Below are 137,175 nucleotides of genomic sequence, written 5' to 3'. Positions count from 1 at the left end.
TTGAAGTCCACAAGTCTTAAAGTGGACAAGTTTGAGGACCCCTGTAGTAGAGCATTTCCAGCTTTCCAGCTGCTTTGTTTTGGATTGAATGTTCATGCTGTATTTTGTGGGTTGTCACTGCTTTATTTATTTGTCACTGCGCAGAGAATTTATGGTTCATGTGCAGTGTGCAAAAGCTACTGGCAGAAGCAGGGGTTTACTGTGCAATATCAGAAAAGGAAAAAAGGTGGTTTTAAACAGTTGCAGGTGGACCCAACAATCCTGCTTGTCATGCTCTGAAGCCCATTTGTTGTTTTTTTTGGAATCATACCTGAAAGATTATACAAATCTCACAGTTATTATCACTATAATTTCTCCTGCCAGATAGTCCCTTCTGTCAGAATTACACTGTCTCTGCAGTTAAATCCAGTTACTTAAACACTTCCCAGCCATCCGCACCGTCATAGGCTTTTGTACAAACGGGAAGATTAATGGAAGGTTTAGAAATTTCTCCTACCTTTTTACTGCTTATCTTTCGGTGTTTGCTGGGTGATTATTCCAATCCTCATTAAATCATTATCACCGGCTACAAAACTGGGGCAGTAATTATTCAAAATTAGTTATTTGCTCTTAGGTTATTACCAAGATCCTAACTCTTATTCTAATGGCGAAATTGTCAAGAGACTGGGCCCTAGATATGGATTGTCCCAAATCAAGTAGCCTTTGTTACTGCTTTTTTATTTGCCCCTTTTTTAAATACATGACGTTCTGTCCTGGCTTGACGGTCTCCAGTGAGCAGAGGATGTTATGTGTCAGCCTTCAAGGTTGACCAAACTCCAGATTATTAAAACTGGGGAGATAAGCTATTGTAACAGAATCATCCAAAGCTGACTGCATTTTCTCTTTCTCCCCTCTTACACCCCAGGGCGTTTGGAAAGAGCCAGTCTGAGTCTCATTTCTAATGCTGTCCCTGTTTCTTGGGCTCCGCATATGTTTCTGCACATGTTGAATAGTTTTTCCAAGGTCATCTCGATGGCTCGCTGCCCATTGAGAGGCTGAGTTATCTGTATGGAGGACACTCGGCTGGCGAAGCCCAAGATGGCCCACACTCCCTTGTAATTCTTATCACACATCTGCAAAGTAGACTAAGCTGCCGAACGGGGTTAAAGCAGGGGTGTCCAGCTTCGGCAACTTTAAGGCTTGTGGACTTCAACTCCCAGAATTCCCCAGCCAGTTAACCTCTTTAACTGGGGTTAAAACAGGGGTGGCCGATCTTGGTAACGTTAAGCCTTCTGGACTTCAACTCCCAGAATTCCCCAGCCAGCCATTAAAAGTTGCCAAAGTTGGCTGCCTCGAGGTTAAAGTTTCATTTAGCAGAACTAAAGTTGGAATCCTTATCTGTGGAAGTGAAGTCCAGCTGGCAGGGCTGCAAAGAGCCCAGATTCGTTATTTGGCCTCCAAATGGTGAGGAGACCGGAAAGAAAAAAGGGAAGCGTCAGATGGATGTTTGAAGTAACCTGCTTGCTAGTAGCTACACCATTCCCCAAAGCTGTGTGAAAGTAAGGAGCATCAGCTGTACGTTCAACCAAGGCTTTTTTTGATCCCCGCCACAAATAAAACTGGGTTCACTGCTGCCAACATCTCTGACTTTGTTCTTCTCGCCTCCTCCTGTGCAAAGCCTTGCAGTGAATGGCTCTCCGTGCCATCTGTGGCTCCAGCTGCGCTCTCCCACACGCGATGGGTGGGGCCCTGGACAGCTGCCATGCCTGGCATTCTTCCTCCCCAATCAAGATCATGCGAAGCACTAGTACCACTTTATAAAGCCCCCAGTAAGACCACACCTCGAATACTGCAGCCAGTTTTGGTCACCATATCACAAAAGGATGTTGAGAGTCTGGAAAAAAATTCAGAGAAGAGCAACTAAGATGAACAAAGGCCTGGAGACCAAAACGTACGAAGAACGGCTGCAGGACTTGGGTTTGGCCACCCTAAAGAAAAGAAGAAATAGGGGAGACATGATAGCAGCCTTCCAGTATTTGAGGGGCTGCCACAAAGAAAGGGGGGGGGGTCACGTTATTTACCAGAGCATCAGAGGGCAGGACAAGAAACAATGGTTGGAAGCTGATCAAAGAGAGAAGCAGCCTGGAACTAAGGGGAAACTTCCTGACAGTGAGGACAATTAACCAGTGGAACAGCTTGCCTCCAGAAACCGTGGGCACTCCATCAGTGGAGGTTTTTAAGAAGAGGCTAGACAGTCACTTGGCTGAGATGGTATAGGATCTCTTGCTTGAGCAGGGGGCTGGACTAGAAGACCTCCAAGGTTCTGTTCTGTTTTGTACTATTCTATTCTATTCTATTCTGTTTTGTATTTCTATTCTATTCTATTCTATTCTATTCTATTCTATTCTATTCTATTCTATTCTATTCTATTCTATTCTATTCTATTCTATTCTATTCTATTCTATTCTATTCTATTCTACATCCGGCTGCAGGGACTTTTCTCATGGAGGAAAACTTACATGGGTAGAGATGGTCCTTGACTTGCGGCCACAACTGAGCCCACAATTTCCGTTGCTAAGTGAGACAGTTGTTAAGTCAGTTGTGCTCCATTTTACCACCTTTTTTGCCATCATTGTTCAGTGTATCCCTCCAGATGTTAAGTTAGTAACACGGTTGTGAATTGCATCCACTTCCCGCGTTGACTTTGCTTGTCACAAGGGCGCAAAAGGGGATCCCGTGACCCCCCCCCCAGGACACTTCAACCGTCATAAATATAAGTCAGTTGCCAGGCTTCTAAATTTTGAATACGTGACCGTGGGGATGCCGCAGCAGCCAAAAGGGTGAAAATGGTCATAAGTCACTTTTTTCAATGCCGTTGTAACTTCGGTCACTGAATGAACTGTTGTAAGTTGAGGACCTCCTGTACCAACTTCCTGCCCTTGCCAGCCATGGTGTCATGTTTTTTTGCTTATCCCCATGTATGCCTGAAGCTTCCAATGCCAGTTTTCTGACTTTTCTAAACTCTACGTATGCCTAGAGGCAACTGCTTGGGAACTTAAAAAAATACCAGCCAAGGAGAATATTGGTAGCTCAGGGTTGAAGAGAGAGTTCCTTGGGGCACATCTGCAAGAAAACAGGCAAGCTCAGAGAGCACCAAGGACCCCTTTTAAAAAAAATAGTTTGTTTTCATTTTTACTGAAATTCTGGTGAAAATGAAACCTTTAGTATCACGAAGATGGAAGGTTAATTTGCAGCGAGGACTCCCCGCTGACCTCTGTATCATTCACCCTTCTTAGCCCGCTCTTAGCCTTTTGGGAATTGGCTAGGCTGCCCTGATGCACATTCCGTTCTCTTATTGCACAGCCAAAGCCCAATTAGCTGATAGTTGTTTTCCTGAAAGAATTGCTGCTCTGAACTGGTCAAACCAGAGGGTTCCGCTTTAGGTCAGTGATTAGGGCGAGCCAGCTTTGTGTGCAATCTAGGGACCTCCAGGTTCATTTATTTTTTTAAATTATTGAACTGGCACTGGGATGGAGAAGACTGGTAGAAGTATGTGGACGTGGCTTTAGTTTGCCAGTTCTGGAAAGGATAGTCTTAGGAGAAGGGGGGGGGAAACACAGCACCCCAGCTATCAGCAATCTAAAACATTAGCCAGAAATAAACACACAGAGAGTTCTGTTTATCTTAGGATATAGTTCACACCTCCAACTTCCTCGTCCAAGTATGGTGGTTGTTCCTAGACTGATAAGGAGACTGGAGATGATTTCGTAAACAACTCTCAGCAACGAGATAAAGCCAGTTCCCAGAAAGGCAGTCAAAAGGTGAAAGACTGGCCTTAATATATTTTGGGAAATACTGGGCTGGAAATAGTTTAGGGTTAGGGAGTGGAATTCTTGTCCGCCCATCCTTTTCTCCTGAATCAGTCTTGTAAAGACAACTTCTGCATTTATAACCGACTTGAAACCGCTTACAGACCTTGTGCACGGAACAACAGAAACCCTGAACTTTTGATTTGTGGGCTTGAGGATTGGAAAACAATAGATAATAGGAAAAAAGAGAGCCTTTTCTTTCTGTAACCCTAGCATAAGAAATAATTTTGTAATAATGCTTGTATTTGCTGCAGAGAAAATAAACTGCTTTCTCTTTCTTTTCATCTTTTCTTTTTGCACTTTGGTCTTTTCCTTCCTTCTTTCCTTCCTTCTTTCCTTCCTTCCTTCCTTCCTTCCCTCCCTCCCTCCCTCCCTCCCCTTTCTTCCATAATTTCCTTCCTTCTTTCCTTCCTTCCTTGCTTCCTTCCTTCCTTCCTTCCTTCTTTCCTTCCTTCCTTCCTTCCTTCCTTCCTTCCTTCACTCCCTCCCTCCCTCCCTCCCTCCCCTTTCTTCCATAATTTCCTTCCTTCTTTCCTTCCTTCCTTCCTTCCTTCCCTCCCTCCCTCCCTCCCTCCCCTTTCTTCCATAATTTCCTTCCTTCCTTCCTTCCTTCCTTCCTTCCCTCCCTCCCTCCCTCCCTCCCTCCCCTTTCTTCCATAATTTCCTTCCTTCCTTCCTTCCTTCCTTCCTTCCTTCCTTCCTTCCTTCCTTCCTTCCTTCCTTCCTTCCTCATTGATTCAATGATTGATGAATGGATGGATTTATTTTGTATTAGTTTTTGTTAGTTTTTTTACCTTTTTAAAACTTTCAATCAAATTTAGACCAAAAGAAAGAAAGAAAAAGAATAAGCATAACTAAAGAGATTCTTCGAATCGTGCCTTGAAAAGGTTTTTTTGTTTTTGTTTTTTGCTTTTACTTTAGGCAGATGCCAAGAGGTTGTAAGTTTGGATGGATCTGGGCAGATGGCAGCACAGTTGGGCAGCCTGGTCCAGTTGCCACCTGTTGAATCTGTTCGCCTAACAGCCCACTGGCAGCTGCTCTCCAAATTTCAGCCAGGAAGGTTTTTTTTCAGCCTTATTGGGGTTGTTGGGAAATTGCATGAAATCAAGGGTCCTCTTCACTTTAGTCTGATTCATGCAGCATCTAAACCACAGCTTGCTTAACTATGTTTGCTTGTTTATTCAACAAACCACAACTGCATTACAGCTTTGTCGTATGTGCATACCCAGTTTTCTTAAAGAGAGAAATAGCAAAAAGTGTCTCCCTCATTTTAAGAATAAAACACATTTGGCTAAAAGATTCTCTTGCCCTAACTAAACACTGCTTATATTACAGTTCTAGAACCACTGAGTATGTATGTATCATTTTAGTCACCGTCTCTCCACTGCAGATGAAGGCTTGTTCCTCATGTTTTCAACCAATATGTTCCTGAGCTTTCTTTTGCCAGTCTGGCCTGCCATACTTGCTGATGTCGATCCATCTTCTTTCAGGTCTCTTTCGTGGATGCTTTTGATCGAGTGGGATCCGTTCTATGACTGCCTTGATCCACCTGCTCTCAGTTCCTCTTGCTGTGTGGCCGGCCCCTTTCCATTTCAATTCTTTTACTCTCTTGATGGCATCGTGTACTTTTTTCTTTGTTCTCTAATCCATGTGCGGATCTTTCTATCTTGTCTTGTGATGCTGAGCATGTATCTTCCCATGGCTCTTTGTGTCACTCAAAAGTTTTATATCAATTGTGAGGTTAGGGTCCATGTTTCACCAGCACATATTAGAGCAGGTAGCGCACACACCATCTCTATATCTATATCTCTGTATATACTGAAAAAGTGTGTGTGTGTGTGTGTGTGTGTGTGTGTGCGTGCATGAACCAACTCCCAGAATTCCCCAGCTGGCATGCAGGGTTGGGAATCACTGCTCCATAGGGAGACTTCTATTGTTGGACAATATATTTTTGCTTCCAAACAAACTTTGGGCATTCCAAACAACTTATTCCCATATTTTTTTGTCCTAGTTTCTGGGTCCTAGTTCTAGACAGTAGCTTCTCTGTATGAATTGGTTTTCCCCCTTTTTCTCTTTGCCAGACCAAACATCCTGTATTCTTTCAACCTGTCCTTTAGTCCTTATCCCCTAACCTGGGGGTAGGCAACCTTGGCTCTTTTATGACTCGTGGACTTCAACTCCTAGAATTCTGGCTCAGGAATTCTGGGAGTTGAAGTCCATGAGTCATAAAAGAGCCAAGGTTGCCTACCCCTGCCCTAACCTATCAGAAATTTCCTTTTGGAAATGAGTTCCCAGAATTGTACCCAGTATCCCAGGCCATGATATTTTAAAACCTCAATGGCTGATTTTACACATCACACAAAGCCCAAGTCAAATTAGTCACGGTACAGTTTAGCCTGTTGCTGGACCCCTTCTGGGTGACACAATAGTTTAGGTGAAATGTTGAGGACCAGTTTGTGACTCAGTTTGCTTTATGAGCCTGGCTGCTCTATCCAATATATCGTCTTTATGGTTTGTTGCACAGTCAGCCAGATGTTTAGACTGGATCTGGCATTTTTATCCTCCTACTCCTTCCCAAGGACTGGGATAGGCAGATGTGTTAAAAGTATTGTTGCAGGATGTCAGCTGTTCCAAGTAAAGCTGCCTTTTGCAATTGACTGATGGGCATTTGGTCAATGCCAAAGTGCCTCCTAGTTTTATGGTTGGTCGCATAGGCAGATGTTCAGGCTGTATTTGCCACTTTTGTCTACCTATCGAGTCCTTCCCAAGGTCCTAGGATACACAGACGTTGATGTTATATGGTGTTAGAGGCATCATCGCAATACGTAAGGTGTTCCAAGTAAAGCTGCTTTTTGCAATTGACTGATGGTGATTTTGTCAATGCTGGTGGTGGTCCAGTTATTTTGGGATTGTGGTTATTATTATTTATTTATATGCTGCCCATCTCACCAATAAGGCGACTCTGGGCGGCTTACAAATGTTCAAAGGCTTTACTGAATGCAGGCTGTTATAATTCTGCAAGTGTGGTTCAAATAGTACAGTATGTGAACCTAGTAATTGAAGGGCTAAAAGGTTTGGGAATTGCGTGCACCAGCATAAAATGTGATTTCAGCCTTCCTTAGAAAAAAGTCAAACTTCTGCTCCGGGATTCGGTGATACAGCATATACCACACCTATCAATCCTGCTTGATTTCACAAGACAAAGCCAAGTTGGGCTTGATTAATGCTTGGATAGGAGAGCGCCAGGGAAGCCCAAAGCAATTGGCTAGAGACCGTAATAGTTTGCCAAAAAAGACAGTAACCAATCTTTTCAGCAATGCTGCCCAGCATCTACATGGATATATTCATGGCGTCACCAGGAGTCTGGCTTGAATTGCAAAGTTCAGCACACTAGGAACAATTTAATAAAATAACAAATCAAATCTCTCCCGTTGAGCTCAGCAGGAGTAAATGGAGAGAAAGCAGCCGGATCAGGGCTGCAGGCTATTTATAGCAGCCCATCCGGCCTTACCCGGCTCCTAATGAATTCCCACCAACCTCCTTTGGCCTCTTCCTGCTCCAGGTGGAAGCCCACCAAGGGCTCGTGGCCACTGGGGCTTAAGCTCACTAAAACCCAGCCAACTCAGCCTCAGAGGAGTTGGCCAAAGACCTTTAACTAAGAGCAGGGGGCCTTCAAACTTGGCCCTTTGATGACTTGTGGACTTCAACTCCCAGAATTCCTCAGCCAGGCACGCATGCCTGCCTGAGGAATTCTGGGAGTTGAAGTCCACAAGTCATCAAAGGGCCAAGTTTGAAGACCCCCCTGGCTAAGAGGAAGGGAGATGGGGCCAACCTAAGCAACCCCCCTGGGCAAGGATCTTGTGGAGGAGGACAAATGTTTTTTTGCTGGTCTGTTCTAAGAAGCCCTCCAGATTCAACGCACAGCTGGTGCCAGCTTGTGCCAAAAGGAGATCAATTGGAGCATCCTGCTACTTCAGAAGGAAGAAAAATCAAGGTGGCAAAACCTTGACTTTCTACCTTGAAGGCTATCTGGCGCAATCTTCCCCCCTCCGTAGCACACAGGTAAACAGACGCTTCCTCTTCTGCCTTCGGAGTGGGGGAGGGTGTCTGAGGTTTTCAAGGGGTGATAGTTTGTGCTGTCCTGCACACACACACACACACACACACACACCACAGGTGTTAGGAGTCTTTATTAAGGCTTCCAAGCCTGAATTAGCATTTTCCCCAGCAATTTCCTGTGTCAGCATCAGCTCAACCCCAATGAGTTCCCCAGGCTACTCAAAAGAAGTATCAAAAGAGGGTTTTTATTTTGAAAAGGCAACTGGACTGATCTTCGTGGTGGTGGGGTGCAGGGGGGGGAGAGAAGACATTTCGCTTCCTGTCCTGGAAGCTTTATCAGTTGTATTGGATGATGTGGGAGATGGAAGGACAGCTATTGGCAGCTGAGTTTAGTTGGTGGGAGAGGGAATGGAAAGGTTGTCCCTTTTTTTTGCAATCGACTGGTCTTAACACTCTCTGAGAGCCATTGTGGTTTACTTGGGGTTCTATCTGTGACCTCAGGGTCACCCGAACCAGAGGTGGGGGAATAGCATCCTCCATCTCCCACAGCATCCAACACAATTGATGAAGCTTCCAGAATAGGTAGCCAAACATCACCTTCCTCACAAAATCAAAAATTTATTTTATATATATAAAAAAAACCCACTTTTGAGATAACTGTGCCCCGGATGACTGAGAATCTTCGTAGACATTTCCTCAAAAGAAGCCAAGGCTAGACCTCAAGGCGAAGGCAAGTTTGCAAAGAAAGGAACACATTGTTTCACTCCATTTGCTGAGCTAAACAACTGCTTCCTGGTGCAGCTCATCAAGAGGGGCAAGTCTGCCTCCTTGAGGGTAGCCTGGCCGACCTTCCTTGAGCCTGCCTCCTCTCGGCCCTACCTGCTCTTGGATCTGGAGGAGGAAGAGGCAGTTCTTCATCTCCACTGACCAGCTGCAGCAGTGTGCCTTCTCCACCCAAAGCCTCTGGGCTTCCCAGCTGCAGCTGTGCCTCACCTGTCTCTAGCTCAGCCAGCTGCTTGTCTGGCTGCTTCCCTGTGCTCGGGCCCCCTCCACTCCTGGCTCGTAGCCCTGGGCTGCTGGCTCATCCTCCTCCGAAGTAGCCTCTTGAGGGGCATCTGGGGAAGCGTCAGGTGAGTCATCATATAGTTCAGGGGTCTTCAAACGTGGCCCTTTTATGACTAGTGGACTTGAACTCCCAGAATTCCTCAGCCAGGCACATGTGCCTGGCTGAGAAATTCTGGGAGTTATAGTCCACTAGTCATAAAAGGGCCAAGTTTGAAGACCCCTGTTATACTTGGTCTTGGTAGAAACCCTCACTTGGCCTGCACATTGTAAGCTGCTCCAAGTCTCCTCGGTCCCTAAATAATAGTGATATTGCTCAACGCACAACATGTCAAATGGAAACCATAGTTAAGCTTTGCCCTCCTCTTGTTGTGGGCAGGGGCTCCCCACCATCCTTTCCCCCTGAATTTTGCACCCAGATTGAGACAGGCTTATTTGTCACTCCCTCCCCCCACTCTTTTTTTAACCAAATGGCCTCCTTTACCCCATGGTTATAAAGTTGAAGGAGATTATGATTAGTTCATGGTGGTAAATTATCCACTGACTTCATGCTTTGCAGGAAGCTGTACTTGGTGTGCCGGATTTTGGTTTATTGTGCTGGTTTGAATCCTACAAATAAATCATTCAACTAACTTTGGTTTAAATAAACACCCATTTAGTATGGTGTGTGAAATGTAGTGTGTTGTATAAGCTTAGCCATCATGGTTTGTAAGTGGCTTAGCATTATGTTTAAATCTAACCAACTGTGGCTTATTCATGGTTAAAAAGCCATAGCTTAATGTTACTTGATAACTAGTTTTTGGATAACCTCTGCAGGAACTAAGTCACTATGCTTAACTCAACAAACTATAGCTGGTGTAGTTCTTGCTGGTGAGAGAAACTAAAGCTAGCTAATTAATGTTAATATTTAAGTTATTATAAGGCTTGGAACAGTGAACAAAGGACAACCATTTGGCTGGCCTTGCCTGGGCTCAGAAGGAAGCAAAGTTTGCCTGATTAGTTCACAGATGGGATGTGAGACCACTTGGAAATCCCAGGGTTGTAGGTTAGGTTAAAGAACTTCCTTCTTGCTACAAAGAAATGTCCAGGAAAGTGTCAAGTTTGACTTTTATCTTTTTGGAGGGAGCTGAGTAGCTAAAGGATGATAGAAGAGAATGCTGTAGCTCAGGGATGAACTGTGAAGTCCTTGGTGGCCTCTGAACTTGGTTATTTTCTCGCACACATTCCATCACCCAACTAGATAACATCAGGTTAGAAGACAGCAAGGTTTGCTCTGTTCTGACGCCTACCAGACAAACAACAGTTTAATCAAGGAACCATAAGAATACTCCCACCAACACAGGGCAAGCCACTTGTGTATGAGCAGAGGACAAACTCCACTCCCTTCTAGCGTTGAAGAGGTTATTTAATTGGGTAATGAAATGTCTACAAGAAAACAACCAAGCTCAGAGAGCACCAAATGACCCCACAAGTAAAAGTGATCTCTTCTTGCATGATCCAAGGATTACCCCGGGGTAATCAGGCTGTTGAAGGAAAAGTCTTCGTCATGGTTCAGTCCAAGCCGGGAATAAACAACATGGCAATCGCTTTAGAAAGAAGGCTGCAGTTTATTGAAGAGGAGAGCCAGACAGAAAGATGGCTCTGGAAGAAAAGAGAGAGAGCACATGTAGGGAGTGGGTTTTTATACCCTCTGGAGCCTTTTTTTGGGGGGGGGAGTTGTTTCCTGTTCCTGTTTGAGGCTTTGTATTTCCTGTGTCATGTATTCTGACCTGAGTCTGGGTGTGCCCTTTGGCATCTGTGGGTTAATCCTATTATGTCCTCTCTTAGACTTTGGGTGGGGTATGTAGATTTTATGTCTTTGTCTTAATCTTCTACCTGGCGGCATCCAACCTTCCTGGATTATTTACATCTGCATTTGTAGAGAGCTGGTTTCTGCCTGGGGGAGGGAGACTTGGAGCTATTAAGAAAACCAGGCATGCTTTTCTGCCTCTTTAAGACCCTTTTAGGAAATGTATTTTTCTGCCCTTTTAATATTTCCTTCTCTGGGGGGCTGACTTCCCACAAGGCTCTGGGTCTTAACAGTGATGCCCAAACTGAGCTTCCGTTTCAGTGGCCAAGCGATTCCTCGCAGCAAGTGGTTGACGGTTGCTGCAGCCAAGAGCTTCAATGGGCAGTGCACCTATTTCCCCAAATAATGGACAAAGATGAGTCGAAAGGGGATGGGATGGGAGCAACCTTCTGATTGGTTGGTTACGTGATGATGTCCCCCCAGAACCTCTCTTACCAGCAAACTTTCTCTTGGCTAAGAGCACCCACCAATCTCCAAGGGCCACGGATGCCTCCCTGAAGCCTTTCTAGATCTTAAAAAAGATGGTGGTAGGTTGAAAAGTCTCGGAGAAGCTCTCTTCTCTAAGGGTAATGACATTGTGTATCTGGTGCTAGACTCTGCCATGAGATGATTCACGCGCTGTTTACCCTCCCTTTCCATTTAATGCTGGTATGATTATCTAAATGTCACCTTGTAACTGTTAGTGAATCCTCTTGAAATATTATTTAATAATGTAGACTCTTCTTGTGGACCACTTAAGGAGGGGAAAAAGGCAATGTACAAATAAATAGACTTCTGTGCTGCTTGGTGACGTCTGGAGAGCATTCTTAGCTTGTTTTACAAGTTGTCAGTGTCGGCTCCTTGGGTTTCCAGGGGATAGAAATGGAGGTTGGGGTTATGCTTTTTAAAATAAACCAGTTGTTTGGATTTTGAAATCCAGGCCCCGGAACACGAGCTGCTGAAGTGGCATCTCTGCTGCACAAGATGGAAATGTTAAAGACTTGGCAGCACCCAGTCCCGGTGGCTTACAGGAAGAGGGGAGGGGAAAAAAATGGGTTGGGGAAAAAATGGAATGGAAAAAGCAGAGGAGACAGACATAAACAAGGAGGCCGCTTTGATCATTGGTCACCAGCTGCCATCTTGAGTTTTGTCCCCTTCTCCACAGGCAGTCCTGGTGGAGGACAGGCTGGAAAAGGAAAAAAAACCCAGGAACGTGTGATTTGGCACTGTTTCTTGCACTGGTCTTCAAACCTGGCCCTTTTATGGCTTCTGGGCTTCAACTCCCAGAATTCCTCAGCCTGGATTCCTGGTGTGCCTGGCTGAGGAATTCTGGGAGTTGAAGCCCAGAAGCCATAAAAGGGCCAAGTTTGAAGACCCTGGTTTCTTGCGCATTCCTTGTATAGGTATATTAGTAATTCTTATTTCCCAGCTTCATGCAACTTAGAAAGTTATCTTCATGGCCAGAGGCAGCATCTCTCATGGGGCGGGGAAACATTGGGCAAGGAGAGAAGATGTGTCGAGTTGCGCGACACACTTTGGCAGCACTGAGATTTTCGGGGAGTTTTCCTAGGTTTTTGAAGAGAGTGAAGGGTTGTTTTTTTTGGGGGGGGGCTGACAAAGTGGAGTATCTTATTTGAATAAAGTTAAACCTATTTTAGAGGTTCTGTTACAGCAGACTTCCAAATGTTGAACCAAATGTCCCAGGGTAGACGTTGACGAGAATTTTGGGGGGAACTGAAGTTCTTCCATCTGGAGGGCACACAGATTGGGAAAGATTCTTCTGTAGCTTTCATCCCTGTCCTGTCTTACGGATTGGAAATTGGGGCCATTTGTAGCAATAGGCTTCCAAGATCGCTCTAAACCAGTGTTTCTCAATCTCAGCAGCTTCCCGATGGGTGGACTTCAACTCCCAGAATTCTTGGACCAAACGTAGCTGCAGTGTATCTTGGTGTGCTGGCTGGGGAATTCTGGGAGTTGAAGTCCACCCATCTTAGGGTTCCTAAGAGTCAACAATGCTGCTCTAGACCTCTCCAGAATGGATCTAGGGGCTATGGAAGTCCCTGGGGCAATAGTTGGTCCATTTCTGGGGTGAGAGCTGTGGAGGGGGGAGTCCTCCCTGTTCTTTTATTTCAGTACACTTGGCTTCATTTAGACACAACAACAGGTCCGATGAAAAAAACTGGCAACAACGTTCCATGTTGATGAAAGATTGGAACCAAGTTATGAAGGACGGCAGGAGTGGAAACCCTGAAGTTCTCCGGTGAGGTCCTACATGTCGGATTGAGAGTCCTTGTTTTCCAATCTTTGCAGCCAGAATTTGATATTATTGATAGAAAAAGCTAGAAGACATCAGCATGGAAGAGAAGAAAGCCTGAGTCATTGACTTTTTCTAGGAGGGAAAGGAATGGGAAAGGAAGGTGAGATGGGACTGGTCTTCTGGCTGTGGGCCCACCTTCCAAGGAAGAATGAACACACATTTACGAATCCTTGGATTCTTTCATCCAAAATTCATTTGGTTGGTTATTTGCTCACCCATAAAACTAATCACCCTATGCCAATTAGCTTGGGCCCAATCTCCTTCAGCTGGTTGGCTTTAAATCCTGTAATCCTCAACCAGCATGACCACTGAGAATTAAAGTCAAAAGAAAGGAGCGCTATTTACTGCCTTCTGCCAGATTCCAGATCAGCTGCTTTTGGTAGATTGCTACCTTGATCTAACACCTGTCTGGCCTTGGAGATCTTCTCCTGTTGCAGTTTGATTATTATGTCCTGGAGTTTGATTATTTCTTTTGTCTCCCTGCTGTTTGATTGATTAGATTTTATTATTATGGTTATAGTTTGCTTTGGCTCCTTATCCACGACCTTGGACATTCGAGGAAGGAAAACAGGCGTATAAATGTTTAACCATTCAGTTACCTAACTTTCTGTTTTCGGTTTTGTTCTGAGAAGCCTCTAGACTGGAATTTGTCTTTTTAATTGCCGCTGAAAAGTCAAAAGGTTGTCTCCTCCAAGAGCAGACTTTCTCTTTCTCTTGGAGAACAGTAGTTCTCCTTCTCAAACTGAATGGAGCCTGGGACTTAGAAGATGGCGACATTGATAATAGGGTCAGTGATAATGGTGGCCTCCTCATTCCGCTTCCCCCTTTATCCATCTGAACTCCCCTTCTCCAAAGTTACCGTTTGCTAGAAAATCCAGATTCAGAATTAATCCAAACTGCCTGACTGCTTTATACAAGGGAATCACAGAGGGGCATCCTGTGGTCGACCTTCTTGATCTCATCTCTTTGGCCCTTGACTGGTGTTTCTCATCCAGTTGTCCGTCCACATCAACCATCACTTCTTCCGAGGCTTCCCCAGATAACTTTTTGCTATCTGCATACGTGAAGGATATATAATGCCTGGGGTCTCCAGCTAGCACAGAGGTTTGAAGTCCCCATGTCCTCCCCTTGCTGTTGTCCCACTTATTCTCCTTAGCTTCTGCTTCCCTTAATTCCTGTCTTGCATTTGGGTTTCTATTCCCTCTGGGTGAAGAATTCTCTTTGTCGATCGAGGAGAGAGAGAAGCAACCTGGAACTAAGGCGAAATTTCCTAACAGCGAGAACAATTAATCAGTGGAACGAGTTTCCTCCAAAAGTTCTGGGTGCTCCATCACTGGGGGTTTTCAAGAAAACACTGGACAGCCATTTGTCTGGAATGGTATAGGGTCTCCTGGCCGAGGACTCAGGGCGGTTCACAGGGCAAAAGTCAAATACAAAGTACAAACATTAAAAAGAGATTAAATAATTGCCCAAGTTAAAACAATTAATACAATAATAAAACCCCAAAAATAAAATTAAGAATACAAAAAAAATAAAAACCCCACCAATCCCCATCAGGCTAGGCCGGCTTGTACAAACAAAAACGTCTTGAGATCGCGACGAAAGGAGCGAAGATCGGGCGCCATCCGGAGCTCTACCGGCAACTGATTCCACAGCTCCGGAGCGCCCACAGAGAAGGATCTCCCCCTGGGCGCCACCAATCGACATTCTCTGATCGGTGGCACCCTGAGGAGGCCCTCTCTGTGGGAACGCACAGGGCGCAGGGAGCTTGATGCCGGCAGCAGATGTTCCCTAAGGTACTCCGGCCCCATGCCATGAAGGGCTTTGAACACCATTACCAGTACCTTGAATCTCACCCGGAAGGCAACTGGCAACCAATGCAGCTCACGGAGCAAAGGTGTAACGTGGGAGTATCGGGAGACTCCCAACACAACTCTCGCGGCTGCATTCTGTACCAGTTGGAGCTTCCGGGTGGTCCTCAAGGGCAGCCCCATGTAGAGAGCGTTGCAGTAGTCCAGACGAGAGGCCACGAGCGCATGAGTGACCATGCATAAATCATCCCGGCTAAGATAGGGCCACAACTGGCGCACCAGGCGAACCTGGGCGAAAGCCCCCCTAGTCACAGCTCCTATATGGTCTTCCAAGGTGAGCCGTGAATCTAGGAGGACTCCCAAGTTGCGAGCCCTATCTACGGGGGGTAATAATTCACCCCCCATAGCAAGAGGTGGAATGTCCGAATAGACCCGGGATGAAGATATGCAAAGCCACTCAGTCTTGTCGGGGTTGAGTTGAAGTCTGTTCCTCCCCATCCAGACCCGAACCGCCTCCAGGCAACGGAACATCACGTTGAGGGCATCACTGGGGTGGTTTGGGGTCGAAAAGAAAAGTTGGGTATCATCCGCATACTGATGATACCCAACTCCAAAACCACGAATGATCTCACCCAGCGGTTTCATGTAGATGTTAAACAGGAGAGGCGAGAGGACCGACCCCTGAGGAACTCCACAAACGAGAGACCTCGCGGTTGACCTCTGCCCTCCTGCCAACACCGACTGCGAACGTCCCTGGAGATAGGAGAACCACTGTAAGACTGTGCCTCCCACTCCCAGTCCCCTGAGACGCCGCAGCAAGATACCATGGTCGATGGTATCGAAAGCCGCCGAGAGGTCTAATAGGACTAGAACAGAGGAATATCCCCTGTCCCGAGCCCTCCAGAGATCATTCACCAGCGCGACCAATGCCGTCTCCGTGCTGTGCCCGGGCCTGAAACCCGATTGGTACGGGTCTAGATAATCCGCTTCATCCAGGACCAGAGGGAGCTGATGTGCCACCACACTCTCAACAACCTTCGGTATGCTGCATCATCAGCTCCAACCCACACACCTCTGACACAGACAGGATTACACCCTGCCAGGCAACCAGACTATGACAGAGGATGTCTCTGTTTATACACGCAAAAATTCTGCAATCGGCTGTGTCAGAGACTACGTAGAAGTCCGGCATGGAGACTTTTTCAAGGGGCTTGAAGGAAACACCCACTCTGTGGTGTAAAACTGGTTGGATGAGAGCTGAGGGGGATTAGGCAAGAAGCTGAGAAGGCCCTTCTGCTCACAAACCAAGGGGAAGACCACCATGCCACAATCTGCGATCTGGGAAACCAGGATCCTTTAAATCACTCCTTTATTTATTTATCATCGAATTTAGAGACCTGCTTATCTCAGGCAGAAGGAGTTGGATAGATCAGGGGTCTCCAAACTTTAAGACTTGTGGGCTTCAATTTCCAGAACGCTGGCTGGGGTATTCTGGGAGTTGAAGTCCACAAGTCTTAAAGTTGCCAAGTTTGGAGACCCCCTGGGATAGATGATCCCAAGATCCAAGATGTGTTTTGGTTTCTCTGAGTTGGATTGGGATCCGTTCAGATTTCACTCCTTAACCCACGTTCTCCCACTGTGAATGATGGCAGATCCCTTCCCAGATGTTACAGTCTAGGTCGGTGGGAATCCTTTGATGGCATTTGAACGAAAGCACAGGGAAGTTTAGTACTAAAAGCCATTTTCCTTGTTGCTTCTTTACTGAAAGTATTTTTTCACCCCTCCCCAAGACTAAATGCTGAAGTAGCAGAAGGTAATGTGGATTTAAAGATTAACAAATTTAGACATTGATAAAACACGCCATTGCTGGCAAGCTCATGGTTCTGCTAAGAGGTACAGGGCAAAAGTAGAAAGTGTTGCTCAAATATATTTAATTCAATTCCCCCCCTCCTTTTTTAAAAAAATAAACCTAGGTGTTAAACCAAAATGAGATATGCTTAGGCTATTCTGGGCTTTTGAAAGGGTTTAAGAGACAGTGATCCAGAAAACAGTTCTTTAAAATTAAACATGACAGCCAGGCAGGATCTCAAATGACAGATATCTCCAAAGAAAATTGGCAAGATTTGTTCCCCAATCTGGCACCCTCTAGATGTGTTGAGACTATCAGAAACCATGTTGGGGGAGATGGCTACAACGTAGCCTTGTGGGGGAGCAGTTCCTTTTCTCTCTTTTATTATTTATTTGTTTATTTTATTTATTCACCCGGTATCCTGCCAAATCTTGCAGGACTCCTACTGGTTGACAAGATTGTGCAGCTAAAACCTCCTCGGTAAATAATTGATAAAACCTTCACAGTAAGAGTTCAATAAACATCCATAAAACATCCACGGGGAAGATAAACTTTTCCTGTTAGTGCAGCGAAGGCGAAACCTTGAGGATGAAGCCAAGGGCCTCGCAGATCGGGTTTCTGTGTGTGTGTGTGTGTGTGTGTGTGTGTGTGTGTGAGTGTGAGTGTGAGCTGGCACAGGCAACACTGGGCTAGTCAATGTGATGAATTTGACAACATTTGTTACAGGGCCAGGAAAAGTCGAGACCACAATTTTACTGGACGATTTTAGTTTGCTTATTCAACCTTTCTTTCTTTTACCTTATTCAGCCTTGCTTCTCTGCTGTTTCGATCAGAGAACACTGAGGATCTTGCAGGAATAGAATAGAATAGAATAGAATAGAATAGAATAGAATAGAATAGAATAGAATAGAATAGAATAGAATAGAATAGAATAGAATAGAATAGAATAGAATAGAATAGTTGGAAGGGACCTTGGAGGTCTTCTAGTCCAACCCTCTGTTCAAGCAGGAGACCCTACCATTTCAGACAAATGTTTGTCCAATATCTTCTTAAAAACTTCCAGTGTTGGAACATCTACAACTTCTGGAGGTAAGTTGTCCCACTGGTTAATTGTTCTGTCAGGAAATTTCTCCTTAGTTCTAAGTTACTTCTCTCCTTGATTAGTTTCCATCCATTGCATACACTCAGGTTCAGAAGATACTTAAAAAAAACCCTCCCAATTGAAAAGAAAAGCAGTTAAAATGCAGCAAAGCAGCAACTGTTTCTACTGCAATCTCATTCAATCTCAGTCAGAACAGAACTGGAAGGGACCTTGGAGGTCATCTAGTCCAGCCCCCTGCTCAAGCAGGAGACCCTATACCATTTCAGACAAGTGGCTGTCCAGTCTCTTCTTAAAAGCCTCCAGTGATGGAGCACCCACAAGTTCGGGAGGCAAGCCGTTCCACTGGTTCTCACAATTCTCACAATTAACTCTCCAAAGCCTTTTAAAAACATAATATGAGAAGGGGTCTTCCTATTATGGGGAAGGAGGAGAGACTATTTTGGATGAGGGGGCCACATCTGACAAGCCACCACACTGAGGTCCCTAATGATGGCGTCCCTTCCAGTGGGGGAGCTGCACTTCCAGTCATCCTTCCAACGTTGGTTTCCTGATCTGGCCCGCCTCGCAGGGCTGGCTGGAGGGCAGTTTTCTCCGTGCCTGGAGCATGAATTTAGTAGCAAGGGGGGGAAAGGGAAATGCCACTAGCAGGGCCTTCACTTCGCCCTGAAGGGCGTCCTTTTCTGACAAGTCACCTGGTTATCTGTATTGAGTTACGTTCTTCTAAAACGTTGTTCTAAACCACCCAGTCACTTAGGTGAGATGGGTGATGTAGAAATTTAATAATAATAATAATAAATAAATAAATTGACTAACAGCTGATGAAACTAAGGCCAGGCCAAGTAGGACAAGGGTGAATTCAACGTGGCTTTCTATATTGTCCTTATTATTCCCTGGCAGAGTTCCTGTGGCTTCGGCAGCCACACGACAGGCCAAAGTTCAACAGGTTTTGCTTCCTCCCAGCAGACAGCTGGGATGGGGCAGAAGGCTGTCCTCATTGCATTTTGGCAAGTTGAAGCTGAAGGATGAGGCTGGTCTGGAATGTCTACCTGAGACACAGCTGGGGAGACTCGTGTTCTGCATCCGGATTGTCACCCATGTTGATAAAGAATCGCAGAGTCACAAATGGAAGATGATGTTGGAGAAGAAAGATTGGCAGAACCTGGGGGGGAGGGGGGGGAGAAAACAGGGATCAGCTTAGAATCCGTACATAGTCACAAGCAGACCCAGTTCAACCTCCCTTGAATTTCCATTGATTCTTATCTGACTCCCAACAGGTGCTAACCATTAGTTGAGAAGATTCCTATGCCTAGGCCAGGGGTAGGCAACCTTGGCTCTTTTATGACTCGTAGACTTCAATTCCCAGAATTCCTGAGCCAACCATGCTGCCTCAGGAATTCTGGGAGTTGAAGTCCACGAGTCATAAAAGAGCCAAGGTTGCCTACCCCTGGCCTAAGCTGTTTAGTTTAATTGGACCTTTATGTGTGGACCTGATTTTTCTAGCCTGACAGATGAGCAACTGTAGTAAATGGATGAATGAACGAACAAACGAACGAAACCTAAGATGGACAGACATAAAAAGGAGCTGAGCTTTGATCTCACATCAAGGCCACCATCTTGACTATTTTTCAACCATGCCCTCCAGATTCCCCTGGAAAATGTCAAATTTGCAAAAAGATAATAAGGGGGTGGGTGAAAGGAGAGATTTATCTTTTGCTTGCTAGAGACACCTTCACTTTTGGATTGCTATCAGAAAAATGGCTACTAGAAAAATGGCAGGGGGGGGGCTTGCTAGAGCAACCTGCAGGGGAAAAAAACTACAAAAGATATTCAGAAAATATTGGGACAGATGGGAAATAAAATGAAAAACAAAAATGAAAAAAGAACAGGTAAAATGTTTGACACAGGAGATGAAAGCAGACGTTTAAAAGATAGAAAGGTCTATAAAGCAGCTATTTGGAGAGGTCAAACAAATCATTATCATTAAAGTGGAAATTTTAGAGAGTAAGATGGAGGTTTAAGGCAGAAAGTTAGAAAGAGAACTGAATAATATGGCTTTAACAGAGACAACAGAAAATGTAAAAAGATTGAATTTGACACCACAGTTATGGATTATTTTACATTTTTGGGATGAATATGGATTACAAATATTTAATTCAGAATATAAACTCAAAAAAATCATTGCAGTATTTGAATTTTTTTTTAAAAAAGGCATAAAATATTTAACTTACAAGTCCTTGGATCAAAAGTTTATTTCAGTATCAAAAAGAGAAATTAAGTTGTTTTGTAAACTAACCTCCACTTAAACCCAGAACTTATATTAACTGATGAACATGGCAGATTTGTGGTAGTAAATTGTTTTGATAGATTCTATAAATGATTTTTTTAAAAAATATATATATATAGCCACTCATCTTACAATCAACTTTGGGCAGTTCCCCATCAATTGCATTAAACTTTTTAATGAGTAACTTAAAAGAATTTGTACACTGTTAGGTTTCAAGATTAGCAAACAGAAGACAAAGATATTAACAGAAAACATGAAGATTACAAAATCAGGCAGAAATGATGAATAAAATAGGTTTTAAGAGTGAGAAGAAGGTAAAATACTTGGGTATTACTATGACAGATGTGAATTGTATGTTATTTTAAAATAACTATGTTAAGACATGGGAGGAAGTTAAAAAAGATATGTTAAGATGGAATAAAGTACAGTTGTCACTGTTAGGGAGAATATCTGTGATTAAGGTAAATGTTTTATCTAGAATGTTGTTTTTCTTTCAGACAATACCTGTTTTGACAACCTATGTACCATTTAAAAAATAGCAGAATGATGTATCTAAATTTGTATGGCAGGAGAGTTAAATATAAGATATTACAAGATGCAAAGGAAAGAGAAGATTGGGTTTATCAGATTTGAAATTATACTTTGCTGCCTGCTATTTAGCTTGGATTGAAGAATGGGTGCTGTAAAATATAGAAAGCTATTTGAGTTGGAAGGACATGATCTGAAATTTGGGTGCATGGAAATCTATTATATTATAAAACTAAGGTTAATGTAGATTTCAGAAACCATTATGTCAGGCACCCATTCTTAAAATATGGAATAAATAAAAATCTAGCTTGTGCCAAAAAACACATTTGTAGCTTTCAGCACAAAAACCATTTTATAGATGAGAAATGATAAGTATACTTAAATGGTGAACTTATTATGTATTAGAATTTTCTCAAGAGGACTGTAAAATAAAATCAACAGAAGGTTTGACAATAGAAGGACGTACTTGTCAGGGTTTTTTTCTTACGTACAATTACCGCAAAGGTGTAAAGTGGGTAAAAGATTGCATGGTTTTGAACAATGCAAGACTGAATTTGAAACAGTATAAGTACAAATGATGAACATGTTATTGCTAAGATGTCTAAACTTTTTTTTGAAATACAAGACAGGAAAAGAAAAAGTGAAAGAATACATGATAAAGTGGGCTAACCATTTTGCCTATGATACAAAAATAGATCAGTACGAAAATAAAATTTACATTGTTAAAGAGAATTTGCTGGAAATGTGAACAATATGAAGAGACATTTGATAATGTATGGTAGATGTGTAAAAATATAAACAATTTTCGGTACAAATAAATACAGTAATTCAGAAGTTTTTAAAGACCAATGTACAATTGAAGCCAGAAACTTTTCTTTGAGGATTATGGCCAAATAGAAAAAAAGCCATGGAACTTTTATATATATATGATAACTGCAGTAAGATTCCTATATGCTCAAAAGTGGAAAAGTACAAGGAATGGTTGGTGAAGATGATGGAATTTACAGAGATAGCTAAATTGACTTTCTTGATTAGAGAAAAGACAATAATTACATTTATAGCTGACTGGAAACTCCTTATAAACTTCTTGCAATGACACACAAAAAATGTGGCTTTGATAGTTAGAAAGCAATTAGATAATAGAAAAATGTCAGCTTTTTAAATCGTAGGATAAGAGATAACATTGTAATCAAATTTATATTTGCTGCAAAGAAAATCGGAAGATTTTTCTATTTTTCTCTTTTCTTTTTGCAGTCTTTTTTTCTTTGTTTAAAAATTCTGCATTAGCTTGTTAGTTTTTAACGTATATCCATGTCCATCTAGAAAATGGGCAGCTATACAAAATGAATGAATGAATGAATGAAAAGTTGAGATGGACATTGAGTTGAAATCAAGGCCACCATCTTGCCTTTTTAACCATATCTTGGAGATTTCCCTGGAAACTCGTAAGGTTAAGCAGTTTAACTGGACCTTAAGCTTTTATGGATCAAGCCCACTGTCCAATGAGGGGTACTTTTATAGGGGGTCGAGAAATTCAAGATGACAGTGCTGAGTATGCAAATCAAGGTCAGGCCCATTTTTACATACGTTGCGGATGCCAGCTTGACTTTTTTGACCCCTTCCCCTTGTGGACTGTCCTTTGAGTGAAAGAGATGGATAGATAAAAGAGGTCTCAGCCTCTGAGCTTGGCTAATAGGGCTCAACCCCTCCAAAGAGGGGCTTTCCTAAGGGGGCACAGCCCCCCCCACCCAAGAGGAATCCCCCTAAGAAGGGTCAGCATCAGCCCTCATAAGTGTCTGGCTAATTTTCCTAGAATAGACAACACAGAACAAGATGGGAAGAATATTTTGATGTTATGTGTACTTGAAATTCAACATCGTTCATATTCTCAATCCAAAGTCTTCATGGAACAATCCCACCTTCCCCCCTCTGTGTGTTTTATTAGCTGAGAAAGGAAAAGAGGGAAAAGGTGGGAAGATGGGAAAAATACGGCAGATGTCTCCGTGCATGCCATGAAGAAAGTGATGGAGGATGAGAGAGAGTAAAATCAGAAGGACAAGAAGGCAAAGAAGAAGATGGAGACCAAGAAGGAGGAGGAGGAGAAGAATGTGAAGGAAAAGGGAGTCAGATGGAGAAAAAGGAGAAGGCAGAGAAGAGGAAAGAAGGCAGAGGAGACTTGAGACAAGAGAAGAAGGGAAGGCGAAAGAAGAAAAGGAGGAGAGGGAGAAGGAGAAAGAGCAGAGAAGGAAAAAGAGGGAGATTGCTGTCTGCCAGCTGAAACATCCTTAGAAACAAATTCTTTTCTTCTCAAGGTGTGAGAAACCGAATCCAGACATCCCAAAACTGCATGAAAAGTAAACTTTCAGGATTCAGGGAAATAACCGTTCTGGGAGATTTTAGCCTCTCTTGTTGCTCTATTACCTACACCAGGGATAGGCAACCTCGGCCCTTTTATGACTCGTGGACTTCAACTCCCAGAATTCCTCAGCCAGTATAGAAACCTCTCCCTTTCCCCTCAGCGTGGCTGGCTCAGGAATTCTGGGAGTTGAAGTCCATGAGTCATAAAAGAGCCGAGGTTGCCTACCCCTGACCTACACTGACCATTGCTTCCAAGAAAGTTTATGGTTAAAAACAAGGGTCTTCAAAGTTGGCCCTTTTATGACTTGTGGACTTCAACTCCCAGAATTCCTCAGTTATGCTGGCTGAGGAATTCTGGGAGTTGAAGTCCACAAGTCACGAAAGGGCCAACTTTGAAGACCCCTGGTTAAAAGTATAACCATCATAAGCATGGAGACCTCATTAAATGACCAGAAATATCTGGCAGGGTTGGGATTTTATTTTTAATTTTTTAAAAAAGTTTTGCCTCTTTCCCCTTGTTCTTCTGATCCCCATTAAACCTATCCAAGGGTGTAAGGAATGCCATTCCCACAGCAGAGGCAGGGCTGGAGTGGGCCAGGGTCTGTCTATATGGCCTCAAGGCTTCAGGTTGCCCACCCCCCTGACTGGTTTCTCAGGTGGCTCTGGCATCCGAAAGGTAAGTGTCCTCACCTCACGGAATTTCCCTTTTTGAAAATTGTGCAGAGGGATGCAAGAGGCATTCACACAGGCAAGTTTGGCTGCCAGTCACCTTCTCAGAGCTATAAAGCAAATCAGCTTTTTACTGCTGGCAGGAATAGATTGATTGATTGACTGAACTGCTCCGTTGGGATTAATCTAGTTGTATCAATAAGATTCTGGCAACTGTTGCTCGCAGCCTGACCTTAGGGTAGCTAGCCAGCCAGCCACAGTTGCGCCTCGCCAGTGGTGCGGATGGGGCAGTTGTGGGATTCGGTGGGGATTCCTCGGGTGGTGCAAACCCAGAACACGAAACAATCCCGGCCCCAACGGATCAAGGCACGTGTGAACGCCGTTCGGGAGACGCGAGAGTCCCTTTCCCCGAGCTGGGAACGTCCCGGAGGCCCAAAGGAAGACGAGCCGGGCCGGAGGGGACGACTCGGGTCCCAAGGAAAGCCAGGCGCTGCCGTCCCGCCCGGCAAAGAGCAGCGCTTCAGACGCGCCCGGGCTGACTCCGGAGTCTCGGGCAGCCTTCCGTAACGTCTGGATGGCGGAGGAGAAGGCCGGCTTTGTTCCGCCTGCCCGCGGCAACTCCGGCCGCAGGAGGGAGAGCCGCGAGAAGGGGCGAGGCTCGGGATCCCCGTCGGGGCTCCAGCGCCTCGAGGGGGCCGGGCTGCGTCTCTGGCCGGCGGGCCCGGAGTCCCGTCCCCCCCCCCCTCGGTGGCGAGGGCGTAGAGCAGGGGTCTTCAAACTTGGCCCTTTTGTGACTTGTGGACTTCAACTCCCAGAATTCCTCAGCCAGCATGGCTGGCTGAGGAATTCTGGGAGTTGAAGTCCACAAGTCACAAAAGGGCCAAGTTTGAAGACCCCTGGCGTAGAGCGGTCGGGGCTCGGCCAGGGCCGGCGGCGGAGCGGCTGCAGCTCGGGCGGGGGCGCGCGCGGGTGCCCGTCCGGGCCCTGCTCCAGCCTCCCGCCCAGCCCGGCCTTGACGTCAAGGAAGGAGGGGAAAGAAAAGGGCCGGCCGAGCGGAGGGGAGGGAGGGAAGGCAGGCAAGGGAGGCGCTCGCCCAGCCCAGCCAGGCGCAGCGGAGAGAGCGAGGAGCAGCCCCGGGCGCGCCGCCGTGAAGGAGCAGCCAGCGCCGGGGAAGCCAGCTGCGCCTCGTCAACTTTGCCCGTCCGCGCGGCGGGAGTGGCCGCTCGAGCCCACCGGGGAGCCGGGAATGTGATTGGGGCTCGCCCGACCGCCCCCTTCCTCCCTGCCTTCTTCCTCGCTCCCTCCCTCCTTCCTTCCTTCCTTCCTTCCTTCTCGGAGCAGGGAAGCCGCCGAGCGGAGTGCAGGAGCCGAAGCGGCTGCCCGAGAGGTAAGCGCGGCGCAGCTGCGGGGCTGGGCAAAGGGGCCGCCCCGCCGGGGCTATTGTCTGCCGCTCTCCGGCCCGGCCCGCGGGGGGGGGGACTTTTCGCGGGGGAGGCAAGCCAGGCTGAGGAGCCCGCAAGTCCCCAGAGGGGGAGGGAAGGAAACCTCCCCCCTCCAAGCGGAGGAAGGAAAGGGGGGGGGTCCCTCTGCCTCGCGTCCCCCCCACCCTCCCTCCGGCTTGGCCAACTCCAGGGGAGTTTCCCGGCGGGGACCCCCAGTCAGCTGGCAGCGTCCCCCCACACACACTTTTGCCCGGCGCGAGGGGCGCCTCGGCCACGCGTGGATCGACGCCCCCCACCCACCCCCCCCCGGCCGTTGGAGGGGCTCGAGCGCCTCTCCGCCCCCCCCCCACCCCGCTTTCCATGCCGCCCCCCCCCGGCGAAGCGCAGCCCTGATTGGAAATTAATTACCGGGCTGGGCGGGGGGGGGGAAGGGGGCGAAGGAGCGGGAGACAGACAAAGGGAAGCGAGCGGCTTCGGAGAGAGGCTGAGCGGGGAGCGCCCCCCTTTCTAGTCGCGGCTTCCCCCCCCGTCCTCCCCCCGCTCCTCCTCCTCCTCTTCCCCCCCAGCGGGCTTCCTTCGGCCGGCCCTGCCCGTCCGTCTCTCGGGAGGGGCAGCGGAGGGGAGCCGCTTCTTCTCCATCCTCCCTCCGCCTCCCCCGCCAAGGGAGCTCCGGCCGCTGCTCCCGAGCGCTTGCCCGCCGGAGCTCGGCCCGCTAGCCCGAAAAAGAGAGGCGGGCAGGGCGAGTGGCGACCGCGGCTGAGCTCCCTGGCTCGCTCCTCCGGGCGAAAAGAAAGGCTCGGCTGGCGGAGGGGGGGGGCGGCGGCGGCTTATTGCTTTCTTTCTTTGAATTCCTCCTCTTGGCAACGGGCGGTGGGCTCAACTCAGCCTTCGGGTGGGTGGGTGGGACGCCCACCCACCCGCGTCCTTTTCGCCCACAGCCTTTCTGGCTTCCCGGGCATTTTGGGGGAGGGGGTGGGGTGCACGGTGGTGGTGGTTGTTTTTTTTTCGGGGCAGGGGGAGCTGTGTTGGACCTGTTAGAGCAGGGGGGTCTTCAAACTTGACCCTTTGATGACTTGTGGACTTCAACTCCCAGAATTCCTCAGCCAGCTTTGCTGGCTGAGGAATTCTGGGAGTTGAAGTCCACAAGTCATCAAAGGGCCAAGTTTGAAGACCCCTGTGTTAGAGGAACTACCTTGCTAGAAAAAGCTCTGCACCCCCCCTCTTTCCCCCCCCCCCACCCTCCTCCTCGTCTCCGGCTTTGCTTTCTCTTTTCTCCCTGTGTTTTGTGCGGCTCTGTTTTGCTCCGGATCAGGTTTCTCCTTCCAGCTGACTTTCTGCCCTCTTCTTTTGCAAGACTGCACCGCCTTTCTTTCTTTCTTTCTTTTATTTTTGTCAAGAACTTGGCAAAGGGCCTGTTTACTCCAACCTGGGCGGTGGAGCAAGAGGGCGGGCTGGCAGCTCCTGGAGCCAGCATTGGACCCATGCTCTGGGCCTCGCCCCTCCACAGGTAGGGCAGGGGAGGGGCAGCAACTGCCAGATCCCTTCCCGGAGGGTCCCCCCCCCAGGACCTGCCAGGGTAATGCCAAAGGGTCTTCAGTGGGATTCTTGAGCAGAACTTGTGTGGCTCTCAGGAGCTGGATCTTTCTCATAATCTCTTGCTTTGGTCCTGTTCTGACCTGTCCAAAGAGGCTGCCCGTTATTTCTTCAAAGAAAACCCACACACGAGCTGGCTCCCCCCCCTCGCCCCCATGTGATTCTTGTTAGGAGATGTTTGCCGTTCTGCTGATTTTCCAGAATTGGGCAGCTGGTGAGCCAAACGCTATTGGCAAAACCTTTTCAGACAGACCTGGCTGGGATAGAGCAATTTCTGTTTGTACACCCAGCCCTCTCGGGGTTATACCCCACGCCCGGCCATGGGGATCCTCTTCTCCCCAATCTCTCTGCTTCCTCCAAGCGTCGTCGTTCCAAAGCGCACGGATTGATCCCCAGAGTTTGTTTACAGGAGTGCAAAGGCAGGGAGACACCCAGCGTTCAGTGTAGCTTTTGGTCGTGGAGTCTGGCCAGAACAGGCGCGCACACATCCCTCCCTCCGCCTGGCGTCTCCTTTCTTTTGAGCCTTAGACAAAAAGTTGCCCGCTGATCTGAAATCACCCAGCTGGATTTGCTCTTGTGGGGCAGCTGGATGGGGAGAATCAACAGGTGAAGAAGCTTTTTGGGGTGTGGGAGAAGGAAGCGAAGGGCCCTTGGTGCTTTCTGAGCTTGGCCATTTTCTTGCAGACGTTTCATTACCCAAACTAGGTAACACCATCGGTGCTATAGTTCGGATAAGCTGCTAGACTACGAACACTGATGATGTTACCTACCTGGTTTGGGTAATGAAACGTCTGCGAGAAAATGGCCAAGCTCAGAGAGCAGCAAGGGCCCCACAGTCCTCCTCCTTCTCAAACCCCACTTCCTTCTAGCACTGATTGTGTTCCCTAGTTGAGTCATGAAATGTTTGCAAGAAAACAACCAAGCTCAGAGAGCGCCAAGGATTCCACAGTCATCCTCCTCCTCCCCCTCCCTTCTAGCACTGATGATGTTCCCTAGTTGGGTCGTGATGAACCATATGCAAGAAAACAGCCCAGCTCAGAGAGCGCTAAGGACCCCTCCTTATCCAGGGGTGTCAAACTGCCGGCTGCACCCACCCCAGCTCCAGCAATGCGGGGAAAAAATGTGGCGGCACGGCACGTGACATGGCAAGTTTGACACCCGTGCCTTATTTCAAACCCAAGCTACAAATATTCTCTTTTATTGGGGGGAAAGGATGGGTAGACCTGCCAGCAAAGCTGTTTGTAAGTGCTGCTTCAACAAGGCTTGGACCCAATCTCTGATAAGCAGCAAGTACATTGGTGTTCTCTGGCTCCGAGGATGTATTTGGGAAAGGGGATCGCTTGTCTGAAAGCTTTTAACAATGGGGTTCAGATAACCCCCTTGTGTACAAGGCAGCTGGCTACTGGCACTTTGTGGTTCAGATCATTTGGGCTGTCATGTATCCAGGCAATTGAGCGCCTTCATCAAATCCTAGATTAATGTCTTTGGTGGGCAATTGGAGATGGATGATCTGTTCCTGGTATGTGGTTCTAGCCCGCGTACTAGGAAGAGAAGCTCTCCCGTTAAACTTAGACTGATTGGAATCTCATTAGCAAAGGCTTTGGAGTAGACAATGGGAGCTTTCAAAGCACCAGGCAGCAGTTGGTCTGCGGGATCCAGTGACAAGTCATTTCAATTATTTCAAAAATAAATAATCAAGACAGAGGGAATGGCAGATAGTTGTCCTCAACTATTAGCAGAGAATGGAGCCTCCCCTTCAGAGGCAGTGTACCTTTGAGTATTTTGCTGGATGCAGAGAAGAGACCCCCATGGCCTCCTTGAGTTCTACTAGGACAGGGTAGGCAACCTTGGCTCTTTTATGACTGTGGACTTCAACTCCCAGAATTCCTGAGCCAGCATGGCTCAGCTTGGAAACCTCTCCCTTTCCCCTCAGCATGGCTGGCTCAGGAATTCTGGGAGTTGAAGTCCATGAGTCGTAAAAGAGCCAAGGTTGCCTACCCCTGTAAGTCTTTGGATGTGTTGGGCTGGGAAAATGAACTCTGCACAAACTCTGGATCTGAGGGATTTCTCTGGATTCACAATGATTGCTTATGGATTGCTCTGGGCCCAGAAGGAAAACCAATTCTATACCTATGCCCAGGTATAGCATAGATGGTTTCTGGCTCAATAGTAGCAACTGTGAAAGGGATCTAAGAGTCCTAGTGGACAGTCACTTAAACAGGAGCCAGCCGTGTGCTGCAGCTGCCAAAAAAAAGCCAGCACAGTGTTAGGCTCCATTAGCAGAGGGATCCAATCAAGATCACGTGAAGTGTTAATACCACTTTACAACGCCTTGGTAAGGCCACACTTGGAATAATGCATCCAGCTTTGCAATGTAAAAAAGATGTTGAGATGAGAAGAGCAACAAAGATGATTAGGGGACTGGAGGCTAAAAACATAAAGAACGGTTGCTGGAATTGGATATGTCTAGTTTAATGAAGGACTGGGGTGACATGATAGCAGCCTTCCAATATCTCAGGGGCTGCCACAAAGAGGAGGGAGTCGAGCTATTCGCCAAAGCGCCCGAAGGCAGGACAGGAAGCAACAGATGGAAACTAATCAAAGAGAGAAGCAACCTAAAACTAAGGAGAAATTTCCTGACAGTGAGAACAATTGACCAGTGGAACAACTTGCCTCCAGGAGTTGTGGGTGCTCCATCACTGGAGTTTTTAAAGAAGATTCTGGACAACCATTTATCTGAAATGGTATAGGGCTTCCTGCCTGAGCAGGGGGTTGGACTAGAAGACCTCCAAGGTACCTCCCAACTCTGTCATTCTGCTTCTGTGTTCATTTCATTCCAAATCAGCTGCTGCGTGCCACATGGGGTTGGGGGAGGGAAAGAATGGGTTCTCCCATCCTTTCCGCCCCGTACTCCTGCAGGTTTTCCAATCTGTAACCACTGACTCTGAGAGCAGAGCCAAAGAGCAGCCATGCTTTCATATTAATTAACACGGGCACCTCCGCGCTCAATGTTGTGTTTAGACAAGGCAGAATGGCGGAAAGGGGAAACCATCATGTCACAGCCGCTGCTTGTTGCTTTCAGACTCCAGCAGTTTTGCTTATCCCCTTCCTGATCCTCTGCGGGATTCCTGCCTACCCCTTAGCTAGTCAGGAAGGAGCCTTTTGGGAGGCTAGAGCAACTGTGATCACGCCTTGCGTGGATCTTCCCAGGCTTCCGCGAAGGAGGGGCACGTGAGGTGCGGGAGTGTGCGCATCACTTTGTCATATTGCAAAAATAATTCCATGCACTCATTTTTTTTAAAAAAAAAATATTTTTATTTAAAAGACGGCTGCGTTTCGGAAACAGAATTTCTGTATCCGAACCATAACAAAAGAGTGTTTCTTTGTTTTATTTATTTATTAAATTTCTGTGCCACCTATCGACTCTGGGTGGCAATAAAAGCAAGAAAGATAAAAGCGTAAATCGTACAATGAAAGGAAAAACTCCCAAAGGGAGCGGGCCATTTGACAACTTCTTATTTATATCTCCTCTTCCGAATGAACTGTACAGTCCAAGCAATCTTCCGTTCATACCTATACTAGAAATCGTGTTGAATATTGATATTGAACCTTTTTTTTGGGGGGGGGAAGGTTGAATTCGTTTTAATCCTTGCAGGGTTCACAGCTTCCAGCTTGTGTCAGATATTTGTGGGTTTTATTTGTCCTCCACCTCCATGGGTTGTTCGAATTCTCTAATAAAACAATTAACTTGGGGGAAATAAAAGAGTGTAGTTTGCAAAATATTGACGGCTGGAAACCTTAATGAAAAGTTTAAAAATTGAGGGGGGGAGGGAGCGCCATCCAACAGTGTCTCCCCTCCCCCCCCTTTAATCAACTTGTTCCATCTTGGAGACAGAAAAGGGAGTGTGTTCCTTCCCCCCCCACCTTACCTATGTAAAGTACACTTGCCCCACACTTGGGGGGGGTAGATGCATATTCTTGTTGGAAGCAGGCGCCTGCATCTCTCAGCCCCCCCCCTCCCCTAACATTTTCCTTCTTTCCAAGCTGGGGGGATTAGGGCGGGGGGGGGGGGGAAACTGGCTATTTCTGTGCACTCTTCTCTTGTGGAGCGGGACCAGCTCCCCCTCTCCAGCCCCTGGAGCACAAGGATGGGGAGGAGAGCAGCCACGTTCAGCTGGCCCAGCATCCTACGTCTCTCTCCCTTGATCTCTGGAGCTCTCTTTGATCTCGGTTTCTGCGGGTTTTTCCTTTGGGGTGGAGCCGGCTGGGTGGCTTCCAGAGAAGCCGAGCATCTTCCAGGTCTGCGGTTCTGTTACTTCAAAACACACAGGCAGGCCGAGCCGGGTCTGGCTCTGTTTTCCGGCCAGGTTAGCAGGAGGAGAGCTGTGGCGTAGCTTTGCCTTTTTGACCCCCATTTCGGAGTGTGCCAGCACGGCAGGTCCGGGAGCAGCCGTGGATTCTAGAAGCTTTTGGAGCTGGTGACTCAGATGCCGTGGGAGAACAAGGTCCAAGTTAGCCTTGGGGACTAACTCCCTCGCCCCGTCCCCTCCCCGTAGCAGAGAGAAGCAGTGTAAAGGGGGTCCTCAACTTATGACCGCGAGTGACCCCAAAATTTCTTTTGGTAAGCGAAACGCTTGTTAAGCGAACTTTGCTCCATTTTGCGATCGTTCTTGCCACAGTTAAGTGACTGGCTGCAGTTGTCAAATTAGTAACAGGGTTGTTAAGTGACTCTGGTTTCCCCATTGTTTTTGCTCGTCGGAAGGTCACCCCAGGTGATCACATGACCCCGGGACACTGCGACCGTCATAAATATGAGTCAGTTGCCAAGCGGCTGAATTTTGATCATGTGACCGTAGGGGGATGCTGCAACAGTCGCAAGAACAACGGTCAGAAGTCACTTTTTTCCCAGTGCTGTTGTAATTTTGAACGGTCACTAAATGAGTTGCTGCAAGGCGAGGGCTACCTGTATTGGAACCAGGAGATTTGTCACTCACTGATGCTGGGGTTATGCGAGATGTCACATGACGGTGATTTGTGATCTTTCTGGTTGGCTTTCCTTTTGACTTTGATTGTGGGAAAGCTGCCTGGGAAGATCACAAATATTGTAAGTGTGAGCTGGTTGACAAGCGCCCAGATCATGATCACGTTTGTGTGTGGGGGGGTGTCAGTCGTAAGTGCAAGGATTTGTCATAAGTCACTTTTTTTTCAGAACCCTTGTAACACTGATCAGACACTAAGCAAGTGGCTGTAAGTCAGTCTCCCTAAAAAAATATCTGGTAGCGCAGTGGTTAGAAGGCAGTACTGCCGGCTACTTCTGCTGACTGCCGGCTGCCAGCAGTTTGGCAGTTGGAGTCTCACGTGCTCAAGGTTGACTCAGCCTTCCGTCCTTCTGAGGTCAGTAAAACGAGGACCCAGATTGTTGAGGGCAACATGCTGACGCTGTAAACCACTTAGGGTTGTAAAAGCACTGTGAAGCGGTATATAAGTCTAATTGCTATTGCTAGCAGAGAACAGGTGCTGCGCTGCTGGAAAAGCAACTCGTGCAACAGATCAGCCACCAGTGTGCCATACACTCACAAGGGTTGGAAGGAACCATGGAGGTCATCTAGTCCGGCCCCTCATTTATCACAGCAAGTGGGTCACGGCTGAGCTCAGCGAATGTGGGCAGCTATCCTGTATTTTTCTAGATTTGAACCATCAGGCAGTTGGCTGATTCACATAGAGCAATCCACTGGTTGGAGAGTCTTAAGTTCTGCTTTCCTCTCTGATGCGTGAGCTGTAATCCAACATATTTCAAAGGCATCAATTTAGCCAAAGCTGGGATTGGATGACAAGTAGCTATCTATTCTCCAGCCAAATTCAGGAACACTTGGAGAGGAAAACCAGACCAGAATAACAGAATTGGGAGGGACCTTGGAGGTCTCCTAGTCCGGTGGTCCCCAACTTTTCTGGCACCAGGGACTGCTTTCAGAAGAAAAATGGTCTTCCACAGACTAGAGGGAGGGGCGTGGAATAGTTTTACGCGCAACCTAGATCCTGCACATGTGCAGATGAAGCTTCGCCCACTTGCCCACTGCTCGCACAGCCTGGTTCCTAACGGGCCATGAACAGTACCGGTCTATGGCCCGGGGTTGGGGACCCCTGTTCTAGTCCAACCCCCTACTCAAGCATGACACCTTAGATGAGGGATAGGCAACCTTGGCTCTTTTATGACTCGTGGACTTCAACTCCCAGAATTCCGGCTCAGGAATTCTGGGAGTTGAAGTCCACGAGTCATAAAAGAGCCCAGGTTGCTTACCCCTGCCTTATACCATTTCAGACAAATGGCCGTCCAATCTTTTCCTAAAAATCCTCCAATGGTGGAACACTCACAACTTCTGATGACAAGTCATCCTGCTGATTAATTGTTCTCACTGTCGGGAAATTTCTCCTTATTTCTAATTTGGATTTCTCTTTGATAAGCTTCCCTTCGTTACTTCTTGTCCTGCCTTCCACACAGGGAGATCCAGGGTCTAGTCCAGGGGTAGGCAACCTCGGCTCTTTTATGACTCGTGGACTTCAACTCCCAGAATTCCTGAGCCAGCCATGGCTCAGCATGGAAACCTCTCCCTTAGCCCTCAGCTTGGCTGGCTCAGGAATTCTGGGAGTTGAAGTCCATGAGTCATAAAAGAGCCGAGGTTGCCTACCCCTGGTCTAGTCCAATCTCAGGGATGGGACAGGCCCACATTTTCTGCCCAGCCTACTTTGCAGGGTTGTTGCGGGGTGAAAGCCAGCAAGCCCTATAGCTCTAGAAAGCACCCAGTTGGGGAAGGCCGGCAGCTCAAATCCCTCACTGTGGAAGGATTTTCACGGCACCTTCCCAGCATACTCTTCTTTGAATCCCAATACAGGCAGTCCTCAGCTTACCACCACAACTGAAACCAGAATTTATGTTGATAAATGAGAAATTTGTTGTGAGCTTTGGCCCCATTTTTATGACTTTTCTGGCTGCATTTGTTAAGCGAAGCATGGCAGTGGTTAAACTAGTATCACGGTTGACTTCGCTTGTCAGAAGGCCGCAAAAGATGATGACATGACCCCGGGACACTGCGACCGTCATAAATATGAACCAGCCGTCAAGCATCCCAATGTCACTCATGTGACCACGGAGATGCTGCAAAGGTCATGAAAGCGTGAAAAACGGTCATGAGTCACTTTTTCCAGTGGCAGTCTGTAAGTTCGAACGGTCACTACATGAACTGTTGTAAGCCGAGGACTACCTGCAAACGCATCCTCCAGCTGTGCCACTTTGTGGTTCTGGTTTTCTTGGCTCTGCTGGCCTCCTCGAAGCCTTTTCCATCCATCCTTGAGACAGTTCTGCCTTTGGTGATGAAGGCTGTCATTCTTTGCAACCTGCAAACCTGGCTGCCTGTTAACCAGCTTTTGTAGGTGACTCCAGTGTAAATGGTCTCTGCTTGCAGCCTGCGCTGCCCAGTCGACGTTGACCCTGCCTGATCATGCAAGGCCAGCCAGGCAATTTCTTGCTTTGGGATAAAGCAAGGAGCACCAGGCAAAGAGACCAGGCTCGGACTATTTTTATTTTTATTTATTTTAATCCCATTTATATCCCGCCCTTCTCCGAAGACTCAGGGCGGCTTACAATTTAAGCACAAACCAATGTGCTTAGCAATAGCCTTCATTCTATGTATATGCCTGCTTATTAGGGCTTTCGCCCCCCCCCCCCCAAGCGGCATTATTACAAAGTCAGCTTAATTGCCCCCAACAATCTGGGTCCTCATTTTACCTACCTCAGAAGGATGGAAGGCTGAGTCAACCTTGAGCCTGGTGGGACTCGAACCTGCACTAATTGCAGGCAGCTGGTGTCACTTAAGGAGGCATTAGCCCACTGCTCCACCAAGGCTCAGGAATTCTGGGAGTTGAAGTCCACGAGTCATTAAAAGAGCCAGGCTTCCCCACCCCTGGACTAGGAGCTAGAGTCCAGTTCTTTCTGCACCTCTAAAGTTCCCCGGGTGGTTTTGAGTTAAATCCAAGCTCTCTGTTCAGGTTGGCGGTTGTGGGCATAAAAGGAAGGGAAACGGGGGATATAAACCCGAAACAGAAACCAGAAAGTATCGTCTCCATAGATCAGAAGTGGGCAGCCGTTGCATCACCCTTTTTACGGTTCTTGGCATTCTCCGTAAATAAGAATTAAAATAGCAGCGCATCTATAAAAATAGATTTTAAATCTTGACACTGGCCCCTCGTGAGGTCAGAGCCCCCAAAATAGCAACGGATAAACAAGCGCATCTACTTCTTGATGCGAAAGATGGTCACCCCACGCAAATAACTAGTACTTTCCCAGCCTGGCCCATTTCCTCCAGCTGTAACTTCCTGAAGCTGGGAGTTCTGGAGGAGCAGCCCCAGCACATCTGGAGGAGGCTAACTACGAGCAGCTGTAATGGAGTCTTCATCTGCTTCAGTGTTTAGGCAGGAAAAACCAAAGGTACAAATACAGATTGGGCGAGACCTGGCTTAAAAGCAGTAACTGTGAGAGGGACCTTGGAATCCTGGTAGACGGTCACTTAACTATGAGCCAGCAGTGTGCAGTAGCAACCAAAAAAGCTAATACAATCCTGGATTGTATAAACAGAGGCATAGAATCAAGATCACGCGAAGTACTAGTACCACTTTATAAAGCCCCAGTAAGACCACACCTCGAATACTGCAGCCAGTTTTGGTCACCATATCACAAAAGGATGTTGAGAGTCTGGAAAAAATTCAGAGAAGAGCAGCTAAGATGATCAAAGGCCTGGAGACCAAAACGTATGAAGATCAGCTGCAGAACTTGGGTTTGGCCAGTCTAAAGAAAAGAAGAAATAGGGGGGGCATGATAGCAATATTCCAGTATCTAAGGGGCTGCCACAAAGAAGAAGGGGTCAGGTTTTTCACCAAAGCATCAGAGGGAAGGATGAGAAATAATGGTTGGAAGCTGGAAAAAAAAAGAGAGATGCAACCTGGAATTAAGGAGAAACTTCCTGGCAGTGAGGACAATCAACCAGTGGAACAGCTTGCCTCCAGAAATCATGGGCGCTCCATCACTTGGCTGAGATGGTATAGGTCAGGGGTCGGCAACCTCGGCTCTTTTATGACTCGTGGACTTCAACTCCCAGAATTCCTGAGCCAGCTATGCTGGCTCAGGAATTCTGGGAGTTGAAGTCCACGAGTCATAAAAGAGCCGAGGTTGCCGACCCCTGGTATAGGTCCTCCTGCTTGAGCAGGGGGCTAGACTAGAAGACCTCCAAGGTCCTATTCTATTCTATTCTATTCTATTCTATTCTATTCTATTCTATTCTATTCTATTCTATTCTATTCTATTCTATTCTATTCTATTCTATTCTATTCTATTCTATTCTATTCCATTCCATTCCATTCCATTCCATTCCATTCCAGCTCTATTCTATTCTGAGATCTAAGATGTGTGCATTCATTTAGGGACCATTCCAAGTTCCAACAGCATTGGGAAAAGTGACTTATGACCGGTCCTTGCACTTACAACTCTTGCAGCATCCCCATGGTCATGTGATCAACATTTGTACTGTAGCGTCCCAAGGTCATGTGATTGCCATTTGCAACCTTCCCACAAGCAAAGGCCAGAAGATGCTGGACCTGCTTAATGACTGCATGATTCACTTAATAGCAGCTGTTCCTTTAACAACAACTAGATAGTAAAAGTGGGTGTGCTTCAGTTAACAACTGCTTGCTTAGCAACAAAAATTCTGTTCCCAATTGTGGTTGTAAATTGAGAGTACTTGTAATGCTAGCAGCACAATCAGTGGAACTGAGCCTTGGTGGAGCAGTGGGCTAATGCCTCCTTAAGTAACACCAGCTGCCTGCAATTAGTGCAGGTTCGCATCCCACCAGGCTCAAGGTTGACTCAGCCTTCCATCCTTCCGAGGTAGGTAAAATGAGGACCCAGATTGTTGGGGGCAATTAAGCTGACTTTGTAAAATGCCGCTTGGGGTGTGTGTGAAAGCCCTAATAAGCAGGCATATACATAGAATGAAGGCTACTGCTAAGCTTGTAAGCCGCCCTGAGTCTTCGGAGAAGGGCGGGATATAAATGGAATAAAAATAAAAATAACTACCTGCCTCCAGAAGTTGTGAATGCTCCAACACTAAACGTTTTTAAGAAGAGACTGGACAACCATTTGTCTGAAATGGTATAGCGTTTCCTGCCTGAGCAGGGGTCCCTTCCAACTATTATTATTATTATTAGCATTATTAGCATTAGCATTAGGCAGGAAGGCACAATGGAGGGCCTGAAACGCTTGCTTCCCACAGCAAGGAAGTGAGAATTCAGCATTAATCCAAAGATTTCCAGGATTTTTGCACCATTGGGGACCCCAGTTGAAAGCACAGTCCGCCTGCCCTGTTTGGGGCTGAGCCACCCACGTCTGAATGCTCCAATTTCTGGTTGCTTGCCCGTTTGACATTTGATCGTGGCTTTCCCCATGGAGGATTTGGGGGGGGGGAAAACCCTCCTTCTTTGTGAGATTTATTCTGCCTCCAGATTGTACAATACTCTGTCAAAGGTTTCTTCTCACGGTATTTCTTTCCTCCCTCTGCTTTCTCCTTTGTTCGAGCCACAGGTAAACAAAGAACCATCTCAGTTTTGGGAGATTAGAGCTGAATCCCAAATCTCTGCCTTTGTTAAACCAGTTTTAACCCTTGAGCAGACAAAAGGTTTTTTTTCTAAGCTGGGCTAGCGGCCAACTTTCACTGGATTTGGAAGCTAAGCAGAGTCGGACCCGGTTAGCATTTGGATGGGGGACTACCAGGCAGTTTGACTCTGGAGGCTACATAGGGAAGCTGAAAATCACCCCAGAGGAAGACAGAAGTGGCCAAGCCCATTTACAAGCCCATTTACAATGTTGCTAAGAAAGCCAGGTAGATAAAGCCAGAAGTCCTTTTTCAGCTGACGAACATCTTTACCTGGAGCAGACCAGCCCCTTCCCGTCTAGCACCCGAGGGATCCAGGGTCAGCGCCTCCTCTTCCACGGAACCTCTCTTAGCCTAGCCTACCCCACAGGATTGTTGTGCATGGGTTAAATAGAATCATCGCTCACTCAAGCTTGTCATCAGCAATCTTGAGTTCCTGGAGGAAAGACATAGTGCAGGCTGAAGAAACTGTGCAGGTAGTCCTCAACTTATGGGCACAACCGAGCCCCACAATTCCATGGCTAAGTGAGACAGTTGTTAAGCGAGTTTGGTTCCATTTTACAACCTTTCTTGCGACAAGTTGCTAAGTACATCTCAGCGGTTGTTAGGTTAGCAACTCGGTTCTTAAGTGAATCTGGCTCCTTCATTGACTTTGCTCGCCCGTGACCCTAGGTCACTGCAACCGTCATAAATATGAGACAGTTGCCAAGCGTTTGCAGCAGGGAGATGCTGCAACGGTCGGCGGTGTAAAAAATGGTGACAAAGTCACTTTTTTCCAGTGCCGTTGTAGCTTTGAATTGTCACTAAACAAATGGTCGTAAGTCGAGAACCTTCTGGGCAAGGCTCTGTAATGCAGGCACTTTCTCCTTCAGGAGGTGGCTGGGCCACCCACGCTGCCGTGCTCTAAATGACAGCTCTTGTTCCCTTCAGGCATTTGCAGCTGCTCCAGAATCAGCCTGGCGTTTTCAATGAATTCTGATTTAATTGTACACACACACACACACACACATACACACCCCGTGTTCCAGTATTTGGAGGCAGATTATCTCCATCCAATCTAATGCTGCTGCCCAGATCCACTTCTCTACGGTCTGTAATCTAATGCTGCTGATATCTGCTTTTCTGGTTGAGTTCCTGCCTGCTGTTGGATGAAGTCAGGAAAGAAGGGCTTTTTTGGGGGGGGGGTTTGCAGGCAAAACAGGCTGGCGTTTTGTTCCCCCTCTTCTCATTTTGATTTGAGGAACCCAGATTTAGTTTTATGAAATTCCTTCCGGCGAAGATGAGCAGCGTGGTGGTGAAAGGGCTCAGGGTCTTCTGCGGCTGCTCTGGAACACGGAGACCTTTGGAGCCTCTTTGGCAGATCCGCCTTTGGTTCGCCCCACCCCCACCCCCGAGACCTCATTCCCTGGGCTTTTCCAGATTGGAAGTAGGAGCAGCCAGGGAGGCTGCGGAGCGTGACAAGAGCCAGTTTGGTCCAGTGCTGAAGGCTAGAAACCAGGAGCCTGGAAGTTCTAGTCCCGCTTAGTGACTTAGCCAGCTGGGTGACTTTGAGCCAGTCCCCCTCTCTCAGCCTAACTCAACTCGCAAAATAGCTGTTTTGGGGGAAAAGAGTAGGAAGGAACATTGTACGTGTTCACCACTTTTAGTTATTTAAGAAAATAGCAAAAGTGGGGTATAAATAAATAAGAACACGCCACTGCAGAGACCAACAAGCCCACTTGAGACCATCACTAGAAGAAATCCAGAAGCTGCCCTCTGAATCCGTCTCCAGTTGAGACGGAGACAGACCCCTTTTTTCTCAGGAGAAGAAACTTTGGGGAAATTGCCAAGCAGTGGTTTCACAATCTGCTCTCTCACACCGTTGGCCACGAACTCTGTGTGGGTTTTGACAGGACGAAAAGAGGTGGCAATGCCAGGTCGTTTCCCCCCCCGCCCTCCGGTGAGGTGGCATGTAACCCCCTGCAGATTTCTTGAGGCTGTTGGATAACCTTTTCTCACGCCTATCCTGGACAGAAGAGAATCCGTGTCCCAGTTCTGTGCTCATCACAGTGTTATCCTAGAGATGCACAAGTAACCATGTTATAGGTGTATAATATAGCCATGATAGATGTCAGGAAATGGGGACAAGCCGGGTTGATGAATTTGGATGGGGGTGTGCAAATTCTACCCTCTTTTGCATTCATCCCCTAACTGGTTGGGGAATTCTGGGAGTCGAAGTCCAACCACCTTAAAGCCACCAAGGGTGAGAAACATTGCCTTAGAGTTGCTTTATCCCAGACTTGGGGGGAAGACTCTGCGTAGGTTCAGAGCCCTTGGTGGTGCGGGGCCCCTTCTGGCTGGGAATTGAATCCAGCCCTTCTTACAAAACCAGGTTGGGGTGACTTGTCTACGGATTTCCCTTCTGGTCTGTCATCCCTCAGCAAACCTAACCCAGCTTCTTTTAAGCACCTCAACCTGAATGAGCACCGAATGGGAACATCTGGCTACGTTAGATGCGTGGCTCAATGGTGCGGATTTCTGGAAGTAGGCTTCGCAGTTCCCACAGAATGCTAGCTGAGCTCTTTCTCCTTTCCGGAAATCCATTTATATCTACCTCTTTGCCATGAACTTTACTCCCTCAGAGACCCTGGGAAAGTCGACATTTCCTGTTTCCCTTAATGGAAAAACAATGGCAGCTAACGGCTGCTACCTCAGTGGAACTTGAGGGTTCTTGAGCGCTTTCAGCCCCAATCCCTCTGGCCTGGCATCTGGATGTATGAAAAATGGGGAAATTGGTTTGTGCACTGCTCGGGCATTGCAAAGACCACAGCTGGGTGTATTGGGGGGTGGGGTGGGGGAAAGAAACACCGCTACGATCCTTTGCCTGCACAATCTGCTCCGGTAAAGCTGGCTGGGGGCTGCTGCATCCATCCAGCAAACAAACAGTGATTGAGCCAGATTATTCCCCTTTTAACAGGATGGTCTTTTGGTGATGGCTTTAATATCAAAGCAGACTTTTTCCTAACATAAGTGGATTATATCCAAAATTTATAATCCAATGGCATTTACTCATTTGAGTGATTGACTGGTACCTTTTCTTGGGGAGCAAAACTGAGTCTTTCTGTTTGCTGAATTAGTAGAATCTGATATATGTGGGATGCTCCAGAAGGCCAATTCAGCTGTCATCAGGACTAGCATCTTAAATTATTCAAACCCAGCCTTGTCCCTCTCGATTCCAAAAGGTTGGCATTGGCATTGCTGCCCTTGTCATACGATAATCTTCCATCTCTGGAACAATGCCGCTGGTAGGCAGCAAATATTTTTTAAAACCCATCTTCCCATGGCTTTTGTTGTGTATGGGAGGGGTAATATATTTCTTCTAACAGCTCTTGAGGATGCCTTTCTGAAGATTGTGACACAGGGTGAGGAATGAGCCTTTACTGGACTCCTTCCAACAGCTTCCAGGATTTTGAAAACAGAACTTGGTAACAATACACTGGACTGGACTGGACTGGACTGGACTAGAATAGAGTAGAATGGAATGGAATGGTATGGAATGGAATAGAACAATATAGAATAGAATAGAATAGAATAGAATAGAATAGAATAGAATAGAATAGAATAGAAAGAATAGAATAGAATGAATAGAATAAAATATAGAGAATAGAATAGAATAGAATAGAATAGAATATAGAGAATAGAACAGAATAGAATAGAATAGAATATAGAGAATAGAATAGAATAGAATAGAAAATATAAAAAAGAATAGAATAGAATAAAGTTAGAGAATAGAATAGAATAGAATAGAATAGAATAGAGAATGAATAGAATAGAATATAGAGAATAGAACAGAATAGAATAGAAAATATAAAAGAATAGAAGAGAATAGAATAGAGTAGAGTACAGTAGAATAGAGAATGAATAGAATAGAATATAGAATGGAATAGAATAGAATAGCAGATATAGAATAGAATAGAATATGGAATGGAATAGAATAGAACAGAATTCTTTATTGGCCAAGTGTGATTGGACACACAAGGAATTTGTCTCTGGTGCAGAAGCTGTCAGTGTACCTGCAAGCAGAACTGGGCCAGGGCTACCTTTAATTACAGGTAGTCCTTGATTTACAACAGTTCATTTAATGACTGTTTGAAATTATAACGGCACTGAAAAAACCGACTTATGACTGTTTTTCACACTTACAACCTGTGCAGCATCCCCATGGTCATGTGATCAAAATTCAGGCACTTGGCAAAATTCGGATGACTCATTATGACGGTTGCCCTGTCCCGGGGTCATGTGATCCCCTTTTGCGACTTGATGAGCAAAGTCAATGGGGAACAACCGTATTACTAACTTAACAGCTGCAATGTTTCACTTATCACCTGTGGCAAGAAAGGTCATAAAATGTGGCAAATCCCACTTAAGAACTGCCTTGTTTAGCAACAGAAATTTTGGGCTGAATTGTGGTCGTAAGTCGAGGACTGCCTGAAATCTTCCCTTCCCACTCATTTTCCTTCCCTGAGATCTTTCATTCTCATAGCCACTAGCTTCCTTTCAACCAGGTTTGACCAGCGATGGGCGAATTAGACCTTTTTAGAAATGACTTGGTAACCTAGAAGCTTTGGCTAAAGGGAGGCTAAAGTGCTTTCCTGCAAGGCCACTCGGATGCCCTCCAAGGGTGGGAACTTTCTCCCTTCAGAAAAAGGAACTTACTAAGGTCTCTGCTGGCTACTGATTTTTGCTCTTTCTGTTAACTGTGGAGATCTGCAAAGCCAGTTGTTCTACTTAAAGTTGGAAAAAGAATGCAGAAACCTGGTTCTAAGACAGGAACAGCCAGAACAGGGCAAACATGTAATTTATTCTCCCGTCTTGAAGTCGTGATGTCGCCAGATGGAGGATGTGCGGTTGGGGTTTCGCTAGCTCTGGGTGCTGTGAGCTGCCTAGAGGCTTTCACACACCTTTTCAAGGGATTATTTTGTCCCGAAAAAGTAGCCAAAACCCATGTGGCTGAAAATTAGCAATTGGAATGTTAATTTCGGCAACGCACTCTGGGAGATGGGCAGAGGGGCTACGGCAGAGGGCTGAAGATCCACAGACAAACTGGACTTGCTTTTTCTCTAAGAAACCCTGGGCATGTACAAGGTAGTCCTCAACTTACGACCACAATTGAGCCCAAAATGTATGTTGCTAAGTGAGACGTTTGCTAGGTGAGTTTTGCCCCATTTTATGTCTTGTCTTGCCACAGTTGTTAAGCGAATCACTGCAGTTGTTACGTTAGTAACACGGTTGTTAAGTGAATCTGGCTTCCCCATTGACTTTGCTTGTGAGAAGGCCGCAAAAGGGGATCACGTGACCCCAGGACACAGCAAAGGTCGTAAGTATGAATCAGATGCCCAGCATCTGAATTTTGATCATGTGATCATGGGGATACTGCAATGGCTGTAAATGTGAAAAACGGTCACAAGTCACTTCAGTGCCATTGTAACTTTGAACGGTCACTAAACAAACTGTTGTAAGTTGAGGACTACCTGTACAGAGTTGGTTTCTTCTTTGCCGAGCATGAATAATAACATGAACACAGACTGCATTTGTTGGATATATTTAGCCATTTTCGGGCTGTGCATAATACGCCGAACCCTAAACTAGCCAAATTAGCTGAGTTCATACAACATGCTAAGCCAGGGGTGTCAAACTCAATTTCATTGAGGGCCACATCAGCATTGTGGTTGCCCTCAAGGGGCCAGGTGGGTATGGCCAGGGTGGGTGTGGCCTACTGGGTGGGCGTGGCTAGAGTGCGTATGGCCTACTGGGTGGGCGTGGCCAGCTCTACATCATTCGCATCAAGGGTGCCTATGGGTGCCTGGGCAGGAGTGGGACAGATCTGAGGGTCTCTGGCAGAAGGAGGGTCTCTGGGCCAGGGCCAAGGCAGTGGGGGCCGTTCCCTCACTGTTTCCAGGGTGGCTTCGCGGGCCACATGAAACCACTTCGCGGGCCGGATCCGGCCCCCGGGCCTTGTGTTTGACATGTCTGTGCTAAGCCATAATCCCTCCTTTCCCTCGCCCTTTAAAATTAGCCCTGCTTATCATGGTGGGCACTGAGACGCTGGCTGACCTCTGACGTGCAAAGAAATGCGTCGGATACGTGTTTCTCGCCTCTTTGCCCTTCCAATTTCCTTTGCCCATCTCCTCCCTTCCTGTCTGTTTTGGGGGGGAATGTGGCATGGCGGGGGAGCGGATTTGGCCTGGAAGATGTGCAGTTCACTGTCTCCAAGGAGTACAGTTAGTTCCCAGGAGGTGGGAATAGATGAGGATATGGAACTAACTCAGTTGGAAAAAAATAAATCCTGCTGCTTTGGAGGAAATACGACTGCATCCAGTTCCTTCCTGCTTCTCTTCCCCGTCTTCCTCCCCAATCCAATCCCGTGTGGAGCTGACTCAGCACTGGACTTGATGCAAGGCAGGAAGTAGTTAAAAGTTCAGGAAAAATAAAACCACAAAAAAAGGCGAATGGGTGTCTTTTTGGGTGGGGACCTGGAGCATGGAGCGCAATATGGTCAGCTGGCTAAGCTGGCCTGGCCTGAGGGTCTGGTTGCAATTTGTGGCGTGAACAGCGGTGGCAGCCAGGTTGTTCCTGAGAGAGCATTGCTGCTGCTTTTCCAAAAATCTCCTCTTCTTTTTATTATGATCATCTCAAAAATTCCATTTCTGTACTGAACAGTGCGTTGTCTAGGTGTACACATATTACAATACAATAAGCATCACATACATAATAATCTTATCAAAATACAATCATATGCTAGGAAATAGCAATCGTATTGTTAAAAATAGTACTTCCCACATTAACTGTATAACAATCGAAGGTATTTACTAATCCGTTGTAGATCTTCCTCACATAATCCACATTTTCTCATATTTCCAACTTTCTAACCTCCGTTTTTATCAGCTAACCATTGGTAAAATAAGTCCCATGTCATACAATAGTGTTCAGTTTCTTCTTTTTCTTTGATTTTTAACGTTAACCTATCCATTTCTGCACATTCCAGTATTTTTGTAATTCTCCTCTGCAGGGGTTTCTTCATTTTTCCAAAATTGTGCAGATATCTGCAAAAATCTCTTTTCTTCTGTGCAGAAGGTTTGGGGATCTTTTTCTTGTCCCTCTGCCGCTCCTGTAGAAAGTACAGAGAGGGCTTCCTCTAGGCAACCATGTGTAGATTCTGTTCCTTGGGGCAGGGGACTGCCCCTGTTTACAACCAGTTGCAAAGGGCTCTCTGGTGCTGCCAGCCAGCCAAGAGAAAACAGGCCCAACCTGTCTGGCTCCTAGCTTGCAGGCTGATTGCCAGAATAGTAAAAGAAGAAAAAGGGAGGAGGGTGTTTATCTGTACACCTGCGGTTGATAGACAAATTTCAGGCTGGCTCCGCCTGTGAGCTTGCTGACAGACTCCAGGCTCTGTTGAACATCTGCCTTGCTCCGAAGACCGCTCTGGGCTCAGCAGATGGACTCCATCCAGACAGAAGAGGCAGCTTTGGGGGCAGTTTCAAGCCCTGGCGATTTCCTAAATGCCCAACGATGCTTCACAGTGTCTTTCAGCAAGAGCCTGAAAGAAGGACGAGAGGAGTGAGCATCTTCTGAGCAAAGATCTGAGGAGTGAGCATCTTCTGAGCAAAGATCTGATCTTGGTGTTATGGAAAACTCCCTAAGACAGGGGTCTTCCAACTTGGCATCTTTAAGACTTGTGGACTTCAACTCCCAGAATTCCCCAGCCAGCATTCTGGGAATTGAAGTCCACAAGTCTTAAAGTTGCCAAGTTTGAAGACCCCCTGCCCTAAGAGAAGACTGTATGAGCTGGGTCAAAATGTATTGAGCAGTTCCATTTGTAGGGCGCTTATTTCCTTGTAGGACTTATAGGCTGCTTCAGTTAAAATGGGCCAGTAAAATGAAATTGAAAAGAAGAATTTGCATTGTTAACCTTTAGGCCAGGTATCCTGAACTGAACAACACAGGTAGTCCTCGAATTACAACCACCATTAAACCCAAAAACCTCTGTTGCTAAGCAAGGCCGTTAAATGAATTTTTGCCCCCTTTTATGAGCTTCCTTGCCACGGTTGTTAAGTGAATCTCTGCATTTGTTAAATTAGCAACACGGCTGTTAAGTGAATTTGGCTTCCCCCATTGACTTTGCTTACCAGAAGGTCGCAAAAGGGGAAATCACGTAACCCTGGAAATCTGCAACGGTGATAAATACGAGTCAGTTGCAAATTGTCTGAAGTTTGATTACAAGACCATGGGGATGCAGCAACATCCATAAGTGTGAAAAAGCGGCCCTAAGTCCCTTTTTTCAGTGGCGTTGTAACTTGAATGGTCATTAAATGAACTGTTGCAAGTCGAGGACTGCCTCTAACAGCAAATCCATCATCCCATCTAAATCTCCAAGTTTGCCTCTTCACCCCACATCCACCCTTGGACGGCCATTCGTCCTACCTGCTCTTCAAAGCCGTTGGACATTTTTCTCCTCTTTTCCACAACTTTGTGAGAGGCCTTCAACAAGGCTGCAGATATGCCCGTCTCCAGAAGCCGTAGTTTGGTGGCGGAATCCCTGAACTGAGATGCTTAATGAAGATTGGCTTTCTGCTCCACGTCTCGCCCTGATGCCTCATTTCCAAACCCTCCTTTGCAAAGCTCGGCTAGGGACGCAAGCATGCGGGAACCCCTTCCTAACTCCCAGAAAGAATTATTATTATTATTATTATTATTATTATTATTATTTATTAATTATTATTGGGGTGTGTGTGAAAGCCCTAATAAGCAGGCATATACATAGAATGAAGGCTACTGCTAAGCTTGTAAGCCGCTCTGAGTCTTCGGAGAAGGGCGGGATATAAATGGAAGAAAAATAAAATAAAATAAAAAATAAAATCCTCTTAGTTACATCCACAGAGGTCCCCGTTTTTTAGAGGGAAGTGGGAGGCCCGCATGAGGCCGTGTGGAATAGCCTGTGCAAGTTCAGTCACGCAGTCTTGGGGCGAGTAGGCGCACGTCAGGATTTGAAGAGCGAGTGGAGAGTACATCAGTCCAAATGGCCTTTGTGTGGAGAAGCCCTCTGCAACCTCTGCTTTGGCCGTCTCCTTTCTCTAATGCAGATGGGGAGACTTGCAAAACAGCTCCCAGGCTCCACTGCCCTCCCCTCCTTGCCCATTAATTTTTATTCTCTATAAACGCCTCAGGGGCATCACATTCACTCCATTTAATTACATTTTTTGGAAATGGAAATACGTTTCGAAAAACCCAGTCAAGTAGGGTAGGGAGGACGGTGTCCCCAGGGGGGATCAGAGAAGTAACTACCCCTTATATTGTATGGCCCCTCCGGATGCCCTGGTAGACAGCCCGGTGGCTCCATCAGAGAACAGTTGCAAAGGCCAGACTTGAGTCTCCAAACAATTTGTGCATAGCACTGCTTTGCAAAGAACAGTCCTTGATTTTAAAAAGCTGTCCTTTAGATCAGTGTTTTTCAACCTTTTTTGGGCAAAGGCACACTTGTTTCATGAAAAAAATCACGAGGCACTCCACCATTAGAAAATGTTAAAAAATTTAACTCTGTGCCTATATTGACTATATATAAAGTAATTCTCTTGAATAGGAATAAAATAAACACAAAGAAAGTATTTTATAATTACTTTTCAATTTTTCCCACGGCACACCAGGCAACATCTCGCGGCACACTAGTGTGCCGCGGAACAGTGGTTGAAAAACACTGCTTTAGATTTCCGTTAGCTGGAAAGATGTCCTTTTCAAAAATCCCTTTGTCCTTTATTTTGGTCATTAAACTTTTACCGTACAAATGGTACCACTTAATGCCTGGTCTTTTGCATTCATGTGAAAAATATGGAAATGGAATTTTTTTAAAAAAACTTTGATTTTAGATATATATTTTTTAATTAGGATATGGATTTTTGAAGTTTTTCCTGAATTTTCCTTGGTAAAACAAGGTGATAAAAACAATTAGGTCTTTCTGATTTACCCCTTTCTCAAGTTTGTCCTTTAATTTTTTTTTTCTTCCAAAAAATATGGTCACTCCACTCAAAGGGTCTGTGATTTGTGTTAGGTCTGTGACTAAGGAGGCATTTGAGGTCCAAATGAAAAGGCTTTGTTTTATGGGAATGGATTTATTTCAATTATAAATATATACATCCTAGGTTGCAGATGGCCATGGAAATAGGACATAGTTTGCCCCATGGGCAAAGGGCTGATCCTTAGCTTAGGATTCAAATTTGCAAAAATGGATCTGATAATGAAACCAAGGAGCTCCCCTTGTTAGAGACATGGAAGGGATATCTGTTGGGGAAAAAGATTTTATACTGTATAAAAATGTAGGGTTTGAATTGCCGTTAACCTTTGTAAGGAAGACGAAGTGAAAATTTGACTGGCTCTTGAGGGCAATCTTGACCCTCAACAGAACCTTAACAGAATAACAGAGTTGGAAGGGGCCTTGGAGGTCTTCTAGTCCAGCCCCCTGCTCAAGCAGGAGACCCTATACCATTTCAGACAAATGGCTGTCCAGTCTCCTCTTAAAAAACCTCCAGTGATGGAGCACCAACATCTTTTGAAAGCAAGCTATTCCATCATTAGGAAAATTCTCCTTAATCCTCAAGGTTGCTTCTCTCCTTGATTAGTTTCCATCCATTGCTTCTTGTCCTGCCTTCAGGTGGTTTGGAGAACAGGTTGACCCCCTGTTCTTTGTGTAAAAGGTAAAGGTAAAGGTTCCCCCGCACATGCGTGCTAGTTGTTTCTGACTGTAGGGGCCGGTGCTCATCTCCGTTTCAAAGCCGAAGAGCCAGCGCTTGTCCGAGGATGTCTCCGTGGTTATGTGGCCGGCATGATTGGTACATGCTATCACGTCACTCCTAGTCCTCCTTTTCTCTAGACTATCCATACCGAATTCCTGCAACTGTTTTAGCCTCCAGCCCCCTAATCCTTTTTGTTGCTCTTCTTTGAACTCTTTCCAGAATCTCAACCTCTCTTTTATATAGTGGCAACCAAAACTGGATGCAGTATTCCAAGTGTGGTCTTACCAAGGTATTATAAAGCGGTACTAACATTTCATGTAATTTTGATTCTGCCCCTCTATTAATGCAGCCTAGCATTGCATTGCCTTCTTTGCCGGCTGCAGCAGCACACTGCTGGCTCAAATGTAAGTGGTTGTCTACTAGGAATCCTAGATCCCCGTCGCAGTTGTTGCGACTGAGCCAGCTTCCCCCGATTCTATACCTGTACATTTGGTTTTTCTTGCCTAAGTATATAGAACCTTACTTTTTTCATCTCTTTGCAAAACATGCGCAGTTGGCAAAGTGCTCAGATTTCAGCCCAAAACTGAGGGGGTCCCCTTTCTTGCTTCTTCCTGGTCTAGGGGTTGAGTCTGTTGACACAGAGTTGTAAATGGGACCAAGTGGGCAGATAACCTTCTGACTCTGCTCATCTTAGAAAGAAGCAAGCCAGGATGCCTGATGGGAAGAAGGAAGGAGAGATAACTTATATCATACTACACAGGTGACAGGAGCAGAGGGAGTCTTCAGTTGCTCATCTGTGTACGTGGGGAGTCTTCATGGGAGGAGCAGCACCCCAATCTATAAATCATGGGGCTGGGCCACTGATCTGTCTAGTCTAGCCCTTTGCTTCCTCCTGCGGATATTTTTCGAAAGCTGGCAAGCCAGGATGTTCAGATGATTCTTGCTTCTGCTTCCTTGTTCCATTGGCAGCTGATGCAAAAGTTCCAACATCCTTATTTCCATAGGAGCAGACTGGGGCAGGAAAACAAACGTGCGAAAACTACAGGTAAATCCTTGACTTAACCACCACAATCCAGCCCAATATTTTTGTCGTTAAGCGAGGCGCTTGTGAAGTGGGTTTTGCCCCATTGTACGACCTACCTTGCCGCAGTTGTTAAGTGAATCACTGCAGTGGATAAGTTAGTCACCAAGGTGTTAAGTGAACCCCGGCTTCCCCATGGACTTCGCTTGTCGGAAGGTCGCGAAAGGGGATCAGGTGCCCTTGGGACACAGCAACAGTCATAAGAACATGCCAGTTGCCAAGCGTTTTGAGTTTTGAACACGTGACGGTGGGAGTGCTGCAAAAGGTTGTAACTGGAAAAGGGTCATAAGTCACTTTTTTGCAGTGCTGTAATTTTGGTCACTAAATGAACTGTTGTAAGCCAAGGTGCTTCTTCCATTCTAGGAAAGCCAGTGCTTGGATGTGAATCACAAACTCTCCAGAAGTTTTCAAGGAGGAGGAGGAGGAGTATGGTTTCTCGATTGTTACAAACATTTCAAAAAAAAAAAAAAATGCAAAAAAACAAAAACAAAACACAAAAGTAACAGAGATAAAACACAAACCTGAATGGGAATCCAGAAAAGGGGAAAAAGTACCCTAGAAGGAGCAAATTATTAAAAGGTATCGGCAGATTAATGGGTCCTATCAGCTGGCATTGAAATCCAGAAGGTGTATCAGTGAAATTAAGGAAGATCTCTCTGGCTGTTTTTGTTTTGGCCTCACCCAGTGTTTTTGTCACAGACCCGCCTACCTTGGGGAGGGTGGCCTTTAGCCTGGAAAAGTCCCTTCTGTAAAGCTTGCAAGGGGACAGTGAGTGCTTTGGAAAATTTGCCTCCAAAAAAAAAAAACCCCAGTCCATCTCCAGCTTGAAACCAAGTGCACTTTTTCCAAGCAATGAAAAACCTCAGCCCTTTTGAGTTGGCAAGAGATTCCGAAGACAGAAATTTGCAGATTTTTCCAAAAAGACCTTCCGGGATTTACAAAATCCTGGAATTAAACCATGCTCTTTCTGTTGTTGTTTTTTCCCCACACATCCTGGAAATGTTAATGTGTGTCTCATAGCAGGGAAAGAAAAACAGAAAACGTTCTCTTCCTCCTTCCCTTTCTCCTTTCTGCGTTTTGATTCCTTGGCTTTTGACGGTAGCAAAAAAAAACATCTTTGCCCCTGATTATTTTCACACTGTCACAGTTTGGGAAATTTACCGGTAATTGGCAAGAGATTAGAAAGGGATAATAATTTGTTCTGTTGCAAATGTTTTTCCTCCCAGGTTCAACTGCGTAGGATTTGAAGGCTAGGATCCTATGGGCGGATTAGTCCGTCCAGAGCTATTTAGCGAGGATAAAAAGCAGAGACGTCACCCTGCCAACAAAAGTGCGTATAGTCAAGGTTATGATCTTCCCAGTTGCAATGTATGGCAGTGAAATTTGGACCGTAAGAAAGGCTGAGTGCCAGAGAATTGAGGCCTTTGAACTCTGGTGCTGGAGAAGACTCCTGCGAGTCCCTTCGACCGCAAGGTGATCAAACCGGTCAGTCCTAGAGGAGATCAACCCTGACTGCTCTTTAGAAGGCCAGATCCTGAAGCTAAAACTCAAATACTTTGGCCACCTAATGAGAAGGAAGGACTCACTGGAGAAGAGCCTAATGCTGGGGAAGGTTGAGGGCAAGAGAAGAAGGGGACGACAGAGAATGAGGTGGCTGGATGGAGCCACTGAAGCAATAGGCGTGAGCTTAAATGGACTCCAGAAGATGGAAGGCCTGGAGGAACGTTGTCCATGGGTCGGACACAACTTCGCAACTAACAACAACAAAGATCTTCCAAGTTTAGAGGCAGTCTATCAGAAGTAAAATTCACAAATATGAACATAGTTGTCTTATACAGGAACTGGATTTGGTTCTGCAAATCTGACCAAGCCTGCTGTCGTGTAAGTGGTGAGGAGGGAGCGAGCGAGTGTTGTGCACGTTCCCAGAATTTTGCACTGAGAAAATAAGGGAAAAGGGACTGGGAAGGATTGTGCTTCCTTTGCAAAAATATTCCAGAGCTGAGACTTGAGTAGGAAAGCCCTCCTCCTCCTCCTCCTCCTCCTTCATTTGCTGTTTTTGCACATTCCTTCCTGGGCCATTTGGCCTCCATCAACGTCAGTTGCAGGGCTTCAAACAATCAGCTGGGTAAATAATACCACATCTTGAAAAATGACACCAGGTCAATTCAGCTTAAGTAGCCCATCTGCTTCTGCTGTAGGTGGTGGCCTGTAGGAAAACAAGTGAATTTCCGGCGTGTTCTGACAGAAAGAGGGTTCTGAAAAAAAAGTCAGGCTAGCTGGAGTAGGTGTATCCTGTGCAAAAACAACAACAGTAATAATCTGCTTGCTTTTTCTGCCAGTTGGAGAGAAACGTTGCTAGCTAATGCAGAATCCAACTGGCAGAGCTTCTTTGAGAGATCGGATCGGGGCTGGTTGCCACGTCAGAAAGTTGAATGTTTCAAAAGGGGCATGTTCCAGAAAGAGACATTTCCCTGGTCCAGGATTTTCGGAGATGCCTGGGCTAACGTACCCGGTTTTGATGCACTTATTTTTAAGTAAAGGTTTTTAAAATTTAAGCAGCCTGGTGAAAAAGCCTCGGACAGAAAGGAAAGTTGAGAAGGGTAAAGACACTTCATCCACAGAAGCGGTCTTCACAGGCAGGGTGGAACAATGGCTACTATGATTAAAGCACTTATTTTTTTTAATATTAAATTAAGATTTTCCCCTTTTCTAGCTCCTGCATTTCTGACACCAGACAAGACAGGCAGGGTTGGGGTACCTGAGGCTGTGCATGGGGTACCCCAGCCAGAAGTGATGAGAGGCAGGACAGGGAAAAAGGCAAGGATGTTGTGGGGCCAGTTAAGGCCCCCGGTGGTTAGTTAGTTATTGGTTATTTAGTTATGCATAAGGTAAAGGTAAAGGTTCCCCCGCACATGCGTGCTAGTCGTTTCCGACTCTAGGGGCCGGTGCTCATCTCCGTTTCAAAGCCAAAGAGCCAGCGCTTGTCCGAGGACGTCTCCGTGGTCATGTGGCTGGCATGACTAGACGCCAAAGGCGCACAGAGCGCTGTTACCTTCCCACCGGAGTGGTCCCTATTTTTCTACTTGCATTTTTACGTGCTTTCGAACTGCTAGGTTGGCAGAAGCTGGGACGAGTAACAGGCGCTCACTCTGTTACGCGGCACTCGGGATTCGACCCGCCAAACTGCCGACCTTCTGATCGACAAGCTCAGCGTCCTAACCCACTGAGCCACCGCGTCCCTATTTTAGTTATGCATAGACTGTCTTTATTTATTTTTTTAATAAATAACCAAAGATGGCAAACATACATAATACTCCTTCCTCCTCCTATTTTCCCCATAATAACAACAACCTTGTGAGGTGGGTTGGGGGAGAGAGAAGGACCGGCCTGGGAAAATGGGGTGGGGGGAGTCAGCCAGTGAATTTTGGTTCATACCAAACTCTGAAATAATTTTACAGGTAGTCCTCAGCTTACAAGCATTCATTTAGTGACCAAAGTTACAATGAAACTGAAGAAAGTGACCATTTTTCACACTTGACAGCCATTGCAGCCATCCCCATGGTTATCTGATCAAAATCCAGCTAATTAGCAGCTGTCTCTTATTTACGACGGTCGCAGTATCCCACAGTCATGTGATCACCTTTTGCGACCTTCTGACAAGCGAAGTCAATGGGGAAGCCAGATTGACTTAACAACTGTCTCACTAACTTAAGAACTGCAGTGATTCAACTGTACAACTGTGGCAAGAAAGGTCGTAAAATGGGGCAAAACTCACTTAACAACTGTCTCACTTAAGGACCAAAATGTTTGGGCTCCATTGTGGTCGTAAATCAAAGACTACCGGTACGTGTGCTGAACCGGAGCCTCCAGTATATAGCAGGTTGTTTGGAGTTTGAAATAAAGCATTTTTTTCCCCTGTTTCATGCACCCTCTTCCTTTGAGAAAGCTCCTCCAGCCACTTGCTATTCCCGAGCATCGTACGAGCCATATTTTAAAAGGAGCTCATGCATGCATATAAATGACTCCATATCTAGCGGGTTTGATACTTATCTTGAATTACTAAAACCTGGTTGGGAAAAATGTAGTGATAGCTTTTGCAATCCTGTGCAGATATCCACAGGCAGATAAATTATTACAGTCATACTGGTTGGTCTATCTTTATAATCTTAATGATGCTCAAAACTTCTCGGAAGAGAAATCTGAGAATTGTGAGCTTTATAATCCAGGAGCTTTGGAGAACATGAATTTGGGAGAAGCTGAGCTAGTGATGCTGAGATTATGCGGTTTGTTTCTGCACTGAACATGTTGCGTTCTTGGTACTTATTCACAGTAGAAGATTTCTTAGTAGAAGATGCTATTTTTTTGTTCTTATTAGTTTTGCTGGCTATTGACTTTCAGCTCTTTCTAAGAAAAGGTAGCTTGACTTCAGCCTGGTGAATCACCAGGCACGAGTTCACACAGTGGGTTTTGGATGGTTGAAGTGAACCAGGAGAGGTGAACTTATTTCTAACCCTGATTGATAAGGTGTCTGGAGGCTAAACCCTACGATGAATGGTTGAGAGAACTAGATATGTCTAGTTTAACAAAGAGAAGGACTAGAGGTGACATGAGAAGCAGTCTTCCAATATTTAAGGGGCTGCCACAGAAAAGAGGGGGTCGACCTAGTCTCCAAAGCACCTGAGGAAAGAAGAAATAACGTATGGAAGCTTATCAAAGAGAGAAGCAACCTGGAATTAAGGACAAACTTCCTAACAGTGAGAACAATTAACCAGTGGAACAGCTTGCCCAGAAGTTGTGGGTGTTCCGTCACTGGAGGTTTTTAAGAAGAGACTGGACAGCCATTTGTCTGGAATGACATATAGGGTCTCCTGCCCAAGCAAGGGGTTGGACTAGAAGGCCTCCAAGGTCCCTTCCAACTCTTGTTTTTCTATGTTCTGTTCTATTCTATGTCCTGAGATGAGGCAAAATTCTGCTTCCATTCCAGGCAATATCAACCTGGTGCCCTCTAAATGATTTTGGTTTAGGTGAGATATAGCTGGTTGGGAATGACAGGTCTGGAGTCCATGGGAAGAAGTGACTAATATTTGGGGGTACAGCTGGGGAGACTTGGTCCATATTCAGCCATTGAAGCTTATTTGGAATCCTGGGATGAGTGACTGTCTTCTTCTTTAGCCTACCTCACAGGATCGCTGTGTGCTGATTTGGGAGACCGGAAGGGCTCATTTGGCTGCCTTTTGCTCCTGGTTGTAAATTTTAAGAGATAATAGACTGCAACAAAAGATTGGTTGGGGGAATCTGCTGCCTGCAACGAAAGCCGTTTCTCTCTTTCCCTTTTTGTGCCCTCGGAATTGCTCACCTTTGAAGCCCTCATTTCCGACCTCACAAAAGCCGGGGAGGAAATTCTCCTTGTTGTAAGTTTAATGACGAGATTAGAAGCGCCTTTTGTTTCTTTTGTTTAATGCACTGCTTGCATTTCAGTGACTCTTCCATCCAGGTCAGCCTCTCCGGGAAACGTAAAAAGCTTTTCCCTTAATAGACAGATACACAGGAACCCAGATTGTGAAATCTGGGAAACAGGACCGTGTGGGACAGCTGGGGGGGGGGGAAGGGGGGGGAGATGAACAGGGATTCTCAAATTTCCATTTCCTGTTGCTCATTGGCTGAATCACCAGGGCCCTTGAGCCTCTGAGAAGACTGGTACCCGAATGGAAACTCCCTCGCTGCTTCCTTTGTTCCCGCGCGGCCCCCTTCTCTTTCACCACCCTTCCTGGTCCTTCCCACTGGGACTGATGCCACTGTAGCCGTAGCCAGCTAACCCCTTGCCTCTCCCCTTTGCCAGGCCAACTGACCGAGGAAGAAAGGAACTGGGATTGTAACAGCAGCCGTGGTTTGGTGTGGATGGTTCTTCTCGGCCTACGGTGGGAATCTTCCTTCCCCAGCAGAATGGTCCCTCAGCTGGCTCTCGGCGTGTGTCTCTTCACCTCGCTGGTTCTTAGCACACAGGCCTCTGCGGTCAGCAACTGGTGGAACTTGGTGCCCAGGAAAACGGTGCACTACCACGGTGAGTCTTGAGTCTTCCCAGAGGGAGCCTTGGTTGCGTGTGGTGTTGATAAAAAGAGACGTGACAAGTGGGTGGCCATGGGTGTTTCCCCCTTAAAATGGCATCTACAGCAGGATCCTGTACGTTCTTCGGCTCCATCCTTAGTGTCACGCTCAGGAAATCAGGAGTCTAGGCAATTCAAATGAATATAAGCGTGTGGTATGCTAGAGCTGTCTACAAGAATCTGAATTACTAACAGTCAAAGCAAATTGGTGGTAGATAAAGAGTCAATCAAGTTCAAGGTGGGCTGGGCTTAGATCTCTGGTTGGCGTAAAGGGACTTGATGATGACTTTGCCTCAGGTTCAGCCTAGTCATCTCCGACATCTAATTTTATTTGGACAGTTCTCATTTTCATTCCCTCCATCTCACATTTGGAGAAAACATCTAACTGAACATCATCCTTACACCGGACTACCCAGTGGTGAACATATCATGCAGGTGGCAGACATGTGAGTGGGTGGATAGGTGGGCAGGTCCTGCTCTGATGGCATCTTATTGGGACTCCTGAAGAGGTTTCCATGGATCTGATGGAAAAGCACACAGTTCTTAGGATGGACCAATGAGTTCCTAAAATTAATATTTATCAACCTGAAGAAAACGATGTGAACTTTTGTAATCGCCCTCTCAATTCCTTTGTTATTTTAAATTATGCATTGGCACTTCAGCACAAATGGATGCGCCTCCCCAAAATGTGAAGGACTGTCTTTAAAGTTATGGTGGTGATAACGCTGAAGGTGTGATAGAAAGAGAAGCCTGCATTTTTAGACCTTACATAAGCACGTCAAGTCAAGCTTTGAGGCATCCCATTCAAGCTTTTGAAGTTTGAATTAATCAGAGAGTTGGTATGAAGCTCCACCCATCAATAAGAACAGCAAGACAAGCAATTTTGCTGCTTTGGGTTAACAGTTTAATTTTTCCCCTGTGGTTCCCTGACCTTAATTTCTCCCTCATTCCTAGCTTGCATCAGTTTTCAGAGAAGACAGAGCTAGAATTGCTGGTACAGTGTCGTGTTATCAACCTTGGTGCTGCTGGTGGTGCATTATGGCCCTTGGAAGCCTTCTTTAAGAATGCTCAGCATTTTTAAAGAGGAGCCCAAGACGCGAAGGAGTGGAGCACCCAGGCCAATGAGGCAAAACAGACCAAGAAGAATAGGAGGAGAATCACCACAGGGCTTGGTAAAGGAAACAGGTAGCATGAGGTAGCAAACTCGAGGGCGGCCATGGAACCTCTAGCAGCCTCAGCTTGATTCTCTTGTAAAGAAGCCAGGATGCTGACACAGGTAGTCCTCGACTTAACCACGGTTCATTTAGTGACCATTCAAAGCTACAACAGCACTGAAAAAAGGGACGTAGGACTGTTTTTCACACTTAGCGACCGTGGCCACCATCCCCCTGGTCACGTGGTCAAAATTCAGACACTTGCCAACTGACTCACCTTTATGCCGGTTGCAGTGTCCCATTTCCCCCCCCCGGGGGGTCACGTGATCACCTTTCGACAAGCAGAGCCAAAGGGGAAAAGCAGATTCACTTCAGAACCGGGTCATTGATTTAACAACTGCAGCGATTCGCTTAACAGCCGTGTCAGGAAAGGTCATAAAATGGAGCACAACTCTTTTCAGCAACAAAAATGTTGGGCGCAGTTTGTGTTGGTGAGCCGAGGGCTACTTGAATTCTTTGAAAAAAACACAGGCAAGATAGCATCTCTCAAGGGTTCAGATCTTAACTATCACGCTTTCCTTTTTTTAACTGGGAAATTTGTTGTTCTAATCATTCAATCGAGGCTTGGGTGGAGCCTTAATTGATCCGTTGGCCATGGTTTCCTTGGTCAGGAATCTTCTCTAATCTCTTCAGAGTTCAGCTGCCAAAAAAGCCAACGCAGAGGGATAGCATTAAGATCACCAAAAGTGATAGGAATGTTTTATACTGCCCTAGTGAGGTCACACGTGGAATAATACATCCAGTTCTGGTCATGGTGATAAAAAAAAGAAAACAGATGTTGAGACCTTACAAATAGTGCAGAGAAGAGCAGTAAAGATCTGGTGGCAAAAAAATCTTATGTCCTATTGAAGAGAAGGATAAGGGGTGACATGATAACTGGGAATGGGACAAACAGGAGAAGTAGCTGGGGTTCAAAATTCTTGACATGACCCAGAGGTTTTCAAAAGTAGGCTGAACCACCCTTTGACTGGGATGGAAAAAGGTTTCCTGCCTTGAGCAGGGGGGTGGACTAAATAGGGGTCCTCAACCTTGGCAACTTTAAGATGTGTGGACTTCAACTCCCAGAATTCCTCAGCCAGGAATTCTGGGAGTTGAGGTCCACAAGCCTTAAAGTTGCCAAGGTTGAGGACCCCTGGACTACAAGACCTCTTGAGTTCCCTTCCAGCCTTATGATTTTATGTTCTGTGTTCTAAAAGCATGTTACCGCTGCCACGGGGGACGTGGCCAGTCACAAAACATTTCTACTACAGAACAAAATGGTGGAGTTCCTGATAGCTTTTCCCATCCCAACGTGCTTCTTGTCTTTTTTTTTTCTTTCTTCTGGCTGGATGAGCATCGTTATAACCAAACCCTTTTCAACTGCTGAATCTCGTTAGGCTTCTTTTTAAATAATGCCTTCATCTCAGGCAAGATCCAGAGGCATGCCTGGAAACCAAGATGATCCTTCAGGGTGGAATTAGGTTTGCAGAGTGCCTGCAGCCCTGGCTAATGCTTTTGAAGTAGTGAAGTTTAAGAAATCAGATGAGGCATGGAAGTTTCCAGGTGCCAAGGGAGGTTACACAGTAGTTCCAGATCTTTGGGCCTCAAGTAGAAACGTCCTAGAGATCCTTCGTATTTACGGAGAAGGAGGAACAGAACAATAACAGAGAGGATCACTGGATTGTTGTGTTGTTCCATTTTCCAGTCTCTTTGTGAGATGCATAATTCTGTCATTTTCTTGACACCATGGAGGAGGAGGAGGAGGAGGAGGAGGAGGAGGAGGAGGAGGAGAGGGAAGCTACTATCAGGACGTGCCTGGTGTTTCTACCCAACCTGTGTACTGGTTCAACCAGAATGTTATCCTCCTGGCCAATTGTCAGATTTTGAGAACAGAAAGCCAAAAATATACCCTGCCAAGCTCTTAATTTACATTAACAGGTGTGTTCCAGCACAATACGGGTGTATGTCATTGCATTTGCTGCTTGTTTCCAACCCTTGGTCAGAGGGACACAGAATTTCTATACCTGCCTCTATACCAGGGGTAGGCAACCTTGGCTCTTTTATGACTCGTGGAGTTCAACTCCCAGAATTCCTGAGCCAGCTATGCTGAGGGGAAAGGGAGAGGTTTCCATGCTGAGCCATGCTGGCTCAGGAATTCTGGGAGATGAAGTCCACGAGTCATAGAGATGCCAAGGTTGGCCTAGCCCAGGGGTAGGCAACCATGGCTCTTTTATGACTCGTGGACTTCAACTTCCAGAATTCCTGAGCCAGTATAGAAACCTCTCCCTTTCCCCTCAGCGTGGCTGGCTTAGGAATTCTGGGAGTTGAAGTCCACGAGTCATAAAAGAGCCAAGGTTGCCTACCCCTTGCTCTATACCCTCAACCAGCCTTTGGCTTCATTTCCAGAAACTTCTGGAAGAAATCTGTTCCTGTTTCTGGTGAGACCGGAATTTCCGTTCCTGTAGTCAACTACTCTGGTTTGCTTGAGAGAGAGAATCAGGGTTAGTATGAGAAATAAAAAGAGATGTTAAAAAAAGGAATCTTAATCTCTGCCTCTAACCACCCACCATACGGTCTCCAGCAACTGGTGATTTTGAGAAGAGGCGATGCTTGGTAGGGAAAAAAAATTGGGTGTCCATAAAATACGGTCAAGAAAGTCATGATGGGCATCTTGGAACCAAAGCCCTGCCACTTTGTGTATCTCACACGTTTAATCCAACCCACCCACCTAGAGTGAAACTGAACTCCCCTCCCCTTCTGTTGAATGCATCCATACAACATACTTCATCTCATCCCTGAGCTATGTAGGGTTTGCGCAGTAGGTTGACCATAAATTGTTGAGATGGGCTCACTTAGTGGAAACCATTCAGAAACTGGAGCTTACCTTAGATTGTTGGGGGAACACAACCATTTTGTTTCTAACTGCCCTGGTTAAGGGTCTTGGAGGAACAATGTTACTTCAGAGAGAGCTGTGGGCTCTACAGGTCTGCGGTCTTGTCACTTCCTTAAGCAAGTTGGGAATTTGATTCTACCACACATCAGCTGAGGAGGCAGTCCTTTTACAAAATGGAGTTCCTCTCTGCATGCTTAGGACCGAGTGGTCTTTCAGTCCTATTTATGAGCACTTTCTAAGAGCAGAAGCCAAGGTCCCAGTATAGCCGTAGTGTCCCAGTGGTTTGAATGTAGCATTGCAGGTTAACTCTGCCAATTGTCAGCAGTTTGATCCTGACTGGCTCAGTTAACTCAGCTTTCCATCCTTCCAAAGTTGGCAAAATGAGGACCCAGATTGTTGGGGGGCAATATGCTGACTCCGTCAGCCACCTAGAGAGACCTGTAAATCATATGAAGTGGTATACAAGTCTAAGTGCTATTGCTATTTTAAACCAAAATCTGAAGTATCTTCTTCAAAATTTGGCACATGCTTAGGATCTCTGGGTTTTGTACACCAGAGATGGGGGTGATGCCATTCAAGGGTGCAGCCCTCCCATGGTGGCCAGAATCTATTATGGTTGGGTGAGAGGAGGACAGCAAACAGAGGACAGAACAGGAAGGAAAGAAAGTGGTCTGCAAGAGCATCTCCTTAAGTCTCTCCTGAATCTCAAACCTTGGGAGCTCCTGCTGTGTTTTCAATCCATCTATGATTTTTTTTTTCATGGAATTGAATCTGGAACCTTGGCTTCTTCTCTTGGAAAGTGCTGTGGATCCCCCAACTTAACATAACACAGAACATAAAATCATAGGGCTCAGAAGTCTTCAAATCCAACTGCCTGCTCAAGGCAGAAGATCTCATTCCATCCCAGTCCAATGGTGGTTCAGACTGTTTTTGAAAACCACTGGGTCATGTGAAGAATTTTGAGCCCCAGCTACTTCTTCTGGTTGTCCCTTTCTCAGATCTGGGGAAGGGTCCCTGGTTGGCAGGCTAGCCCAACCTATCCACCATAGCCTTCTTTCATTGGGCGTCTATGACATTAACTTCTCCTGCTTCCCATTCAGAAACTTACTCCTGCTGGTAACTGTTGACAAGGGAGGGGAAGATAAATGGAGAGCAGACCAGAGTCTGTGGTCTGATGGTACTTTGGATGTGGGCTTGGCTGGGGCTCCCTAGAAGCTATTAATTAAATTGGGAGTCACTGTTAATTATATGCAAAGAAAAGAGACGGGGATGGAAGGAGGATAGAAGCAGATGGAAAAGGAAAAGCTAATTTTGAAAAGCCAGTGGCTTGGGGAAACCAGACTCAATAATTCAGATTTTAATGCCTTATCTGAGAGTTGCAACTTTTTGCTTCTCACCAGTGGCTCAGAGCTACCATCAATAGGGCAATGATAAAATGACATTTTTTGGATAAAACAGGTGCCAGGTATTTAAGATCGCACACTTGCTTTTTTTTCCCGAGGGTGGGGAGGAGTGTAAAACATTTCCAACTTTGTTAAGTACAACTAAATCTCAGTTATACTGATTTTTCTTTTGACTTTTCAGCTGTAAATCACACCATGTACAAAGGTTAGTTCTCAAATGCTGGGGGCTAAAAACTTTGCATGAGCTCCAAGGGGTGAAAAGCTACACAAAAAACCATTTCCCAGGACAGTTTCCTGCTCTAGTATTCCCTGGGGTGGGCAGTGGAATGAGACATGTGGGGATCAATTAATATAGTGAATTTGATTAGGCTGAAATGGATTTTGCTAATTTGAGGGACTCGACTGCTGTCTGAATCCGTTCTGTGAAAGAAACCGCTAAGTTAAGCCAAAATGTGTTTCATTTGTTTAGCTTTAGCCTGGCATGTGTCTGGTTAACCTGGGTTGAAGGTGAACCTCTGGCAAGGATTAATGCGAATTCAGCCATAGAGTAACTCCTAAAGTAGATTTCACATCAAGAGAAATCTGCACCCATCCATCAGAACCACAAAGGACTTAGTCTGCCCAAGCCTTAACCACTTTGCATCAGTACCAAGCTTCCAGAAAGTTTTGTGGACATTCAAAAGAAGCTCACCCACTTTTCCCAAAATGGAATGGAGTTTGTGCGTAATTGCACTTGCTCACACTTCTTGTCTTTTGTTCCTTTTTGATCTGTTGTTGCCCTTTCCTCATTGCTCTCCATTTTAAGTTGTAAGCATCTTGTAGCAAGGATCCGTTGTTGGCTTGAGCAAAATGTACAGAAAGTGCCATTGATTTTGATAATAGTGGCTTATAATCTTCCTCCTTTTCAACAGTGAAACTCTGAAATGGAAAGTTTTTTTGTACACAACAGTGTGAAGTCACAGCTGCTAGTATTTGAGCTGGTGTTGACCTTCATTGCGTCAACTTCTTCCCAAGAACCCACAATGTGATGTTGTGATGTATCAGCATAGTCTAAGTGTGGATCCAAGCAGTGTGGCCTTTTTATCGTTCACAGTGGGAAAAATTATTAAGGCGTAGATTTTTTTTAAGGCACTGCCAGATTTTATCGTTTATCCACTTTCCCTTCAATCTTTTGTAAAAATTGACCATGTACTGCTTTTCCTTGCCAGCATTCTACTTCCAATTTTTTATTGTATTATTTTGATATTCATGTTTTGTTTTCGGTACACCCAGTTAAGTTCCAATTTTTTAAAAGTTAATATTACAGTTCATCGCACAGTCAGCCAGATATTTAGACTGGATTTGGCATTTTTGCCCGCCTAGTGAGTTCTGCTGAAGGACCCTGGGTGAGGGAGGTGACGTTGCTTGATAGTGTTATTTGTTCCAGGTAAAGCTGCCTTTTGCAACTGAATGATGGAGATTTTGTCAATGTTTATTTATTTATTTATTTTATTTTATTTAGATTTATATACCGCCCTTTCCCGAAGGACTCAGGGCGGTTTACAGGGCATTTAAAAGAAAGTCAATATAAACGTTAAAACAAATTTAAAAAGATTAAATAAAACCCTGAGGAAAATTAAAACCCAGTTAAAATTAAAATTAAAAAATTCTCAGCCTGGGCCAGAGAGCTCGAAGAGCCAGGTCTTCAGGTCCCGGCGGAATGAACGGAGGTCGGGGGCAGTCCTCAGCTCCGCAGGCAGCTGGTTCCACAGGGCAGGCGCACCCACTGAGAAGGCCCTACCCCTGGGTGTTACCCGCCGGCAATCTTTAACCGGCGGCACCCTGAGGAGACCCTCCCTGTGGGAGCGGACTGGACGAAGGGAACTTGATGCTGGCAGCAGGTGTTCCCTCAAATATCCTGGACCCAAGCCATTTAGGGCTTTATAGGTCATCACCAGCAATGTTGAAAAGTGTTCAAGGGATGCTCCAGAGGTTTTGGGATTGCACCTAAGACACCAATCACTATTGATGCTATATTTACTTTCTTTTACCATGGTCATTCCATTCTTGTTTGCAGGTTTTTATATTTTGGGATTTTCTCCAGTTCTTTCTCTTCTATTCTGCTGTCTCCATGCACAGCAATGTCCATTATATATATATATATATATATATATATATATATATATATATATATATATATATATATATATATATATATATATATATATATATATATATATATATATATATATCCTTTTTTGTCTTTTTTATTGACAATTGTTAAGTCTGAGTTATTATGTGGCAGGTGCCTGTCTGTCTGAATTCTGTCTGAATTCTATGTAAATTCTAAAGCACTTTTAATTTCATCATTTTCTATTACTTTCTCTATTTTATGGTCCCACTACTTCAGTGGTTCCCAACCTCAGTGCTTTTTTTGTAAAAGAAAAAGGTGCCGGAACTCACACATGTCATACAACCCGCCTTGCCTACCCTACAAGGTTCCATCCAAAAAAAGGTGCCGGAACTCCGTTCTGAGCGTTCTATGACAAAAAAAGCCCTGCCCAACCTTTTCTACACCCCGTAGTCTTAGAAGGCTTCTGATATATTGTCGCACCTCTTACAAAAGTTCGAAATAACAGCAATGAATTATGCGTATACACTATAATTTTGAACACTCTAAACCCACGTATTTGCACCCCCCTGCAATATCGTCTCGCACCCCCCAAGGGATACAAGCACCCCTGGTTGGGAACCCCCTGCACTAATTCTTGCTCGCAGGCAAATGGTATTATTTTGCAGCTATTTCAGTGCACCATTGTTGCTGTTTTGTCTTGCCATCGTTTGTGGTCAGTCTGGGCGATCTTCTTGCAACAGCTGAACAGGTGATCCACCGTTTCTTCAGCTTTGCTGAGGCAGCCTTTGCTGCCTGTTGCTGTCTTCTCAATTCTGGCTTTGTATGCATTTTGTTCTTACGGCTTGGTCTTATGTAGCCAGAAAGAATTATCCCAGCTCTCTCTTCAATTCCCTTGCTTTCAGTCATTGCCAAGTCTTGTTATCTGCTTTGCCTGTTTTTTTTTAAAATAAATGTATTGGCCATGTAATTTTGCCCTGCCACGTCTCTTTTCTATTCCTTATTTGGTCTTTCTTGTAGGCCAGTTTGGTCTCTCCAGTACTCAGTAAGCCTTCAGTTGTTATTATTATTATGGTTGGTTGCATAGTCAGCCAGATGTTTAGACTGGATTTGGCATTTTTATCCACCTACCAAGTTCTTCCCAAGGATCTGGAATAGGCAGATGTTATTGTTTTAACAATATTAAGGATATTGTCACGTTCCAAGCACAGCTTTCTTTTGCAGTTGACTGATGGTGATTTTGTCAGTGCTGATGGTGTTCAAGTGGTGCTCCAGATGTTTGGGTTTTTTGGTCTCTTTTATGGTTTGTCACACAGTCAGCCAGATGATCAGATTGGATTTGGCATTTTTATCCATTTATTGAGTCTTTCCCAAGAACCTGGGATAGGTTGATGTTTGATGGTGTTAGAGCAGAGGGACCGGTTCCGTGGAGAGAGGTTTTTCCGTTTGACCGGAGGGTGCGTGGTTTTGTGTACTGCCTGCATCCCACGGTTGGAGCTTGTTTGTGCAGAGCAGTTGCTGCCACGGCCCAGTACTGGTCCACGGAACAGGGTTTGGGGACCTCTGTGTTAGAGGTATCGTCGCAGGAAGTAAGCTGTTCCGAGTAAAGCTGACTTTTGCAATTGACTGATGGTGAATTTGTCAATGCCGATGGTGTTTCTTATTATGGATAATGGCAGCATTAATGACTGAAGGTACGTATCCCTAGCTTTGTCAGGAAACTTATCCAAGAGGCCTAGCTTTAAACGCAGTTGGCAAACCTTAACTTCAGGGAAGCTGTGGGCCAAAGTATCCTGGATTTTGCTTTTTAATTTTCTCTTAAGTAACCGTCTTGGCCGCTAGAAACAAAGCAGTCAGGGCCGTGCATTAAATTCACAGATGACAGTGAGATGACAGTGGCACTGATGAGAAGTGGAAAATTACATAGGCTGAAAAAGTATGACCTCATGCTCTGGAAAAGAAAGCAAGCTAGATGGAAAATCCAAGAATTGGGTGTCCAAGGAAATTCACGGGGGAGGAGGGCGAATGGGAAAGCTGGTCATAAATTCTTGATTTGTTCTGATCTCACCAGCCTTTCCCAGCTGGTCTCATCTCAAACAGCTGGACTTCAGGTTCTGTAATACGGACATTGCCTGAGGCTGAAAGGAAACCCTGACAGGTTGGGAAGGCTGGGGGAAAATCCTTTAGTTAAGAATGAAGGCAGCGAATACCATTCTAGGAAGTTTAGGGATGAAAGGACGGGAAGTCAGTAGTGGAAGCGGAGCTGAATCAGCTGGCAGAGGATTCAGTGTGGCGACACTGAGAAACAAACACAGATGAGGCTGTGGGTTTGATTGACTCTGCCCCTCTTTGGGGTGCATTTTAAAGGGGGGGGCTCAGAGGTGCTCCAGAATTCTCTGTGGATCCCCCTCCTTCAGTGCTGCAAAGTGGCAAAGTGCCCGCCAGTGTATTCCTACCTTGGCCCTTGCCTAAGCTTAAATCTTTTCTCTTTTGCATTTAATTAAGTGAAAATGAACAGGGAGCAAGCACGAAGAGCTAGCTTCAAGCGTAATCCGTATTTGCAAAAATGCCTCGAGACATCATTTATTTATTGTTTATTTGTTTATGCAGCCATTTATGTATCACTGGGAGTGTTGGGTGGTGGGGAGTACGGTACATAAGTGGCTATATAAATAAATAAATACATGAAGGCGCTACGAACTTTTGGAAAGTTCATAGATGGGTTTAGCAAAAGCCCATGCTTTTTCTTGGCCTTTTGTGGTGTACCTTTTTTATGATGGCCGTGCCAACGAGGGTTGAATACATTTGCTACCTTGGGTTGCTTGTAAAAATAATAGGCAGGATAAAGTAAGGTCCTGCAGATTTTATTCTGCTAGTCTAGGGGTAGGTAAGCTTGGCTCTTTCATGACTCGTGGGCTTCAACTCCCAGAATTCCTCAGCCAGCCAGCCATGTTGGCTCAGGAATTCTGGGAGTTGAAGTCCGCAAGTCACAAAAGAGCCAAGCTTGCCAACCCCTCTGCTAGTCATTGCTGACTCTTGGCAGTGCTGCTCATCTCTGTTTCAAGGCCATTGAGCCAGCGCTGTCCAAAGACATTTCCGCAGCGTGACGTCACAGAGACCTGTTACCTTCCCACCAAAGTGGTACCTGTTTATCTACTCGCATTTGCATGCTTTCGAACTGCTAGGCTGGCAGGGGAAGATGGGAGCTCACCCCGTCAGGTAGAGCTTGGGTTTCAAACCTGGACTGCTGGCTTCCCAGCCCAAAAGGCCAGCATCTTAATCCCTGAGCCCTCAGGCCACCAGTAAAAGGAGGGGTACGAATAAATAAATAAACCATTTGCTTCTATGACATATTTGAAGAATTCCCAGGGTGCCCACTGGCTCCAAAACGATGGAGTTCCATTGGGTTTGCCCCCTCTCTCTTTAAATATGCCTGTTTAGAATAGGGCTACCCTATCTGGGCTGTAGAAACCCAGATCAGCAAGACATGGCAACAGTGAAATATGTAAAATGGGGTCAGATGGGTTTGTATTAGTGAATATCAATTTTAGTGTGATAGCTGGCAAGATGCTTTGGACCCTCTCCAAGCCCCAAAATCACAGTTGGCTGAAGTCTTGCAATCCTGAGAGTTTGTCCTAGAATGCTGCCAAGTATATACCTTGTTTTAAAATTGCCCAAACTTCACAAGATGGGAAGATTTTATGAGATTGTCAAATTCTCACCAAGGTTGGATTTCTCACAATCCTTTTGCCCATTCCAACATTAAGTTCAAGCAGTTAATTTTAATTGGGGGAGGGGAGGATATCAATTTCATGACATCCTTTTCATTAATATCGTTTCCAAGGATGACAGAGATCTGATGGAAGTGCTTTGTTGTTGAACCTTTGTGTTGTATAAACAGGTGGAAAGGATACACAAAACTGCAGGTTTATTTATCCCCATAGTAACCCAGTTCTGTTGCAAGGCAATTTTATAGTATTGTGTATCAGAAAAAGAGTAAATGGGACGCTTTTTTTTTTACTCCTTAAAAACAGTAAATTCATATTGGCGGTGTTACCGCCGCTTTGCTCCCATTAAAAATTTAATCTAAAATATGTCACTTGCTTGCAAGGATGCGTCTACGAGGCAGACCAGGAAGTTTCTCTAGCCGTTGAAAGAGATGGATTGGATTAATAAGCTATGGGTTGTCTTGATAATGGAAAAGATGTGATGCACACATCTGAGCTGAGTTTGGAAAGTGTGGTGGGTGAAGACAGCTTTGTGAGGGATTGGTAGCTGTTGACTAAATATTCGGTAAAGGACCAGCGGTGTAAACTTAAATTTTATTGATGAAAAGAGCCTTGGTGGAGCAGTGGGCTAATGCCTCCTTAAGTAACACCAGCTGCCTGCAATTAGTGCAGGTTCGAGTCCCACCAGGCTCGAAGTTGACTCAGCCTTCCATCCTTCCGAGGTAGGCAAAATGAGGACCCAGATTGTTGGGGGCAATAAGCTGACTTTGTAAAAATGCTGCTTGGGGGGGAGGAAAGCCCTAATAAGCAGGCATATACATAGAATGAAGGCTATTGCTAAGCACATTGGTTTGTGCTTAGATTGTAAGCGGCCCTGAGTCTTCGGAGAAGGGCGGGATATAAAAAAAACAGCTTAGGCCAGGGTATCTGTGTAGCAGCAAAACACGGTAACTAGAATTCTTGGAGTGGACATTTCCGTTTAGCTGAAGAAAAGGTATGTTTCTTTGTGTGTGTGTGTGTGTGTGTGTGTGTGTTTGTGTGAGTTGGATGTCCCTTTGCATCCAAAAAACAGAGGGGATCATCTGGGAGATATGCGTTGCTCCTGCTGATGAATTTGACATTGCTAAAGTTGCTCTCCCTGAAGTGAACAGTCAGTCTTCGACTTAACGATCACAATTGGAACCAGATTTCCCGTTGCACTGGGTTTTGCACCGCTGTTAAGTGAACCTCACTGTCAAGGGAATTGCACGGTCATTAAGTAGGCTTCCCCTACATCAGGGGTAGGCAACCTTGGCTCTTTTATGACTCGTGGACTTCAACTCCCAGAATTCCTGAGCCAGCTGGGAGTTGAAGTCCACGAGTCATAAAAGAGCCAAGGCTGCCTACCCCTGTCCGGTATTGATTTTGCTTGTCAAAGCCAGCTAGGAAGATTGCGGATGCTGCAACTCTCATCACTATATAACAGTTGCCAAGCTCCCAAATTTTGATCACATGGCCAGGGGGATGCTAGCACGGTCGTAAGTCTGAGAAATGGTCATCAGGTCACTTTTTCCAGTAGTGTTGCAACTCTGAGTAGTTGCTAAAGGAATATTTGCAAGTCAAAGACTACCGGCACCCCTGTGAGACTCTACCCCTTCATTTCACTGTAGACCTATCTTTTTTTTTTTTTTTTGCAATTGTGTAGTTTAACGAGGAGAAGGGTGAGGGGTGACATGATAGCAGTGTTCCAATATCTCAGGGGTTGGCCCAAAGAAGAGGAAGTCAAGCTATTCTCCAAAGTGCCCGAAGGCAGGACAAGAAGCAATGGATGGAAACTAGAGAAGCAACCTAGAACTAAGGAGAAACTTCCTGATGGTTAGAACAATTAACCAGTGGAACAACCTGCCTCCAGAAGCGGTGAATGCTCCAACACTGGAAGTTTTTAAGAAGAGACTGGACAGCCCACCTCAGAGGGTTGTTGTGGGGGAAATAGAAGTAGGAAGCAGTATTAGCTATGTCCACCACCTTGAGTTATTAATAGAAACAATAAAGGCAGGGAAGGAAGGAAAGAAGGAAAGAGAAAGAAAGAGAGAGAGAGAGAAGGAAAGGAAAGGAAAGGAAAGGAAAGGAAAGGAAAGGAAAGGAAAGGAAAGGAAAGGAAAGGAAAGGAAAGGAAAGGATGCTGAGCTGAGGCATGATGGGAAGATTTGTATCAGGGCTTCAAAATCTCCTGTTTCAGGCTTGCATTTTGTAAACATAAGCTAAATTCCTGGAGTTGCTTTCCCCAACCTGAAGCCCTCCAGATGTGTTGGACTTCATCTCCCATCCTCTTCCATCACTACCACCATCCCCGGAGTTGAGGTCCAGTCCTTCTGGAGGGAGCCCAGTTGTGCAACTGGAGACTTTGCTTTGTCTTCTGAGCAACCAATGGATTCTTATTGTCTTCCGCCACCTTCCATGCTCGCCAGGAGCTTCCAGAGTGTGAGTGGTCTCCCCTGAATTGCCTTGCTCTCCCAAGGCAACACGCAACGTTGTCATAAACACCTGAGTATGATCTCATTCTCTCCCTCCCCATGGACGCCTCGGTTTCCTTCACGGTGATGCTGCCTACCTTGATGCTCAGGTTGGCCGTAGGGAGGGAGGGAGTCGGCAATCATCTCTGGGCCTCTGTGGCCACCCAGACTAATTTTAGTTCCAGACATAACAGCCTGTGGGTTCTTTGCGCACAGCAAATGACTCCATGGTGATCACTCTTGTGCTGCCAGGAGTGGCTTTTGTCTGCTCACCTGTATGTCACCTGTGTGTTGGGTGAAGAAGACTATAATGATATTGGCTGAGAAGACAAAAATGTTCCAGAGTAAGAAGACAAACACTTTCTAGGGTGAGAAGATAAAACTATGGGTAGTCCTCGACTTATGACCACAATTTCCATTGCTAAGCAAGACAGCTGCTAGGTGACCTTTGCTCCATTTTATGACCTTTCTTGCCACACTGAAGTGAGTTGCTACAGTTGTTAAACGGGCAACAGGGTTGTTAAGTGAATCTGGCTTCCTCGTTGACTTTGCTTGTCAGAAGACCACAAAAGGTGATCACGTGACCCTGTGACCCTGCAAGCATCATAAGTATGAGCCAGTTGCCAAGCATCTGAATTTTTGATCACTGCAACCAGGGGGATGCTTGCAATGGTTGTAAGTGTGAAAAATAGTCCTAAAATCGCCCTTTTCTTTGTAACTTCCAACGGTCACTAAACAAACAGTTGTACATCAAGGACTAGCTGTTGTATACAGATCAGTATACAGTTGTGGCCAAATGCTAGCTCACCAAAAACAAATCAGTTTACAGAGTTAGTTTGATCTCTGAGCTTGGCAATTTGTCTGCAAAAGTTTCATCTCCATTTGGGGGAGGGCATCTTCAGTGCACTTCGAGTTGTGCTCATCTGTCAGAGCACTGGCTTTTAAATACCTTTTAAATACCTAAATACCTAAAGGTATTTAAAGGCCAGTGCTCTAACAGAAGAGCACAATTCAAAGTGCATTGAAGATATTTCCCCTCCCCTCCAAAATGGAGATGAAAAGTTTGTAGCCAAATCACCAAGCTCGGAGATCAAAACCAACAGCCCAGAGTCAGCAACATTCACAGAGCTCTTTACTTTATTTGAAACCTGAGAACCATTTGTGATCTGAAAGGAGATGAACATAGAATCATATTTGCTCAGCTAGATTTTACTTGCACATTTAGTTGTTTACTTGCCCATAAACACACATACGCAACACTAAGCTTTGGGTACCTTATGGCCAGTTGTGGCTTAGCATTTTGTTCCACATGTTCTGTGAACCCAGGAAATGGGACAGCGTGGTAATCAAATTAAGCTGTTGTATGGAAGCAACCTGTGCATATACTTTAAAATTTAACAGTTCGTTAAATTGCTTAATTAAACTGTCAAGACAATTCTTCCACTTTTAAAATCGTCTTGGTCCGGCACTGCTCTTTTTGCTGCTTGGCCACCGGCATGCTTCTAAAGGAGTCAGAATGCTGATCCCAGAATTCCGGATGACTCCAGGAATAGAGGCAAAGGATTCTGGGAATACCAAACTTCAGCACATTTGGAAGATGCCTGACATTTTTTAGCTTTTTTTTTTTTTTAGACATCTTTAGAATTAGGGTAAGGTTGACAGCTGAACAAAAGAGGAGGTGTCTCAAGAAAGTGTACAGATTTTGGTTGTTTGTGGTTCATTGCCAATCAAAAATTCAACAGCACCTACAGAACTTGGCTTTTCTATATGGAATTTTCCCCTTGTTTTTGCAGTCCATGCCCTGCCGCTCAATATATCTGAGATAGCAAAGCACCACCACTTGCTTTCCGACAAGACCATAAACATCGTAGAACGTTGGAAGGCACCACAAAGATCATCTAGCCCAGGTTCCCCTGCCAGGTGCAGGACTACAACAGTTGACGGGTTAATGTGACGGGTTTGGTTCACTTAGCTTTCTAAAACCACCGCTTGAGCCTCAGGTTGTGCGTTGTACAATCTAGAAACATGTGACCACGCGTTGCACAGATGGGGCTGTCGGCGCATATCACATTAGCCCCATAATTTGGAATTCAAGTCCAGTTTCTGGCTGAGTGGCTTTCTTGCACGGTCCTCTATCTAGTGAGAGTTGCACAATCAGGCTTTGGGGGCACTTTCTGGTTTTGGTCCCACCTAATCCTCTCTTTTGCTGAGTCAGCAGCGTTGGCAGAGTTGCAAAGCTCTTTTGGGGCACGGGCAGGGCAGGCGTGGTGCCTCTGATTCCCTCCCTCTTTTCTTTAAGGGCAAATGCCCCAAACGTGCAGGGAGAGGCTGCGGCGAGAGAGAGGGTGGGGTGAGAGCGTGGCAGAGTCCATGGCCATGTGCAACTTAGCTGGCTTGCCTGCCTGCCTCTCCCTCCTCCCCACCAATTTTGGGCACTAGCAAAATAGAGGTGGCGCCCACCCCCTGTAGCTTCATTCCTTTTCCCCAGTGTGTGTGTGTGTGTGTGTGTGTGTGTGTGTTGTTGTTTTTTGGTCCATGTTGTTTTGCAAAACCTGGATTTGAAAGCTGCTCAGGAAACTTGACGTTGAGCTGAATATGTTCATGCTGCCCTCGAGAGGTTGATGTTTGCCGAAAGGCTGGTGGGTCTACAACAGGAGGTACCAAACATGGGTGAACAGAGGCCACCCTTGGCTTCTTTGGGGATCCTGGAGGCAGTGGCGCAAAGTGGGTGGGGCTGTTTTTCTCTTAGGGTGTTGCTTTGTTCTTTCCACTCTTGTCAAGCCCATACTAGCCCTCTCGTGTCTCTTCTCTTGGAAGTTTGAGAAACTAGGCTGATAGTTTCTAGGCTCAGAGCAGACTCTGGGTTGACCTCAAAAGCGCCTTGGGGATCCCAAAGCTGCAGTACAGGTAGTCCTCCACTTGCAACTGTTCATTTAGTGACCAGAGTTAACAACGCCTCTGAAAAAAAGCGACTTATGACCATTTTTCTCCGTTGCAGCATCCTCACGGTCATGTGATCAAAATTTGGAGGCTTGGCAACTGGTTCATATTTATGACGGTCGCGGTGTCCAGGGGTCATGTGACCCGCTTTTGTGACCTTCTGACAAGCAAAGTCAAGGGGGAAGCCAGATTCACTTAACAATCATGTTACTAACTTAGCAACTTTAGCGATTCGCTTAAAAACTGTAGCAAGAATAGTCATAAATTGGGGCAAACTTCACTTAACATACGTCTCACTTAACAACAGAAATTTTGAGCTCAATTGGAATTGTAAGTTGAGGACTATCTGTAGTTCTTTCTCCTTGGAAACAGATGGTTTGTAAGCTTCTTCCTGAGCAACGTTTACTGGGAGAAGACATGAGGAACCACATGGATGGTGAAGTTCAGGAGATATATATACACACACATACACACATACACATACACATACACATACACATACACATACATACACTGCCTTTATTATTTCTACAAATAACTCAAGTTGGCAAACCTAATACTCCTTCCTTCCTTACAACATAGCATTGACAGTGGTTGTTGAGAAGGGCCTATCCATCTGATGGATTCTCGACCCCTTCTTGTGAACTGTTCATAACCAGGCACCCATCTGGAGGGCATTGAGATGGAGAAGTCTGTCTTGGAACATCCTGCAGAATACTTTATAAATTCTCTCTCTCTCTCTCTCTCTCTCTCTCTCTCAAGTTTTGTGTAGAAAAATATTTTCCCTCCTTGGATAATCCCCAATCCCTTCATTTGGCTGTTGTACGCCTGGTGTTCCCCTTTGCATGTGATAGGGAGGGCTGTGAGTCTACAATAGGTGCAGAGGGATCATTAGAAAACACACTGTTTCCGCTGTGATGTTTGGGATAGTGGCTGGTCAAAAACCCAGCCTCTCTGGAGCATGCAGGCTGGGAAAGGCTGACGCAGCTTCTCAGAGACCCAGCATGTGGCTGTGATTTTCCTCCTGATGTGTCATCCGCCACGTTCTCCAGAGGACAGATGAAAAATCAGATACCATCCTGCTCTGAGCCTCGCGAGGGGGTACAGTGGGCCTGACAGGGTGGCCTGGTTGGTTCCAGCACTTCCTCGGCTTCAGATCAGCCTGTGGCACTTTGAGTCATGAGATGCTGTTTCAGGAAGAGGGGAGCAAACAGAAAAAGCCAGCAGGAACGTGAGGATCAGTGAGACCTTGAGGTCTTCCTGCACAGCACTGCAGTTCCTAAGCTGAGTACAAGTTAACTCTTTTTCCTGATAGCTCTTGCTATCAGGAGGAATCCCTGGAGGTGTACAGGTAGGCAGTCCTCAACATTCATTTAGTGAAGTGTTCAAAGTTACGACGACACTGGACAAAAAAAATCACTTGTGACCGGTTTTCACACTTAGGACCGTTGCAGCATCCCCATGGTCATGTGATCAAAATTTGGACACTTGGCAACTGACATGTACTTCTGACGGTTTAAGTGTCCCGGAGTTCATGTGAAACACCATTTATAATCTTCCTAGCTGGCATCCCACAAGCAAAGTCAATGTAAGCCAGATTCGCTTAATGACTGCATGATTCACTTAATGACATCAGTGATTCGTTTACTCACTCATTACAAAAAGGTTGCAAAATGGGGCAAAACTCATTTAACAAATGAGCCACGGAAAATTTGGGCTCCATTGTCATTGGTCGAGGATTACCTGTATAGTCAGTCCTCTTTATGTATGTGTGTATGTGTACATGAGACTTAGACACTTGCATTACATATAAAATGAAATGCTGGCCTTGCACCTGTGGGCAAACTGTGCCCCACTGAATTCCAGAATAAAGAATAACAGAGTTGGAAGGGCCCTTGGAGGTCTTCTAGCCCAACCCCCTGCTCAAGAAGGAGATCCTATACCAGGGTTAGGCAACCTTGGCTCTTTTATGACTCATTCCTGAGCCAGCTGGCTCAGGAATTCTGGGAGTTGAAGTCCACGAGTCATAAAAGAGCCAAGGTTGCCTACCCCTGCTCCAAATCTTGGCCTTGTTTTTAATTTGGGTCTAAAAACTGTAAGCAAGTTTCCAAACAGAGTGTATTGATCAACTGGAAGCACGGCTGTCTGTTTTGTTTGGCCTTCGTTGGTCCACTCTGGGATGTTTGGAAGGAAGGACGGGAGGGAGGAAACGAGAGGTTCTTCTGACAGATGGCTGGGGTTCCTCTTATCTCACCAGAAAGCCAAGCCATCCTGAGCGTCTCTGTGGTCAGAGACCGGTTAGAGCAGGGGTCCCCAATCCCCAGAAACCGGTCCATGCAAACAAGCGAAGCCCCATCCTCAGGATACAGGCAGCACACAAAACCAGGCACACTCCAGTCCGCAAATAAAACCCCTCTCTCCACGGATCCGGTCCCTGGTGCCCGAAAAGTTGGGGACCTCTGGGTTAGAGTGGTTAGAATCCAAGCCAGCCTCTCTCGTCCCCATAACCAAACCACATTTCTTGCAACCAGATTAGAAGCTAGGAGCTGGATTTGTTAGACTGTTGTCTTGGCTCTTTGCAGCTTGTATGTGGTGGCCTGGTGTGACCCTCCAGAGATCCAGAAGCAGGAAACGCTTTTGACTAAGTTTGCCTCCTTGTGCCAAAAACCCTTTGGGTGACCGGCTATCAGTATGAATGGACGACATCCTCTTAAATTCCTTAAATGGTGCATGGCGCTCTGGGGTTTCATTCTGTTTTGCCAAGAAAATGCTGGTCTCGCCCCTTCCTTGTTCCCTGGCTCTGTAGCTTCTGGTGGCTTATGGAGAGACTAATTTGTTAATCAGTGAGCTGTGAACACAAAGCAGGTTGGAGATTAACCTTTCCCAGGCTTGGTGAGCTTTCTCTGGGAGACAGGGGACAGGGGGCAGGGAATAGAATATAGAATATAGAATGGAATAGAATAGAATATAGAATATAGAATATAGAATATAGAATATAGAATATAGAATATAGAATATAGAATATGGAATATGGAATATGGAATGGAATAGAATAGAATAGAATAGAATAGAATAGAATAGAATAGAATAGAATAGAATAGAATAGAATAGAATAGAATAGAATAGAATAGTTGGAAGGGACCTTGGAGGTCTTCCAGTCCAGCCCCCTGCTCAGGCAGGAAACCCTATACTATTTCAGACAAATGGCTATCCAGTTTCTTCTCAAAAACGTCCAATGTTGGAGCATTTACAATTTCTGGAGGCAGGTTGTTCCACTGGTCAATTGTTCTCACTGTTGGGAAATTTCTCCTTAGTTCTAGGTTGCCTGTCTCCTTGAATAGTTCCCATCCGTTGCTTCCAGCTACCCCCACATCCTCCACTATCTCCCTGAATCTGCCCAAACTCATATTCGTTGTGTCAATGACACTATCTAACCATCTCATCCCCTGCTGTCCCCTTCTCCTTTTGTCTTCAATCTGCCCCAACAATCCAGGCCTTTTCGAAGGAGTCCACTCTTCTCATTTGCTGGCCAAAGTATTTGGACTACAGCTTTAGCATCTGTCCTTCCAAAGGACAGTTTGGGTTGATTTCTGTGTCCAAGCTAACATCACAGCTTTGCAATAGTGTGCTTGCAGAGAGCTGTGGTTAAGAACTCAAAGGGACAAGGAAAAGAGCAGATCCCCCCCCCCCGTAAGATTGGCTTCCCTTCCTCAGATCTGGCTTGGCAGCCCCGTCTTTACCCTGGGCCTCTGTTGCATAAACAACCTTTGTTTTCCTTTTTATTTTTATTCAATAAGTGGAATGTTCCAAATCCTTATCTGAAGAGGTCACGGGCACTTGCACAATGCAAAGCAAACCCTCTTGGAACCAAAATGAGATCCATGGCTGGTGCAGGAGGAGTTGGGCATTCTTTCTGAAGAGCAGTTTCTGAGAAAGAAGAACTCAAAAGGACACATTGTGTGGGAAATATCCATCGTGGGGTCGTGGGTACATTTGGATTTGGGTGAGAGCGTGGTGGGCATTCTCACAAAATGTCCACCACCAGAGGTTTGACAATTCATAGAGTGGATACCACGATGGACCCAGCTAATCACTCCCTACTCACTTACCCCAAGGAAAACTAGAATGGCTGTTCCTTGCCACTTTTTCCTAACTTGATGATCCTCTGAACCGCTCCATGTAATCTTCGGCTTTTGTTTTACGGAGGATGAGCCTAACTTCATGTGTAAGTAAGGTAAAGGAGTCCATGCAGATTTTACACTCCACTAGTCATTGCCGACCATAGGGGATGGTGTTCATCTCTGTTTCAAGGCCATTGAGCCAGCACTGTCCAAAGACGTTTCTATGATCAAGTGGCCAGCATGACCTGACGGAGCGCTATTACCTTCCCACCGAAGTGGTGCCTATTTATCTACTTGCATTTGCATGCTTTCAAACTGCTAGGCTGACAGGAGCAGAGGTGAGGACGGGAGCTCACCCTGTCACACGGTGCTCAGGTCTCAAACCTGGGCTGCCAGCTTTCCAGCCAAAAAGCCCATCATCTTAACCTCTGAGCCACTGCGTCAGCTAACTTCCCATGTGGGAATCACGAAAACCAATCGGTCACCCCAGCTGCTGCCTCTCAGGCTTCACCACAGCCCCAGCCGTAAATCTTAGCTCTCCAGAAACTAATAAGCCCATATCCATTCCAGGATCTTCCTTTCCGTCAGGAGGGTCAGAGCAGTTAGATGAATCTCTTCTTCCTTACAAGCTAGAACAAAGCCAGGGCACCAGAGATCAGCCTGCCTGCTGCAGTGCCCAGGGATCAGAGCCTATACAGGGAGATCCCAGCCTCTGGTTTTGGAGGCATCCTTAAACCCGATTGGAAGGATGGAACAGGTGCAAATAGGCTGCACGATTTGACATATTTAAAATGGTTTATTCACAGTTCAGCAAGTGCTTTGTTGAAATCTGTATTCTTGTCACTTCGCCTTTTCCCATTTTCAATTCAATGGATGTTTTGCTCTACTTTTGTTGGCCACGACAAGCACTGATCCGTGTTGACAACAGGGCCCTCCTAACTGAGAGTCACCAGTTTCTCCTTGGTGGCGATTCAAGTAGTCCTTGCCTTTAACGACCACGGCTGAGTCCAAACATTCTGTTGCTAAGTGAGACAGTTATTGAGTGAGTTTTGCCCCATTTTACAACCTTTCTTGCCACAAGGTGTTCAGCAAATCATTGCAGTTGTCAAATTAGTAACACTGGGTTGTTCAATAAATCTGGCTTCCCCCATTGACTTTGCTTGTCAGAAGGTCGCAAAAGGGAGTCACATGACCCCAGGACACTGCGACCGTCGTAAGCACGAACCAGTTGCCAAGTATCTGAATTATGCCTATGGGGGTGCTGCAACGGCCGTAAGTGTGAAAAACGGTCATAAGTCCCTTTTTTCAGTGCTGTTGTAACTTTGAACGGTTGCCAAACAAACTGTTGTAAGTCAGGCACTAACCTGTATTATCCCTATCTCAGCCTCTCCTCCTTTTCTTCCACCATTTTTCTCTTAGTTATAACCATTTCATTTCCATTGTTAAGCTTTTGAAGCTGGGGGATGCATTTCCTTTAAAAAGAATTGAAGTTGCAGCAGTGTGTCCAAACATCGGCTGATCTCTGTCCAATTTAAGTCCCTGCTGACATTTAAAATAACGGAGAAGACTGTTCCTATAGCATTGCCCCCGTTTTATGCTTCTCAGCGCAGGTACGGTTGTTTATATTCTAAAGCTTGCAAAGTTATCATTTTAAAGTTTCTGATTTCAAGCACGTCATTTCATTAAAGGTTGCCAAGCCTTGAATAAAAAGCTCTAGACTTTAGGAATAAAAGCAATTCACTCCCACTGAAATTGGAGACATTTAGGGAAATTTTGTAAGCCAGGGTTTGTTTTTTTTTGGAAAGTATTGTATTATTTTTAAAGACGCAAATGGAAGGCCTCCGAAGAATGGGAATAAAATGCTAAGTTTGGACCTCCCTCCAGATGAAAAAATAATTTCACAGCAGCATAGCTGCAGAAATTATTGTGTTGTTTTCTGCGGGAATATCTAGAAACCAGCACAGTGGTTTCCAGAGCAAGATTACCATTGCTGCTGCAAAATATGACCATTTGAAGACAGCCTTATCTATTATATTAATTTGCTTTCTCCTGCTGAAGAAGCATGCTAGGATGCTGGAATGCATAGCCAAGAATCTTTGGCAGGGTGAATTAAAAAACAACAACAATATTCATGTAGAAGCCTGTCTTGTTTAGAAAGGCCACAAAAAGAGGGTGTGGAAAGGCTTGTCCTGGAAAATGTGTCCCTTCATCCTCCATGTCCTCCAGAAAAGTCCCATGAAAACTAGGAAAGAATAGTTTGCATGTGCTTCAATATCAAAAACAATTGCTATTTAAAATGTGAATCTCCACCTCTAAACTCACAAATACATCTATAAATGAAAGATATTCATGCAGATGGTGCTGACAAACATGGAGAACAAAATAAGGCTTAGCTGATTGCATGTGGTGGACATCTGATCCCACCCAGGATTTTCATCAATGGCCATGCTAGCTAGAACTACTGGGAACTGTGTCCCAAAGGGGTTTTTCCCCCCCCAAAAGGCAATTGGACTGTATTGGTTTTTGTTTTCCTTGGAAAACGCTTCACTTCTCATCCAAGAAGCTTCTTCCGTTCTAAGTTAACTCAGTTAACTCAGAACTGAAGAAGCTTCTTGGGTGAGAAGTGAAACGTTTTCCAAGGGGGGGGGGAAATAACCCAAGAAAGTCGAATGATCTTTTGGAAAAAACATCTGTGAGACAACCGTGACCTGGATAATTGAGAATCTCCATAGTCATCCTGAGCACTGTAATCTCCTATTTGCAGGGCACCAGTCTGAGGAACGGAGTCAAGGAAGCTCAGGCAGATGTGGTTAACCACCCAACGCCTGAAAGATCACAAAACAATGTAATGAAGACAGCTGGCACATTTCTCCCAGTAGATTTTTCTAAAACAGATGATGCCATCGCTGACAATGACCTTGTCTTGCTGGACATTCTTGGTTAGTTGGGACAGCAAGACAGTGATGGACATGTGCATTTGAGGATTCCCTACAGGTCTGCTCACGCAGAAGGAGCTTTGTGGACAACGAGACCCTCTTGCAGGTCTTCTGTCTATGGAATTGGGGCTGGAAGGGAAGACCATCTTCTCAAGGTTGTCCAACTTTCCCTTGCAGAACTGAAAGAAGGGACCAAACATTTCTCCATGGCAGGAATCTCCAACTACACAACGCTGACCTTGGTTGAGCCCAAAGGGCTGCTCTACGTTGGGGCTCGTGAAGCCATCTTTGCCCTAAGCATTAGCACCATGGAGATGGAGGAAGCAGTAAGTAGAAGAAGGGTTTGGGACTCTGGATCTCCTGCTTTCCAGGCTGGTGCTTCTGTTTACAGTAGTGGATCACTTAAGGAGGGCCCTAAGCCAGATGTGGAGCAAGGACTTCTTTCTTGCCACTGGTTCCACAAACCTGTGCTAAATGAAATTCTGTTTAGTTCTGACTGTTGTAGCATTTGCAGCATGGAACCAGGTCCCTTAAAAGTCGAAGCACCAGCATTTAATCCCACGTGCTGAGTTTCATCTCCTTTAATCTTGTTTTTGGATGGCCTCGTGTGTTTCAAGCCAACCAATTTCCTTGCTTTATGGTTTGCTATGCCTACAAAATGCTCCAATCTATAAGTAAGGTAAAGATGCACTAGAGACAGGTGGATTTAAGCTTGTGAGGGACAATCCTGCTTGCTATTTAATTCCTGGTTAAAGAAATAGGATCTGCCTGTCTCCTGGTCATTAATGGAAGGGCAGGTCCCTTTGGGGTTTTATGGGCACTAAATCAGCCTTCTTTCCCATCATCACTGGCAGCACAACCCAAACCTGGTGAGACAGGGTGGGGTCAACCTTCAAATGCTGTTGCTCAGAGGGTAATTAAGAGGAATTATTGTTCTTTGCAGATACTTTGGGAGGCTCCAGCAGAGAGAAAAGCAGAATGTGTCCAAAAAGGCAGAAGTAACCAGGTAAGCACTTTCTGAAAACTCCACATTTGGCCCCTTCCTTCTGTAAAAATCCTTTAACATAAAAAAAACAGAGTTGGAAGGGACCTTGGTGGTCATTTAGTCCAACCCCCAGACCTTATGCGGTATGATACCGGGGAGAAGAAAGTTTGATTGTGAGACTGGTGGAGGGAGGAGGGGATTGCCTTTTGTTTAAGCGCTTTAAGAAGATCTTGATGGCAAACTCCATTTTCCACAAGTGTTCTTTCTTTCTTTTTTCCTTCCCCCCCCCCACCCCCATGAGAGAAAGGGTGGGAACGTCTCTTGAGAATTCCAGGATCTCTTCAAGAAGGTTCTTGGTGTTCTTTGAGTTTAGTTGTTTTCTTGGAGATGTTTCATTACCTAACTAGGTAACATCATCAGTGCTAGAAAGGAGTAGACTTTGGTTTATGAGGCAGTAGACCACCCCCAACTTATAGATCACCCCCAACTCATAGACCAAACCCCACACCATTCTAGCACTGATGATATTATCTAGTTGGGTAATGAAACCTCAAACCTCAAAAATACACTTTTCCCAAAAGGTTTTCACAATTTTAGCCACTACTGTATGAAGAACAGTTGCTGGAATTGGGTATGTCTAGTTTAATAAAGAGAAGGACCAGGGGTGACATGACAGCAGTGTTCCAGTATCTCAGGGGCTGCCCCAAAGAAGAGGGAGTCAAGCTATTCTCCAAAGCGCCCAGAGGGCAGGACAAGAAGCAACGGATGGAAACTAATCAAGGGGAGAAGCAACCTAGAACTCAGGAGAAATTTCCTGACAGTTAGAACAATTAACCAGTGGAACAACCTGCCTCCAGAAGTGGTGGATGCCCCAACACTGGAAGTTTTTAAGAAGAGACTGGACAACCATTTGTCTGAAATGGTGTAGGGTTTCCTGCCTGAGCAGGGGGTTGGACTAGATGACCTGCAAGATCTTTCCCAACAATGTTGTTCTGTTTTGTTATTCTGTTATAATTATGCCTGTTAACCGCATTCAGTGAGGTATTCATTCTGCGGATTGCTAAGGGGCAGAAAATACAGGAAGTCCTCGACCTACAACAGTTCACTTAGTGACTGTTCAAAGTTACAACTTCATTGAAAAAAGGGACTTATGTCCACTTTTCACACTGAATGTCCGTGGCATCATCCCCATGGACATGTGATCAAAATTCAGACACTTGGCAATTGACTCATATTTATGACGGTTGCCATGTGCTGGGGTCACATGATTACTTTTTGTGACCTGACAAGCAAAGTCAATGGGGGAAGGCAGATTGGCTTAACAACCGTGTTACTAATTTAACAACTGCAGTGATTCACTTAATGTCTGTGGCAAGAAAGGTCATAAAATGGAGCAAAATTCAGAACAATGTGGGCTCCATCATGGTCGTAAGTGGAGGACTATCTGTATTCTGTCTTTGCTGATCTAAAGGCTGCGAAGAGGACCAAAGACAGGCCCAGATTACACTGGTGGACGCAGTCAGTGTCACGCTCTTGAGTTTTTCATCCTTTCAGCTTGTCATTTTAATATTCTGGAAAGTCTTGGTGTTGGAAATACTTACTTTCATCAAATCATGTATATTTAATATCAGTTTAAATAGCCCAGGGTATTTTTCATTAATCAGAAGTAACTTTCATTAAAAAAAAGATGGGAGATCAGTGGTTGATTCATCCCTACCCATTAGACGCAGTGAATTATGCTATGTAGGCTGTAGGGTGCCAGATGGAGAATCTTGGTTACAGGTGGTCCTTGACTTATGACCACAGTTGGAACCAGAATTTCTGTTGCTAACCAAGGCACTTGTGCCCAATTTATAATCTTTTTAGCCACAGCTACTAAGCAAATAACTGCAGTGGTTAAGTAAATCATGCGGCCATTAAGCAAATCTGGCTTCCCCCCATTGACTTTACTTATCGGAAGCCAGCTAGGAAGGCCTCAAACAGCATTCACATGACCCTTGGGATACTGCAAGCATTGTAAATGCATGTCGGTTGCCAAGCACCCAAGTTTTGATCACGTGATCAGAGGATGCCCTGATGGTTATAATTGCCAGGATCAGTTGTAAGTCACCGTTTTCAGTGCTGTTGTAATCTTGGGACGGTCACTAAACAATCTGTTGTTAAATCAAGGCTATTTGTATATGTCACTTGAATGGGAATTCAAAATTCAAATTTAGATTGGTTAGTCTAAACCAGGCAGGATTATGAGCCAAGGAATTCCAGCGTTTGAGGGGCTCCTACAAAGAGGAGGGAGTCTGACTGTTTTCCAAAGCACCAAGAAAGCAAGGCGAGAAACAGTGGCCGGAAACTAACCACGGAGAGAAGCAATCTAGAACTAAGGACAAATTTCCTAACCGTGAGAGGAATCAACCAGTGGAACTGTTTGCCTCCAGAAGTTGTGGGTGCTCCATCACTGGAGGCTTTTAAGAAGAGACTGGACAGCCCTTTGTCTGAAATGGTCTTGGGTCTGCTGCTCGAGCAGGGGGTTGGACTAGAAGATCTCCAAGCTTCCTTCCAACTCTATTATTCTATGTGCTGCCTTGTGAAAAAAAGCAACAAGGCAGAATCCTGCTTTGCTTAATAATTGCACCGGAGACTGGGAGCGAAGCAGGGAAGCAAAATCTGTTCTGTAGCGCCCCGCGGTTCAGATACAATAAGCCAGGGTTGACTTGAATCCTGGCTGCTTCTCCCCTGCCTATCCAGCTGCCGTGCTGCACATTTTGCCCTTCTGCAGTTTCCATTAAAGATGCTCTTTAAAATTAAGGATTGGGAGGGAACGTTCTGCAAACTGCTGAAGCTTTTCCCCTCTGATGTCTAAATTCTTTTCTCTGCTCTCTCTCTCTCTCTCTCTCTCTCTCTCTTGGCTTTCTTAGATCTTTTGGGGTTTTTTTTTTACTTCAAGCCAATCTCGGGCGCCTTGAGCATTAGCTACCCGCTGTTAAAAGATGGCTCCCTTTTCAGGATGTTGAATCTCTGCGCTGCAGCAGAGCAAATGCTGAACGCAGAGCCGCTTGGGCGCATAGGTGGGCTGGGGGACGTTTGTTAACAAACCTCTTCTTTCCCTCCCAGACCGAATGTTTCAACTACATCCGCTTCCTCCAGACCTATAACAGCTCTCACATGTACACTTGCGGCACCTACGCCTTCCAGCCCAAATGTGGCTACATTGTGAGTATAGCACAGGGGTGTCAAACTCAATTTCATTGAGGGCCGCATCAGCATTGCGGTTGCCCTCAGGGGGCGGGGGGGGGTATGGCCTGGGAGGGCGTGGCCTACTGGGTGGGCGTGGCTAGAGTGTGTATGGCCTACTGGGTGGGCGTGGCCAGCTCTACATCGTTCGCATCAAGGATGCCTATGGGGGCCTGGGCAGGAGTGGGACAGATCTGAGGGTCTCTGGCAGAAGGAGGGTCTCTGGGCCAGGGCCAAGGCAGTGGGGGCCGTTCCCTCCCTGTTTCCAGGATGGCTTCGCGGGCTGCATGAAACCACTTCGCGGGCCGGATCCGGCCCCTGGGCCTTGTGTTTGACATGTCTGGTATAGCAGAAACACGGTCCTCGCGTGAGACAGTTTGAGCAGCCCAGCTTGTTATTAGGGTTTATTAACAGCCTCTGTTTTTTGGGGGGCGGAATGCCTTTTTCAGGATCTGGCCACCTTCTCCTTGGACAGGTTCTCTTTCGAAGAAGGCAAGGGCAAGTGTCCATACGATCCTGCCAAGGGATACACAAGCCTCATTGTGGGTAAGTGGTCATCGGAGCTTCTGCGTTTGGAGCTAAAGGGGACGATGGCGGGGTGTCACACCGAGGGGGATTCCTTGAAGAAGAGGGAAGATCCAACTTCTGCGGATGTTCTCCTGCCTGGCCGCCTGTTGGCTTTACGCATGATAAACCAATGTTTCTGAACCTTAATCATTTTAAGTGGCGTGGACCTCAGCTGCCAGAGTTTCCCAGCTGGCTTTCCAGAATAAGATAAGATAAGATGATAACCTTAATGTTACTTTTTTTTTCTGTGACCACACTGGCACAAATTTAAAAAATGCTTGCTCTCAAAAGAAAGTATATACACCCACCCATACGTATATGTATACATATACATATAATGTATACATACATATACTATACTGTATATATACATATATACATATACATATAAATATGCGCTCTCTCTCTCTCTATATATATATATAAGGTAAAGGTAAAGGTTCCCCCGCACATGCGTGCTAGTCGTTTCCGACTCTAGGGGCCAGGGCTCATCTCCGTTTCAAAGCCGAAGAGCCAGCGCTTGTCCGAGGACATCTCCGTGGTCATGTGGCCGGCATGACTAGGCGCCAAAGGCTCACGGAACGCTGTTACCTTCCCACCATAGTGGTCCCTATTTTTCTACTTGCATTTTTATGTGCTTTCGAACTGCTAGGTTGGCAGAAGCTGGGACGAGTAACAGGCGCTCGTTCTGTTACACGGCACTCGGGATTCGACCCGCCAAACTGCCGACCTTCTGATCGACAAGCTCATCGTTCTATATACATATATACACACACACACATACACACATATCCTTCTCTACATATATATATATATATATATATATATATATATATATATATATATATATATATATATATATATATATATATATATATATATATGTCTGTGTGTGTGTGTGTGTGTGTGTGTGTGTATGTATATATATGTATGTATATGTATATATGTGTATGTATATGTATGTATATATATATAAAGTGTTTGTTAAGTATTTTAGAATACCTTGCTAGGCCCCAAACACGGGACAAATCTTATTTCCTGTTTCAGCCTAACCCAAGGCCATCCACATGCAGTAGTCACAGCAGTGACAGCTCATATTTGTGTAAATCCAAAAAATTTACACACACACACACACACACATATACACATACACACACATACATATACACACATATATGCTTCTCTACATATAGCAATATATACATATACATATATATATGAGAGAGAGATGCTATACATATACACTTACATAAACACACACATATATATACATAGCCATATTAATTACTTAAACACACATGGTGGAGCAGTGGGCTAATGCCTCCTTAAGTAACACCAGCTGCCTGCAATTAGTGCAGGTTCGCATCCCACCAGGCTCAAGGTTGACTCAGCCTTCCATCCTTCCGAGGTAGGTAAAATGAGGACCCAGATTGTTGGGGGCAATTAAGCTGACTTTGTAATAATGCCGCTTGGGGTGTGTGTGAAAGCCCTAATAAGCAGGCATATACATAGAATGAAGGCTACTGCTAAGTTTGTAAAGCCGCCCTGAGTCTTCGGAGAAGGGCGGGATATAAATGGAATTAAAATAATATATATATATATATATATATATATATACATATGCGTATTAATCACAATCCATTTTGAATACATAGTAGAAAAAAGAGTCTTGAGAGTTAACAAGGTTGATACTATATGGTCTCCTCCCAGAAAGTAACACACAAAAAAGCTGGTCACGGAGAGGACATACAGTATCCCAGACAATACAGCAGACCCTGGTCGAGCATCGCTGATATGCTGTGTCCTGGATTGTGGGAATTGAAGTCCATGCCTCTTAAAGTTGCCAAAGTTGAGAAGCATGACCATTGACAATCAAGCATATCTACTCTTCAAAATCTAATTGGAGCTCCGGGTTGCCTCATGAGCTGGGCTAATGCCTTTTCCTTGCCTGTTTCAGAGGAAGAGTTGTATTCTGCCACACACAACAACTTCCTGGGTACTGATCCTGTGATCCTGCGCAATCTGGGGCCCCAGTATCCCGTCAAGACTGAGCACCTGCCTACATGGCTGAATGGTGAGATGCTAAAGGGGGACGGGGGATGTTTCTTCCTTGGAACTTGTCAGCATAGTTACACAAGCGTTTTCTGTAGTGGGCAGAGGGAGGATACATGCTGTCTATTGGCCGTATATGCTATTTATATTGTTTGCATTGTTCTAATTGGCTTGGAGTAACTTATACTCATGGTTGTGTTTTCTGAACTGGCTAGGTTTGCACAGCGTGCTAGACTGCACTTAGATGAGTGTGGTCACTGTCTGGTCAGCACATGGTGAGAACCCAGCCACTGTCATAACATGTTGTTGAAGCTAGGCTGCTATGTCCATTCAGAATATGGTGGATTTCTTTGGACATCGTCACATGTTATATGAATGTGGAATTTTGCTGGGCTTCCAGATCTGGATGTGGCAGAAAACTCAATAGCCACTAGATGGCAACAAAGAGTTTGGGCTTTCTGTATTTCCTGGCAGCCATTTCTTTGCTGCCATCTGTTGGTAGCTGCAGAGTAGTACATTGCAGAACTGTTGCCAATTTGCCATCTGGATTAGAAAGGGGCGAACAGGAAGTTGTCTTACATCATCGGAGAGATGTAGAGAGCCAAGTTATTGGGCAGAGGTCTTGCAAGATTCTACTATGTCATCTCTTTAATCTGGACAAGGGCATGGCCTCTCTTTTCTCTAAATTACTTTAATTTGGTTTTAATTAACTAAAAATAAATTGGTGGGAAGCTGCCATTTTTTATTATTTATTCAATTTTTGATGCCGCCCAATTCTGACATTTTGTAAAGCAATGCACCAGTCTCTGGCACCGTCTAATTCCTGCCTCTTGTTCCGTGCAAACCTCACTGGCATTTTTAGAAAATATAAATATTGGGAGGAGTGTGTGCGTATGGCTTCAATCCAGGGTTTGCTTTGGAAGTGTGCCCACTGCAGGGAAAGTGGGCTGGTAGAGAACATTCTGGGGTGTGTATGAACACAGTATGTTCTGGCAGATGAGACTTGGGTTTACTGGAACAAAATGAGGCTATACAGCCCCTCCCGTGAGTGTCGTGGACAAGTGAGCCACTGACATGATCTTAAGATGACTTGGGTGCCCCTCCTGACAAGATTTCATACTCCGTTAACTCAGGAAGGCAGAGATCTTACACAGGTGAGGAAGATTTTTACACTGGATTACACTGTAGACACGGATCAGATGATGTTTGATGCTCCTTAGGGGCAGGGGATTAGTCCTTCGACATTTGGAAGATAAATTCATAGTCCCAAATACAGCTTATGAACGAGTGGCTTCTAAATGCTGAATTATCTATCAGTGTTTACAATGAAATATGGTCGTCTTTTGCAGAGACAGTTCTGTAAAACTTCCGCGTAGAGGTAGCCCTAGACTTAAATGGTTCATTTAGTGACTGTTCAAAGTTACAAGAGCATTGAAAAAGGAGATCTAATACAGGCGAGGAAGATTTTTACACTGGATTATACTGTAGATACGGATCAGATGATGTTAAAAGTTAAAAAGTGACTTATGACCCTTTTTCACACTTACGACTGTTGCTGCACCACCACCACCACCCAAAGTCACATGATCAAAATTCAGATGCTTGGCAACTGGTTCATATTAATGACAGCTGCAGTGTCCCAGCATCATGTGATCCCCTTTTGCCTGACAAGCAAAATCAATGGGGAAGCCAAATTCACTTAACCGTGTTACTTAACTGCAACGATTCACTTAACAACTCTGGCAAGAGAGTTCGTAAACTGGGGCAAAACTCACTTTAAAAATGTCTCGCTCAGTAACGCAGAGGTTAAGTCAAGGACTACCTGTACGCATCTGAATGAGCCCTGGGTGGGTGCGCATATAAGAATTCCATACGATTTTTGTCCTGTTGCCTCTTTTTCCTTCTTTTCTGTTTTGTTATTTCTTTTCTCTCCTGTTTTTTAAAATCAAGCTAATGTTGTGTGTCTGGTGAGAACTCTGAGCTTAGTAAAATGAGGACCCAGATTGTTCCAGAGTCAGATGCTAACTCTGTAAACTGCTTAGGGAGGGCTGCAAAGCACTGTGAAGCGGTATATAAGTCTTAAGTGCTGTTGCTATTGCTGTAACTGATCGGATGTTATATTAAGAACTGTGGTGGTGCAGTGGTTAGAATGCAGTATTGCAGGCTAACTCTGCCGACTGCTAGCAGTTCAATCCTGACCGGCTCAAGGTTGACTCAGCCTTCCATTCTTCCGAGGTCGGTAAAATGAGGATCCAGATTGTTGGGGGCAACAGGCTGACTCTGTAAACCGCTTAGAGAGGACTGTAAAGCAGGGGTCCCCAACCTTTCTGTGTTGGCAGCCTGGTGGGAAAGGAGGGGGGCAGACACCATTATGCACTGTGAGCAGGCACACTCCGCAAATGGGGCTTCTAGCGCCAGCGTGAGGCTCGTGGCTCAGCTAGTGCCAGCTCGCGGCTCAGCTAGCGCCGGTGCGAGACTCGCAGCTCGTGGCTTGGCTACCGCCAGTGCGCACCACAAGGCTCAGCTAGCGCCAGCATGAGGCTCACAGCTCATGGCTCAGCTAGTGCCACCACACAGCTCACAGCGTCCCGCTGGCCAAGAGGCTACGGGCTGGCAGTGGGCCACAGCCCATAGGTTGGGGACCTCTGCTGTAAAGCCCTATGAAGCAGTACATATGTCCTGTGGCTATTGCCATTTTCTGTCTCTATTTATCTCGATCCTCTTCCTCCTTGCAGAACCCCATTTTGTGGGCTCAGCATTTGTCCAGGAGAGCAAAGGCAGCAATATCGGAGATGACGACAAAGTCTACTTCTTCTTCAGCGAGCGGGCGGTGGAGTACGATTGTGACATTGACCAGGTGGTAGCCCGAGTGGCACGGGTCTGCAAGGTAGGCGGTGTGCTTCTCTTTCTGGGGTCGCTCAGGGCTGGACGGACTTCTGCACAAATCTTGGGGAGTGAGCTTTTCTAGGACAATCTTAGGGGGGATGGGAACGGCCCCACACCTGGGCTAGGATCTGAAAGCTGCGTCCAATCAAAGTTCTATTATTGTAAGGGGGGGTGTCTCCAAACTTGTGGACTTCAACTCCCAGAATTCCCCAGCCAGCCAAAAGTCTTAAAGTTGCCAAGTTTGTAGATGCCTGGTCTATTGATCCACAAGAAGCTGCTGAGGAACTCACAAGGATTTGATTATTTTTGCTCCAAATTCCTGACCTTTGGAGGTTCCTGTCTCTTAACCCTGGAGCGAAAAAGTCTCCAGAAACAGAGGCAGCCCAGCTGGTAGGACAACCAAGGACAAACACTTCAGACTTAGAGGAGAGCAGAGCTGACACTTGGTCCCTCCAACAATTTAGCCGAATTGATAGACAATGTCTTGTCAAAACTCAGAGCTCTTTAGATGAAGCTTTGTTTGTTTGTTTGTAATATTTATTAACCCCCCCCCCCCAATCTTACCACATGGTAACTCTGAGCAGATTCAACGATGGTAAATGTACTATAGGTAGATGTTGACTTACAACCATTCGTTTAGTGACTGGTTGAAGTTACAGCAGCATTATTAATAAAATGTTGGGTGTTGTTAGCCTTGAGGTCATGTACCTTAGAGCAGAGGTCCTCAACCTTTTGGGCACCAGGGACCAGTTACTTGGAGAGAGGTTTTCCATGGACTGGTTTTGTGTGCTGCCTGCATCCTGCGGATGGGGCTTTCCTTGTTTGTGCGGACCGGTTGCTGGCCGGTACTGGTCCACAGACCGAGGGTTGGGGACCCCTGCCTTAGAGTAGGACAAGATTATCTGTCTAGCCCAGGCTTTCCTATCCTCACTGGGCTTCAGCTCCCATCATCCCCAGTTTGCAGAACTCGGGATTGGCTGAAATGCAGGTAGTCCTCGACTTACAATGATTTGTTTAGTGACCATTCAGAGTTACAACAGAACTGGAAAAAAGTGACTTATGACCGTTTTTCACACTTACAACCATTACAGCATCCCTGTGGTCATGTGATCAAAATTCGGATCTTCGGCAACGGGTTTGTAATCATGACGATTGCAGTATCCTGGAGTCACATGATCATCTTTTGCAGTCTTTTTTTTTTAAAAAAAATATTTTATTGATTTTTTTTTTAACATAGTCACGTTAATATTTGGTAAACAGCGTGTTGCCTGGGTTTACATTTAAAAACAACCAATAACAATTTGTTTCTGTAGTTCCATAATCCACATAGTAGCTTTCTTTGATTTGCTCTTCTTCCAATAATGTTCTCTTTTACCAACCTTGAATTGGTACATTTCTTGGTATTTTGATGGATAACAATTGAATAGAAACGTTTTTCTAGTAATCTTAACAACCACATCAATATAAAGCTTCTTTTCTCATTGATCATCTTAAATACCTCTTCAGAGGTCCTATTTAGATTCGTTTTCCCCACAGTGTTCAAAACATTCTTACCAGTTAAGATTTTCTCAAGAGTTAATTACACTTAAATATTTATGTCTTTTTCCTCATACAAGCTGTCCCAACAATTTTTTACGTTTCTCGTTATCTTAAAAGAGCCTTGGTGGAGCAGTGGGCTAATGCCTCCTTAAGTAACACCAGCTGCCTGCAATTAGTGCAGGTTCGAGTCCCACCAGGCTCAAGGTTGACTCAGCCTTCCATCCTTCCGAGGTAGGTAAAATGAGGACCCAGATTGTTGGGGGCAATTAAGCTGACTTTGTAATAATGCCGCTTGGGGTGTGTGTGAAAGCCCTAATAAGCAGGCATATACATAGAATGAAGGCTATTGCTAAGCACATTGATTTGTGCTTTAGATTGTAAGCCGCCCTGAGTCTTCGGAGAAGGGCGGGATATAAATGGGATTAAAATAAAAATAAAAATAAAGAAACAAAAAGAAAAAGAGAAGGAAAAAAAAGTCTTCCGTCTTCTGACGAGCAAAGCCAATGAGGAAGACAGATTCACTTTTAACAACTGTGTTGCTAACCAACCACAGTGATTCACTTAAAAACTGTGGCAAGAAAGGCCGTGAAATGGGGCAGAACTCACTTAACAAATGTCTCACTTAGCGACATAAATTTCATGCTTAATTGTGGTCGTAAGTCGAGGACTTCCTGTAACCTATGGCGATGGTAACATCCTGCGTCCTTTCTCCACATGGCTCCCTCCAGACGTTTGCTTGGGAATTGCAGTTAAGCTCCCCTGGTTGGCAACTCTTAAAGGGGCCGTGTGTGTGAGGTAGCATCTCAACACAAATCTGGCACCCAGCATACCAACGGTGGGGAGATTTAAGCGGTTCACAGGCCATTCTTTTTTCGGTGCAGGGCGATGTCGGTGGTGCCCGTACTTTGCAGAAGAGGTGGACGACGTTTCTGAAGGCCCGGCTGCTCTGCTCAATTCCCGAGCAGCAGCTGCACTTCAACCGGATCCAGGGGACCTACACGCTGAACGGCGATCACTGGCGCGAGACCAGCTTTTTTGGGGTCTTCCAAGCACGCTGGTAAGGCACGACAAGGTTTTTCAGAGGGCCCTTGGCTCGAATAGTGCTGATAAGACTGAAGGTTGGGTGTGGACTTTTTTAAGCGGGAGGGACCAGTGAGTGGATTCACTTTCCCTTTTTAAAGAGAAGCGAGCTTGTGTTCCATGAGGCGGTGAAGGAATCTTTTACATGTGTCACATGGAAGAGCCAGGCAGAGATTGGATCACACTGTTGTGACTTCTGTCCTGACTTTTTTTTACCGTTCTCTGCAAACACACACACACACACCCCGTCTCACTTGCATTGATCTAACACGGGGTCCCCAAACCCATGGGCTGCTCCTGGGCATTGAGCTGTTCGGAACTGGGCCACAGAAGTGGGCAAGCAGGTGTGCATGGCACACTTGCGCGCGTGCTCCATTTGTACAAGCGGTGGGTGCACCTGCCTGCCACTTGCGCAAATGAAGTGGCGTTTGTGCGCTTGCTCACTGCTTGTGTGGCATCATCCCCTTCCCTGCTCCCGCCACTCCGCAAAGCCAGAAAATTTAGGGAACTCTGATCTAACAGGAATAAACCACCTCAAGTGTGAACCCCCAACCCCCTGTTTTCCTTTACTTCCTGCAGGGGAGACGTAGATGTCTCTGCCATTTGCCAGTATCAGATCCTGGATGTGCAAAAGGTGTTTGAAGGCCCTTACAAGGAATACAGTGAAATCGCTCAGAAGTGGATCCGTTACTCCGATCAGGAACCCATTCCCCGTCCCGGAGCTGTAAGTCTATGCCCCCACTGAGGCAGAACCCCTCACTCTCGTCCCTCCCATCCTGCTTGGGTGATATAATCTCGTTACCTTGCTGCCAAGCAGCAGACAGTCATCCTTTAACAATTGCCCTGTTTAGTGACTATTGAAAGCTACGGCACCTCTTTAGAAAGTAATTTTACGAGCAGTTGCATTTGCAGAGTCAGTGGAGAAATCAGCAGTAAAATTGCAAGCCATGGTCACCAGTTTAGGAAGATTCTCAGTCATCCAAATCATTTGTTGTTTTTGTTAGTTCCGACCCATCGCGACCCCATGGACAACGTTCCTCCAGGCCTTCCTGTCCTCTACCATCTTCTGGAGTCCATTTAAGCTCACGCCTACTGCTTCAGTGACTCCATCCAGCCACCTCATTCTCTGTCGTCCCCTTCTTCTCTTGCCCTCAACCTTTCCCAGCGTTAGGCTCTTCTCCAGTGAGTCCTTCCTTCTCATTAGGTGGCCAAAGTATTTGAGTTTTAGCTTCAGGATCTGGCCTTCTAAAGAGCAGTCAGGGTTGATCTCCTCTAGGACTGACCGGTTTGATCGCCTTGCAGTCCAAGGGACTCGCAGGAGTCTTCTCCAGCACCATAGTTCAAAGCCCTCGATTCTTTGGCGCTCAGCCTTTCTTATGGTCCACATCCAGGTCATAGTTGTTATCAAAAGTGGTTTTTAGTTTTTGAAAAGGCAACAGGACTGTTGGGGTTTTTTTTGAGGAAGAAGATGACGTTTTACTCCCTATCCTGGAAGCTCCATCAGTTGTGTTGGATGCTGTGGGAAATGGAAGGATGGAATTGCACACCTGATTCAGGCGACCCTGAGGTCACAGATAAAACCCCAAGTAAACCACAATGGCTCTCAGAGGGTGTTAAGACCAGTTGACTGCAAAGAAAACACAATCTTTCCATTCCCCCCCTCCCACCAACTTAACTCAGCTGCCAATAACGTTCAATCTCCCGCACCAGCCAGTACAACTGATGAAGCTCCCAGGGTAGGTAGTGAAATGTCTTCTTCCTCAAAAAAACAAAAACAAAATGCAATCCAGTTGCCTTTTCAAAAATAAAAACCACTTTTGATACGATACCTTCAGGGTCACGTGATGTCTTGCTGAACAGCTATAGGTGATTTGTTCAATGTCTGAAGCAGAAATTAGGTTTTTAAGTCTATCGCCGTCGTTGACATTTGGCTTAACAAATGTGGTTTCTTTGCATCAGATTTGCTAGTTCTGATTGTGGTCATCAGGCCAGAACTACATATGTAGGTGGATTGGGTGAGGTGCGACTTGGGATCCTTTTTGCCAGATTTTAGGTTTTCAGTCAATCACAGTCATTGATAAGTGTCAGAATTGTTATTTCTAATTATGGTTATTAAGACAGGAACGCCCGTATGCAGTCTGGTGAGGTGAGAAGTGATTTCTTGGGGATTCTTTTGCCAAAACCCAATTTTTCTAGGTAGCTTTCGTATTTCTTTTAATCTCTGATCACTTCTCGGGTTAGTTGGCATCCTTGTGTCAAAAGGTGGCCATACCTTGAGATACCTGGGTGAGGTGCAACACCTGGGAGAATACGAATAGTTATTCCTGGATGGGTTGCATGACACAAGCAAGTGCTTTACTCTTTCTGCTGGGTAAACTGGTTTCATTTGTGGCGTTTTCTTTGCTACCACATCTGTCCTTCTCCTCCTTGTCCCCTGCCCCATAGATCAGTCTTTGTCGACCTTGGCATTTTTAAGGTGCGTGGACTTCAACTCCCAGAATTCTGGGGATTTGAAGCCCATACATCTTTGAGTGGCCAAGGTTGAAAAACATGGCCCTAGATTGGGGCTCTTCAAACTTGGCCCTTTGATGACTTGTGGACTTCAACTCCCAGAATTCCTCAGCCAGGCACATGCGTGCCTGGCTGAGGAATTCTGGGAGTTGAAGTCCACAAGTCATCAAAGGGCCAAGTTTGAAGTGTCCTGCCCTAGATAATCACACTTCTTCTGGCCCGTCCCTCTGAGTGAGACCCCTCCTCTTGGTGAGGAATTGACTAAGTCTCTTTACCTGAAGCTCTAATCTAAATCCTGCTTCTCTTGTCTTTTGTTCCAGTGTATCACAAATTGGCACCGGTACAACAGTTTCTCCACTTCCCTGGAGCTCCCAGACAACACCCTGAACTTTGCAAAGAAACACCCGCTGATGGATAAGGCCGTGCCCCCACAGGGCAACCAGCCCTTGCTGGTCAAGAAGGATGCCAACTTCACCCAGCTAGTGGTGGAAAGAGTTCATGGGTTGGATGGCAAACCATACGAAGTGCTGTACATCGGGACAGGTATGGGCTGAGGAAGGAGGTCAGAATTACAGCTGTGTCCTCGTAACGTGCCTCACTGTGTCAATCCAAGTTTCAGCCATTACAGTTTTTGTTGGCTAATTTTTTTAATCTTAGTTGTTTTATCGAGAGCCAGTTTGCCCAGTGGGTTAAAGGCAACAGGATAGAAACCATGAGTACTGGGCCCTCACTGTGGGAAGATAAAAGCAAAACATGTCTAAAAACACTGCCAGAAAGACTGAAGGGATTTCCCCTTAATACAGGTAGTCCTTGACTTACGACCACAATTTGAGCTCTAAATTTCTGTGGCTAAGTGAGACAGTTGTTAAGTGAGTTTTGCCCCCTTTTACAACATGCCCCCTTTTACAACATTCCTTGCTGCAGTGATTAAGGGAATCACCACAGTTGTTAAGTTAGTACAGGGGTAGGCAACCTTGGCTCTTTTATGACTCGTGGACTTCAACTCCCAGAATTCCTGAGCCAGCAACGCTGAGGGGAAAGGGAGAGGTTTCCAAGCTGAGCCAGGCTGGCTCAGGAATTCTGGGAGTTGAAGTCCACCAGTTGAAGTCCACCAGCCAAGGTTGCCTACCCCTGAGTTAGTAGCAAGGTTGTTAAGGGAACCCAGCTTCCCCGTTGACTTCGCTTGTCAGAACATTGCAAAAGCAGATCATGTGACCCCGGGACATGGCAACGGTCATAAATGTGAACCAGTCGCGAAGCGTCTGAATTTTGATCACGTGACCACGGGGACGTTGCAAAGCTCATATGTGTGAAAACCAGTCATAAGTTACTTTTTCCAGTGCCGTTGTAACTTCGAACGGTCACTGAACGACCTGTTATAAGTCAAGGACTAGCTGTAATCAGGAGTCAAAACTAACTCAAAGGCACACACAAAAAATGAAGCCTTGGTGGAGCAGTGGGCTAATGCCTCCTTAAGTAACACCAGCTGCCTGCAATTAATGCAGGTTCGAGTCCCACCAGGCTCAAGGTTGACTCAGCCTTCCATCCTTCCGAGGTAGGTAAAATGAGGACCCAGATTGTTGGGGGCAATAAGCTGACTTTGTAATAATGCCGCTTGGGGGGCCCCGAAAGCCCTAATAAGCAGGCATATACATAGAATGAAGGCTACTGCTAAGCTTGTAAGCCGCCGTGAGTCTTCGGAGAAGGGCGGGATATAAATGGGATTTAAAAAAAAGTCATTTTATGCTTTAAGCACATTGGGCACACATGAGCCTTTTTATGTTAGTGTTTAAGTGATGCTTTTTCTGGCCCTAAAACAACTTCTGCTGACTCTCTCATAAAAGTTAACCAGAAAAATAGTTTGCCTTATCTCGCAATATTTCCCTTCAGTTCTGCTAGTTAAAAAGTGATCAGAGACAGGAGACAAATTTTTAGGCCGCCTGGTGTGACAAGAAGCATTTCCTCCTGTTTGTCAACCAAGTGTGAAATGCCCCCTTTGAGACAGATCTTCTCATCTGCCATTTTTATTATTAGCAATTTCAAAGTGAATAAATCGCAACTCTCTTCATCAAGGAGTATTTTTAGTGGGTAGCGATGTTTTTAATTGCTTCTTCTAACCACTTAGCTGATTATTATTTTTTTAATAAACAAATCCTCCTTTTGATGCGTTCAGCAGAAAGTGATTAGAGCAAAAATAAAAAGGAACAGCGAAGCAAGAAGTAAAAATTGCAATAACCCAACAGCTCATTTGAAATGTGGCCTCCTGCGTTTCATCTAGCTGGACTGCAAAACTGTCTCTTAAGAGAAGGCAATGTAGATCAGGTCTGGTGGGCAATGCAATAATTATGACTGATGTTCGGATGCAGGGAGCTGTGGAGGATGGGGGCACCCTAAGTGCCATTTATGAGGTTTTTTATTTTTTATTTTTTATTTTCATTCTATTTATATCCCGCCCTTCTCCGAAGACTCAGGGCGGCTTACAAGCTTAGCAGTAGCCTTCATTTTATGTATATGCCTGCTTATTAGGGCTTTCACACACACCCCAAGCGGCATTATTACAAAGTCAGCTTAATTGCCCCCAACAATCTGGGTCCTCATTTTACCTACCTCGGAAGGATGGAAGGCTGAGTCAACCTTGAGCCTGGTGGGATGCGAACCTGCACTAATTGCAGGCAGCTGGTGTTACTTAAGGAGGCATTAGCCCACTGCTCCACTAAGGCTCTGTTGATTTGGGAATTGGATCCTTCTGGCAAGAGAGGATGAAAAGAGGATGTTTGTGTACTTAAAAGCATTTAAATGGCCATCCAACTCAAACCATGCAACTTTAAGATTGTGTTTTTCCACCAAGCTATGAAGTCTCTTAAGGAGGAAGGTGCTTACAGTCACTGAATTGTCACCTGATCTGTTCTTTTGTGCAGAGAATGGCTGGTTGCACAAGGCGGTGGCCTTGCCTTCAGGTGTCCACCTCATAGAAGAACTGCAAGTTTTTGAGGAAGCCCAACCCATCAAGAGTCTGGTCTTATCAGTACCAAAGGTAAGAAAGGGTCTTGGCCACACTGTCTGGGAAGAATTGGACACTGAAGTCCTGGTGCCATTGGGGGGAAATAATAAGGATCTGTAGGTGGGAGACAGATTGGAACTGTCAGTGACGTCACTGCGCATATGCCGTGAGTTTTGTTGTACCAGAAATCAGGAAGTATTTGCATTGGTATGATGATGTCTTCAGACACATCCTTCAGATGTTGTGGTGGTTCTTTGCAGACTCACACCTGGGAAAAATTGCTACATAGAATAAAATGGAAATTTCAGATAGTACTGATGCCTCCTCCCCCAGGGCTGTCCTGGCTGTACACACACAACACAGCCTCACCAACCCAACCCAACCCAACCCAGAATAAAGCCATTACCTTTATATCTGATAATTGGTACGCAAAGGCGTCGGTTGGTGATAAGGATCTGGTGGAACAAAAGGCATCAAGGAGAAAGTTACTCGTCAGGAACTGGGACGGCATGGCATAGCAGAGTCCCCGGATTCACAGAATACGCTACGCCCGAGGCCAAGGTGGCTTAACAGAATGGCTGGGTTCCTCTCACCTGCTGCCCCCAAGTGAATCAGCTGGTTTAAGGCGATGGTTTGGTTCACCCAACAGGCTAAGGCACTGTCTGGATTTGCCAAGGACATTGAACCACGTGCCAGCTTAGCCCTGATCCAGCCTAATGTTGGACTTTGCCTGTGAGACTCTTTCCAAGTTTCTTCAGAAGTTGCCTGCAAACCAAACCATCACCTAGAACAGTGATGGCAAACCTTTTACAGACTGAGTGGCCAAAATACAACCCCAAACCCACTTATGTATTGTCAGGGGCTGGGTGGGCGTGGCCCATTGGGTGGGCGTGGCTGTGGTGATAAAGGCAGACTGGGTGGGACTAAAAAGTTCAATCAATTCCAACTTTGCGAGATATTTTTTTTCTCACAAGAAGTTGAAATTGATATTGATTGAACTTTTTTTTTTGCACATGGTGGCCTAAAGCAAAAAGGTTTTATAAAACCCAGCTGAAGGCCTAGGATTGGGGCGATGGCGTGGGTGCCCACAGAGAGGGCTCTGAGTGCCACCTGTGGCACACGTGCCATAGGTTCGCCACCACGGACCTAGAAGCTTAGTTGACTGAACAAACACAAATAGGATGCCCCGTCTGGCAGAAGGCCTTGGTCTTAAGTCTGTCTGGCACATAGGACCCCCACCCCACCCCACACCCAACCCGGCTTTCAGAAAGTGGAGGGTGATTTTTTTTTCAGGCCTCCTAAGTGTTAGAATGGATCGAGATTGGAAGAGTCTAACTCTTCCAACTTAACAGCTATAATTTTGCCCAGAATTATCACAGATCATGCTGGTTGTTTAGCAGGTCATCGTATGACTGATCCAGTTTTATGATATATATATTTTGGGGGGGACAGTTGTTAAGCAAATGCTATGGTTGTTGAGTGAGCTCATTGTCTGCAATGTCCATTTTCCCCCAGAAACCAGAAGTAAATATCAGTTTCTGGGGTGGGGGGGAGGAAACCATCATAAATCACGGTACAGGATGCTGCAAATGTAAGACGCTGCTGAGTGGACAGCATTGCAAGCTGACAGCCTGACATCAGGAGTGGGAGGGAACAAAACCAAGCCAGATTGTCCCATGAGAAGCACCAGCCGTCTCAGGGTCACAAAAGAAGACAGGGACCATTTCCCAAATAATTTGTTAACTCCTAATTGGACATTGACAGATAACCAGGGGGTTGAGCGGGAGCAAAGGAAAGTTAAGCGTATCTTGTGCGTGAAAATCTCAGATCCAGCTTTGCCTCTTCTGCAACCACTTTGGCTTTAGTAAAGTTTACTTTTGGCTAAACATGGGCCAGGAGTCTTTCTTTCCTAATTGGCCAAAATGGGATGGATCACTGCTGTGGTGGGGGATGGCCCTCAGAACTTCAAATTCAGTCCCAGGTATTTTTTAAGGAGTCCATCATAATTTTGAGCAGTCATTAAATGACCAGTTGTTAAGCAAGGACTTACCTTAATTCTTCTTGCCCGTTCTCAGAGAGTCCTTTTTATTGGCTCCAACACACAAGTCATCCAGGTCCCCGTGGCCAACTGCAGCAAGTACCAGACATGCTCCGACTGTATTCTCGCCAAGGATCCTTACTGTGCTTGGACTTGGAATGGAAGTCGCTGCGTCCGGATTGATGCTTATGATGGGTAAGATGTGAAAGGGCAGTTGGGGCAGATTACAGAGACTTTTTCCTCCTGTCACCATAAGGTCGAGAAACCTAATCTTTCTAAATAAGGCTGTAACCTTTGAACGCTAAATGCTGCATTTGAACAGGGAACTTGTACATGTGTCAGCTGCCATCTTATGCTTGCCTTTACCTCCGCTACTATGGGGTGACAGACTGCCATGAACTCTGGGGAGAGGGGAATGAAGCTGGGGAATGCTTGGAGAAATGAAAGTAAGGGCTGTGTCTTCTGGAGATGCTGCCTCAAGGTCACCCAGCTGGGAGAAGGAAGGGTCCACATAACAAACTACTCCTGGGACTGACCATTATAAAAACAGTAATTATTGCACTAATGCAATACACTTGATTTCTAATAAGCCATACCTTTCTCAGCAAATGGATCCAAGGATCATTTTTATTCAGAGGTTTAAGTTGTGGCAGGTCCAACAGTGAGTCCAGTTTTTTGTCCTTGTTCTTTCTAATCCTTAGATCAGTCTTTCTCAGTCTTGGCCACTTTAAGATGCGTGGACTTCAACTCCCAGAATTCCCCAGTCAGCATTGCTGGCTGGGGATTTCTGGGAGTTGAAGTCCACGCATCTTAAAAGTGGCCAAGGTTGAGAAACATTGCCTTAAATTATTCCTCAGGGCTGTTGCCTAGCCTTGTTCTGTTTGTCACCTGCCACAAATCGTGTGATGGGATTTGTTTTTGGCTTTTACAGGACCTCAGTCTTGTTCCAAGATTTGGGAATGGAGCCCGTGATGTGTAACCCCTTGCGTTCTTCCAGACCAGGTCAGTGATCCAAACAAACACTAACCTCTTTGGTGATGTTTTACTGCTCTCCTATTATTGCTATTGATGAGACGTCCTGAAATATAATCCTGAAGCTCTTATCAACACAATGCTGTCTTTTTAAAAAGCCAGCTCAAGGACTGTGACGGAGATTGGCTTTCGAGTTATTCCTTTTTTAAAAAAAAATACTGGGAAAACCCCAGTGTTTCTATCCAGCTGTCCAGGACCATCCGCACAAACCCAGGTGCTTTTGTTGTCTGAACAGTTCTGTATGGTTGGTTAGGAAGAGGAGAGGTGAGGGCTCTGGCTGAGTGAGTCAAAATGAACTCTTGGCAGGATCAAAAGTGTAGCGTCTTGTGCACAAAGCCCTGTGATTGCAACCGTTTTCTCACAGCGGCTGGGTGCTCATGGCAGACAATACCGCATAGTATTCCCTGCGCATCAAACGCAAGCTGCAGGCTCATACCTCATAAACTAGAGAACAGGAACGTGCTCCACATTCTTAGCAACTAGTAACCCTGCAGCGCAAGCTTCAGTGGCTGCTGTGAGTTTTGATCTCTCTTCTCTTCTCTCTCTCTCTCTCTCTCTCTCTCTCTCTCTCTCTCTCTCTCTCTCTCTCTCTCTCTCTCTCTCTCAATCTCTCTCTTGGTCTCTCTTGCTCTCAGTCGCTCTCTTGCAATCTTTCTCTCTTTCTCAATCTCTTTCTCTCAGCCTCTCTCTTTCTCTTGCAATCCTTCTCTCTCAATCTCTCTGGTGCTCTCTCAATCTCTCTCTCCTCTCTTTCTCACTCTTTTTCTCTCTCCCTCCCCCTCCCCCTCTCTCTTAAATTCAGTTTTCCATTTGCAGATGTGCTTTAAATCTTTATCCTTGCTCATTTGAAGTAGTCTTTTTTTTTTTAAGAAGGCAACTGTTTTGTCTACCAGCTGCTTGGGGAAAGAAGGATCCCTCCCATCATCCTGCATTCTATTTGTCTGCCGGTCTTCCTCTTAAATGCATTTTTAAAAATTTATTGCAAGTGGTTTTAGGACCCTTTAATCACCTGACTCTAAATGGATGCCAACAAAACAGACAGTCTATAACTGTGTAGTAAATCAAAGTTACTACACCCCAAATATGAAATAATAATAGGACTCAATAGGTGGATAAAAATGCCAAATCCAGTCTGAACATCTGGCTGAGTGTGCAAATAGCAACAGCAACAACAACAACAACAATATGGCAAAAGAAAGCCAAAAAATCACCAATAGCAGGTGCCTTGGAAACAATCCCAAAACAACTGGAGCACCACTTGAACACCATCAGCATTGACAAAATCACCCTCAGTCAATTGCAAAAGGCAGCTTTATTCGCAACAGCTTACATCCTGCGACAATACCTTTTAACACCATCACCCATCCATATCAGCCTATCCCAGGTCCTTGGGAAGGACTTGTGTTGATAGCTGAATAAAAATACCAAATCCAGTTTAAACATCTGTGTGACTGTGCAATGAATCATAATAATAAATCCAACATAATTTATAATGTTATCATAGAAACCATAACAACATAAAATCAGAGCAGCCAGATTCATCCCTAGTGCAGGGACACATATCCCGTGAATAGCGCTAGTCCCTAAATGCATGTTTCAAATGCCTTGTCTTAAAAAGCTCCCTGAATTTTAGAAATAGGGTTCCTGTGTTTGGTGGGATACTGTGGATCAGACTTTCTCAACCTGCAACTTTAAGATGTGTGGACTTCAGCTCCCAGAATTCTCAGCACAAAGCCAAGTTGAAGTCCACACATTTTAAAGTTGCCCAAATGGAGAAACATTGTTCTGGATGGCTTGTCAATTTCAAAACAGACAATTCCCAGAGGAGCCAATCCAATCAATTTCAGAATCCCTTCAGTACAGGAAGTCCTCCACTTACAATCACAATCGAGCCCAAAATTTATGTTGTTAAGTGAGTTTTGCCCCATTTTACGACCCTTCTTGCCACAATTGTTAAGTAAATGAGTGCAGTTGTTAAGTTGGTGACTTGTTAAGTCAACCTGGCTTCCCCCATTGACTTTGCTTGTGAGGAGGTCGCAAAAGGGGATCGCATGACCTTGGGGCACAACAACGGTCATAAATGTGAAGCATCTGGATTTTGATCATGGGGATGCTGCAAAGGTGGTCACTCTAAAAAATTGCCTTAAGTTGCATTGTTCAGTGCTGCTGTAACTTTGAAATGTCACTAAACGGAACTGGTTTCGCAGTGCGTGGAAGTCTCCCACCAGTGAACTCGATAATGCCGGGGAAACACGTTATATTCAAGAGTGTAATTGCTCTGAAACTGTAATTGCTCTGAAGCGCTATCAGTCAGAGAAATGAACAGATGTTGGAGGGAAGCAAGCATCACAAGGACTGGTGGGAACAATTGTTGTGTGTTCCGTGAGTGTAGCAGTTGTTGCACTGTCAGTGCAGATGTGGTGCAGCCTTCTCCCTTTAGCGTTCACACACTGTTGCTTTCATCTCCGTGGGAGCCGCGTGGGAGGAGGTGCGCTGGAGGTTATTGCTGCTGGCCACGGTGGGATTGAAGACCTTGTCTGAATGGATCCCCGGTGCTTATGGGAACAGACAGCAGCTGTCGCTGATCTTTCTGTTCATGGGACAGGAGGGTTATTGCCTTCGGTCTCAGATTGCAAACCCCAAGTGTTAAATCCTTGTAGACAGACACATGCAATATAGTGGAAAGCTGCTGATACATATTTTGAAGTTGTTCCCAGAGAGGAAGCCATGTTAGCTTGTGGGGAAGAACAGCAGAATAATAAAAAATAATTAAAACTGACAGGGAAGCACAGAGCAAATGGGATCTTTCTCAGAATGGGGATGCTTGAACAGGAGATCTGTGTTCTCTCTGGCTGGGCTAAGAACATCCCAAAGGACATCAGAGTTGGATTCATACAACATGCTTACAAATACATGCAACTCAGGCTTACAAAGAAAAAGATATAGTCTGATTCTCACAACATACTAAAAAGGGGGCTGCATTCTGTGGCTGCCAAGGGTCATAGAAAGAGAGAGAGATTTTAACTGATCCTAGTTTGATGCCAGCCTAGACCATAAGAATATCCCCTTCTTGTTGTCACAACAACCCATTAAAGTGATGTAATGGGATCAGACATGGAAGAATAATTGATTATGGTTGGGCAATGTAATTGTTCAAGTTTCCGGAGCTTAAAAGGCATTTAAGTGTAGAATGTTCCAGTGGTACAAATCAAATCATTCTCCATAACAACAAATATCCCTGCTGATTTAAATCTATACTACACTGACATCTAATTCACAAGGAAAGTATTTTCATGTTTATGGCTCTACACAGCAGAATTGCACCCACTCAAGGAAGCCATAGGAGACAAAGAATGATCACTAAGGTCAAACTCAGTTGCCACCTTCCCTGGCAGATCAAATCACACATTTGTGACCTCAGGATTGTTCACAATGCCATATAACTCAGTGGCATCTCCACAGCCTCTTTTGAGAATTGAGGTGAATCTGTAATTTTAACATGACCTAAAAGGAGAAATTTTTAAATTATAGAGATAATCATAAATAACCATCTGGAGATGTGACGATCAGAAGGAATAACTTGGAGGAACAGGAAGAAGAGTTGCAACCAAGACAACAGTCAGATAAAAGAAATCTGAGGCTAGGACAGAAATGTAATTTGCAAAATGTAATCTCAAAAGGGACGTTTGTGTGAAGCACATTGAGACTTGCAAGATTCAGTTACTGTAATTTTATAAGAATAGAATGGAATGGAATGGAATGGAATGGAACCGAACCTTGTAGGCCATCTAGTCCAACACCCCTATCCAAGCAGGAGACCCTACACCATTTCTTACAGATGGCAGTCCAGTCTCTTCTTGAAAGCTTCCAGTGATGAAGCTCCCACAACACCTGAAGGCAAATTGTTCCACTGGTTGATTGTTCTCACTCAGGAAATTTCTCCTTATTTCTAGGTTGAATCTCTCCTTGGTCAGTTTACATCCATTATTCCTTGTCTGGCCTTCAGGTGCTTTGGGAAATAGGTTGATTCCCCTCCTCTCTGTGAGACCCCCACAAATCTTGGCACACTGTTATCATGTCTCCCCTGGTCCTTCTCTTCACTAGGCTCGCCATGCATAGTTCCTATAACCGTTCTTCATATGTTTTAGCCTCCAGTCCCCTGATCATCTTTGTTGCTCTTCTCTGCACTTTTTTTTTAGAGTGTCAACATCTTTTTTATAGTGTGGTGACCAAAACTGGTTGCAGTATTCTAGGTGTGGTAGTAGTATAAGCCAGGATGACTTTGACTTCCTAGTCTGGTCTATCTTGAAGGGCTGATATGAATTAACATGACATTCCATTAATGGTCTAAATTTAAGTGAAAATAATATTATGTCATAGGGACGCGGTGGCTCAGTGGGTTAGGACACTGAGCTTGTCGATCAGAAGGTCGGCAGTTTGGTGGATCAAATCCCGAGTGCCGCGTAGCAGAGTGAGCGCCGGTTACTCGTCCCAGCTTCTGCAAACCTAGCAGTTCGAAAGCACGTAAAAATGCAAGTAGAAAAATAGGGACCACTGCGGTGGGAAGGTAACAGCGTTCCGTGCTAGTCATGCCGGCCACATGACCACGGAGACGTCCTTGGACAAGCGCTGGCTCTTCGGCTTTGAAACGGAGATGAGCACCGGCCCCTAGAGTCAGAAACGACTAGCATGCATGTGCGGGGGAACCTTTACCTTTACCTTTACCTAATATTATGTCACAGCCAACTTTTGTAGTCCATGAACAATTCCTTTCAAGGACCAAGCTCTGGGACCCTCAAACATCTTCATCTTTTCAAAGAGTTTCTTAGCCAAACCTGGTATTCTTAGTAAAAGAAGGTTTACTGCTATCTACCCTGTTCGACCCTTTCTCCAGATTAGATTCACTTGATTTAAAAAAAACAGCTTTAGTATTTTAAACGGATGTATAAACTGCAGACCTTCTTAAGGTCTTTTGATCTTGCACTGAACTCTGTTCTGAGCATCATTCATTTTATGAAACAATTTCTGAACCTTAAAGCAGGGGTCCCCCACCTCCATTAGGAACCAGGCCAAATGAGTGGTGGGTAACCACTGTTTGTGCAAATTGAGATGCCCACACTCAGGTGTGTGCCTGTCAGTCACATCCCATCTTCCCCCCTCCCCAGTGGGCCGTCAAGCTGGAAAGTTTGGGGACCACTGCCTTAAAGGCATACAGCAATTTTTTTCAAGCTACTGTCTTCCAGATGAGTTGGACTTCAGTTTTCATAATCCTCAGCTGGTATCACCAAAAGGAACGCTGATTATTGGCTTTAAAAGGAACATAAAATACTTTGGAGCCCATCAGGCTGAAAAAACACAACATTGGTGCTTTTAAATAACTAACACTCATTTATTTTATTTTTATTTTTTATTTTAATTCCATTTATATCCCGCCCTTCTCCGAAGACTCAGGGCGGCTTACAAGCTTAGCAATAGCCTTCATTCTATGTATATGCCTGCTTATTAGGGCTTTCCCCCCCCCCCCAAGCGGCATTTTACAAAGTCAGCTTATTGCCCCCAACAATCTGGGTCCTCATTTTACCTACCTCGGAAGGATGGAAGGCTGAGTCAACCTTGAGCCTGGTGGGATGCGAACCTGCACTAATTGCAGGCAGCTGGTGTTACTTAAGGAGGCATTAGCCCACTGCTCCACCAAGGCTCTTCTATTTCTATAAGCTCTTTGCAAAGTTCAGATTCCTGAGTACAGTGAAGCCTGTAGAAATCAAGGAGGTTTCATTCCAGCTCAGAGGATTTTTTTTAAAAAAGGGGGGGGGGAGCCTGAATGCGTGTGTCTGCTGTCACATGTCCACCGTAAGCAGAACTGGGTACCTGTGTAGGTTGAGCTAAAGACTTCCTTTGTTTTGTTTCAGTTTTTAAATCTTATTTTCGGGAGGCATATTGAAGTTTGAAACCTTTTAAGAAAAAAGAATTAACCCCAGTCCGTTCTTCTGTCTTTTACTTGACTTCTCCACAGGGACCAAGATCGTTTCTAAGAACATCACCGCGATGGTTGGGATGGACCTGGTGCTACCTTGCCAACTCACCTCCAACCTTGCTAAGGCCTTTTGGACCTTCAATGGGCAGGATCTGGCCGAAGACCAGGCTTCAGTTGTCTATGATGCTCATCTTCAGGCACTGATTGTCTTGGACATCGGCCTGAAGCGTTCTGGGTTGTACAAGTGCATCCAGGTAGAGGAGATGAATGAACTAAGGACTGAGAGTTACCAGGTCACTGTGTTGGCTGACCCAGCCAGGTCACTGGAAACCCGGGCTCCCTTGGACAACTTGGGCCTGGTCTGGGTGGTGGTGATTGCTCTGTCAGCCGTCTGTTTGGTTCTTCTGCTCGTGGTCTTTTCTCTGAGGCGCAGACTGAAAGAAGAACGGGAGAAAGGCTCCAAGGCCATTGAAAGCACCCTTGTCTACCCCATTGAGCTGCCCAAAGAGCCCAAGAGCCCCACGTTTATTCCCAGCACCACCTCAGACTCTGACGAGAAGCTCTGGGACCCCGCCAGCTACTACTACTCAGATGGTTCCCTCAAGATCGTCCCGGGTCACGCCGTGTGCCAGAACGGGGTCACCACTCCCTCCCCCACCACAAATGGCATTCCTGGCCAACCCCTGCAGTCTCCGCATCTCCACTCGCCCAACCGCATCAATCTGGGCAACATCCGTGGCTCGTCTTCCAACGGCTACATCCGCCTTAATTTGGGCACCGAGGAGCGGCCGGACTACAGTGACTTGGCCGAGGAGCTGCGTCGGAAGTTGAAGCAGAGGCAAACTCTGCCCGACTCAAATCCTGAGGAATCTTCGGTATGAGCTGCCCTGCAGACTTGTCTGACCAATTACTCAACTACCTCATCTCCTAGGCCAGGGTCGTGGCCCGCAGCCAAAATAACTCTTTTCTTTTTAAAGACAAAGACTCTGGACACTTTTATAACAGGCTTCCTCACATCCCTGATTTTGATACACTGCCAAGAAGACCCCTTTCCTCACAGCTCCTGCCTTGTTCTCCGCTGTGCTTCCTTTGGGACCATTCCGGGACTTTGTGAGTGGTGGTCTTCGTTCCTTCATCTTGGATGTTGAGACTGAGCCTCTAGAGACTTGCCCTTCGGCAGGGACAGCCTGCGCCGAGCCCATTGGCCTGTTTCAGCTCCAAAAGCCGCGTGGCGGAGGTGGTGTTGAAAAGGTTGTGGGAAAAGCGAGCTGGAGCATCATTCTCGTGGCATGGTTGCTCTTGGCTTCCTAGCCACCGTTGCCATGTTTCTCTCTTCTGTCCTGGCTTGCCTGTAAGAGTTGGACTCTGCAGTAGCGATTTTCTCCAGAAGGCTAGGGACCAGGAGGATGGTAAACCAGGCCCTGTCCCAAAGGAAGGCCACTTTGGGGAGAAAGGCATCCTGAGGGGCAGGGGCAAGGTGTGCATTGGGAAACTCAACCAAAGAGGAGGGGGTACGTTGGGGGCTGGGGAACGCCCTTAGCCATAGCTTAGCCTCCTTTCTTATGGCCACATTTAGAAGTGTGTAAAAGAGACACACTTGGCCCATCCAAAAGCTTGCCTTTCCCAACAGTACATGGGACACCTTTGGGGGTTGAGGAGCACTTGGTCCTGATGTCCTTCTGGGGGAGCTGCACGTCTCTAGAGTAGGGGGGGAAACTTTCCAATCAACTGTTCAGGGGTTTTAAAGAGCGCCAGGCCAGGGTTCAGGTGTCTGTTCCCCCCCCACACACACACACCCCGTTAAACTCTCCTTGCATCTTCGGCAAAACAAAAGGTATCCCAGTGTTTGATCCCATCCATTTTGGGGGCCTCTTAGGACCACATGCAGAGGAAGGGGCTGATGGGGGTAATTCCAAGAGTGGAGGAAGGCAAGCGTTGGGGTCAGTCCCAAATGGCGCACTCTCTGCTAATGCCTTGCACATTCTTTTGGCAGAACAGTGGTGCAGCTAAGAGAATTAACGGCCTCTCCCTCCAAAAACTTGCCATCGGGCTATTTCATATCCTTCTGCCCTGTCTCCTTCGTAGTGCCCCAGGCCCTCTTCCTGAGGGATACGTGCAACTTCAGGATGTTTGGGCGTGCATTTGCATGTTCACACCCGTGAGCATGATGGTCTTCTGTGGGCGGATTAAGGGAAACAAGTGCCATCACATGCTTCATCCCATAAATTACATTCTCGGCATCCTTCAGCGTCATCACACGTGTGACATTTGGTTCCTACCGGTCAATCTGTGCGTGTGTTTGTGTTTGTGCGGGAGAGAGAGAGAAGGGCTTTGTCCACCTAAGCTGCTTCACTGGGTCAAGCGAAAACTTTTCCAGATGCAGACACCCAACTTGTGAATTGGTTGGTGGCAACCTTGGTTCATTTTAGGGTGATGTGCAAGCCCACCTCCCACCCCACAATTTGGTGAATTTAGGTTTCACTGTACCGGGCAAATCCAGAATGTGATTGAAATTGGCCACGAGGTTAAACGTATTGTGTGAATACAATCAAGAGATCATCTGCGGGCAAGAAAGAGAATTGCCCTTTCTAAAGAAACAGAACAGAACCGGATTCTTCTGCCCTCCATTTTCAGTAGGGAGCATGCAATTACCTACATTCATTTCAACCCCGGCGTTGAAATTGTCTGCGTGATCATCCCCTTTCGTCTCCTGCATGCTTTTCATTCCATTATCACCAGATGTTCGTTTTCCTTCTTCCCGGACCTCCTTCATGAAAACACTACTATGTACATAAGGAACACACGCCCTTGTTTTCCCAGATGAGTTTTCCTGCCCTCGATTGTAATTTATTTGTTATTAAAATGTATTTATTTGACGGAAATGTACAAATATTTTTATACTAATAATAAAATGACAAAAGAAGAAAGGGTGGGGAAAAAAACAGGCTCGTTGTGCTGTGTTCCTAGTTAGTCGATGCTGTGTTCCTAGTTCAGACATGTCAAACTCGTGACGTCACATGACGTCGCAGAGCTTTTTCACCATTGCCGGCAATGGGGTGGGCATGGTTTCTCGATGATGCATCCGGCCCGCGTGCCAGCAGTTTGACACCCCTGCTAGTTGGTTGACCTCCCTCCAACACTGGTAATTTATTCTGCTTTGGGGGCTACCTATGTTCTACAGCTCCACCAGTGGCTGAATTGGACCAGAAGGGGTCAAGTCAAAGGGGAGTTAACAGAGGGGAGGGACTCCTACCAAGGGTCTCTGGCAGGGGTCTTCAAACTTGGCCCTTTTATCACTTGTGGACTTCAACTCCCAGAATTCCTCAGCCAGGCACGCCTCAGGCCAAGTTTGAAGACCCCTGGTCTATGGAGATTCTCAGTCATCCAGGTCATGGTTGTCTCAAAAGGTGCTTTTTCAAAAGGCAACTCTTTGAAAGAGGAGTAAAAGGAGCCATAAAAGTTAACAGCCCTCTCTCAACAGAGGGGGAGGGATATGACACCACCTATCTCCCGTTTACAACACAGCAGTTCCAAGAAGATCCCACACTCATTTGCACTGATTCAGATAAACCCTTAAGTGGCCTCAAGAGCTCTCAGGGAGAGTACTAATGACCAGATGACTGCAAAGAAATATAGTCCTCCTCAGGGCTTTTTTTCTCATAGAACGCTCAGAACGGAGTTCCGGCACCTTTTTTTGGATAGAACCTTGTAGGGTAGGCAAGGCGGGTTGTATGACACGTGTGAGTTCCAGCACCTTTTTCTTTTACAAAAAAAGCACTGGTCCTCCTATTCCCCCCCCCAAACACACGTCATCCAGTCAGAACTGAAGAAGCTTCTTGGTTGAGAAGCAAAACGTCTTCCTCCTCAAGGGGGAAAAAAAACATAATTCAGTTGCCTTTTGAAAAAAAGCACGTTTGAGATGCCTACCAAGGACCTCTCAGTCTAAACCACACACTTTTCAATGGATAAGAAATCACTTCCTTTGCTTTCCCCAGCAAGGATGAGGAAAAAGGAGATGCCCACCCATCCTCAGCTGTGATTCCCGCCATCCAGAGAGAAGGCCAGGTGTCCCCTCCTTGGCCAAAAGGAAGAAAGAGCTGAAATCCAGAAAGAGATTTCTTCAACCAGCTTCGTTGGCAGCCATTTTATGCATGAAGAGTCGAGCTGCTTAAGATGGTAATGCAGGAAAGCCCAAACTTGAAGGCTGAAAAATGAAAACCTTGATTAGGTCAGAGTTGGGGAAGGTGAAAAAGGAAAACCAAGAGAATATCTGGGATTATTCTGGAGAGGAATTTCACGTTATATAGGTGCAGAAAAGAACACAGGGCAAAATCATTGAACAGCAAGAGAAAGAAAAGCAAAGAGATATTGGGATAAGATTGCAAACAAATGAGTTCCTTCCAAGTCTCTTTTCTGGAATTCCCACCCCCTCCCATGGATAAATTCTGCTTCCACCAAATTTCCCTCCCAAGATGAAAGTGGTTAGATAGAAGATGATAAACTTCTTTTCTGGCCCCTCCTCAATCAAAAAAACAAGGATGATTACAGGGCTGGAGGCTAAAACTTTTGAAGAACGGTTGCAGGAATTGGGTAAGTTTCATTTAATAAAAAGTAGAACTAAGGGTGCCTATAGCAGTGTTCCAATATTTGAGGGGCTGCCAGAAAGAAGATGGATCAACACATTCTCCAACGCACCTCAAGGCAAGGCAAGAAGCAATAGATGGAAACTAATCAAGGAGAGAAGCAACCTAGAACTAAGGAGAAATTTCCTGACAAGTTAGAACAACTAATCAGTGGAACGACTTGCCTTCAGAATCTGCTTCATCACTGGAGGCTTTTAAAGAAGAGATTGAACAGCCATTTGTCTGAAATGGTGTAGGCTAGGGGTAGGCAACCTTGGCTCTGACTCGTGGACTTCAACTCCCAGAATTCCTGAGGCAGCATGGCTGGCTCAGGAATTCTGGGAATTGAAGTCCATGAGTCATAAAAGAGCCAAAGTTGCCTACCCCTGGTATGGGCTCTCCTGCTTGAGCAAGGAGTTGGACTAGAAGACCTCCAAAGTCCCCTCCAACTCTACTGTTCTCTTATGTTCTAATTCTGAAGAGCTTTATTAGCACGTTAACGTTCTTGGGGGCTGCTTCCCACTGATCATGGGTGAGCTGCATCGTTGCTTCAGCCTCTTTATTTTTTCCCATAGCGTTTGTTTGTTCATAGAAACTGAGCTGCAGGCCTATAAAAGGACATTTCTGTCTTCCCAGCACACCAAAGGGCAAAGGAGGCGAGAAGGAGGAACAGCTCCCAGCCCTTCTCTTGAAACCAGCTATGGGCTGGGGAGGAGGGGAAGCAGAAATCCTTAAGAGCAGCTCTTAGATTAATTGGCTGTGCTTTCTCTTCTTGTAATGGGTTCCTTTTCCTGCTGATTTATACCTGCAGGCATATTAAGAACAAACGCTGTGGAAGGTTTAAGGAAGCAGGCTTTTCCCCCTCCCTAGCCTCTCTCTTTCCTGATTTGTAACTTTCAGCCAAGAAAAATCCATAGGATTGACGATTCAGCCCCACCTGAGCTGTAGCAAGAAAATGAAATGTCTGTATTGCAGGGATCCAGGTGTGGATGACCACTTAGTATGAGCCAGCAAGGTGCTGCAGCTGCCCAAAAAAGCCAATGCAGTCCTAGGCTGCATCCACAGAGGGTGAGTATCAAGATCAAGAGAAATTGAGAATACTGCACTGGTAAGGGCCACACTTGAAATATTGCACCCTGTTATGGTCCTGTGTAGAGATGGACCCACATTTTATACTGCATGGTTGGAATCCTGAACCTTCCTAGAATTTCCAAAATAAAAATGGAAGTTTGCTGACCAACAGAAGGAGACCATTTAACTGATGTTACTTTTAGAAATTGGCTTTCAATACTTAAGTCAAAGGTTCACAGTTTTCATGACCTCTCCACTAAGTAGGGTCTTGTGGGGGGGGAGTCTGGGCAGAACTAAATTTATTCTTTGGGGAGACCATCTGGGCACCATGTTTGATCTCTTAAATGTGTCTCTGTGATGGGTTTTATCTCAGATCAGGGCATGCCATTGTTTTCTTTTAATTCTATGTTTCTGTGCAGGACTAAAACATTTTGAAGCCTGATTAGTAGGAGTTAGATCAGTGTTTCTCAATCTCAGCCACTTTTAAGATATATGGACTTCAACTCCCAGAATTCCCTAGCCAGCATGCTGGCTGACACACATCTGTGGTAGTTTTGTAAGGTTTTACACTTAGCCTCACAATTGCCCCAGCGTTACTCAGCAATTTAAAAGAGCCAAAAGAAACTCCAGAGCCGAGGTTTCAGCAAGCAAACATCTTTTATTTTGATCAAAATAGAGTTGGGTGGCCACATCTCTCTTCGTGGCTGGTAGAGAGATGAAGGCAACAACCAGGAAAGATGTCTTCCACCTTTTATACCTTTCCAGAACAAAGAGATCTGGTCTCGGTACTAGGAACCAAAAGGTACAGAAAAATAATTCCTAGATGATGACTCATACACAACAACCCAGGTACCACCATAACTCCTTCTCCCCCTCCCCTCACCATGCTCTTTTCATGTAAGCAATCCCCTGTACCTAAAGCATGAAACATTTGCTTTTATAGAACTAATTTCCCAATATAAAGCACCTACAAAACTGCTTGCACGAAGATGATTACAAAGTAATATCAATATTACTAACATCAACCTTAAGCATAATAAAATCCCTTCAGTTTCATCACTGGAAGCTCTCAACAAGAGACTGGACTGCCCTCCAGTGTAGGGTCTCCTGCTCGGGCGGGGGTGGGGTGGGGGGTTGGACTAGATGACCTACAAGGTCCCTTCCGACTCTCTCATTCTGGTCCTGACTGTTGCTGGGATTGAAGAAGGCTGCTGCTGCTGGGTTGGTCTTAAGCCCTGGAAGAGGGTCCTGGAAAGAGGCGCCTCCCTGCAGCCTTGAAAGCTGAGGGGGTGGGGGTTGAAAATGGGGGGGGGGCTTGGCTTCCCTCCAGCAAAGGGTAGCGCTTAGGCAGGGCTCTCTTTCCCGTAACCTTCGCTTGTTGGAGGAGCCTTTTTGCCCTCCCCAACAGACCTCTTGAAAAGGCACTAAAGAAACAGCTGGAGGATGAGCAGGGCTGGAGGGGCAGCTGCAAAAGGGAGCCTCACACAGCAAGCCAGGCCTCTGTGTGTGTGTGTGTGTGTGTGTGTGTGTGTGTGTTGTTTAAAGAGATAACTGCTAACCTGGGGCTGCTGGGGGGAGGGGGGATCTCTTTTCTGCAAACAGCCCAAGCAGGACAGCCAATCCCTCCTGGCAACTATCATCTCAGAGGGGAAATGGAGGCCGCTGCTGCCCTCCTTTAAGTGGCCGAGTTTCTCCAGGGTAGCTAAAGCATCAGGCTCTCCCTTTGGGGCAGTTAGAGTCTCTCTGCCCAGCCAGCCTAGTTTGCAAATCAGCATTTATGGCAGGATGCGAAACCTGCACTCTGTGTGTGTGTGTGTGTGTGTGTGTGTGTGTGTGTGTTCCCCATCAAAACCCAGGTGCCATGGGGACTTTTTTTTCATCACACCTTCTGATCACCCCGGCCTGGATCTCTGTCCCCCAGGATCAGATGCACCTCCGAGAGTTTGATGCAGCCCCCCCCAACCCCCCCAGCTCTGCCCAAAGCTGCCACTGAACTGTAAATGCTCACGTGGCCCAAAGGAGGTGACCGAGCGCCCACCTTTCGGCTAACCCAGCTCAGTTTTAGCCTGGCCACGTCCGCTGCTTTTCCTGGCCAGCCGATTTTTTTAGGAACGGGACTTTTTACCTGTTATCAAATGTGTGTATCCGCCCTCCCCCCCCCCGCCTCTCACCCCATCCCCCAAAAGATGCTGCATCCCTGTTTCTCTACCAAGGAGGCATCTCCAGCTGACTCAGGAAGCCTTGGAGAAAAAGAAAGCACAGCTTAGCACGAAGTATCAACGATGATTTTGAAGTAGTCCAGCTTCCCCAGGACAAATATACAGTAAATTCAATCTGTCAATCAGCAATGATGCTGTGATACTGTAGCTTCATGACTACACTTTCAAAAATACCCCTCATTTTAACAAAAAATGTTTTCCTACCCTACAGTTTTCTTCCTGTCTTAGTTTTGATAGAAGAGAATACTTGTAGTCCAGGGTTAAACTATGCGGTCCTTGGTGCTCTCTGAACTTGGTGGTTTTCTTGTAGACGTTTCATTACCAAACTAGATCAAATTATCAGTACTAGTAGGGAGAGGGATTTGTTCTCAATTGAATGGACTTCTGGAAGCGGCATCCACACAGAGAACCGGCTGTTCACATATTTGAATCCCATCACTGGTCTAATGTTAAGCTTGGTGTTTAATCTCTACTCATGGGTGTTGATTGCTGGTGAGGAGATGTTTAGGTCTTTCTGTTCCCTTTTTGGCCTATTACTTTTGTCTCTTTTGAATGGTATGAGGCTATTTATCTCTCTGTGCCTGGATGCTCTATCACTAGAGGTTTTTAGGAAGAGATTGGGCAGCCATTTGTCTGGAATGATATAGTTTCTTCCAGTGCTTTTTTTGTAAAAGTAAAAGGTACTGGAACTCACACATGTCATACAACCCACCTTGCCTATCCTACAAGGTTCCATCCAAAAAAAGGTGCCGGAACTCCATTCTGAGCGTTCTATGACAAAAAAAGCCCTGGTTTCTTCTGTATTATGTTGTGGGCTCTGTTGAGCAGGAATGAAGACACACAGTTGAGTACAGAGAAACTCATTCTTTTATTAAGCTGGAACTGTACTGAGAACTTGGGTGCACCTTGCCACAATATATAGCCAGACCCTCTGGTAGCAACCAATCAGATTGAACCCATGCTTGCAGCCCAAAACTGACCAATTGCAGGACCGGAGACGTCCTTTTCTGGATTGCTGGAGAACCATTAGTTCTCCAGCAATGCATGTGGTGATGTACCAAAAGCCCAGTACATGACATTCTGCTTGAGCAGGGATTGGACTAAAACAGAGATCTCTGGGCTTGAGGACCAGAGGGAAGGAGAGCAGCTTCAAAACTGGTGTGCGTGCATGCACGGGGCCACGCACACTGACGCGGCATTAGCAGCCCCATTCGCGCATGTGGCATATGCTGGCACTGTGTGCATGTGTGAATGGCCGCGCATCCCCCACAGCAGCTAGCAGCCTGTTCATGCATGCGCAAACAGGCCACGCAAACTGCCCAGGCTAGAAGCACATGTGCAAACGGGCTGCGTACACCCGCCCCATGCTAGCATTCCCATTCGCGTCTGCTGCATGCGCAAACAGGGCCACAGGTGCTAGCATGAGTGGTGGGAAATGTGCGTCCCTGCATGCACGCACCACCAGCCATTTCTGTGGCCCACTGGCCAAGAGCCCACGGCCCGGTCCCTGGCCGCAGACCATAGGTTGGGGACCCCTGGACTATAAGACCTCCAAGGTCCCTTCCAACTTTGTCACTGTTATTCTGTATTCTGTTTTATTCTGTTAATCTATCATTATTCTGTTATTTCATTATTCTATTATTCTGTTAATGGCCAATTTGTCTGAGTGCCAGGCTTCTAGGAATTCTCTGGCGTGTTTTGGATTTCACTTGGATTACCTTATTTTTTTCCCCCACCCAGGTCTTTCCAGATGTGTTAGCTTAATATTCCCATGATTCTCATCCTGCACACCTCTGTTGACTGGAGATAATGGAAGCTGAGAATCTGAGGCTTCTAGAATATTACAGGAAACAACATTTAGGTTAGGGCCATCAGCAGTATTATTGTGATTTGGTGAGAGGAAAACATCTTTTGAGATATCTTTTGGGTTGCTTGAGATAGATTATCCCCAGGCATATCTACTTCAAAGGTCCTAGGAGAAAATTGATTTGACCCTTCTTGATTGGAGGTGTTGGATACTTTCTACCGGGAGGTATCTAGTAATGACAAGCGAAAGATAAGAGTCACGCTTTGACTTTAATAGATGTTCTGTGGTAAAATGGGAAAGGCAACAGAAGAGGATATCGACTTTAGAAGGAATAGTAAGTAACATGGATGCTTGGAAAGTGGAAAATCCTACCACCAGTTACATACATATATAAAGGTAAAGGTAAAGGTTCCCCCGCACATGCGTGCTAGTCGTTTCCGACTCTAGGGACCGGTGCTCATCTCCATTTCAAAGCTGAAGAGCCAGCGCTTGTCCGAGGACGTCTCCGTGGTCATGTGGCCGGCATGACTAGACGCCAAAGGCGCACGGAACGCTGTTACCTTCCCACCGTAGTGGTCCCTATTTTTCTACTTGCATTTTTACGTGCTTTCAAACTGCTAGGTTGGCAGAAGCTGGGACGAGTAACAGGCGCTCACTCTGTTAACGTGGCACTCGGGATTCGACCCGCCAAACTGCCGACCTTCTGATTGACAAGCTCAGCGTGCTAACCCACTGAGCCACCACGTCCCTTTTACATACATACATACATACATACATACATACGTACATACATACATACAATAATAAAGAGCCCCCTCACCTGTTGATAAGGGAGAGGACAGGCTCAAAATGTCAACACAAACCTAGGCTGCATTAACAAAGGGATAGTATTAAGATCGCGTGAAGTGTTAGTGCCGCTTTACAATGCCCTGGTAACACCACACTTGGAATATTGCATCCAGTTTTGGTCACCACAATATAGAAAAAAGATGTTGAGACTCTAGGAATAGTGCAGAGAAGAGCAACAAAGACGATTAGAGGATGGAAGCATATGAAGAACAGTTGCAGGAACTGGGTATGTCTAGTCTAGTGAAAAGAAAGAGCAGGGGTGACATGACAGCAGTATTCCAATTTTTGAGGGGCTGCCGCAAAGGGGATGGGGGGGCGGTCAACCCATTCTCCAAAGCACCTGAAAGAAGGACAAAAAGCAATGGATGAAAACTAATCAAGGAGAGATCCAACCTAGAAAAAGGAGAAATTTCCTGGCAGTGAGAACAATCAGTGGAACGGCTCATCTTCGGAAGTTGTGGGTTCATCACTGGAGGCATTTTAAGAGGCGATTGAAGAGCCATTTCTCTGAAATGGTCTAGGGCAGGGGTAGGCAACCTTGGCTCTTTTATGACTCGGGGACTTCAACTCCCAGAATTCCTGAGCCAGCACAGCTGGCTCAGGAATTCTGGGAGTTGAAGTCCACGAGGTCATAAAAGAGCCAAGGTTGCCTACCCCTGGTATAGGGTCTCCTGCTTGAGCAGGGGGTAGGACCAGAAGACCTCCAAGGTCCCTTCCAACTCTTGGGCCAGGAGCCCCCTTGCGTTAAAAAACAACAACAAAACAGTCAGGCCCAAGATGTAACCTGATGCTCGGAAATGGGGAAATCCCTGTCCTGTAAGCAGACCTAGTAACTTGCCTGTTTTTTCCCACCACAGCAGCCTCACCCCAGTCTTGTGAAGAGCTGGATTTGGCACTTAATCCAAAGGGAGGCAGGATGGGTGAAATTGCAAAATGGGGAGAGAGGGATGGGAGGAGCCGTCCCTGGACCAGAGGCCAGCGGGGATGAACTGGTTCCCAGAAGGCTGTGGTTACAGGAAACTGACAGGGGATGTGTGCATGCAAGACGAGGCTGTGGGACCTAAGATCTCCACACTTATCAGTTTCACACATGGGCCTTCGAGTTTTGCAGCTGTGGCCAGCTGCTTTCTTTGGCAGTAAGTTGGGTGCAAGTCGGCATTCAGTGCCCACCCAAGACTGGAGTGAGGAGGGTGGGTGGGTGGGAGGGTGGGCAGACGGTGGTATTCGTACTGCAGTTCCTTTTCCCTCCGCTTCCTTCTTGACAATAGACTAAAAGGTAAAGGTTCCCCCACACATGCGTGCTAGTCGTTTCCGACTCTAGGGGCCGGTGCTCATCTCCATTTCAAAGCCGAAGAGCCAGCGCTTGTCCGAGGACGTCTCCGTGGTCATGTGGCCGGCATGACTAGACGCCAAAGGCGCACGGAACGCTGTTATCTTCCCACCGGAGTGGTCCCTATTTTTCTACTTGCATTTTTACATGCTTTCGAACTGCTAGGTTGGCAGGAGCTGGGACGAGTAACAGGCACTCACTCTGTTACGCGGCACTCGGGATTCGACCCGCCAAACTGCCGACCTTCTGATCGACAAGCTCAGCGTCCTAACCCACTGAGCCACCGCGTCCCTTAGTGGCAATAGACTGCTGTAGGCTAAATCCAGGTTAGGATAAACCAGGATTGCTTTCGTTTCACTTTCCACATTTTATATTATTTATATCCCACCTTTATTCTTTATAAACAGCTCAAAACGCCAAACATATCTAATGCTCCTTCCTCCTCCAATTTTGCCCACAACAACAACCACCCTATGAGGTGAGTTGGGCTGAAAGAGAATGATTGGCCCAAAGTCACCCAGCCGGCTTTCGTGCCTAAGGCAGGACTTGAACTCACCATCTCCTGGTGACCAGCCCAAAGTCCCCAGGCCAGTTTTCATGCCTAAGGGAGAACTAGAATTTGCAGTCTCGCATTTTCTAGCCTGGTGCCTTAACCCAGGGCTTTTCAACCTTTCCACCCATTGTACCATTGTGCCAGCAGTCGCCTAGCAAGGTGTCAAAAACTTGATAACCAAAAAAAAAGAAAAAGGAAAAAAGTGATGAAGTACAAGTAGTCCTCGACTTACAACAGTTTGCTTAGTGACTCTTCGAAGTTACAGTGGCACTGAAAAAGTGCTCCCCAAGCCACAGCCAAGCAAGACACCTGCCTGCCCGCCCGGCGGCGCTCTTCCTCCTGTCCGAGGTTTTCATTGTTGTGAGCATTTCTGTTGAGGATTGGCAGTGGGGGTGGGGTGGGGGGTGTTTGGTTTTTATTCCCCCCATCTGCTGGGTGGTTGCAGCAGGTTTTGGTCACTTCACATGACCCTGGGACACTGTGACCATCATAAATATGAATCAGTTGCCAAGCATCTGAATGTAAATCACAAGACCCTGGAGATGCTGCAACATTCCAGCTGATCGGCGCTTCTTCTGGGCTTAGAAGCACCAGGATCAGCACTGAGCTCCAGCTGGAGCCTGGTGCTGATCCTGGCGCTTCCGCTGAGCCCTGATAGCCCCGAAGAAGTGCTGATCCTGGAACTTCCGCTGAGCCCTGACAGCCCTGCAGCTCCAGCTGTCTCTCGCTCAGGCTTGTGCGGTGCTGCCACCGGTTCAGCTCATTCCCCTCCCCCACTACCACTTTTCTAGGATGGTCGCGTAGCACCTGCCAGATGCCAATGTACCACAGGTGGTACCCGTACCACTGGTTGAAAAGCCTTGCCTTAACCATTAGACCAGCGGTCCCCAACCTTTCTGGATCTGTGGACTAGCAGTGGTGGCGGGGAGAAGAGGGGAGGGTTTTGTCCATGTGTGTGTCGCTTGCACAAAATGCAGCTTCACTCACCTGCTGCTTGCATGGTCCGGTACCTGGTCACTCACCTGGGGTTGGGGAGCCCTGCACTAGACAATCTTTCCGTCATAACCTCTTTGTGCAAATAACACCTGTAATATCAAGTTGTGCGTGACTTTACTGAACATCCAAGAACATGGAGATTTGAATCCAAACTCTTGGTCGAGTACAGCAGAGGTCCAACTCTCAACCTATTCAGGGTCCTTCAAGGAGTATATAAAGGAGGTCAGATCCTTCAGCTGGATTCTCTTTTAATGTTATTCCTTGCTCGATGGCCTCCTTCCTCCATCTTTTCATTTGATTTTGTTCTTGTGTACCCTTAAGAATGTTTGTCCTTGCCATAAAGCTGTGCCTAGCTGTATCTAAAGCTAAGGCAGAGGTCTTTCCACCATGATCGATGGAAATGAACAGGGATGGAAAGGTCCAGTGCTTAAGAGTTATGGAGTCTAAGACGTACCATGGATTGCCAGAAGAACCAATCAATCAATCTGAGGCCAAATAAAAGCTGATTGCTCCTCAGGGACATGATTAGCAAACTGGATCTAACATACTTGGGCATGTGATATGAGTGGATGAGGAACGACTGAAGGAAATTGATTGCACTTGGCAAGAAGAAGCAGGAGTGCGGGAAGACAACATCTACAGTTGTAGACAAGAAACTGAGAGATTATGGAAATGTCCTTGGAAGAGCTACAAGTTATTAAAGTTGGGCCAGAAGGATGAGCATGTCTCATTTTTATATTTTATAGAAATAGCTCCGTGCAGGGCTAGGAACTGAAGATAACTTGATGGTACCTATATGCCATCCTGAGAAATGGCTCTTTTATGGAATTTGGCTCAACCAAGTCAACTAGCTTTGGAGGTAATAGGTAATAAATGGTTTCTCCCCAAGGCAGAAGAGCATTTTGTTAATCCTTTCCTGCTTCCCAGGTTTAGGAGATTATTATTTTAAAGGGTTGGAACAGAACTGGAAGAGATTACAGTTAAGGGGCACCCACTTCAACAGAGGCCTGAAGTGTTATTCTTAGCAGCAAGTGCACATTTACACCAGCAAGGGTTGGGAGTGAACGGACCAAGGTTAGAGAGAAACGAAATACAGAAAGTGCACAAGCTGACAGTGCAATTAGAGCTTGCATGCATAATGAATTAAGCACAGCGACCCTTCACAACCACGATGATGGATGGTAACGTAGCCAAGTCAGTGGTGCTGAGTTCATTAACCTAAGTAATGGCCTGGGCGCCCTTGTCTTTGGGCATGCGCTCTGGCTCTAATTGAATTGTCTCAGCCACAGCTTTCTCCCTCTGATCATGCTTGGTCACGCACCTCCCACATCTCAAGATATTTGAAACCAATAGAAGATAATCATCAGAGCAAGTGGACCCTGTGTGAGTCCAGAAAAGCCAGGGTGTGAGCGATTTTTCCAGAAGGAAGGAAGGAAGGAGGGAGGGAGGGAAGGAAGGAAGGAAGGAAGGAGGGAGGGAGGGAGGGAGGGAAGGAAGGAAGGAAGGAAGGAAGGAAGGAAGGAAGGAAGGAAGGAAGGAAGGAAGGAAGGAAGGAAGGAAGGAAGGAAGGAAGGAAGGAGATGCAGTAGTATCAAGCAAGCTGGTATTAAAAGCAAAGAATCGGGAACTAAAACCAATTCTAATGCCACTTAATTTTTTTCTGTTCTTCTTCTACATCTCTACTTTTCATATATTTCATCTTCCCAAGAATGGCAAGGCAATTCTGGAAATCTTACAGTGTTTTCCTACCTTTTGAGGTAATTGTAATAAAATGGAGTTGGTTGTACAGGTTGCATGAAGCCCCCAGGCTTATTTTGATAAACTCTGGGAAACCTTAACTTTGTGCTGCTGCAATTTAGTGGCAAAGTGGCAATTTTCAATAGCTTTTTTTCTTTTCCCTTGTTTTGGGAGGAGAGAGAGAGAGAGAGAGAGAGAGAGAGAGAGAGAGAGAGAGAGAGAGAGAGAGAGAGAGAGAGAGAATAAAGTTTGAAGTAGTTGCATTCTGCTTAGCAGAGTTATTTTTCATGTAAACTCCATTCCCAGAAACTCCAAGAAAGGGGCTAAAGATCTAAGCCCTGCTCTGACCCGGTTCGGCTCCTTAGAGCTTGCAAATAAATATATTCATGGGCTCCCACTCCAGCTGGGAAAAAACCCTCCCCTTATAATAATCAAGATATTGCCCAACTAGGCTTTGGCATTTATTCTTTCTCTTGGATCAACAATGGTATTTGGAGAGCTTATATTCCTAATAAGCTGATTTGTCTGTAAAGCATCAGCATTTCATATTAGGCTCACAAAATCTTGGGAAACGTTCGGCATTTCCCATCTTTGCTTGGTGCGTCATGTTTTAATGAAGAAGAAAGAGCTGCTTGGGTCCTCCAGAGATCTTCCCCCAGAAAGTATTGGAAGGCAGAACAAGAAGCAATGGGTGGAAACTATCTAAGAGAAAATCAAGCTAGAATTGAGGAGAAAGTTCCTAACAGTGAAGAGAATCCACCAGCGGGTTGACTTCAGTAGTTGTGGGTGCTCCATCGCTGGAGGTTTTTTAAGAAGAGACTGGACAACTGTTTGTCCAGAATGATGGAAGGACTCCTGCTTGAGCACTGGGTTGGACTAGGAGACCTCCAAGTTCCCTTCCAACTCTGTTATTCTATTAAACGCCTTGTGTAGAAGCATTTGGCCACTTCCTGAGCAGAAGTATCACATGCTGGGTAGAGATTCACACACACACACACACACACACACTCAACCACCAAAGCCATTTCCCACCAGCTGACGTGAGCTCCCTCCATGGGAAAAGGCCGGCTGGTGACTTTGGGCAGTGAGTTCATTCTGGATTAAGCAGAATTGCTTAAAAAGCAACAAAGGATTAGCCGCTGGGAGTGGGAGGTCGAAAGAGCTGTGCGCAAACAAGTTCAAATATCTGGAACTTGTTATGACTTTATTTTTTGGGTGAAGTGGTTTGTGTCAGAGATAACGCTTGGTTACATTCTGAACAGATGATTGAGGGGAAGACTTCTTCTCTGGCCCTTTTTTTACTTTAGCTGTAATATCCTTTTTCTCACCAGCTGAAATGTCCTGACAGGATCGAGACTGGTGAAAGAAAAAAAATGATTTTTCTCACCAGCAGTCTCCAAATGTGTAGGGACCACAACAAGATTCCCACCTTCCAAAATGCCAAGTTAGAAATTCTCCACCAGGCATAATAATAATAATAATAATAATAATAATAATAATAATAATAATAATAATAATAATAATAATAATAATAATAATAATAATAATAATAATAATAATAATAATAATAATAATAATAAATAATAATAAGAATAAGAATAAGAATAAGAATAAGAATAAGAATAAGAAGAAGAAGAAGAAGAAGAAGAAGAAGAAGAAGAAGTTGTTGTTGGAAGGGACCTTGGAGGTCATCTAGTCCAACCCCCTGCTCAGGCAGGAAACCCTATACCATTTCAGGCAAATGGCTGTCCAGTGTCTTCTTAAAAACTTCCAGTGTTGGAGCATTCACCACTTCTGGAGGCAGGTTGTTCCACTGGTTAATTGTTCTAACTGTCAGGAAGTTTCTCCTTAGTTCTAGGTTGCTTCTCTCCTTGATTAGTTTCCATCCGTTGCTTCTTGTCCTGCCTTCGGGCACTTTGGAGAATAGCTTGACTCCCTCTTCTTTGGGGCAGCCCCTGAGATATTGGAACACTGCTATCATGTCACCCCTCACCCTTCTCTTCATTAAACTACACATACCCAATTCCAGCAACCGTTCCCTATATGTTTTAGCCTCCAGTCCCCCAATCATCTTTGTTGCCCTTCTCTGTACCCTTTCTAGAGTCTCGACATCTTTTTTACATCGTGGTGACCAAAACTGGGTGCAGTATTCCAGGTGTGGCCTTACCAAGGCATTGTAAAGTGGTATTAGTACTTCAATTTTTTTTTTATCCAGTCCCCTCCCGTCCCCACCACCAGTTCCCGGGATGACTCTCTTGTAAGTCTTTCCCATTACAAAATGAAACAAACAAAGAGACATCCCACAACGCAGTGCTGGTTCTCTTTTTAATCAGTCAGGAAACTCAAAGGCCGGGAGGAGAGGACAACAAGGATCGTACCTTGAAACATAATGGAAATGTGGGAGCTAAAGGGGGCCTCCGTGTTTCGAGGCAGTAGCTGAGGGTTGGAACGAGGGGTCCTTGGAGTTCTCTGAGCTTGGTGGTTTTCTGGCCGACATTTCATTATCCAAACTAGGTAAAATCATCAGTAGAGAGGGAGTGGGGTTTGTGGAGTGGAGGGAGGGAGGAGGAGAAGGAAGAGGAGGAGGAGGAGGAGGAGGAGGAGGACTGTGGGGTCTTTGGTGCTCTCTGAGCTTGGTTGTTTTCTTGCAGACATTTCACTACCCAAACTAGGCAACATCATCAGTAAAGAGGTGTTTGTGGAGTGGAGGGGGAGAAGGAGATGGAGGAGATGATAACTGTGGGGTCCTTGGTGCTCTCTGAGCTTGGTTGTTTTCTTGCAGACATTTCACTACCCAAACTAGGCAACATCATCAGTAGAGAGGGGTTTGTGGAGTGGAGGGGGAGAAGGAGATGGAGGAGATGATGATAACTGTGGGGTCCTTGGTGCTCTCTGAGCTTGGTTGTTTTCTTGCAGACATTTCATTACCCAAACATCTTCAGTGATCATCAGCAATTTGGGTAATGAAATGTCTGCAAGAAAACAACCAAGCTCGGCGGTATGCCTCAGATTGGAGTTTGGTCCTGCTGAGGTCTGGCTGTCTCCTGTGTCTGCTTTAGGAAGCATTCAACTTTCTGATAGAAAGCAAATTGTGGAAGTCAGTAAAGTCAGCCTGAAGCCTGACCTTGAAATTCATTCTCATGAGCAAACTCTGGCTTCCCCTTATGAAAAGTCATGCTTCTCTTCTTCCTGTTCTCTGTGGTGCATCATTAGCAATTTCCCAAGAATTCATTTGGAAAGAGAGAGAACAAATCAAGGGTTTTTGTTTTGTTACGTTTAATGGTGGGCAGAGATTTTTTCCCCCATCACTTTCCCGCCCCCCATCGCTTCTTTTTCCATTTTTCCACTTCTCACAGAGAAGAAGAGAATTTTGGTGAATTGTTAATGGGTGCAATGCACGCTCTCACAACTCATATACTGCAAAGAGGCCAAACAGTACAGGCAGACATCCTTTTAGGTATGGTACGGTCCCCCTCTGCTGAACATCACCAGCTTTCTGCAATTCCTTAAAATCCTAACAAAAGTGATCAGGAACAAGTTCCACCCTTTTTTAAATTAGCACATAAGTGCTAGTCAAAGATAAATTCTGCCTAGGATTAATTGTGGGATCATTTTTATACCCTTGTTAGAAAGCAAAGAAATCACCCACCCAATTTCTTGACATACACATTTCATGGAAAAATGCAAATAAATACTGTCTCCCCCCCATACACACCAGCCCCATAGGTGCTATTCAGAGTTTTTGGCCCTGCATACATTTTTTAAATTTTTATTTATTAGGTTATTTATATCCCATATTTTATTATTTTTGCCAATAACTCAAAGCGGTGAACATATCCAACATACCTCCTATTTTCCCCACAAAAACCCTATGAGTGTTGTGATTCTGTGCCAGCCTGTGATCCCGGCAGCTGAGTCCGGGGAATCAGAGGAGGAGGAGGAGGAGGGGCCTGGGGAGGCATCAGAGTCAGAGGAAGGCTCTGATGAGTTACAAGACTTACAAAGTGAGGAAGAACCTGGCCCCTCCACTCGTGGTCAAGCTGAAAGCCAGCTGTGCTGGGAGAATGAATCAGACTCAGAGGCAACACAGCTGGAAGACCTCAGAGACACACATAAACACAGACAGGTCACCCAAGTAAATCAGAGGGAGGCAATGGGGCGACTCCAGGGGAGAAGGAGAAAGCAGAAGCCACCCCTTGCGGGCTGTGTAACAAAAAGGGAATGTGTGGGCAGGGCTGGTTGCTGGAGGCAACCGTTTGCAAAGAACTTCTGTTTCAAGAGATGATGGTATGTTTATGTGAGTTATTTCCTGTTGGCTTGTGCTCTGTTTTGTTTGTGGACAAGGTCTGTAACTTCAATAAAAGGGTTTTATTTATCCAGTCTACTGCTAAATTATTTTATTTATTTATTTATTTATTTTAATTCCATTTATATCCCGCCCTTCTCCGAAGACTCAGGGCAGCTTACAAGCTTAGCAGTAGCCTTCATTCTATGTATATGCCTGCTTATTAGGGCTTTCACACACACCCCAAGCGGCATTATTACAAAGTCAGCTTAATTGCAATCTGGGTCCTCATTTTACCTACCTCGGAAGGATGGAAGGCTGAGTCAACCTTGAGCCTGGTGGGATGCGAACCTGCACTAATTGCAGGCAGCTGGTGTTACTTAAGGAGGCATCAGCCCACTGCTCCACCAAGGCTCTTATTATTAGGGGTTATTAAATTAGGGGTTGCCTTGTGAAGTAACAAGGACGTAGTAGGCTGGGACAGAACAGTGAGGTGGTTTGGGCTGAGAGACAACGACTGGCCCAAGGTCACCGAGATGGATTTCATGGCTAAGGCAGGACTTGAACTCATGGCCTCTTGTTTTCTAGCCTGGTGCCTTAACCTCTAGACCACACTGGCTGCATACGTGCTGCCTTCTGTTTCTTCTTCCATCTCACTGGATACCCCCCAAGCAATTTATAAAATATTTTGAAGCATGGAGTACTTGATACTCTCTGAACATAGTTGCAAACGTTTCATTACCCAAGTAAGTAACATCTTCAGGCTGATGGTGGCTGATGATGTTACCTAGCTGAGTAATGAACTCCACCTGCAAGGAAACAACCAAGCTCAGAGCACACCAAGGACCCCACAGCTCAACCCTGAGTTACACTACAGGTAGCCCTTCACTTACAACTGCAACTAAGCTCAAAATTTCAGTTGCCCAGTGAGGCAGTGGTTAAGCAACTTTTGCCCCATTTTACAACCTTTCTTGCCACGGTTGTTAAGTGAATCACTGCAGTTAAGTTAGTAATATAGTTGTTAAGTGAATCTGGCTTGCCCATTGACTTTGCTTGTCCGAAGGTTGCAAAAAGTGATCACGTGACCCCAGGACATTGCAACCGTCATAAATGTGAGTCAGTTGCCAAGCGTCTGAATTTTGATTATGTGTCCGTGAGGATTTTCCAATGGTCATAAGTGTAAAAACTGATCATAAGTCATTTTCTTTTCAGTGCTTGGAGCAGTCACTAAATGAACTGTTGTAAGTTGAGGACTACCTGTTACGTATATTCTTCTCCACTACAATATTTGGAAGGCTCTTTTAACTCACATGATTTGGTCTTGTCCTGCCATAGCTCCCTTTCAGTTTCAAGTTATAGTGTACATTAATCCGGTCGTGTGAAAAAAAAGATATAGCAGTTCAAGATGTAGGCATGGCATTTCACATTTTATGAAGAGGTTCGGTTTCCTTGAACCTCTTGGGGCTTATCAAAGAGAATAATTTAGCATTTGATGGAGAGAAATTTATTCTCTCAATATTAAGGAATGTAGACTAGACTAGAATTAGAATTAGAATAGAATTGGAATTGGAATTGGAATTGGAATTGGAATTAGCATTAGCATTAGCATTAGCATTAGCATTGGAATTGGAATCGGAATCGGAATCGGAATCGGAATCGGAATTGGAATTAGAATTAGAATTCAGCTGGAAAGTACCTTGGAGGTCTTCTAGTCCAGCCCCCTGCTCAAGCAGGAGAACCTATACCATTCCAGACAAGTGACTCTTCTTAAAAACCTCCAGTGATGGAGCACCCACGATTTCTGGTGGCAAGCTGTTCCACTGGTTAATTGCCCTCCCTGTCAGGAAGTTTCTCCTTAATTCCAGGTTACTTCTCTCTTTGATCAGTTTCCAACCGTTGTTTCTTGTCCTGCCCTCTGGTGCTTTGGAGAATAGTTTGACCCCCCCCTTCTTTGTGACACTCCCTCAAATACTGGAATACTGCTATCATGTCTCCCCTGTTTCTTCTTTTCTTTAGACTAGCCAAACCCAAGTCCTGCAGCCATTTTTCATATGTTTTAGTCTCCAAGCCTTTGATCATCTTAGTTGCTCTTCTCTGAATTTTTCCAAAGTCTCAATGGTTGTTTTTTTTTTGTAGTATGGTGATCAAAATTGGTTGCAGTATTCCAGGTGTGGTCTCACTAGGGTTTTATAAAGTGGTACTATTACATGCCATCAAGTTAGTGCCAGGTCTTAGCTACTAGATTTTCTACAACGTGGATGGATTTTCTCCCTCTTGATCTTTTTTCTAACCAGGCCTTTCACTTCTTCCAGTGGTAGAATTAGAATTCTGAATTGTGATTGAGTCCAATTGATTGTAGAATTGTGATTGAGTCCATTCCCCTTTGCTGCAATCGTCATCATCTTCTCTTTCCTTCCACTTTTCCCAGCATTAAAACCTCTCCTAGAGAACTGGGTCTTCACACAAAGGTGTCCAAAGTAGGGTAATTTAAACCTGGTAATTGGTACCTGGAGAGAAAACTCTGGGCTGATGTGTTCAGTGATCCATTAGTTTGTTTTCACAGCTGTCCACCATAATCTCTGGAGTCTTCTCCAGTATGAAGTTTCAAAAGCATCAATATTCTTCCTGTCCTGCTTCTTCAAGACCGATTTTTACTTAATCCTTAGAAAACCGTGGCTTGCATAATTTGATTTTTTTACATGCTCATTGTCCATTTCTGAAACGAACTTTCTCCACAAGATTGGGCAATGCTTTTACATATGCTTGAGGTTTAATGAAAAGCTTAAGGATTAAGTAAAATCTTATATTGACATTATATAGATTATTTTTTTCTCTTTTTTCCTAGTATCTTTTTTTCTCCCTTTATGCCCTGTTTACTTTTAATCAGCGCAAGCTATGCCGTTTTTGTACTGTACAATCACTGGTTTCGTTTATTTGTTATACTTCACCAAGAAAACACTTTTTAAATAAAACTGAGCCACTTTAATGAGCCTCCCACACCCTCTTCTTTGTGGGAAATCAGAAAGTTACACTAGGTTGAAGCCATTTCTGTGGTGGTGCTAGGAGCCAAATGATTCAACAAACATTGGAAAGTGGCTTGCACTCAAAAGTCAAGGAAGACTTACCAGATTCATAAAGTTGGTCTTTCTCAACTAGGGACCACCCTCCAGGGCTGTTAGACAGCTGTAAATGGAATTAACGTGATCCAGCTCAATGGGAAAATAAGAAAGGTTGGGAACCAGTTTGTGTGGAGGCTACATAAGTGCCATGGCTGCATCTCACCTATTCAACCTTCAAGAGCCTGACATTAGCAAAGGGGGAGGGGGGAGAGATCAGAATGTAAGGAAGAAGGGAGGGATGAAGGCCCAGCTTGACCATGTGAGAAGCTGCAGCCACCCAAGTTCAACTAACAATATGCAGAGGTTTCTAAACAATATACAAACACCTGATTGGTCATTTGCAGATAACCAGGGGATGGCTGGGGGGGGATGGGAAGAGGGAAATTTGTGTAATTTGCATGGAAAAACCTCGGATTCAGCTTACGCTACTTCAATAACTATTTAAGCTTCAGTAAAATATACTCTAAGGGATGCGGTGGCTCAGTGGGTTAGGACACTGAGCTTGTCGATCTGAAGGTCGGCAGTTTGGTGGATTGAATCCCGAGTGCTGCGTAACAGAGTGAGCGCCTGTTACTCGTCCCAGCTTCTGCCAACCTAGCAGTTCGAAAGCACGTAAAAATGCAAGTAGAAAAATAGGGACCACTGCGGTGGGAAGGTGACAGCGTTCCATGCGCCTCTGGCGTCTAGTCATGCTGACCACATGACCACGGAGACATCCTCGGACAAGTGCTGGCTCTTCGGCTTTGAAACGGAGATGAGCACCGGCCCCTAGAGTCGGAAACAACTAGCACACATGTGCGGGGGAACCTTTACCTTACCTTTACCTAAAATATACTCTTGGCAAAACAAATGGTCGGGGGTCTTTCTTTGCTAGATGATTGATTGGGGTGGTTGACATTAAGCTTCTCTGGAAAGGTTATTCAAGACTCAGGACACCTACAGTGAGAAGGTCTCCTACATAACCAGCTGCTGTCCTTCATTTAATGGAACATCTGGGGACAGGCCTCTAAATCTTAAGGCCCAGATAAGAGTCCCATTGTAAACAGCCATGGTCATCGTGGATGGGGAAAATGTATTATCATAGCATTTAGCAATAGCACTTAGACTTATAAACCTCTTCATAGAGCTTTACAGCCGTCTCTGAGCGGTTTACAGAGTCAGCATATTGCCCCCAACAATCTGGGTCCTCATTTTACCGACCTCGGAAGGATGGAAGGCTGAGTCAACCTTGAGCCAGTCAGGATCGAACTGCTGGCAGTCGGCAGAGTTAGCCTGCAATACTGCATTCTAACCGCTGCACCATCACGGCTCTCATCATGTCAAAGACTAGCAGCCAAAATATACTATATCTATCTGCTAGTTACAGCTAAGACAAGTTTTGAAAGCTCTAGCTCCCAAGATGTAAACCAGGGCTTTTTTTCTCATAGAAAACCTAGAACGGAGTTCTGGCACCTTTTTTGGATAGAACCTTGTAGGGTAGGCAAGGCAGGTTGTATGACATGTGTGAGTTCCAGCACCTTTTTCTTTTACAAAAAAAGCACTGCATAAAGCTGTTTCTTCAATGGTGGGCCCATTGTCACAGTGATGACCTCAAATGTAATGAGTATTTCAGAAATAGCAGAATCTCCAGCTACATAAAATTTGCCTGATCTTCGTTTTTGATACAAACTTCGATAAAAATTGGCATTATGCACCTCTCCATAAAACAGCAGTGGAGAAATTCACGTCCCCAACTTCCATGTTGCCAAAAACATCCACAGAGGTGGACGTAGATCTAAAATTTAAAAAAAGCATTAAGCTTATCTTGTTGCTCGGGGTCAAGACAATATACGTTTGAGGATCAGCCCAGTATTAGAGACCCTGGAGATATTAGGAAGTGGATGGAGAATCCATAAGGGTGCAGTTTTATCATCCAACGTTTCTTTCAGGCAGAAAGAATTGAGGGCAAATCTATCCGTTGAAGTTAAAAATAGCAAGCCACCCAGAAACGATGCATTTAGCTAGCAGTTAATTAGATGAATTCATTCTCTTTGATTGACTGTTGCTCTCCTAATCCCTAAACATAATACCATTCCTGATAACCAAGAAGAAGACCCTTGAGAAGGCTGACTGTGCTTCTTCCAATGGTTCATAATCTTTAGAATAGAATAGAGCTGGAAGGGACCTTGGAGGTCTTCTAGTCCAGCCCCCGCTTAAGCAGGAGAACGTATATCATCTCAGGCAAGTGACTGCCTAGTGCAGGGGTGTCAAACTCAATTTCATTGAGGGCCGCATCAGCATTGCGGTTGCCCTCAGGGGGCCGGGTGGGTGTGGCCTGGGTGGGCATGGCCTACTGGGTGGGTGTGGCTAGAGTGCGTATGGCCTACTGGGTGGGCGTGGCCAGCCCTACGTCGTTCGCATCAAGGGTGCCTATGGGGGCCTGGGCAGGAGTGGGACAGATCTGGGGGTCTCTGGCAGAAGGAGGGTCTCTGGGCCAGGGCCAAGGCAGTGGGGGCCGTTCCCTCACTGTTTCCAGGATGGCTTCGCGGGCCGCATGAAACCACTTTGCGGGCCGGATCTGGCCCCCGGGCCTTGTGTTTGACATGTCTGGCCTAGTGACTTCCTTCTTAAAAATCTCCAGCGATGGAGCGCCCCATGATTTCTGAAGGCCAACTGTTCCACTGGTTAATTGTCCTCACTGTGAGGAAGTTTCTCCTTAATTCCAGGATGCTTCTCTCTCTGATCAGTTTCCAACCATTGTTTCTTATCCTGCCCTCTGGTGCTTTGGAGAATAGGTTGACTCCTTCTTCTTTGTGGCAGCCCCTTAAATACTGGAATACTGCTATCATGTCACCCCTATTTCTTCTTTTCTTTAGACTAGCCAAACCCAAGTCCTGCAGCTGTTCTTCGTATGTTTTAGTCTCCAGGCCTTTGATCATCTTTGTTGCTCTTCTCTGAATTTTTTCCAAACTGTCAACAGTATTCCAGGTGTGGTCTTGTTGTTGTTGTTAGCTGCGAAGTCGTGTCCGACCCATCTCGACCCTATGGACAACATTCCTCCAGGCCTTCCTGTCCTCTACCATCTTCTGGAGTCCATTTAAGCTCACGCCTACTGCTTCAGTGACTCCATCCAGCCACCTCATTCTCTGTCGTCCCCTTCTTCTATTGCCCTCAATCTTTCCCAGCATTACACTCTTCTCCAGTGAGTCCTTCCTTCTCATTAGGTGGCCAAAGTATTTGAGTTTTAGCTTCAGGATCTGGCCTTCTAAATAGCAGTCAGGATTGATCTCCTCTAGGACTGACCGGTTTGATCGCCTTGCAGTCCAAGGGACTCGCAGGAGTCTTCTCCAGCACCATAGTTCAAAGGCCTCAATTCTTTGGCGCTCAGCCTTTCTTATGGTCCAACTTTCACAGCCATACATTGCAACTGGGAAGACCATAGCCTTGACTATACGCACTTTTGTTGACAGGGTGATGTCTCTGCTTTTTAGTGTGCTGTCTAGATTTGCCATGGCTTTCCTCCCAAGGAGCAAGCGTCTTTTAATTTCTTGGCTACAGTCCCCATCTGCAGTGATCTTGGAGCCCAGGAAAATAAAATCTGTCACTACCTCCATTTCTTCCCCATCTATTTGCCAGGAATTGAGAGGGCCAGATGCCATGATCTTGGTTTTCTTAATGTTAAGTGTGGTCTTACTAGGGTTTTATAGAGCGGTACTAGTACTTTGCGTGATCTTGATTCTATGCTTTTGTTTATACAACCCAGGATTGCATGAGCGTTTTTGGCTGCTGCTGCACACTGCTGGCTCATGGTCAAGTGATCGTCCACTAGGACTCCAAGGTACTGATTCGAACCAAGGATTTTATTTGAGTCACTACCCTGCCATCAAATATGGTTATACAACTGATGTGTTGGAATGCCCAGCTTCGAGTTATTCCCTAGCATTTACTTCTGTTTTATTTATGTCTTTTAAAACTCTGTTGCATGGAAAACTACCGCCAGGCACTTCAAAAGCATAACCTGTTCAGTCTCATCTCTTTATTTGCCTATTGTGTTTGGCTGGACTTTATTGCAGACTCATTACGATCAAATCAATCTTTATCGCAATCATAGACTAGCACAAACCCTTATTTTAGTCTTCTGGTAATTGATGCTCAGCACAGAAGATGACAAGAGGCCCTCAGCATCTCTTCAGTCCAATTAAACTTGTTGAAAGTGTCGCCGTGTCATCTGCGTAGGAAAGCACGGCTACTACGAGGCACTGATGCTATTGAAAAGGCCCCCTTGGTGAAACTTTGCATCGTACAGAGTGCATTGAAATTAAGTAGAAGAGGCACCGATAGATGTTCGTTCTGAGCAGCGATAGAATTGGCTGGTTGGACATAATGGTTGCTGTCAGAATCCATTTATATCACATTCATAAATGTATGTTTAAAACATCATCCCCCCGCCCCTATGGATTCTGCCATCTCCCAAGGAAGGAGGAGCGGATGTGGATTCATCCTGCCTTAGGTTATTTCAAAGACCAAGGAAACCTTTTGAACTGGGGGGGGGTCAAAAGGGAGGGTTATGGAAGAAGGTATCTGGCTTGTGTTTTCTTTTAATTCTGGAGAGGAAGAAGGCAATAACCATAAAGATTCGAAGTTCCTTTTTTTTCCCCACGAAAGGGATGACACGAAGTAGAAGGATAGGGGCTGACCAAATGGGGTTGAGGGAAGGGGGGTTGAACCGGGTACCCTTTATAAAATTTCAATTTGTAAAACAATACCAAGTCCTGTCTTGTATTCCCACAACCAAGCATGTCCTAGTAAAGATTCCTTTTGGACTAGAACTGACTCCAAGAGTTTTTGTCTTCCTAAGACGTGGATTGGGGTGGGTCCTGACAGTTGCATTTAACTTGTATAAAGGAAAAATCAAAGAGCTTATTGACTGATAACTAGAAGGCCCGGGTTAAAGCAAAAGACTTTAACCTCTTCCCTGGCCTATCCATGGTGATCATATCAAAAGCTGCTTTAAAGGTCCTTCTCAATCTGAAGAGATTCTTCCAACTAGATATTCTGAACTCCAAACAATCGGGGAGCTTCAATAATAAAGCTTGCTTTGAAATCTGCATTGAGTGTATAAGGACTCCTTTCTTGAGCCACAGATGCAGTTTCCAATGAGATATTGTTTGATTAAGCCCTGCTCAAGAAGATCCAACCTCAAACTCCGTCACCTTGTCAGCGCATAAACTGTCTTACTCCATTGCAATCAGGGCATTTCCAATAATTAGAGCTTGCAGCAAATACTCAAATGGATGGAACACTAATTGAACTGATCATCTGTTCTGTCTGTGTTATAAGGGGATAATAACCAAGAGGCCCCAATCCTTGGGCACATGCAACCCAAGTGATCCATCTTAGCAGAAGGAAACCAGAAGACAGCTCCACCAATATTGCACGTGATGGGTCTATAAATGTAGGTTTCCCACCCTCTTCTCTCTACACCCATGATGTCAGAACTGCCATCTTGGGCTTTAGCTTCAGCCTCGCTTTACTAGATGCCAGCCTGCCATAAACTATGGGGGAGAGAACTGCTGGAATCATGGGGGGAAAGGGGGGTGGCATGACTAGACGCCAAAGGCGCACGAAACGCTGTTACCTTCCCACCGTGGTGGTCCCTATTTTTCTACTTGCATTTTTACGTGCTTTCGAACTGCTAGGTGGGCAGAAGCTGGGACGAGTAACAGGCGTTCACTCTGCTACGCGGCACTCGGGATTTGACCCGCCAAACTGCCGATCTTCTGATCGACAAGCTCAGCGTCCTAACCCACTGAGCCACCGCGTCCCTTCCACCCAAATATATACCTTCCACCCAAATGGATTTGGGGGTCTTTCTTTCTTAAGGAACCAAGTTGGGGCAAGTGTGATACACAAGAACATACCTAGTTTTCCACTACATTCTTAGTCTGCTTGTCACCAAACTAACACGAAGAAGATTGAGTGGATCCTTTGATCCAGCACGTGCAGTACACGGAGGAGGCTGGGTGCTTCTTCTGGTCTTCTGAAATAGAACAGTCCAGTCTAGGGGCATTATCATAAAACAGTCTCACTGTTATTCACCCAAACATAGCAACATTCAGATTCTGGATTTAGAACTCTGAATGGATTGTATTAGACCTCCTTCTGTTTCTCCCTTTCTACCTTCCATGCAATTGTTTTTATTAAGTCCTTTGAAAGTGTCTGCATTTTTACTGGATGAAGATATTTACCATTTCTGAATTATTACATTCCATTCAATTCAGAATAGAGCTGGGAGGGACCTTGGAGGTCTTCTAGTCCAACCCCCCTGCTCAAACAGGAGACCCTGTACCATTTCAGACAAGTGGCTGTCCGGTCTCTTCTTAAAAACCTCCAGTGATGGAGCACCCACAACTTCTGAAGGCAACTTCTGTTCCACTGGTTGATTGTTCTGTCAAGACATTTCTCCTTAATTCCAGGTTGCTTCCCTCCTTGATTAATTTCCATCCATTGTTTCTTATCTTGCCTTCTGGTGCCTTGGAAAACAAGTTGAACCCCTCTTCTTTGTGGCAGCCCCTCGAATAGCAAAATACTGCTCTCACGTCACCCCTAGTCCTTCTTTTCTCTAGGCTGGCAATACCCAAATCCTGCAACCGTTCTTCTTATGTTTTAGTCTCCAGGTCTTTAATCATCTTAGTTGCTCTTCTCTGCAATTATCTTTTGAACTTGCCTTTAATACCAGCCACAAAAATCACAGGGGAATGGAGCTGAGGAACACCTGTTCGGAGCTAAGCATTTGGCAGGTCTGTCTGTCTATCAGAGCATTTTGACCACACTGTTTAATTCTAGGAATAGAGGAAGGGGATCCTGTGGGTCAGACTGAAGATTTATTTTGACTGGTGTCCTGCTTTCTGCAGGGGCCAGTTATAAATCCCCAGCATCCTATAAATGGGACATGAGATCAATACGTTATTCCCAGTGACTGGTTAATTCAGAGGCATATAGATCCTGGGGGTACCATAACAGTGCATTCATGACTTAAACCGATTGATTAAATCATCAATAGAGAGCTATAGCTATACTCTGTAATTATACTTTAATGACTACAGTTTACCTTTAATGATGGTTGGGTACCCACTGTCCACTGCAAAGCTCCTTCTCCTTCTCCTCCATTCTTCCTTTTTCATTTCTACCTTTTCTTCCTTCTCCATTTTTTCCGCTCTCCATTTCTTCACGTCTTCCTTCTCCTCCTCCATTTCTTTCTTCTCCTTCTCTTTCTCCTCCTCCCTTTTTTCGGCCTGCAAAAGATTGACGGAACTGGCCTAATATACGCAGAGCCAAGATAGGGATCCATCTGACTCTTCAATGTTCCAATTTAGTATACGTGCTGCCGAAGCGAGCACCTCTTCCATGTTTGTTTGTTTGTTTTCTACATGAGAATTAGATCTTCACACAATTCTCCAGGGTGTACTGCTCCACCTGTTATTATCTACCCTGTTGGGGAAAAAAGGGATTTGGAGGAGAGACGTTTGCAGCGGGATCTTTTCAAAGAAATTTCTCAAGACTATAATTGCAATCAGAAATCTGTTATGCTTAGTTTGCTCTGTCTGGTTCACTGGGGAAGGTGTTAGATTAGAAGGGGGGCTGGTTTCTGTAGCCCCCCCCCCAAGCACGGAAGGTCCCTTGGATATCTGGGGCCAGTTCCCCTTTTTCTGCTCAACCTTCACAGGGCTGTTGCATGCAACTTTTTCTCCCTAACCGAAAGGTGGGATTAAAAATTATAATGATAATACAACTACTCCAGTTTGCTGTAGTGGTTAAGATATTGGCCTAGAAACCAGCAGACTGTGCGTTCTTCTAGTCCTGTCTGAGGCATGCAAGCCAACTGGGTGACCTTGGGCCAGTCACGCACTCTCAGCCCAACTCACCTCAGAGGGCTGTTGTGGAAGAAGCAGTATCAGGTATGTTTGCTGCCTTGAATGACTTATAAAGTAATAAAGGTAAAGGTAAAGGTTCCCCTGCACATGCGTGCTAGTTGTTTCCAACTCTAGGGGCCAGTGCTCATCTCTGTTTCAAAGCCGAAGAGCCAGCGCTTGTCTGAGGACGTCTCCGTGGTCATGTGGCCGGCATGACTAGACGCCAGAGGCGCACGGAACGCTGTTACAAAGTTGAAATGCACATTGCGGCTTAGCAAGCTGAGTGAGCCACATGGTTTGGTGAGTTTCCTACGTTGCTCTAAGCAGTGTTGGTTTAACAAGCCTCAGTTGGCTGGCTGGGGAATTCTGGGAATTTAAGTCCATGAGTCTTAAAGTTGCCAAGGCTGGACATCCCAGCCTTCATTACCCAATCTGCTTACAATTCCCATCTCCCACCTTATTAAAACTTATTAGAAAGGGGCGGTAGGAGAAGGACGGGCAGAACCTGAGGGTGGAGTCAAGTGGGGAATCAGCCTAGAGTTGTTACATTGTCATAAGCAATCTAAGTCCATCCGCTCTTGAATTCCGTTC

General features: G+C 45.7%; 1 protein-coding gene across 2 annotated transcripts; it reads left to right on the top strand.

The window, feature by feature from the left end:
- Positions 1-24,873: 24,873 nt before the first annotated feature.
- On the top strand, positions 24,874-109,032 carry SEMA4C (semaphorin 4C). 2 transcript variants are annotated; one of them, XM_081333568.1, is made up of 15 exons: positions 24,874-25,102; positions 55,131-55,352; positions 79,389-79,537; positions 80,155-80,217; positions 83,305-83,403; positions 83,874-83,970; positions 85,949-86,065; positions 88,779-88,930; positions 91,350-91,525; positions 92,128-92,272; positions 94,380-94,602; positions 96,978-97,093; positions 99,136-99,293; positions 100,030-100,100; positions 106,144-109,032. In XM_081333568.1, exons 2-15 carry the CDS (start codon positions 55,190-55,192, stop codon positions 106,983-106,985), a joined length of 2,571 nt encoding a protein of 856 aa, XP_081189694.1. In that variant the 5' UTR covers positions 24,874-25,102; positions 55,131-55,189; the 3' UTR covers positions 106,986-109,032. The 2 variants fall into 2 exon arrangements, with proteins under 2 accessions (XP_081189694.1, XP_081189695.1); XM_081333569.1 differs by lacking the exon at positions 24,874-25,102 and adding an exon at positions 44,801-45,043.
- The last annotated feature ends 28,143 nt before the right edge of the window (positions 109,033-137,175 follow it).

The sequence above is a fragment of the Vipera berus genome (assembly GCF_964194415.1).
Source record: "Vipera berus genome assembly, chromosome: 8".
Classification (NCBI taxonomy): Eukaryota; Metazoa; Chordata; class Lepidosauria; order Squamata; family Viperidae; genus Vipera; species Vipera berus.
Note: the sequence above shows the minus strand (reverse complement) of the source record. Positions and strands in the feature narration are given on the sequence as shown.

What these genes read in the sequence shown, in the direction of transcription:
- SEMA4C (XM_081333568.1), top strand. Translation starts at nt 55,190, where the DNA reads ATGGTTCTTCTCGGCCTACGGTGGGAATCTTCCTTCCCCAGCAGAATG. An exon ending in GGGGTCTTCCAAGCACGCTG is followed by an intron (nt 91,526 to 92,127) that starts GTAAGGCACGAC and finishes TACTTCCTGCAG; the next exon opens with GGGAGACGTAGATGTCTCTG. An exon ending in TGGTCTTATCAGTACCAAAG is followed by an intron (nt 97,094 to 99,135) that starts GTAAGAAAGGGT and finishes GCCCGTTCTCAG; the next exon opens with AGAGTCCTTTTTATTGGCTC.